Genomic DNA, 138,295 nt, shown 5'->3' on the forward strand with positions numbered 1-138,295 from the left:
CAGGGCAGAGGGGAAACGTGCACTGCACAGGGAGAGGGTTTAATTTTGTACCGTGTGTAACCCCAAAGCTTCCTGTGAGCACTGCCGGTACAGCTGCTCACGGGCGAGTCATGGCAGGAGCCAATGTCCAGCTGCCTGCTTCAAAGGCTCTTCCCAGAAAACACAGAAGTGAAAGCATTAGTCAGGCTGGGAGGGTAAAAGCAAAACACAACAAAGGAGATTTCAGGATTTAATTTGGCAGTCAACAGCTCTCAGCCATGTTGTGTTTACAACAGCAGAAACCCTCCCAGGGTGCTAAACCCACGCCTGCCCTTGCTCAGCCCCCGCATCCAGAAGCTGACGCCTGCCCAGGCACGAGGCACTCACCAGCGCTTTGCCGCAGCCGGGAGAGCCAGTGCCAAGAGCCCAACACAGGCACTGACTCTCTCACCAGACTGTACCCACTGCCACTGGGAGCTGCCAGCATGAGGATCAGACTAAGCCACAGCATCCTCAAACTGCACAGACTCCTGCAGAGAGCCTGTGTGCACCAGCCTACAGCTATGGACAGCTTTCCCCCATTTTCCCAGGTTTCCCCAGTTACTCCAGGTTTCCCCAGCTTACCCCTTGCTCCCAACACAACACTGCAGCATCATCCAGCAGGAGCAGGTCATCAGCAATGATCAAGTCAGGAAGAGCTGGCCAACACAGGCAGCCTTGTCCTCTCCAAGGTCCTCCTCTCCTACAGCTCCAAGCTGCCGGGCACTTCCCACCAGATTGCTCCAGCTCTGGGAGGCCAGGGAGGACATATGAGGGATCAGTAGCAGCTCTGGATGCACAGCAGCCCCATCACCAGCCACAGCTCCCAGAACCTCTGTCAGACCAAGTCAGCAATTTGGCCTCAACTATAAATGGCTCATATTGGATGGTAGCTCAGTTCCACACTCTGTAACACAAAGAGAGTGGGGAGTGCTAGAGATATTAAAATGTCTTGTTTTATTTCTACTAATACAAAACAGGGTATATGAAAGTGTTTGTTCAGTCGCAGTGAAATTACTCTTGGCAGCAGCAGCTCTGAGAGCAGCAAAGGCCCTACAGACCTGGTTGGGGTTCAGCCTGACAAAGCACACTTTGTGTTTCATCACTTGAAACAATTCTTATCGATGTCCCTACAGCTCCAGCTTTCCAGTCCCATGCCAGTGCAAGGAAAGAGGAAACCCAGCATTACAGACAAACTGGGAGCACAATGTTAGTGCCTCCCAAGAACAAAGTACCCCCCTACCCAACAGCAGCCCCAGGGCTTCAGGCACGCACCCACGTCCCCGAGGACTGGGCTGTGCAGGCACCCCGCTCACCATGCCACCACCTGTGGCACCCTACAGGCACCTTCAGCCCCACCTCTCTAGTACACAGGGGCCTGGGACCAGGACACTGTCACTGCTGTTCTCCTGCCTGCAGAGGCAGAGCCCCCACTCCAGCACCTCACGGCAGGGAAGGGAACGTGAGAGATGGGAAAGCTCTGCTGTTCCTTCAGCCTCATTGCTCCTTCCTTTAGAAATCACTCAGAAGGAGGAAACCTGCCAGAAGACACATTAGGGCTGTAACAGGAGAAGGCTGCAGGCAAGGAGCTGTCAGTCACGGGAAAAAATAAACAGCATGTATTGATTGCACTGCAGTCTCCAGTGCAGTGAGAGCCCGTTTAGCAGGATCCCCTCAGCCCCCAGAGAAAGGGCAGAAACAATAAATAAAATCACTAAGAGAAACAGAGAGGAATGAACTCCAGGGCCAGCCCAGCCTGCCTGAGGAGTAAGAAACAAACCCTGGCTGCAGCCCAGGGAGGCTGGGGGAGGCTGCAGGGGCACAGCAGAGATCCCACACTCCATCGAGCACCATCACTGGCTCCAGCACACCAGCCCTGCACCAACACTTGAACTGCAGCTGGCCCACACGTACCTGACCCAGCCCCATAGCCAGTCTGTGCCCCAGGGAAGGGTCCCTGCACACCCATCAACACCCTCTGTTGCACCTCTGCTGCAGCTCTGCTACCAGCCCCACCACCCAGGCAGGTTGGTGGGGAGCAGCACATGGAGCCAGAGATACAACAGGACCTTGCCACATGCTGCAGGGACAGGGGACCACAGCTATGGCCAGCAGCTGAGCAGCAAACCAGAAGCAGTGCTGAGGTGCTGGGTGAAAAACATTCTCCCTTTCCCCAAGACACTTGGCTGGTGCTCCCAGGGAGAGGGCTAGGGTGGAGAAGAGGAGGCAGCTCTCACATGCTCTGAAACAGAGACAGAAGAAGCTAATCCCCAAGGGCCCAGGTCCCCTCCACATGCAGGCAGCTTGGCCACAGCAGCAGTGCCAAATGCTTTGCCAGGGCTAAGGGAGCAGGCACATCACTCCCACCACATGGCAAGCCCCAGCCAAAGCCTTGTGGACAGCTAGACGTGCTGCTGCCCTACAGCCATCCAGCTTCTGGAGGAGCTGCCAAGCTGCCTCAGACCAGCATGCAGGAGCCCACGGTCACAGCTGCTCAAACAAATGCAAACTCAGAGTCCTGCTGGCCCACGAGGCTGGTGGTCTCCTGGCACCCCTCCAAGGCCCAGCGCCTTGTCCAAGGCCCTCTCCTGGCTCAGAGAAGAAAGGTCCCTTTTCTTTCCAGTCTTCCTGTGGTCAAAGCTGGATGCACCTCTTCCCTTTGCTGTCCTCAAGACTGACATCACCCCCAGGGTTGTTACACAGCCACCTCCTGCCCTAGCACGGCTGCACATCAGCCCTGGGCCAAGCGCTCCTTGTGCCTGGTCTGTAACGAGCCCCCGGGGTGTAAGTGAAACCCCCAGTCATGTTACTGCAGGAATTGGTGCAGGACCCATCAACAGCTGCCCTATGCAGCACACGTTAATTTAAACATTTATTGTACTTGTCTGGCTTTGATGAGGATCTGTAACGTATCAGCTGCCAGTGTTTACCTTGGTGGATCTGCATGAGAAATATCAGTCTGAATGGTTGGGAGTTTATTTTAGTGCCAGATAAACAGCTCTCCTTGAGAAATCATCCCATGACAGTAACCCCCCAAGACTAAACAATGATCCAAGAGCCAGGCACGGTGTTTAGAGGAACTACCTGAAGTCCATGCTTCCTCTGCAGGCTCCTCTCCCCAGCTGGGGTATTCTCAGGAGCACCCTGTCCTGCCCTTCCTTGCAGAGCACAGGAAAAACCCGTATCACATCTCTTCCCTTTCTCCAGCTCCCAGCTGTACAGACTGGGCACATCTGGAGGAAGCACTATGTGCACCCAGGACCCTCCTGGATGGGGAGGGAAAACAGTGACAGAAGGAAGAAAACACCAAATGTAGCTGCACAAAACCTACACTACTGAAAACCCTCTGCTGCTGGTGGAGCACAGGGACCCTCTATCTGGCCACTCACTGCAGAATAACCCAGAGAGCTGCCTGCCAAGAAGTATTTCCATCCTCTGGAAGCTGTCACCACAAAATTTCCCAATAACCAACTTATTCTGTGGGCAAGTCACTGTCTCAAGCTGTTCCACTGAGGCTGTGAATACTTCTGGTTTGGCCTCTGCTCCCTGTTGTGTAACTGTCCCAGAGCACAGGACAGCATTCAGTGGCAGAGGCTGATGACAAGCACGGTTAAGCTTGTCTATTTCCCTTCCCTGCACTTGCCGACCAGCAGGACACCACCTCACTTGCTCCTGGCACACCTCTGGGGAGGTGACAGGTATCACAGTTACCCACTGACAAAGGAGCCCCGTGGCTGCCCAGGCAGCACCTCTCGCTCCTTCTCCGGGCTGGAGGTCCCAACCCAGAGCCCCTGGAGCAGGGTGACACCTCAGTGTCACCACAACCCAGGCACACAGCCCCTGCCCAAACCAGGTGTTCTGGTCACAGAGGCTGCTCGATCCCTCCGCATCATCTGGGAAGCTCTCTCCAGTCTCTCCCCATGGATGCAGTGGGGCAGCTTCCAGCCATCTCATTAGACAACATCCCGCTTCCAGCCAGGCTGCCATGCGATTCGTGCCTCTGTCACCCTGACCCAGCTCGAGGGAAGCACATTCCTGGGAAATTGTAACATGGGTTTTCCTGTTGACGCTCTTCCCTTTTAGAATAAGTCTGCCCTGAACTTAGGGCTTTTGGCATTCCAAATCTGCAGGAGAGTTGAAAATTCATTTCCAGAAGAAAGGGTAGCACACCAACGCACAGCACAGGTTTGGGTTTGCACAGTGTGCTCTGGCACAAGGCACATTCAAGTGCTAATCCTCGAGGAATGCACACCTTGTTCAATGTGCCTTTAATAACCTTTCGGGAAAGTTACATACACCCGCAAGGATGTCAGAACCAGTTAATTCTGGGTTTGATCTGAGAAAGCAAATATTTTCTCCAATGACATTTTTTTTTTTAAGTGAAGTTCTGTTTAGCTACGATTGTCTGACTCACTTTTCAGTCATAATATATTTAGGAAACAGCTTTCAAGTAGCTCTGCATTTTTTAAGCTCACTGCTTGGCCCTAGCTAGACAAGGACTGGCTTTGGGTTTTTACACCTAGACTTGACAAGAGCTGCATAAACTTTGCTAAAAAGAAACCCAGTGGTACGAGCAATCTGGGGGAAGGAGAAAGCTAGCTTGCTTTTTCTTGACTGCAAGCAGAGTAAGGGTCCACCCTGTGCATCATTCCTGCAAGCACACAAGAGCACAGGAACACCAGGGTTAAGTTACAAACCCGAGTTTACCGAAGTCCAGGCACTGCCACCTCTGCGCTGGCCCCAGGCTCCAGACAAGCACCATCTGGTTCCCTGCTCACAGCGAGGCTAAGGGCAGTAATCCCACGCGGCGCTTCGGGGACACTCAGCCCTGCAGCCCGGGCAATGCTGGAGCTGGGGAACGCCTGTCAGGACCCAGCTGTCCTGGCCCCCGGTGATCGCGGCCGCAGGAGCCGGACACGTCCCAAACACAGCCGGTCCTGTCCAGTGCCATCGCCTCTGCGCACCGACACTGACACCTAGAGGCAGGATGGCCTCGGGAATGGCCTCGGGGAGAGGACACGGCTGCCTGCAGGCCATGTGGCCACCCTGGCCGTGCGGCTGGCAGCAGGGCTGACAGGGTGGCCGGGCATGCAGCGGCCCCAGAGCCGGCTCACACAGGAGCTGCACTGCCCTGCAGCCCCAGGACCCCCTCCCGTGCCCCCGCGCTCCCCCTTACCGAACTCGCTGGCACACAGGTGCTCCACGATGGCCTCCGACTTCATCTCGTTGTCACAGGGGGGACACACAGTCGTTCCTGGCAAGAGGAGAGATGAGGTGGTGAGGAGCAAGCCTTGTAGCCAGACAGCACAGGCCTGTCAGATCACTGCCCTCAAGGGGGGCACGCAGCCAGCACCCAGCCAGGGGGTACCAGGTTCCAGCCCTGCACGATAACACATGGCCAGGGGTCAGGAGCCCTCCACCAGCTCCCCAGGCTCCTGCCAGCCCTGCTCCAGTGCTGCTGGTGGCCCTGGGGCCAGGCACGGGCAGGGGCCAGCAGCTGCCAAGAGCTGAGGACAGTGCTGGCACCGAGAGGAGATTTCAGGGCCAGGCATTCAGCTGAGGGGAACCGCTCCCCACAGCCATGGCCCACAGCCCACTGACCGTCCCCCCCACAGCGTGCCAAGGAGGGCACACAGTGCCCAAACGTTGGCACAGCCAGAGGATGGTGCCCAAGGATGGCTCCATATCAAGGGGATGCCCTGGAGCCAGGCAGAGGGTTTCAGATGGACACAGCCCAGCTCAGCACAGGTTCCCTTTGGTGCCGGGACCATCCCACAGGCTGCTGGGCATCGTAGGGCAAGCCCCTCGCCTCCCTGCCTGCCCTGGAGCAGCACCGCTGGGTGATGGACCCGTACATCTCACGTGTTCATTCCCTCCAAACCTTGAGAGCTGTCTTCTCTTTTTGGCTTTTGGCCTGGCTACACCCTGCAGAGCAGCCTCGTGGCTCCAGCAGAGAAAACCCAGCTATACTCGTCAGCTGCTGGCGGAAGCCAACATCCTCCTCTAGGGAAATGCCAACCCAGGACATTTCATCAGGATCCATCCTAGGAGGAAAGCTCACATCACCTAGATAATAATAATATTTTTCCAGGTTCCCATCTCCAGCCAGAGCAGAGACCACCCAGCAACAGAGACACAGATTTGTGCTACTGGCAGATGAATCTGTTGAGCTGGGAGATACTGCTCCTGTTCCCGGTCCAGCAGGATGGAGGGCTCTTTCTCACACAAGGGAGTTATTCCCGGGGACGGCACTGCAGCAAAATGTCTGCTGGTCCCTGGGTGCAGATGGAGCACTCACCCTATTCCAGCCCTCAATCAGGCTGGCAAAACCCAGAGGACTGCTGGATGGAAAAAACAGAGAGGTCTCCCAGGAAGAGTTTGCAGAGCCAGAAGGGCTGGGGAGGGAAGCACAGCCATGACCCGCGCCGACCGTGGAGTTGAGTCTCTGCAGTCACAGATGCCCCACGGGGTTTCAGGCGAGACATTTGTTTTCTGTGGCTTGGTCTTCCCCTTTCACCCCCCCCCAAACGCATTCTGTGCCAAATGCTAATTCCTGGGGTTGCGCACCATGTCCTTATTAGTTATATATGCAGAGCAACTGGCCTTTCAATCACCCCATTGTCACAAGGCAACCTTCGCAGCATCCAACTTAACAGTCCCATTCCTGGTGCCTCAGTACCTGTTAAGAGCCACCCACCCCCTAGGTAATGTCCTCTTCCAAAATCCTCACGTGCAATTGCTACTTCTGCTGTCTATAACTTAGAGTGACGCAGGCAGAAGCAAGCCTTTGGGGACATGATGATGTCCCCAACAATTTATTTTTAAAATCAGCAGAGTATTTCCATCCAGGCTGCACATTTAATGAGCTCCTGACGAGGGAAAGGAGGTGCTGGCGGGAGGGTGACAGCCCCAGCAGTCTGTCTCTGCTGCAGTGCCAAGAGTCAGTCACAGTGCTGGGGACCACCCCAGAACGAGGGGTACCTGCCACGCACCAGCTCATCTCCACACACTCCAGTGCGCAAAGCACGTCCATGTGCCTCAGCACCTAAGCCTACATGGGCCACACAAACAATGCAAAAGCCACCTCTGTGACCCCCCTGTCAGCCTTCCAGGCGACTGAAGAAAAAAAACCCAAAAATGGAAAATAAGACTCATTGTTCCCTGGTGACAGGGAACACAGGCTTTGTTTTAGCTGTGCGACAGAAGCCCCAGGAATGCTCTGGCATACCCAGGATGTCAAGGTCCCTTTTGCTGCAGGGACCCCCACCTCACCACGGCACAGACGTGGAGCCCGCAGCTGGAGCCACGCTGGGCATCACATCTGTCCCTTCCCATCTGCCAGCCCTGGTGCAGGGCCATCCTGCCAAGGCTCCTCTGGCCACAGAACAGACAATTCCCTGCAGCTCCCGGGTGCTGCCAGCCATCCTCCACAGGGGGAGCAACCTCACCCACTGCCAGGCTGCCACGTCCCTGTGCCAGGCCGGCCCCCCCGTGCCACCCCAGGGTCTGAGGAGCAGCAGTGGACTCCAGGGGCTGACCCCAGCTCCGTCCAAGGACCATCCTCCAACTGACCTCCGCCCTGTCCTCCAGTGTGGCTGGGAACACTGTCCTGTGCCAAAGGGAAGGAAAAGGCTCCTTTCCACACAGGACACACCAGCTTTTCTACACATCTCAGCCCTACTCCAACCTTAGCCTGCTTCCAGCTCACTTTTTTCCTGCTGACCATTTTCTAATGCCTGGCTTTAGAGTCAGCTTACTCCAGGGGCAGGAGAAGGAATGTGTAATGCTATATTAATCTGCAACTCCCCTGATGCATCCTGTGGGCCTGCAGGCTTTAACGCCTTGTGCTTAAGGAGAAAGGAATTCAGCAGGTCAGCTCTTTGAGAGGCAGAAACAAATTCCAATTTTGAGGTGTTAATGGGGAAAAAACACTGAAAGGGCTTTTTTTTTATTAGTGTTCAGAGAAAAGGGGGGACACTGCTGGGTTCTGACCCTCTTTGAGTCAACAGGAAACACACCTGAGTGACCAAGACTGAAGGGATTCAGGGAAAACAGGGTGTCCTGTGGCAGAGCTCCAGGTGGAAGGAAGGACCCAGCACACACAGGGACAGGGGCCACAGATTACCAGAGTGCTGGCCTTCTCACCTTGAAGAAATGTTTTCTAGCCAGGTTTCTTGTCCCCTCACAGAGAAGTGCCCCAGCCCATGCAACAGGTATGGGAGACTGCCCTGACAACTCTGGAGCTGCTGGGGCTCAGCTACAGCACATGGAAGGGTTTCTCCTGACTTTCAAGCAGCCAGGGGATGTGAAGGTGCCTGCTTATGCTTTTCCACTGAATGCTGAAGAGAGTTCACATTTGCATAACAATTTTAAAGACTTACTTTCTGTGCTGATGGGCATGTTGGCAGCACCAAAAGAAAGCAGTACTATCCCACCCCAATGCTGCTGTCAAGACAGGTCTGAAAGGGGATCAGAAAGTTAGTTGTTAAACTACACAAGGGAAAACTTCATAGATGCTGCTCACCTAGAAAAATGTTTCTAGGTCTTGGGTCACGAATGTCTTGAAAATTAATGACCTGCAAACAGCTCAAACACCTTCTCAGACCCAGGAAGGGGCAGCTCTACAGCAAGAAGCTCAGACCCAGCTGCCCCAGCAGCATGCTTGGCTGCCAGTGCCCAGGGAATAAAAGCAACCTTTGTACCCACAACACAGAATACTACTGCGGTCTTGACCAGGGGTCTAGGTTCACACAGGACAGATGATTTTAGAGCCTCCCTGGAAAACAAAGAGCTTCCTCCAGCGATCGCGTCAGTAAGCACAAGCCACAAGAGGAGCCAGCGTGGCTGTGCTGCTGTTGGCACGGCACAGGGAGAAGCTGGATCCCCAGGAGACAGCAGGCAAACCTCACCCCACCTGCCTCTGGATGCCACTGCCAAGAGTTTCCCTGTACAGCTCCAGCAGCTGTGAGCTCCAGTGTACCTCCCTGCAGTGTACCTGACTGTTCCATCCTGCTCCAGCCATTGCTCTCTGCTTCCTTCAATGTGTCCCCACACTGGCTCCTGGGGACACCCCCACAGCATCACCCCTCTGCTGCAAGAACCACTCCCTTCCTGCCCTGTAACTTCAGTACGAGCCTGATAACACTGCACAGTCCCGGCAGGCTGGGCCGGGACTCCCAGCTAAGCATGGCAAAAAGCCTTTGTTGTAAAGGTGCCACAGGCAAGCAGGGCTGCGAAGGGCGCCCTTCTCTCCAGAGGATCTCCAGACACAGAGCAGAAGCCACGACACTTGGTCCGCCCCATGCACGCGTCCCGTCCCCAAGCTCCTCCTGAGCTCCTGCATTATCCCCTTGAAATTCGGAGTGCCCATCCCCTTCAATGAAGTTCTGGACACAGGAAAGCATTACCCTCCTCTACAGCCCTCTGCATTCTGCCTCTGCAAATACCCCTCCTGCTGGCCCTTCAAAGTGCTCCAATGCAGAATGCTGAAGAGGCACCAGGACAATTATTTATTTATTTAAAAAGTTTTCAACAATAGGCCAGACTCATTGCAACTGACACAAACTAGTCTGGCACTAAACAAACCTGCTGAATGTAATGAAAAAACCCAAGAACCGTATCTGCTTTCCCCAGTTGTTTCTCACTAAGATTCATGCCCCGTGCCAGCATACAGCCCACCTGAGCGGGCAGGGATGGATTTCAGTGCACGGGCAGCCACCACCCACCCAGCATCTCCCCCAGGACTGCTCAGAAGTGAGGTACTCCCCAGGGTTATTGTCACTATTTACTCCAGCCAGGCAGCACGTTCTGCCACACGGGACCACGTGTCCCATCACTGCTGAGAGCAGCGGTGAAGGAGTCGGGCTAGGCAAGGAAACGTGCTGGAGCGGTGCAGCACCTGGATGGAGGGTTGGAAGCCTGGTCTATTGGTGGAGGTCAGAGCCTGGTACCTGCACAGGGAACGAAGCAGCCATGAACCCACCGTGCTCCCAACTGCCCCTGGGCTCAGTTCTGGGATAGCGGGAAGTAACTGGCAGATCATCCTGCCTTCCTTGGACAGGAGGAGAACTTCTGCCAAGGAGCTGAGGTGAACCTCCTCCTGCCACAAGACTCCCTGGGCCACAAAGCCCCTTCTAGGCTAACGCCGGTCCCAACAGCTCAGAGAACACCAGGCACAGGGCTGCAGCACTGGTCATGCCTTACCTTTGGGCCTCGAGACCTCGGTGGCATTGGGAGCAGTCATGGCAATGCAGACATCATCCTGGGGAAACTGGTCACATTTGAGCATCTCAGGCCAGAAAAAGCCAAAGAACTGCATGACGGGCTCACAGGAGTCACGCACGGCTTCGCAGAGCCAGCGGCACGGGTAGACAGGCCGGTCCAGGCAGACAGGGGCAAACAGGGAGCAGAGGAAGACCTGGGTGCCCATGTGGCAGTTCTTGTTGAGCAGGGGCACCCAGCTGCTGGCCTGGTGCTTCACCTCAGCCATGGTCTCGTGGTCCAGCAGGTTGGGCAGCACCATCTTGTCGTAGCCCACGCTGTGGCAGAGCCGCAGGTCGGCGGGGATGGGCACGCACTGGTGGGGCTTGGCGTAGAAGCGCCCGCCGGGGTAGGGGCCAAGGTCGGACTGGTAGCTGACGTAGTCGTACTCGCTGGCCCCACCGCTCGCCAGCAGCCCGGCGGCCAGCGAGACCAGGGCCCGCAGGGCGGCCCCGCGGGGGACCCGCACGCCGCCCATCGCCCCGCTCGCCGACGGCGGCCCCGACGGCACCGTCCGCCTCTCCCCGCCGGGAGCCCGCTGCCGGCCGCCGCCCCCGGGAATCCCCCCCACGACCCCGCGGACGGCCCCCACCGCTGCGCCCTGCTCGGGGCCCCCTAGCACTGCTCGGCGCGCCGCCCCCCGCCCGGTTCCCCGCTGCCGGCCGCCCCCCACGTCGGACACGGGCAGCCGCCGCTCCCGCCGCCGCTCGCCCCGCCGCTCCGGCTGCAGCCCCGCTCTGGCCCCGCCGCCCCGCGCCGCGGGTTTGTGAGCCCCCGGCAGCCAATCAGGGCGGCGCCACCCGCCGCGCGCTCGCCCCCCGCTGTCAATCAGCTGCCCCGCAGCCAATCGCGGCGAGCCGGGCCCGCCCCGCCCCTCCCGCACGGGCCCCGACGGCTCCGCGCGCCGCGCCCGGCCGGCAGCTCCGCGCCCGGGGCGGCCCCGAGGACGCTGCCGGGCCCCGCCAGCTGCGGGTTCGAGCCCGGCCTGTGTCTCCCCGGCGTGGCGCGGCCACCTGCAGCGCGGGCGGGAGCGCGGCCGCGGAGCCCCGGCCCGACAGCGGCCGGAAAAGAGCCGCGGAAAGGGGCTCGGGGGCGCCGGGATCGCCCCTCATTGCCCCGCGCGTCTGCGTGTCCCGTGGGCGACCCGAACTCGCCACTGCACCGGAGCCAGGGCAGCTCGGGGAGACCCGGGTGCTCCTGAGCGGCTTTTCCAGCGTTGCAGATGTTTCTGAGAACCTGGACTGGACTATGCAGACCTCATTTCCCTGTGGACAAATTCCAACAAAAACTACGGTATTTGGGGAGGGGGAAAAAAAAATGAAAAGAAAAGAAAAAACACCGGAGAGAAAGAGTTGGTCTGTTTCTTAAAGAGGCTTCATGGCAGGGAAACCTGGCTGCAGCCCTGCCGGGGCGCAACGGCAGCAGCCGCTGTTACCAGCAGCGGTGCCAGGCCCCACATGCACACACGATCTGGCCACCAAGCAGCTCTGCCCCACGTCTGCCCACACGTCTATGTCCGAGGGACCTCTCCTGAGCTCCCTCCAGACGCATACAAAGCTGCAATTACTGCCGCTGCCGTTTGCTTAAACAGCTTGTGCAATTTAATGCAGGAACTACACCTCATTGAGAGGAAAATGGAAGAGGCTCTGCAGCCTGGAAGCCTGAAAGAGCCACTTTCACTTGAGGGCCAGCAGAAGAGAGCAGCCAGTTAGCACTGCTAATGGAGTGGAGAATTCAGCAGTAAACGAGAAATCTTTGCCATAAGGTGCCAGTAGCTGGATGAAAGGGACGACTGGATGCACCAGGCCCTCTCCTGCTGCTTAGGCTCAGGAAATGGTAGCAAAGCACTGCTCACTGCACCAAGCAGCAACCGCAAAATTAACTTTTCATTCCTAGACAAATTCTGATACCCTAGAATTTGCTTTTACCAAACTGAGTTTAGCAACACTGAAACATCTCGTTTTGCAGAAAATACTGCAGTGTCCCAGCAGCATGCTGGAATGGAGTGCACAGACCAGGACACCGACTGCTCAAGGGCTGTTGGGCTGAATTTTCTCAAAAATCTTTATTTGCACCCAAGTGTTGCATCCTCAGGCATGACTGTCTGGTCCAGAACACGAGCCCTGCTCATCTGGGGCATTCAGAAACAAATTGTGCAAGTGACTCCACTTCCAATGGCAAGATCGTAAGATAGTCTGGGAGTCTGCCTGTTCCCAGAGTGGCAATGGATGTGTTTCACTTGTCGGTGCTGTGATCTTTCATACTCCAGGCTGAGCAGTGGGACAGAAACATCACAGCTAGGCAGGCAAGATGGGGACTTGGGAAGCTCTTTTTCCAAAGTTGGGGAGTTCTCCAAAGTCAACAGCAGTAACACTGCAATAAAACTACCATCAGGATTCTGGTTATCCCCAGCTCTGCAAAGATCACACGGAGCCGGTAAATGTCCTGTCATGGTCCATCCAGAGGTGTGTGCCACCATCTCCTACAGCCCTGACACACTGTCCAGCAGGGGCTGAGCACAAAGCACTGCCTGGCACAGCTCCGTGCTCTAAATCCAATGGGAAAGCTACAAGATGGCATGCCCTGGCTGCTGAGCCATCCGCACTCCAATGAACTTGGCCCTGGAAGGTCTTTGCTGGCTCCTTTCTCTTCTGCATCCCATACCCACATTCACTGCAGCAGTGCCTGCATGGGAATTGTAAACTGAAATAGAATTGCCTAGAAAACAATTTTTTCTTTAAAAAAAATAAATAAAAGAGAGAGAAAAGCCAACAGCTCTGGTCTAGACCACTAAATTGCTTAATACACGGTACAAGGCCTCTTAAATAGCAGCTGGCCAAGAAGGGCTGCTCTTCCAATAAACCCCTTCTAAATTGGGCATTAACTTTTCTGAGTGAAGCCTGTGCAGCCATTTCCGTTCATAATTATGTAGCCCACTGCTTCTTAAATCTCTGCATAGTCTCTAATGTCATCATTTAACTTTGCTTTATAGCCCTTTATTGCTGCCTCTCCCACAGAGGCTTACATATTCTTATTGAATAATGAGATGCTTTGCAACATTCCCAATTTGAGCTATCCCAGGTCCTCTCCTGCCCTTTGAAAAGCCCAGCCCAATTAACGGTGCTTATTTCTGGCTCCATTGTTGGTCCCTGCAGTCTGCAGGACCATGGGCTCTGCCCCCCCACCACAGCCTACTCTTGCCTTCACCATATCCACCCACATGGGCTCTGGGTGTCGAAGTGCCCCCACGCTGCTGGAAGCCCCTTGGCAGCAGTGCCCTCCCAGCGCCCCCAGCCGCTCCGTGGGCAGCACCGGCTCTGCCCCAGCTGCCCAGCACTGGAATGTGTGTTTCCCTCCACATTGCCCTGCGGAACAGGCAGGCGTGGGATAATAGAATATATTAGCCCTGAGCCCATTCAGCCCAGGGCTCTTTATGAACAATGGCTGCTAACTGAGCTGATTTTTGCCAAATGACTGGCTTTCGTGCATGAGCAGCAAAGTGGAGCCCCCAGCGAGTCCCATGCAACAATCTGGCGAGTGCTATTGCCCAGGGCCCATTGTTTTACTGCTGCCTGTGAGGGCACGGAGGAGTCATGGCCTTGCCTGCCCTGGCATTTCTCCCCCAGTTTCCCACCGCTGTGCCAGCCCCGTCTCAGCCCTGACGGAGGCAGCAGGGATGGGGGAGCTGAGACCCACTGGCCACAGGCATCCGCTGCCCCAGCCCCACGCGGGGAGGCACAAAAACCAGCAGCAGCTGCTCCGCCAGGGCCTGTCCTGCCCTGGGTGCCCCAAGGACAGGATGGGAAGGCAGAGGCAGCCCAGCCCCCATCCTTGTATGGTAAGTCCCCTGTGCCACCCTGCAGGGGCACAGCTCCTGCCCCACCTCCTGCAGCAGGACAACTCCGGGACATGCCAGGGAAGATTTGCTTGAGGTCAGACACCCCTGGGCCCACCAAGAGCTGACAGCCCCTGCCGGGGTCAGCTGCCAAGGACAATGTTGGTTTTGCTGTGCTTGTTTTCTGGTTTTCTAAGTGGATTGCTCCAAGGTTCCAATAACACTAATGCAGGCAGGAGCACTCCCTTGCCCTGGGAATCTGCATAGGGAGGTTTTGGGATGACCCACTCTGCTGCCCCAGCCCCCTGCCCAGCACTGCCTGGGATGCAGGGAATGCTGACACCAAGAGCCAGCCCAGCGCGGGGCCAGGATCAAGGCACACAACGATTCCAGCTGATGTCTCCTGTTAGTGTGAAATTAGCACCATTAAATGCTATAACTAAACACAATCAACAAAGGGTTTACTAGCTGAGATAACATATAAAGAACTACAACAGCTAATGCCTTCAGCACTGCTCAAACTCTGACCGTCTGCCCCTCGTCCCAGGAGGGAACTGATGGCAAATATTTACAGGGGCTTATAAATATTTATCCTGTAATAACTTGCTGCATTACAGCACATTCTTCTCTATGAGGTTCAGCTTTGCCCTGGGCCAGGTGCAGGCTGCTGAGAGGGTCTGTAGCATATATAAAGTTTGTCTGAATAACATACAGTGAGCACTGGCGTTCAATAAAAGAGCCAGCAGCTGAGCTGCTCGTGTGAAATGCACTGCAAGTCGTTTCTTACCCAACAAAAGAAAAATGTGGCTGGGGAGCACAGGTGTGCAGGCACCTCAGTGTGGGTGCAACCCCTTCTGTGTTGCCAGAGTAACCTGGGGAAGTGCTGCAAGTCACCCAGGAGCTATAAATCACCACGCCGGGCGGATGTGACTAGGGCCTCAGCACAGGAGCAGCCCCATGGTGACTGAGCACACAGGGATCCTTGGCTGGTTTGGTGAGGACCCCAAAGGAGCTGGAGACCTGCCCACTATGAGGAAACATCTCCTCATGCATGGCAGCACCCCAGGACTGCTGGGTGCCTGTGGCAGGCACCGCCTGACCAGCATCATGTGACCAGCACTGTGTGGCATCCCTATCCCTTATACCTTACTCCTTACCCCTTATCCCTTCCCCATCCCACAGGGACAATTTCATCCTTGCCACCGGCTGTGCACTCTCTTCATCTGCTGCCCAGTGCAAACTTGACTTGCTCAGCAGTGAGGAGAGCCAGGAACCAGTATTTCATTTGTTGTTTCATTTGTTTGGGGGCCAGATATTTATCCTCCCTCTAATAGTTTTTGAGCCATCCATCCAATTATTTATTTATCTTTCTCCTGCTTAATGATTTGCAAGAGTCTAAGTAGCCTGTGGTTTGGAAACCACGCAACAATCTCCAAGCAGCACCAGCGATGGAGTTCTGAGCAACTTCCTAACATGAATAAACAGCGTGGAAAGGCTCCATTGTGTATATTCTAGGTTGCTATTTTCTTATCCCTGTCTCATTAAGATGGATGGAGTTTCTGCTTATTAGTAATTTGGCAAATTCCTCTTTGTGTACACTCTGCACTTCTCACTAATGACGCTTTGCTTCAGTGATTAACAAAAGAGACTTCCAACATAGTCAGTGAAAACACAGCCACATACTTGGGGCACTGGGACAGAAACCCAATGTTCTGGAGATGCCATTTGTGGAAGGCAAGAAACTGCAGGGGAATCCAGAAAAGGAAAATCTGCTGGTAATAAAAACCTTTCCTGACATTCAAATAATTTTGACCTAAGGACATTGGTTCTTTGATTTACATGTACAATTGCAGAGCTGACAGAACCTAAAACACAGTGATTCAGAGCCCTTACACTGCTGTTCCTAAAACACATCCGATGGAGATGGAGATGAAGCTGGCGCTGCTACTGCCTGGATTTACAGCTGGCCATTAAAGTATGTTTACAAGCCTTTAGTACAGTGTACACATCTGGTAAATCATTGATTGAACAAATAGCTCCTGGTGTCATGCTCCCTCTGTCAACTTTTTCCACTACTATGTTACTCAGCACAGAGTCATCTGCTCCAGACCGTGTTTTCTGCACCTCCTGCCCGCCTGGTATGTGTGTGCATGTGCCCAAGGAAGCAGCCCTGCACACACCAGGTCTGCTCTTGTGGCCCAGGCTGTCCCTGCAGCCAAGGCACTGCTGGGCACACACCCATGCGGGAACCCACACAGGTCTATGGCTGATCTGAACCTCACCCTCCAGCAGGGAAAGGGGGATCACGTGCACAGGATGCCATGGGCAAAAAATAAGGGAGGAGGATGTTTCTTCCTAGGGATGCACATGAGAGCAGGCAATCTGGAGTGCCTTGGCCTGTCAGCATTCACTGTACCCACATGCAGGACATGACACAAAGGTGCCATCAGAGCCAGGTGGCACCAGCAGCACCAGCACCATCCCCCCTGTGCCGACCGAAAGCTGCCAGATCCACCCTGGAGCCAAGGGCTCACACTGAGGAGCAAAACCCAGGGCTGGGGGAACCCTGGGTCTGCTGCACCAGCACAGGCAGCCTGGAAGGAAGGACGGACGGAGATGGGAATGTGGTGGGAAGCAGCATCCATCTCTCCTGGCACCAGCCGGCATGGCCCTGCACTGAAGGCTTCCTTGCAGCAGGAGAAAAATGCTGTGTTTGGTGTTTTTCCACGCAGGCCAGTGCCCAGGGCTGGGGAGCAGGAGGAGCTGTGAGCCCCCACCACAGCCCATTGTGCTGCTGTGAGAGCATCTGGCCAGATGTGCAGTGATCTGTGGCCAAAGCCTCGGTCCCCTGGCCACTGAGCTGGGCAAAGGCCAGAGGGTAAAGGGCAAACCATGGGAGCAGGAACAAAGCTCGATCAGCTCATTCATGCAGGCTTTTTCAAGAGCTTTTGGGTGGCTGGACGGACAGACATGGGAGCACAGGATGGACCAGCTGCCTGGGAATCACCACAGGGACACACAGGCTGCCAGGTCCCCTGTGGTTGCTGTTGGCAGGTGTGGGATCCTGCACTCATCACAGGCTTTTCAGCAAAATGAGGATGCAGGGACCACTACCAGCTACAGACAGAGCTCTGGAATGCAGAGGGAATAGTGAAAACCTGGCTCCATGCTGGAAAAGGCACTGGATCCAGCCCTGTTCCTGCAGAGCAGTGGGGCAGCTCCCCAGCCCAACACAGCACAGGTCAGTGTTGGATCTGCCAGGGCTGAGGCAGCTACAGATGATGGAAACCAGGTCAGGGAAGGGCAATCTGTGGCAGCAGGAGCAGAGAGTCTGTGAGGGCAGCTTGGAAAAGGTGACCCAGAAAGCAAACAGGGAGAGTTCCCTGCTGCCATCCCACTGTCAGCGGCCAACTGGGGAAATGGAGCTTGAAGAACCTTCCACCCACCCAGTGGCTCCTGCAGGCCAAGGTCCCCTTCCCCATCCTAGTCCATGCTCCCCAACACTGAGCAATGTGGGAAAAGCCAGCACAGAAAACTTAGGCAGATTCACTCCTGGGCTAGTTGAAATTCCATACAGGACAAGCACAGCTGCTACAAACAATCTTAAAACAACAACCAAAAAATGCAGGCAAATTTAATTGTTAGCAATAGCCTCTTAAAATAGCAGCTCATTAGCCTGAGCACAAACAGCCTAAAAGTGTCAGCATGATTTGTGGGATCCTGTAGGGTCTTCTGGGATTTTTTGGGGTTCCTGTAAAACTAATGCAAAGAAGAAACATGGACCCAAAGTCCTGAAGAGAAAAAAAAAATGAGTTCACTGCACATTAGCACATGAAAAAGTGTCTCTGACTCATGGTAGGCTGCCATTTTGTTGCAAACCCAGAATCTCAAGGGCTGCAAGGACCCCAGACTCCACAGAATGGGGCAGATCCCTCATGCCATTGGGAGCCAGTACAGAGGATCCCTCAGCACCAGTGACTGCACCAGGCCTGGAGCTGGTGGAGCCATCCCAGGAGGGTGCAACACTTCCAGCTGCTGAAACTGCTGGAATTTTGCAGGAACTTCGGAGCATCCTTGAAGTTAAGGTCTTGCTTAAGCATTTTTCCTAGTACAAACTTTTAATTTCAGCAGAAAAGTGCTTGCAGGGCAGGAACAGCCCTGCTCCATGTCCTTTCTGTAAGGGGAGGGGTGGCATTACCCAAGGCAGCTCTGCTTTGGGGGTGGGAAGGGAAGAGGCTGAGGACTCTTCCTCCATTCCTGTTGCATCCCAGACCACGCCAGTGCTGGCTTCTGTGAGAGACTGGGAGATGTTGGCTTGAGGCTGATTTCCTGGGGCACAAAAGCCCTGAATTTCAGGTTTTTAATGGGCTGGCAGGGCATCTGGGATAGAGGAGAGGGAAATAGACTTTTCCTTCCCCCATAAATAATTTTATAGAAGATTTTTGAGAGAGATTTAAAGAACTTCTTCCCTCCTTTCTCAACTGTATTGTGCATTTTAAACCTTTTGTGGAAGGGAATTAACACAGGCAGCAGAGCCTGGAGCTCTGCAGCATTCTGTCCTTGCACAATGGAGATCCTACTTCTTCTCCCTTGCCAGAGAAACACATGCCCAAAATCCAAGTACATAAATTTTTTCTAACCTAATTCATTTTGTAGATTGATGGAGAAAATCCATAACAAATATTTATTACTTCGCAATAAATAACCCTCACAGAAGTTACAAAGAGCTCTGGTGAGTCTCAAGGTAACTTTCAGCGAGTTCCAGGGGTCAGGGCAGATTGGGATACTAAGTCCATAGTGTTCGAGCCCTTGGCTCATCTGTTTTGAATTATTGGTATTACTCAGTTGAGCAGCCCTCTCAATGGAGTAGCTGTGCTGTGATTCCATGCCATATTTTATTTCTATGGTGGGAGAGAGCCTTCAATAATTATTAGTTGTACTCTGTCGCAGCCAGCAAAAAAACCCACAAAAAAACAGGCCCCAGTGAGCATGGGTTGGTGCTGCTGGTGTTTGCAGGCTGAGCTGCACGGGCTGGAGCAGGAAAGTGACCGTGCTCGAGCCTGGCATGGCATTCAGGGCTCGACGTTGTACACTTTGCTGCCAACCCCAAACACGACCTGGCAGGATGCTCAGGGCTTGTCTGGTGTGAATGAGTCTGGAGCTGCCCAAAGGTGCGGCCGCGCTGCCTGCGCAGGCAGAGCTGGAGCCTGGGGCAGATCCACCTGGCACAGACAGAGCCAGCGGTGACTCCACATCCCTGTCTGAGGGGATGCTAGCAATGTTCCGGCTGCAGAGACACCAGCCTAGGGAGCTACTGCACCCCAAAATGCTGAACCTGCCCGTCCACGGCTGAAGTGCCGCGCTGAGACCGAACCCGTCAGCCGGGACCGGAGCGAGCAGGGAGCCAGCCCGCCCCGCTCCATCGTCGTTAGCTCTTAATCATCACAACGGGAAGAGAAACCGCCGGCAGCGTCTCGCTGCTCCCCGGGCGTGGGCTCCTTTCAGGGCTTTCAGAAAACAGGGTCAGACGTGTCTTCTGACCTGTGACCTGTCGCTTTCCTCTTCACCATAATTATCTAATACAGCGCTCTCCCTGCCAAGTACAATGAAACAATTTGTCACTTCAATTGTCTGTCAGTCAACACTGGGGCCTTTTCAACAGGCCAACACATGTTTTTTGAGAGCTTGTCAGCAAGGGCTGTCTGGCCAGGCACATAACCATGGAAAATGGAACCTTTGTTAATTCTGGTTCTTAGAAAAGTAAATCCATTCACTTGCTTTTTTCAGGCCTTCAGCTTGGAATTTGCACAAGAAGCTGAATTGCCTCTGATCCCTAAATGATTGGTCAGAGGATTTGCATGAGGAAGCAGAAATTAATTATTCTTTTCTTTTCTTTTTATTTTCTGTAATTGTGTGTTTAGAAATGAGATTACATTCTACAGCAGCACGAGGGGCTGGGGGGAGAATTGCTTTGCATTTGTTTAGCTCCTTAGAGTTAAGATCACCTAATCGTTTCAAGCATTTCCTAAGATTCCCTCTCTCTTTTTCTGCTTTAATGACCAAACAAAGATTGTGCTACTTCCCGGGGAACTTTTCTGGCAGCTGAGCTCAGCAGTGGGAGCCAGGGGCTTATCCCCCTACTGAAATGGTCTTCTTGCTGCTTTTGGCTTGCAAGGCACAAAACGCATCCCAGGGTTTAGGGGCTTGGGAGCCAGAGTGGCTCCTCATGCTGGAAAAAGGCTGAAATGGATTCCCACCAGCTCAGAAGGAAGATGCCGGTGGCTTGGATTATATGGCCAAGCAGCACAAGACAGGGGGCAGGTGGTCCTAGCCTGGGGAAGGTGCTGGAGCATCTCCGTGGGCTCCTGTGAGCTGGGGCTGATGCCATCAGGACATGGACCCACCGGCTCCCAGGCCTGTGCTCCAGCCTCTGCTTGATTACAAGTGCCCTGAGTGAAAACCTCTCCAGATTCAGCTTTCCAGAATGCCACTATCCAAACCTAATTCAAACCATACAGGGAGCCCTGACTCAGAATCTTTCAAGCCTATAAAATGAAACAAATTGGCTTTGCAAGCATATCTCCCAATCTAAGCCATGCCTGTAAATTCGATTTGTCCTCTTGGATCTACACTGCATTAGGTGGCCTGAAAGACCCTTTGTTTTCAAGCCCTCTGTCTCCTCCATGAGCCCCGAGTTTCTACATCTGGTAATGCCAGGCTTGGAAACTCCATGCTCACTAACAGCGAGGAACCTTCACACACAACTTAAACACAAGTCTTTAAGTTTCCCACCTTGCAAACACGCCTGCTCGACTCTCATGGGATGTCCCGGATGAAGCACTGGGCAGGGTTTCCCTCCCTTATGCAGCAGTGGTGCCAGCAAGGATGGGTTCCCCAGAGTGCAGCCCTGGAAATCCCCAGGAGATTGCTGGAAGGGGCTGAGCCAGTTGGGGTCAGCTCATGGTGTGCAGCTTGGAGACAGAGCCTGCTTCTCTCTTTAACAATTTACCACCTTTCTTTATGATTTCATGCACGCTTGCTATATAATTTTAACAGGCTTATTCTAATTCACCATCTTTGAATATGAAAAAGCTTGTTAAAATTATTAACTACTTATGCAAGGAACCATAAAATTCAGTAATGCAATACATGGATCTTTCCGAAAGGAACAGATTACATGATCAACACTTCCAGGCTCAGCCTTCATGTTCACAGGACAAACTCAGAGGATTCCCAGTGAGCACAGTGTTTGCCATCTTTTCTATTCCAGAAGCACAACAGTAGATGTCTTTACATGAATGCCCATTAAATTCCATTTATCTTTCTTGATTGAGGTTTTCAATTTAGCCAGGGAAGAAATACACTCACACTCAACATCTCCAGAAGCCTCCAGGAGGCTGCAGTCACCATGCAGGATAAGGAGACTTATTCCTGCACTTGCTGAGAGATAAGCTAAGCAACTCAGTCCATTCAATTATATTTTTAGTATCCGATCCAAAGCCATTCACGTCTGCAGAAGCCAAGCCTTTAGCTGCTGACAGACAGCAAAAGGTTTTGGTACAGAGATGGAACATGCTTATTCGTAACTTCCCCTATGTTACCATTTCCAGAGGTGACCAGATATGGGACTGCAGAGTTAGTGCATTTACCTAATAATAAAAATTCCAGAGACATCTCAGATTTAGTAGAAATTACATTCCACTGCAAGGGCTGCAGAGTTTACTGCAAAAGCCAGCAGCATCTCAGACACCCTGAAAACATTTTTTAAATGTTTTTATAAACTCCAGTAAAATTGTAATAGGATAAAACCTTGCATTCAAAAGCACATTCTTTGGGAATATTTTATATGCACATAAAACATCTGAGAAAATGTTAACATTATGATCTTAACTGTTTGCACATTGGAACCAGCTAAAGGTTAGGAAAACGCAGTCCATCTGGTATGGTATTTGAAGCAGAGTATTTCTGAGTGCATTTCCTTCAGAGCATGGGCTGTAATGCTGTACAAACCCAGCCACGACAGACTGCAGATGTATCGTGACGCACAGGACAAGACGCTGATCATGGTGTTTGCAGGAAGATTGAGCCCCGTTTGTCTTCACCACATGTACAGCCCAGGTCCCCAATGAAGGGACAACACCTGAGGCAGAGCATGAGCTGGGCTGGGGGATCTCCAGTTCCACACCATGGGACTGGGGGTTTCCTGTGGCCTGTGCAGAGGTTGTTTGTTCAAGCAAACCCATTAGGTGTTTATTAGTCTTCATTATGGAGTGCTAGAGGGTTAATTAGTTCAGGCTGTTCCTGCGGAAGGAGGTGAGGGGCAGGAGGGTGAGGCAGGATCAGCAGCAGCCCAATATCCAGGTTCCTAGGGCAGTCACCACTTGGCCTGTTTTCTCTCTGGAGGTGACCAGGGCACCCTCCACAGCCATCCCTGTCCCGGCTGGCAGCGGAGCCCAGAGACCTTCTGGGGAGCCGGCCAGCATGGATGTGTCCCTGGAGCCTGTGTCTGGGGACAGTGACAGCACTGTTCATCATACTGCATTATTGCAAAATTGCTGCTTTTGTACAGAGCAGGACATGGAGGCTGCTTCTTATAAAAATAAAAACTAAACTAAATAAATCATGCTTGTGTTTGTTTCTTCCTGGTTGAATTGTGGTGCAGGGGGACAACAGATAATTCATCAGTCAGCCCTGGGCGGGACATAAGGATGTTGAACCCTTGCAGATTAGAGATCCCACACAAGGCTCCTGCACCAAGCCTCTCAGCCTGGAAAGAGGGAGACAGGGAGGTGAGGGAGAATGCTTGCTGGCTACCAGCAAGCTGTTTCCACAGCTAATCACTCTTCTATTAAAGCCTGAGCCCATCTAGCTTCTGCTTCCAGCTAACCTCAATGTATATACATTTTTGTTTGTTTTTATCAGAAACCTGCTCCCTCCGTAAATACTCACAGACTGTGGAAGAGGGGTGATTTGCAGGCTCACAAATCCAGAATTGACACCCCCTGCTGACAGCCTACAAACCCTTGTGCCAGCTCTTAGCCAGGCACAAGGCTGGAGCTTCCCCATCCTGGGGAAGGCTGAAATTTACTTCCAACAGTGGGGAGAAGCCCAAACCTAGGATAGCTTTGCAAGGACAAGCCTGGGTTCTTCTGCCTTGCCTACAGCAGGGGCAGTCCATCGCTGGCTATGCCTTGCACCTCTCCAGTAGCTGGTGCTGGACACTGCTGGGGCAGCAGAGCTGGAAAAAGCGTCCCCAAGCCTGAGCCTGCACAGTCTGGGCTGTCCAGGTCCTCACATGGGGACAGCCAAGGGACAACCTGGCAACAGGGGGTCCTGCCACCCTAGTCAGGGCCCTTGTACTGCTCGGTGGCCACCCCTGCCAAGGATTAAGGGTTAATGTTTCCACTGGTATTGAATTCATCTTGGCCATCAAAAGTCCCTTTGCAGAGGAGGGACAATGCTGCTCCCGGCTGCGGCGCGAGGGGAATGGAGCAGCGCGGCCCAGCCTGTGAGCAAAGGGAAATTGCAAATGCTGAAAACGTTGGTTTGTGGAAGTCTCAGAAACTCCCAGGCTGGGCCCCAGCTCTCTCAAGCCGTGCTCAGCATATGACCAGGGAGGGATGGCAATACCACCCTTGCTGGATGCATCCCCTCTCAGTAGCCTTCCCAGCCTCCTAGATGAATAAGAGCAGTTTCCACTTCACGAGCAAAAAGACAAAGGTTAAATGCAAACAGAAAAAGGTGTCTCTAGAACAGCATTGGGCTGCTTCCTTTCCACAGGCACCCAGAGGCCCCATCTGCCACCCCTCTGGACACTCCCTGTTCAGCCTTGCAGCCACTCCTGGCATTTATTTGCCCACAAACTCCACAAACTGACTTGGGGTGCAAAAGCAGTTCCTCTGAAAACAGATTTCTGTGTCCCTGTGATGGGAGGAGCCAACATTATCAACTTCTTAGCAAAAAAAACAAACAAACTAGCAGAAGAGCACAATGAAGTAATCCCTGCCAGACTGAACTCTAGCAATCAGGTACAAGACAACAATGGCTGTGGCCCTGCTTAATTATTTCTGCTCCACCTAAATGTGAAAAAACAGTAATTTCCACTTAAAAGACACTCTGTGTGATCTTCAGAGGGTAATTCCCCCGTGGAGTTGCAGCTTCCCCAGAGGAACCAGTGCTGCAGCCCCACCAGGGCTTTGAAGAGGGAGTCCCTGGAGGGTGGGCACTTGGCATTAGCATTTTCCAATTACTGTGCAGAAAAGTCAGTCCTGGTGGGAACTCTGCTTTGTAATCAAACTACTGCCACCCAGTACCCGGAAAGCTGCTGGCAGGAAGGGCGACAGGCTGCAACTGGATCCTCACACCACCAGGTCTGGGATCAATATGTCTCATTTAGAGTGTCCTGGTGGGGGGTCTCAGACTCCCAGGACCTCCCAGGAAAATTCCCAAGGGCCCAGGCAGGGCTGGTCCGGACCTTCCCAATTGTTCCACAGTTGTGCACCCAGTGTGCAAGTGTTCAGGCATCCAGCTCCCCTGATACTTCCAGCACCAAGTTTAGAAACAGCATCTGCATTTTTGGGAGTTGAAAGGAAATGAAGGTCCCAAGGGGATGTCCACAGAGAGTCCGCACTGTCTGCTCTGCTCTCCAGACCCCAGCACTGCAAACCCAGCTCCCAGCACGTGGCCAATGCACGTCCCCTCCTGCTCCCTCTGCCCCGGCCAGGGCACTCAGCGGTTCATCCCGCAGAGGGACGGGGATGAGGGCTCAGGCACAGCACAACTTACAGCTCTGTCCCCCACGAATGCAAGAAGACCCAGCACATGCTCAGCTTGTGTGGAAACACACTTTCTGCCACTGCTGTGCTGTGTTTTTAAACAAAGTCCTGCAGAGGTCCTGCAGGCAAAATCTGGACTCGCATCACCTGAGACTCACCATTACTGCAGGTGTCCAAATGTGGACCAGTTGACATAAACCCTGTGGGAACACAGTGTTTTTTGGCAGGTATGGAAAACTATGTGGTGCCCAGGGAAGTTGTTGGTTCCCTGCACACCAGGGAATGGGAGCAGTCTCTACTCCGGGGCAGCACCAGAGGACACACAGTAAAGACTAAAACTATCTATGTTGACAGGAAACAAAGTTAGTCCTGGTTAGACCAAGTCTGGGACCTGTGCAGACACCCAGAGAAACAAATTATCTGTTGTTTCCCCACTTCATCAAAATGCCTCTGAGCTGTGAATCTGGCCCTGCCAATGCTCCAGACTGATCTTCCCCCTAAAGCCTGCAGATTTGATATGCTTACCATCTCATTCTTAGCCATAAACATGCAGAACAGTACGTTCAGCAAAGGAATAAAGTTGAATTTTACAGTGAGACACCATAGCTGCTTCTAAACCTGGGCTGGCCTGTGGAACAAGGCACTGAGCAGGGCCAGGGTGCCCAGCCAGGAGCATTTTCTGTCCCTAAGAGCATGAATTAGAGACAACATTTTACGACAAACATCTGGAATTTCAAATGCCCTTGCAATAGATTGCATCTGGATTGAATTCTCCTTCTATTTTTTACAAGGCCTTCTTATTTAATAAATAATAATAGTTTATTACTGCATTGTAAAATTTCATAATCCTTTTCTCAGCAAGAATGAAATAGATTCAGAAAAAAACAGGAAGTGCTTCAAACAGGATGATGCCAAGAACTAATGAAGACAGAGCGTTTCCTCAAGAGAGGTGGGTCAGCTCATTTTTTGCATTTGTGGCACTTGGCTCCGTGCACATTTGCAGATGTGCCAACAAGTGCGCCACCAATTCCTAATAAACTCTTGGCTGTCGTTGGTCCAGAACAGCAGAACATTCCACGCTTGCTCCACTGCAGGACCCGCACGGGCTGGGTTGTACCAAATGCATCTCTAATGCACACATGCTCGAGGGGCTCACAACCAAGTGCAGAAACAGCAGGCTTTTTTAATTTATTTCCTGATTTATAATAATTTCAGACCCATGCTGAGAGTTATTAACAGAGCTCCCATCAGCTGAGACAGCAAGAGTTTTGGAGGTAAAACATAATACTGATTTAACTGGTAAAATTATGTCAGTCCCCTGCTTTGCCCACAAGCTTTGCTCTCTGGAGGTGTGACCGGCCCTTGCCAGGCACAGGCTGGTCTCTGTTGTGCTCCTCGGGCAGTGCTGCTGTGAGAAGGAGCCAGCAGAGCAGCACTGTGGCTGTGGGAGCCCAGGATACCAGAGAGCCCTTGGCTCTCCTCTCCCTCACATGCCAGCCCCATGGTAGCCGGACACTGGGAGCACTGGGGCGAAGCCGCACGTGGACTGAGTCAGGGGTGATCCTGGGGCAGGCAGCTCTTCCATGCACTCTGGGTTAGTGTTCCAGGGCCAGGAACTCAGTCATCCTCTCGCAAAAGAAAAGAGGTTTAGGGAGACATAATCTGCAGAAGCTGCAGCAAGGGCAGGAAGGGCATGGGCGGTGAGCCTGTGACCCACAGACCTCCCTGCAGAGCAGGCAAACGTGTGTTCCCAGCTGGACAGAGCGTGAGCCTGGGTTTGTTTTTGGCACTCTGCAAGTCCCGTGATGCTTTGGAGTGAGACAGTTTTCGGATGAAGCCTGCCAAGACAGCAAGGCAGTTTTGCCTCCAAGAGAGGTGGACAGTGGCTGGCAGAGCCATGTCCATGCAGCCCATGGGGATGCTCCAAAGCCCTGCTTGGCCAAAGCAGCCCAGCAACCCCCTGCTTCTCTGCACATCATCCCATCAGGTCCTGCACAGCCCCGCACACGGCCTGGCAGGGGGGCCTCCCTCCATCAGCCCTGCTGAGCTGGGGGACACCTCCCCATCTGGCACAGCAGCCTTGGTGCCCAGGATCCCAGGAAGCAAGTCAGGCTCCCACACCAACGCAGCAGAGGGAGCAAGGCCCAAGGCAGTGCATCTGCACTGGAGTTCATTCCTCCTTGGGAAGCCTGGGAACTCTTCTCTGAAACATATTCTAAGTGGAAGCTTCAGCAGACTGAGAAGGAGCAGCTGCAGTAAAGAAACACTGAAACTGAACCTCCCAAAGGCTTCCCTTTGCTTTTTGTTCATCAAGTGACAGTTTCCAGTAATAACTGTTTAAATAAACATGTCACTGATTAGCTGCCTCCTGAACCTTGGAAGGGGATCTTCTGATCACCTCCGATTTCACAACTTCCAGATGAGAAAAAGACTCCCAGGAATGAGGAAGGTCAGAGATCAGCTCCACAGGCACAAGTCACAGAATTCAGCACACGGATCAGAAGGGGAGGATCCCACAGACACGTTCCCCAACTGCGGCTGACGGCGTCTGTGAGGCTGTGCTGCCCCTGCCCCTCGAGCTCCTGCAGCGACCCCGGGACCGGGCGGCACCGCGTGCCCGGGTGCGGGGCAGCGTCACGCGGACCGCCCCGCGCGGGGGGAGCCCGCGCGCAGAGCCCGCCGCGCCTGCGCACTGTGCGGGGACGAGGTGGCGGCGCGTGCGCCGGGCAGCACTTCCGCCCTTTCCCCAGCCCGGGGTCGTCCCGACGCTTTTGCGGCAGCCGTAAGTGCGCGGCGGCGCCCGGCGGAGCGGGGCGGGCGGCGGCGCCGCGATGAGGCCGCAGCAGGCGCCGGTGTCGGGGAAAGTGTTCATCCAGCGCGACTATAGCGGCGGGACGCGCTGCCAGTTCCAGAGCAAGTTCCCCGCCGAGCTGGAGAACAGGGTAAGGCGGGGCCGGTGCCCTCCTCGCCGGGGCGGGCAGCTCGGGCAGCGTGTGGCGGGGCAGGGCCGCACCCGTCGGGTACGCGGGCGGGACCGGCGGCGTTCACGGCTGACGGGACAGACCGGCAGGGCCGCGGGCAGCAAACCCCTGCTGCTTTGCCGCAGCCGCCTGCAGATGCCGGGGACGGCGGGTTCTGCCTGGCCCGGGAGGGCTGTGCTGAGGTTCAGGTCCGGCGCTCTCAGCCTCTTTTTGTCGCACCCCGTGCACGGGGCGAGAGGCGTGACTTCAGAGTTTAAAGGCGCATCCCGCTTTGGGTGCTGTTTGTTTTTTTTGGCACGAAAGCGTCGTTTGCTGAACAAATGGCATTTCTGATCGATAGTGTTAATAAAATACTTAAATTTTGTAGCGAAAAGCTGCATGAAAAATAGTTTAGAATGCTTCTGGTGTTTATGAAATGCTGGTGTCTGCCCTGACCACGGCAGCTGCTGCCAGCGCAGGACAGGCCGTGTCCCCGGAGGCAGCGGGGACAAAGCCCGCCTTGTGCCCTGCTGGGAGCAGCTCGCCCTGCCCGGCCTGTCCTGCTGCCTCACAAGCACGATCTCGAGTGGTGCTGTCGGGTGTGAGATCTGCACCTGAGAACACAAACAACGCTCCTTGCCAAGGCCTCTCCTTTCTCTCCCTGCGCTTCCCTTCACTTCCTCCTTCCTTTGGCTCGTGTTGTGTTGCCTTGTTGAAAGCCTGTTTGACCAGCACTGCAGCAGCAGCACCTGGGCTTGGCTGATACCAAGTTAGCTCTGTCACCCCCTCCCTGTCTGCCTTTTCTATTCTAGCAGAGCTCTGTGTGTGAATGAAGCTGTTTGGTTTTTGTTTATTTTTCCCCCCCAATTGAATTGCACGTTAGCTTAATTATGTTGTTACTCACTTGTCAGATATTTAACAAAGAACTACAGGGTTGTAACTCAAAGTGTCCTTCAGGCTTTGGCTTAAAGCACAAGGCTGCAAGGTGTGGAGGTGCAAATAAGCAATCCATGAAGGTAAAGATAGAGTCACAGAATCATCATGGTTGGCAAGGACCTCTAAGATCACCAAGTCCAACCGTCAACACAAAAAAACCCCAAACAAACAAACAAACAAACGAAAAAACCACAACCTTGGCCACTAAAGCATGTCCTGAAGTACCAGATCAACACAGCTTTTGAACCCTTCCAGGGATGGTGACTCCACCACCTCCCTGGTCAGCCTGTGCCAGGGCCTGACCACTCTTTCAGTGCAGAAATTCTTAATATCCAGTCTGAACCTCCCTTGCTGCAGCTTCAGGCCATCTCCTCTGGTCCTGCATACTTGGGAGAAGAGGTCAATGCCCACCTCACTACAACCTGTTTTCAGATAGTTGTGGAGGGCAATGAGGTCTCCCCTCAGCCTCCTTTTCTCCAGACTGAACAACCCCAGCTCTCTCAGCCACTCCTGGTGTGATTTATATACCTGAAGAGCTCTGTACTGTGCAGGCCATGGCAGCTAAACCTGACTGCTCTCTCAGATTGACAGGCAGCAGTTCGAGGAGACTGTCCGAACACTCAACAACCTCTACGCAGAAGCTGAAAAACTTGGGGGCCAATCCTACCTTGAGGGGTGTCTCGCCTGTCTGACTGCCTACACCATCTTCCTGTGCATGGAGACGCACTATGAAAAGGTGACTCCTCTTGTTTATCCTGTTGCTTGGTGTGTCTCACAGGCTTCAGCCAAAGGATTATTTCTTGGTAGTTCTCTTGTTTGCACCATTGTCCTACAAGTTCCACACAGACTCTGGCTCTTGCAGCAGAGTTTTCACATGTACATCAGAAAGGCCTGTTTAGTCAGTGTGAGTGACGTAATGAGCGCTTGTACCTGAGAGGAACAGTGCAAGTTGTGTCCTGGCTGTGTGCTGGGTTCTCCTGAGGTTGCTGTGTCTGTGGTGTTGGGGGGCTCTGGCTGCAGCCTACAATGGAGGAACTGAGACTTCTGTGCTGTTCTGTTTCCAGGTTCTAAAGAAAATTGCCAAGTTCATTCAGGAACAGAATGAGAAGATCTATGCTCCTCAGGGTCTCCTCCTGACAGACCCCATCGAAAGAGGACTAAGGGTTGTATCCTTCTGATGCTGCTTAGGTGGACAAGCCGGGACACAGTCCATCATGTGCTGCCTCTTTGCCTCAGTGTGCCACAGTCCAGTTGTGCTTGACCTGGAGCATGGCAGGATGAGTGTTTTGTCTTGTCATCCTCCCTTGTGTCCTGTTCTCTGGTCAGGTTTTAGTACGTTTAGATTTGCCACATCAAAAGACAAGGAAAATGCAACAGTCCTTTGAGAGCAGAGTGTGTATAAACAAGAGTACTTCCAACACCTCAGCTGCCTCCTCTGTTTCAGTGAGCTCTAAAAATGCAGTTTGTCCAATTGGAAAATAGTCACCACCTTGCTAGGGTAGAAACTGGTGATGTGAAAGCCCTACAACATCACTGTAGGTTGCTGCCAGCCCTGTGGTCGCTGTGTACTTGTCTAAACAGCTGTCACCCACATGACTTCATTGTTCTCCATATGTTTTCCACATTTTTCTGTTATACACTTCCTGAAAAAAAAAAAAAAAAGCATTTTCAGTTTGGTTAATGACTGAAGTTAATGAACAAGTTAATTTTTGCCCAGCACACAGCCAGGTTTCACAGAAGGCAGCAAGGCTTACAGCACCAGCTCTGAGACTGGCCTTGAAACAGCAGGTATGAAGTGGAGAGATCAAAGGCTCTAAAATCTTAATGTTTTTCTGCCTTTTTGTTTTCATAATATTTTTATAGTTCATTTCCCTAACAGCTTTTCTGTGCAGATTGAAATTACCATTTATGAAGACAGAGGTATGACCAGTGGAAGATAAAGCTGTGGAGGCTCAGGTAGGTGTTCACCCTGTACCAGATCAATCTTGACCAATTTCAATCTGATTTCTGTGCTCAGGGGTAGATTCTGTGACACAGGGACAGAGTGTATTTTCCACCACTGTTGGTAATCAAAGGCTGTTCACTTAAACATTGTGTGGACTAGGTTTTCTGGATAAGTAGGAATACCAATACCTGGCATTATGCCACTGAATGTTCATACAGGTCAGGTAACACCAGAGTTGCCTTTAAAGAAACGCAGGTCTTGATTGTGTAAAGTTTTACTCATGCTGTATTACGTCCAAAATTGTTCTCTGTTACATAGATAGAAGAATCTTTTTTTAGTTTCTTGAAGTCTTCCTGTCATAAGGTGGTGTTGGTTTCATTTATTAATAGTTTCTAATACATGAACTTTCTTTTCTAGCAGACAGCTCAGCAGTGGACGTGCTCCACCCACGTTCCCCTACCTCCTCCTCTAGAGCATCATTCCTCTCTCTGCTGCCAGATCCACGGTGCCATCTACTACAAGGACTAAATTCCTAAAACTGCTACACATGGCATGACCCAGCTGGTCAGCATCCATTTTGTGGCAAACTTCTAAGCAATGAGATCACTTTTTTGGTTTGTTTGTTTGGGTTTTTTTTCCAAGAAAAAGCAGAACTGGTAAAGCTACGTACTCTTCTGAAAGAATTGGGGCACTTGGCCCAGCAGAATTCTAGGTTTAGTCACCTCAGTGCAGTGCTGTTCCTCCCTAGTTCCAAACCATCACTTAGGCTTTGGAAAGCCACAAGGCAGAGTGGGAAATTTCCCAGGATTGAGGCCTCCCATGCCCAGTGCCTCTGCCTGGCAAGAACTGACTCAAGGCAAAGGGCGTCTTGCATTTCCTGTACTGATTTTTGTGGAAAACCAGAAGGTAAAGTGTTACTTGTTTTAACATTTTGGTTGTTCCTAGAAAGGGGAGGAATAGCTGGACTTTAATACTGGTGTTTTTTCTACTACTGTTCCTGTGCTGTTGTTGCATCTGTCCATGCTCACCAGGAGAGGGGGGTCTATTCATTCATAAAACAGTAAGTACAATAAAATGGATGCTGAACCAATAAACGTAACAATTCCTACCCTGCTCTGATTTAGTATGTGAAGTGTAAAACTGTTTCTTTATGGATTTATTATATATAATTTATAGGAAAACATCGATTTGACAAACTGTTAGATGTTGTGTAAGATGGTTTAATTCCCTCTGCTGCCACACTCTTGAGCAGAACTCTGCATTATTTAGCATCCTCCGTGCATCAACATTCCTCAGCAATACCTGCAGAAGTAAAATCCCTACAAACCAAACTGGCTTAATATTTTTCTCTTCTATCCTTTTCCCTTATCAAAGCAAGAATGTCCTGGTTTAGGTTCTGAGAGTCATTCTCCAAATTTTAGGAGTTAAGGCATTTAGAAAAGGAGACAACTTACCAGAACAGATGCTGTGCTCTGCTGGTGGTGCTGTAGGTGCTAATTCTGGATCTGGAATTCCAGGCTTATTACTCAGCCACTGATTTTTTTTTTTTTTTTTTTGGGTTTTTGTTTTGAGATTTGTTTAATATTTTAATTGTATAAAACTTGGGTGTTTTTTTTCTAAACTGTAACAAGTGTTTGCCTTTCACATCTGTTGCGATATTGGCAGAAGTACTAATGGATGAGTAAATCTTTTCTTAAACCGTGTCCGTGTCGTCCTTTCTCGCGCTGCCGCTCGCGGCTGTGACCTGCAGAGCCGGCTCCACAGCAGCGGCTCCCCGCCCGCAGCCGTTTGGTGCAGGTTTAACTCCCGTTAATGTATTAGAAACTCTTACTAAATGAAGCCCGTTAACACCCGTGCGCCCGGCGGCCTTTCCCTCACCTGAGGCGCCCGCGGGACCCGCCGCCATTTGCCGCCGTTTCCCGCCGGGGCTCTGCGCATGCGCGGCGCGGGAGGCGGCGGGAGCGGGCGGGATGGCGGCGGCGGGAGCGGGCGCGGGGCCGGGCGCGGCGGACTCGGACGGGGGCAGCGAGGAGCTGGTGCTCACCCCGGCGCAGCTCATCCGCAGCCTGGAGCAGGTAGCGGGGGCCGGGGACGCGGCGGCGGGCCGAGCCCATGCGCTCCCTGGGGAGGTGCGGGTGCCCGGGGCTCGCGGGGCTGCGCGGGGACGGGCCCCTCGGGTCACCGGAGAACGTGCGGAGCGGGTTTCTGACCTCTCCGGGGGCTGCGTCGTACAGCAGGCGCGACCCTCGCTGCTTCTCACGGTGTGGCTTCTTCCAGGCCTGGCTGAATGAGAAGTTCGCCCCAGAGCTGCTGGAGAGCAAACCCGAGATCATTGAGTGTGTTGTGGAGCAGCTGGACCACATGGTAGGTCGTGCCGGGCTGGGGCGGCGGGACGGGCAGCCCCCGGGCCTGGGTTGCGCTGGGAGCGCCGGGGCTGCCTGCTGCCCTGGCTCGGGGATGAGGCTGTTCTGAGCACTTTACTCGAGCCTGTCTCAGAGAGGAGAGGGGGAGGTAGAAGGAAACAGTGTGCTCTGTGGTTTTGTGGGCCCTATGTACAAAATGTGTTTTCCTTTCTGTTTCTTGTTTTTTGACATTTCAACCTGTTAATTCCCTCTTTGCTTTTCCTCCTAGGAAGCAAACCTGAAACGGGCAAAGAGAGGAGACCTGAAGGTCAGTGTTCACCGCATGGAGATCGAAAGGATCCGTTACATGCTCAGCAGCTACCTGCGGTGCAGGCTTGTGAAGGTAACACTTGTGCTGCCCTGGGGATAGACAAGGGTGACCTCAGGACCCCTGCTGCACCTGTAGAGCAGGAGAAACCTCTGGAGTGGGGATTGTAGACGCTGAGCTCCTGGGAGAGGTCTGTTTCAATCTGTGGGATTTTGTTCCAATATCAGATAGAGAAGTTTTTCCCCCACATCCTGGAGAAGGAGAAGTCTCGAGCTGAAGGGGAGCCTTCCATTCTGTCACCAGAGGAGTTTGCCTTTGCAAAAGAGTGAGTATGATGTAGGTGCATCTCCTTCCCTCCCCATAGGTTGTAGAACTCACCCGTGTGTTATGCTGAACAGTTCTTGAGACTGTTGGCCTTAAGGTGTTTGCAGTAAGAATCGTGAGTTTTACCAGAAGGTATCCTTATGAACAAGGAAAGAGCTGGAATAAAACAGCTCTGGTAACTCTGAGCCAGTTACTGGGGCAAGGCACCAAGCTTGTCTCTGGCCATGCCTCTGTGTCTCTTGCTGTGAGTCAGTATTCCTGCAAATTTGTGTTTGATTGAACCAGTAAATGCTCCAATGGTTGGTTTCAGGTACATGGCAAACACAGAAACATACCTGAAAAACGTGGCCCTGAAACACATGCCACCCAACCTGCAGAAAGTCTCTCTTCTAAAATCAGGTGAGTAACCCAGACCCCAAGAGTGTGGGGAGGGCTCTGGGGAGCAGGTGGCATGCTGTTCTCCAGCTGGTGCTCACTAGAAGCAAAGCTGTCCTGGTGACAGTGTCATAGCTCTGCTGTATGGTTCAATGCCACCACCCCTGTCACAGCTGTCAGAGGGTTGTATTGGCCCTGCTGTCGGGTCCTGTCTGACGCTGAGGCAGTGCACGCTGCACTGGGTCACAAGTGCCAGCGTTCCCTTTGCTAGCCTTGAGTTTTCCTTCCCCGTGTCCCTCTGAGCTCAGTGTCCTGCAGAGGAGCATCGCTGAGCTTGTGCTCCTCATCCATGTTCTGCAGTTCCGAAGCCCAACCTGGACTCCTTTGTGTTTCTGAGGGTGTTGGAGCGGCAGGAAAACATCCTGGTTGAGCCAGAGACAGATGAGCAGAGGTAAGTGGGCTCTCCCCCTCTCCCCGTAAAGAAGTTGGTGTCACCAAGTGGGGCCCGACCTGTGCGTGTCCGTGGCAGGGAGTACACCATCGACCTGGAGGAGGGCTCGCAGCACCTGATCCGCTACCGGACCATCGCCCCGCTGGTGGCCTCGGGAGCCGTGCAGCTCATCTGAGGGGCGAGCGGTGAGCGCGGGCGCGGGGCCGGGGGGCGGTGCGGGGCGCGGGGCGGTGCGGGGCCGGCAGGGGGCGCTGGGGCGGCGCGGCGGGCGCGCGCCGGGCGGGGCCGTGTCCCCGCGTCCCCCCAGCAGCGGTGCCGAACGAGCCGCCGATCCGCCCCTCTGCTGGTGCCCCCTCCGCCTGTCCCAGCGCCGGTTGGGCCAGGCCTGCAGCTCGGCCCGGCAGGCTGTCGCTGCTCTGGGCTGCGGCCTTGCCACAGTCCCGTGCCGGTCCCGAGGGACCGACAGACCTGGCAGACCTGCTGCCTCTCCACCTCTGGGCTGGTTTGGCAGCAAGCAGGGACAGAGCACGTCTGTCCTCCAAGGCGAGAACAACCCCTGTAGACAGCAGGCTGCTCCTTTTTCAAAGCTGCAGCTGAGTGTTCGTTCCTGTTTAGTGCTGGTTTTTAAATGAGGCTGTTGGGTGGGAACTGACTGACCAGTGGTGTGGCAACCCACCGTGGAAACTCCACCTCACCCCATCAGCTTTGATCTTGTCTCAGGGTCTGTGCAACCCTGGACGTTGTGCAAGGGGCCAGTTGCTCTGAGGTGAGAGGAGGGGGGGAACACTTCTGCACCATCTTTGCCACGTGATCCACTGAGCAAAAAAAATGCCACACATAAAGGTATTTGCTGGCAGAGCAAATCCTGATGCTTGCAGAAAGAGCAGGAGAGTTTTGGAACATGTTAAGGATGGAAAAAGGAATGTCATGGGTGAGCAGGGGAGAGCCACGGTGCTCTGTGGGACAGCCAACCTGTCCATGCTTGGCAGGGCCCTGCCTCTGGGGCAGGCAGACTGCACAAGCTGGTTCTGCTGGGCAGCCTGTGTCCCAGTGTGGACACCTCTGCCCCTTCTCATGTGGCCAGAGAGTTGTGCTGTTTTTTCTTGGCATTTTGGCAATAATAGCACTATCCCTGTAAAATACCCACCCTTGCCTTTGCAGGTATCTGAGCTGTGTCTACAAAGTAGCCTGGGTTTGCAGTTGTTCCTGGACCTTGTGCCAATCAGGACATTTCTTGCCCTGGGCCAAGGAGTGATTGTCTCAGGCAGCCACAGCAGCCCTGTTCTCTCTGATCAGATTGTGAGTGATGCAATCACAATCAAAGCTTTGGAAATGCCAGACAGCATTTGCAGATTTGTCACAAACCTCTTCTTAACCAGAGCAACTGGTTCACACTCAGGGTGTTTGTGCCAGAGACAGGGGGTCTTCAGATTGTTCCTGTCTGTGGTTCTGCTACGTGCATAGATCCCACACAGAGGGTTTCAGTGCTGCCATTTCACCTCTTGAAATTCTGCATGTAGATCCAGTCCAGCGAGGAGCTGAGAGGCCTTGCTGCTTTTCCAGCCTTCTCCAGCCCTTCATTGGACTAGCTGACTTCAGGGAGGCTGCTCCACTGTTACAGTTAATCCTTGAACTCAAGGCTGCCTTGGTCAGTGAACTCCAGAGCAAAGTGGAGCCCTTACGTGATCAACTGCTGAGCACTGTGGAAGAGCTTTGAGGAATTATGCAAGCTCATAGGGGCTTGTGCCTTCAAGTTGTTTAGAAAGATACTGGAGCATGGGGCTGGCAGAGCTTTCCTAGAACTGTCTCTCGCTGCATTATGAGAACAGGAGACTTGTTTTTGCCTCACCTTCTAGGCTTTTTGTGTTATTTGTGCTGCTTCTATCAGGCCAGTGCTCTGTATTTGATTTCTGCAGCAGAGCATTCAGCTCCCTGTGCAGAGAGGCTTGGATCAATAGAACAAACACAAGGTGACAAGCCAGAGAGCGTTTTCTGGAAAGCTTCAGTGTGTAGCTGCTGGGATGTCTCACTTAAGACCAGTGGTTGCCAGTTTCACTAAAACGGAACAACAGATCATGGGCTCAGGAGAAAGCAGCATTGTGATGTGCATGATCTCTGCAGAGTGGGGGGTTCTGGTACAGCTTGTGTTGTGGTTGTGAGGGTAGAAGCTGCCTCCCTTCGTCTGAAAGAGCTGCTGGGGCAAGGGGGACAAGCGGTTCCTTTGTGCTGGTCACACAGAGGAAAAGCTCCTCCGGCCCTGCTGACCCGTGTGTGCCCAGCGGGAAGCTGGGGAGTCCCGTGCCACCTCTGCTCATGCCTGTCGTGTGTGGACTGAGAGGGGCTCGTGTTCAGGGCAGGGTCTTCCCTGCATGGTGTTGCCTGAGGAGCAGCCTGGTGCTTCTCTGCCACTTCCCTGCCCCTGCCAGGCATGGGATGACACAGTGCATCTTGTAGTGCAAGTGGCTTTGCATGCCTGGTTTATAGTGTTCTAATGAATCCACTTAGGTAAAGGAGATTCTTTTTAAGTATAGCTGTTAAGAGGAGGCTGGCTTTAATCCTTAGGAATCAGTAGCACATAACTCTGTCCCCAGGAAGGGCTGTGGATTGTGCCCTGCCTGTACCCACAGCGCGGGCAGTTTCACAGAGGTGACTGAAGCTCCCAGCCAAAGCTGCTGGTAATCCCCTGCTGCCAAAGCGTGCTATAGAAGAGCTGCTTTGAGTGTCTAGGTGGCATGTCTGGCAGACTTTCTCCTTGGCCCTGTTAAGTTTGACTGAACCATTGTCCAGACAGCAAATACTTGCCTCACTGCTGCATCTCATGTGACTGCAGCAGTGTTAGTATAAGGGATGCTTGTCCTTCTCCCTGTCTGGGTCTGATTCCCTGCGGCTCCAGTACAGCTCCCCTCTGGAGCCTGGCAGCTGGCACATGGCAGCATCCTCATGGGCTGTGTGGGGTTCTTGAGGGTGGCTGAAATCAGCCAGGGTAGTAGTGAGATTCAGTTCTGGCCTGCCCGAAAATGCTGCTCTTTGTGCCCTTCCATGTCTAAATGCTGGGACACCTGTGGGAATGCACACTGCCTCACTGCTGACACTGTGTCCCTGTGGTGTGCTGGGGGAAGGGGGAGTGTCTGCAACTTTGTGATGGTTTTGGCTTGTACTTTTAGGTGGAGAAGACCCATCAGTCCATCCACCTTAATCTGTGCCTCTGGAAGGGAATATGCAGAGTGATAGCAGCTTTTCCAGCTTCCATGGGGTCTGCTGTAAAGCTTGGGTTCAAGTACATCCCCTGGTCTCAGCTCCCTCTAAGGTGGAGATAGCTTGGGTTTACTGAGTGATTAGGTTTGAATACAAAGTAGAAGGATGGTGAAAGAGGTCATGAGGAAGATGGTGACAAGCTGTCATTTCTCAGCTGGAGTGCTGCTTCCAGCTGGGACCTGAGCATGGTCATCAGCACATCTGCTTGGGGGCTGGCCAGGCCTGGGACTGGTGGCAGCAGTGGCCAGCAGCACCCACCACCTGCAGGCCCAGCCTGACGAGTGTGTCTGGCTCCTGTTCACCCGCAGAGATGGCTGTCCTGCTCCTCCCTAGGCAGGAGTGTCTGCTCAGCAGTGACACGAGTGCCACACGTCCTTCTAGGGGATGGTACCACTTAGACTCTTGCCTCTTTTTCTGGTGTCATTGCTGCCAGAGGCCAGCGCTGAGCTGCCGTTGCTGCCAGCCGGGCGCTGGGTTCACACTCATTTCTGGCCGTCCTGGAAGGGATGTGTTGTGCTGGGGACATCCAGACACGGTGGCAATGGAAAGCCGAGTATAAACACTGATAGGTCGGTTGTGTCACGGGCTGATGGAAATCTGTGTTGTCAGCAGGAAGAATCAGGGCTGCTTAACCTAAGTGGCTGGAGAGCTCTGGAGGGATTAGCAGGGAGTACTGGGCAGGGGCGACCTGCCTGGGGTGACAGTCCTGCCTGTCAGGGAGTCACATGTGAGTTAAGCAGTGAAGGTGATTTTGAACACAGATGTCAGGGACAGCACGGTGTGAGTGGATTTCATTCTCAGGGCAAGGAGCCCGGGTAAGAAAGTTCTGAGTTAATTCACTTTCGATAGAGGATGAGCCTGGAGTCTGGGGTGTTCTCTGTTCTCATAGAGCCTGAGAAGGGATGTGTGGACAGTTTCGGCCTCCCACCGCTCAGGGCAACGCGACAGGACACGCTCCTCTTCCCGCACTTTTTTAAGCAGATTTTTTTTACCGTAACGCGCTCGCGTTTTTCTGGCCGCCGGAGCTGCCGCTGTGCTGCTGCCGCCCGCTCGGGCTCCGCAGCGGGAAGCCGGGCTGCGGGGAGCGGTTCCCGGCAGGCACGGATGCTCCTGCGGCCCGAGCCGGGGCTCGCGCGCTCCCGCCCCCGTTACTCGGCCCCGCGCTCGCGGTTCCGACGCCGCCGGGTCCGGTGCGTGCCGGGGGCGCGCGCCGGGTGGGGCGGGGCGGGGCGGCCTCGCGCTCCCATTGGCCGCTCGGGGCGGGGCCGGGCGCTGATTGGCCGCCGCCCCGCGCGCGGGGTGTCCCGGCCGCCCGCGCTCCCACGGCCCCATTGCCCGCCTGGAGCCGCCGGCGGGCGGCGATGCGATGCGCTGCGGCGGGGGCCCGCGGGCCGCCGCTCGCCCGGGGCTCGCCGCCTGACCTCCTCCTCGCCTCCAGGCTTTTGCAGGTGCGCAGCGCGGCCGTCGCCCCCCAGCCATGCCCGTGGACCTGGCCGTGCGGCTCTGCCTGAGCCATTCGCCCCCCATCTGCAAGCTGCTGAGCTCCTACGAGGAGCTGCGGGGCAGCCGGGGGCGCAAACCCCTCCGGTCCTGTCTCAACCAGAAGCTGAACACAGAGCCTGAGCCCGAGCGGCGAGACAGCACCAGGAGCTCCAAGGGCCAGAAGAAGAAGAAGGTCGTGTTTGCTGACATGAAGGGGCTCTCACTGACAGCTGTCCACTTCTTCTCAAAGATTGAGGAGGAATTCTGTGACCTGCAGCACGCCCTGTCTGACCTTGCCCACTTCCGACCGAGGCTGCGCGACCCGCGCGCACAAGTGTGCAGGTACATCCTGGACTTCCCACAGCCCTCCGCAGACTACATGACATTCCGCAGCCGCCTGCACAGCAACCTCGTCTGCCTGGAGAACTGCCTGATCCAGGACCGTGCCCTCTCAGGGACAGTGAAGGTCAGAAACATCGAGTACGAGAAGAAAGTGATGGTCCGCATCACCTTCGATGGCTGGAAGAGCTTCCGGGATATTTCCTGCCAGTACATGCACAGCACATATGGCTCAGCTGACACAGACACCTTCTCCTTTGAGCTTGCCCTGCCCAACTCATCCATCTCCTGTAGGGCTGCAGAGTTCTGCATCTCCTTCCAGTGTGGACAGAAGACCCACTGGGACAACAACCAGGGGAGGAACTACACGATCTGCCATTTGGGCATGATCCGCCGTCCTTCCCATGCTGTGCAGCGTGGCAGTGGGGCCTGGGAGCACCTTGGCACTTCCCGGGCTGCTGCCCTGGTCCTTTCTCAGCTGCAGACCTGGCGGCGCTCCGAGATGCAGGCCCCTTATTGGTAGGAGAGCAGCCTCGGGGGAGATGTGGGTCCTGTCCACGTCCTGGCTGCGGTACAGGGGTCTTTGGGGAGACAAAAGAAGACACTGCTCTGTTTTATTAACTCCTCTGTGTCTGGTCCAACACCGGTTTTGCGGGAGCTACTTCCCTGCTGGCTCCTGCTGTGGAGCTGTCCCTGGTGCGAGCCCCGCCCTCGGGCCCGGGGCAGGGAGCGGAGAGGAACGGCTGGGCCCGGAAACCGTGTCCTGCTCTGTCTGCCGCTCCGGGCTGCCCAAGTGCCTTGCGTGGCGCGGCTGGGGAGGGGGCGCGCACCTCTCGGCGCCGGGGCCCGGCAGAACCCGGGCTGTCACCGGCGGGGTCCCGCTCCCGGGTGGGGTGTCACCGCTCGGGGCGGCGGGGATCGCCGCCGGTGGTTGTTGCTGTACCGGGAGTCCATTAATAAAGTGTCGCGATCCGCGAGTCCCGCCTGTGTCTCTGGCGGGGCGGGGCGGGGCGCGCGGGGCGGGCGCCCCCTGCCGGCTGCGCGGGGGAGCGGGGCGCTCCTACGGGCGCGGCCCCGCGGGCGGCGTGCTGACGTCATGAACGCGGCGTCGGGCGGGGGCGCGCACGGCACGTGGCGGGGGCGGAGCCGGGGCCCGGCGGCGGCGGCAGCAGGTGAGTGCGTGAGCGGGCGGCCCCGCGGCCCTGCCCGTCTCCCCCGGGGGCCGCGCCCCGCGTGGCGCCATCGGGCCGGGGCGCTGGGCAGGGCCCGGCCCGGCCGCGGACCGTTAGGCGGCCGCCCGCGTGGGGAGCGCGGCCTCGCATCGCCGAGTGGGCCGCGCCCCGCCCCGCCGGCACAGCCCGGCCCCGGCCCTGCCCCGGTTGGCCGCTCGTGGGCCGTGTCCCGGTGGGTAGAGCTGGGAATGGCGCCCGCCCCCGGTTCTGCCGCCGATCGCGACCCGGGACGCGCCGTTACGTGCATGGTGCGGGCGGCCCCGAGGCGGGCTGCGATCGCGGTGCCCGCTGGGCCGGGCAGGTCCCGCCAGCCCCGGGAGGCACCGGCACCGTTCCCGGTGCTGAGCGGCGGGCAGAGCTGCCGGGGATCGTCGCACTCGGCTGCCGGCAGTGCACGCTGCCCAGTGCCGGGCCTGGCCCGGGGCCACGGCCGGGTGACACAGTGAAGGGACGCGGTGGCAGCCCCGGTTGTGGTCCCGGCCCTGCTGGGTGGCAGCTCGAGGCCGTGGAGCCGCCCGCAGGACACGGTCGGTGCAGATGTGCGTGGTCCCGTGAAGCGCTCGACACTGAGCATCACCGGCACAGCAGTGCTGAGCCAGCAGCGGCAACACACGCACAGGGAGCACAAGGATCTTCCCAGACTCCTCTCTGCTCCTGTGGGCCTGTCTGGGACCTTTTAAATCCCATTCTCTGGTTGACACTCCACAGGGAAGTCTCCCCTCAGCAGACTCTGCTCTTTCTACCAGCCCCAGTTGGCCTCATGTGTCCCGTGCTGCAGAGGGCATCCTGCCCCCCAGGGCAGGACCTGCCGGGGCTGTGACCTTTACCTGTTCCTGTGACCCGAGGAGTGCCATTCGGGCCAGTCATCAGCAGTAATTCTCCCCTTGGGCTGGCTTCCTGTCCCAGCTGTTAGTGCAGCTGTGACCAGGGACTGAGGTGTGTGTGCAGGAGCAGAGGAAGTGATTCCTTCCCAGGAATCCGGGTTCCTGGCTAGCTCAGTGCTGTGGGATGCCTCTGAAATGAGATGAGCGATAAGATCTTTGTCACGAGGAAGGGTTTTCTGTCACTTTGTTGCCGCCTTTCCGGTACTTGGGCCTGATTGCAGTGTCTTGTGCTCTAGGCGTGGTTCTGGATGGGTCTGCTCACCCTGAGGTGTGGATGGTGTTAACAGACAGGATGAGTGGCAACAGGGGGTGATTCCTAAGTGTGTTACAGTGCCAAGCGGTGCCAGTCCGGGTCTGCTGTGTCTCAGGAGCTGCTCTGAGTGATGTGACCTCAGCCCAAGCACTGTCTTCCAGGTTTCAGAGTCCACTGTCCTTGGCCTCCTGCCACCCTCTTCAAGTTGACGTCTCTCTGAGCACCGTGACTTGCCTGACTCTGGTTTCTCTTTCTTCCACTAGTGCTGGTGGCATGTGAGTGCCTCGTCTGCCAAGAAGCCAACTCACTGTTTGAAGAGCTTTCCAGGGACATGAGCTTCATTCGTGCCTGTAACCACCCTTCCACGTGAGTGGATGCCAGGGGCCTCTGGAGTTAAACTTGTTCCAGGCGTCATGCAAGGATCTGCACTAGCGCCCATGTCCTCACGGAAAGAGCAATAATAGCTCCACGTTGGGTAGGCTCCCACCAGTGCCAACTCCCTCAATATCCGCCAATGCAGGCTCAGGGATGGACTCCACCTTGTCCCTGTGAAGAGGCTCTGCATGCTCTCTGCAGCCAGAAGGGGATTCTGCTGCCAGCTTCTCCCCGAGCTGCCCCGCAGCAGGACTCGCTCAGCGGCGCAGAGGGAGGATTCCCACTCGTGCAGGTGTTTGACTCCAGTGCCGGCTGCACACCCATGGAGGAACCTCTGTGCCTCTTCCATCTTTGAGCTCTTCAGCCCACATGGTCTGAACTCACCTGGGCTCCTTGCAGACTGTTTGCTTGTTTTCCCAACTGCTCTCCCAGATCCTGTTGCGTCCCCTCTCGCAGAGCCCAGAAAGGATGTGAACTTTGGAATGGGGTCTGTGAGCAGGCTGCGGACTCGCTGCGTGTGTGAGACTGTTGCTGAATAACAGGAGGACTGGTTCATCTCCACAGGCAGCCCCTCTGCCTGCCTGCAGGGCACCAGCCTTGCCTGGGCCCTTCACCATGTTCCTCCTGCTCCCCTTTGACAGCCTGGTTGTTAATCTCTTGGGGATTTCCATAACTGTGCTCTTCACTCTGCTTCTGGTTTTCATCATTGTGCCAGCAATTTTTGGAGTCTCCTTTGGCATTCGCAAAGTTTACATGAAAACACTATTAAAGATTTTTCAGGTAAGTCACATGTTTTTAATTTTCTGTGTGTTCACAGGGGTCTTGTCAAGCATGGTCATGCCAGGAAGAGGGTCTTTTGCCACTGAGCAGAGCGTTGCAGGTGGCTGGGGTGAGAGGCTGGTTTGTTGGTGATGGGCTGGTGCCAGATGACCCATGTGGGTCATCTCAGCCAAATGCAGTTTACGAGACCTGTGTCCGTGGGCTGTTTTTTTCCCTGTAATTAATCCAGTAAGTTTTCCAGTGCAGCAGCAGGATGGTGCAGCCCATATGCAAGCAATGGCCTGGTGGGATTTCCAGATGTTTGGGGAGGAGGAGCATGCTGGGGGGAGTTCATGTCCCTGGCAGGTGGTGCTGCCGGGTTCCATGTGGCAGGAAACCAGAAGGGATGTGGGATGTGATGGGGAGGGACAAGGCTGCCGCCACAGCTCTTGCTCCTCCCGGCACTGTCTGGGTGAAGCAGAGGCAGGAGGTGAGACAGGACTCTGGGTGCTGTGAGCCCCAGTGATCTGTGGCCAGAACCCAGAGCTCTCAACTCTCCCTGTCCCCATGTGCTCCCTGCTTATCTGCTGAGCCCAGAAGCCATGGCTGGACCAGCCACCTCTGAGGACGACCAGCAGCCCTTGGCACAGGGAGGCCAAGTGGAATTTTCCAACTTGTGATCACGCTGTTCCCTCGCCTGCCTTAGGCAGACTAATTTTATGGGCTGTCTCACAGCCAGCACCTCTCCTTGAAGCAAGTCCCGGGTGAGACTAGAATTTTTGCCAGTCTCCCAGCAGATAAAGCCTGCACCACCAGACTGTAGCAGCTCAGGCAAAAGGAAAGGGTTGCCCTGTGCTTGATAGGGAGATTTTAGGCTCTTAAGTGTGGAGTTCAAGCTGCTGGAGGATTTGTGGTACAGCCACTGCTGTTTGAATAGGGCTGGTCTTCCCCAGGGGCATCTCTGTGCTGGCTGGCTCAGGAAGGCAGCCTTGGAGCTTGCCATATTCAGCTCTTTGAACTCTTTGAGTCCTCCCAAAAACCTCAGGTGTGAATGGGCAGACCTTGGCTTTGTGAGGTGCTTCTTTAATGCAGATGTCTGAAGACCCAATTTAGTGACTGAACTGGGAGAAAAAAATGGTAGTAAGATTGGTTTATCTGTAATTGAGCTTTGCATCTGGTCTTCATTTTTATTCGTTTCTTCAATTCGGAAACATTTAATCTTAACATCTGTTTTGGTGTTTAATTTTGAAACTATTTTTCTGAAAAGATTCTGAAGTCTATTTCAGCTTCTATCAAAGAATTTTTGTGGTGGGCAAGAGGATTGCTCTGACAGAACTGCTCACAGATTTGGTGGAAAATTCACTCACTAATTTGGTCATTCAGAATTTTACTTTTGGGGACTGTTATTTGGGATCTCCTCTCCTGACTTCTCCTGGGGTGGCAGTGTCTAGATGATCTTCTGCAATCCTGCAGTTCCTTCTGCAGGCAAAGGAGGTTGCTAGGTGCTGTGCAGCCTGGCACACAGAGGTCTGGATGTTGTGACTGTCCTGTGCCAGTGCTGGTCACCTCCCCACCAGTCTCCTTGTCGCAGCGCAGACAGATCTCTGTTCCTCCCAGGCCAGTCTCTGCTCCCACATGTTCATCACTCACTCTTTCAGTTCTGAAGCCTCCTGCTTTAGCTCCACCTCCTCCCCTTAACCATGGTCTTCCCTGGAAGTCAACAGTAGGACAGGGACCATACAAAGTGGAGACACCAGCCCCACCAGTCTTGCTTGTTGTATCTCTTGCAGTGGGCAACGCTGAGAATAGAGCGTGGTGCCAAGGAGAAGAACCACCCCTTGTACAAGCCCTATGTCAATGGTAAGGTCCTGCCCTGCCTGGGTACATACAAAGTTCCAGGTTCTTCATGGGACATGGTGTAAGTGTAATGAGCAGCTGAGGTGTGCTGGGAAGCCTTTTCCATGTAGATGGATTGGAGGAGCTATGGAGAGGTCCATTCCATGAGGGAGGGAAGGGAAGCACCCAGGGAGTTCTTCATTTCTAGGTATTTGTGAGGTCTGGTTTGTGCCTGTCTGGATTGGAGAAAGGAAGGAGGCCCTGTGGAGGGTGGGTGAGTGAGGGCCCTGGTTCTCAGCTGTCCTTGAGCCTTGCTCAGAGCTGCCTGCTGCACATTGCAGGTATCATTGCAAAGGAGCCAACATCACTGGAAGAGGAGATCAAGGAGATCCGCCGGAGTGGCAGTGGCAAAGCCCTGGACACCCCTGAGTTTGAGCTCTCAGATATCTTCTATTTCTGCCGCAAAGGCATCGAGACCATCATGGATGATGAAGTGACCAAGAGGTTCTCAGCTGAGGAGCTGGAGTCCTGGAACCTGCTCAGCAGGACCAACTACAACTTCCAGTACATCAGCCTGCGCCTCACGGTGCTTTGGGGCCTGGGGGTGCTCATCCGGTACTGCTTCCTCCTGCCCCTCCGGTGAGTGCTGCTGCCCGTGGCCTTTTCCCACCTCAGGCCCCATGGACCCTGTTCAACATCATCAGGAGAGATGGGCTACCTGATGAGTGGGGCTGTGGCCTAGCTTGGCTAGCATGTAGCTTCCCTCTTTCTGCAGGATAGCCCTGGCCTTTACTGGCATCAGCCTGTTGGTGACTGGAACTACAGTGGTGGGATATTTGCCAAATGGAAGGTGAGTTTGCCTCTGAGGGAGGAGGGGATGGGGAGACCCCTGTGCAGGTTGATACCTGTTAATCCTGAAGTTTTCCTGCAAAGCAGTCACTTCTGCCTGCTGCAGACGAGGCAGTTGCTCCTGGCATCTGCAGCCTCTTGGGAACAGACACCCTGTAACTGTGAGCAAAGGGCCAAGGTGCAGGCACTAAGCCCTGGGCTCTGGAAGGAATAAGAACAGGAAAGAGCAAAGGGCAAAGTGTGGGTCTCAAGAGTTAAGCATCAGTGGTCACAAGCTGACAGCCAAACCCAGGATGAGACTCCAAGGTATTCCAAGTCTCAGCTGGAGCCCATGGGCTGGGGCAGTTGGGCTGAAGGGAGATGGTCTCTCCTGGGCTGCAGGTGTAAGGAGTTCCTGAGCAAGCACGTCCACCTGATGTGTTACCGGATCTGCGTGCGTGCCCTCACAGCCATCATCACTTACCACGACCGGTAAGGAGGCAGGTCTGCCCCAGGGCCCCCCCCACCAGTCCCTCCACACCCACCTCTTGCAGGCCTCATTGGTCTGTCCTCATCCCTACCTTTGTTCTGCATTTAGAGAAAACAGACCCCGAAATGGAGGCATCTGCGTGGCCAACCACACATCTCCCATCGATGTGATCATCCTGGCCAGCGATGGCTACTATGCTATGGTAAGGTCTGCACCCCAGCCCCAACTGGGGTCTGCCAGGGCCTGGCATGTGTGTGGTGGGAGCAGGCAGCATCTCACCTGGGACACGGAGTAGGCAACAAGAGGCTTTTGAACATCCAGAACTGCTTTTCCCTACGTGACCTTGCAGGGCACTCAGACCCTTTTGTGCACGGTTTTGCAGCAAGCTTGGCCTGGGACCCAGAGCACTACAGGTGTCTGGGCACTGCTCTGCAAGTAGAGCTCTGGGTTTTGCTGTCCATGGCAGAGCAAAGCATTTCTCCAGCTGTGCACTTGGGGCTTGATACATCTGTCTGCCCAGTCAGAGCTGGGACTTTTCCTCTCAACCTTTCCAGGACAGAAGGGTAGAAAGATGGACCTCAACTTGGCTATGAAGCTAGGAGCTTCAGGGGTCCCCCGGTCTCGTGACTTGTTCTAACTTCTTGCCCTGTTCAGGTGGGTCAGATCCACGGGGGGCTCATGGGCGTGATACAGAGAGCCATGGTGAAGGCTTGTCCCCACGTCTGGTTTGAACGCTCTGAAGTCAAAGATCGTCACCTCGTCGCCAGAAGGTGTGACAGTTGCTGTCAGGGGGAGGTCTGGAGGCTGGGGAAGGTGGAGGGGCTGCCCACATCCCTTGGGTGAGGACACTGCCATGCCTCGTGGGTGTTGGGACAATGTGCCAGTGTTGCTGGCACCCAGATGGTGCCCAGTGATTGCAGGATAAGGACCGTTTGCTGCATGGGTTGCTAGGGATGGCTTCTCTGCTAACTAACTGGTGACACTCTTCTGTGCAGGCTCACAGAACATGTCCAGGACAAGAGCAAACTGCCTATTCTTATCTTTCCAGAAGGTGAGTTGTGGAGCCTGGCCGGACCTGGTGGAGAGGGCACATGGGCACAGCACTGCGTTGCTTTCCTTCCCTTATGCAGCCAAGGGCCTTGAGACCCTCCACTGAGACAAAGGGGACATTGCATCTTTAGAGCTGACTGAACCCAGACTGTGGCAGTCCTGGTGATGTCCTGGTGACACCCTGTTCACACAGAGCAGGGGTTGGAGTGTGTTAGGGGGCAGGTACTGGGTGCCCTTGGCCCAGCCCTTAGGTGTATAGCTGACATGTGGGAAATGACTTGCAAGGTGAAACTGAGAAGACTGCTTGCCTCTTACAGGAACTTGCATCAACAACACGTCTGTGATGATGTTCAAAAAGGGGAGCTTTGAAATTGGAGCCACAGTTTACCCTGTAGCTATCAAGGTATGAGAAGGCAAACATTCTCACAGCACAGGTAGCCCTGTGCATGGAGCTGTCTCCAGTCGGGGCACTGCTAGGTCAGCAGCCTGGTCTGAGGGCAGGGGGAAGTCAAGGTGGCTCTGTGCAGTGCTCTGTGGGGGCTGGCCTATAGTTGGGCCCGGGTGGACCTTGGAGCCTCAGGGAGGGTGCAACCACTGCCTGACTTTCATGAGCTCTTCTGCCTCTGCAGTATGACCCACAGTTTGGAGATGCCTTTTGGAACAGCAGCAAGTATGGCATGGTGACCTACCTCCTGAGGATGATGACCAGCTGGGCCATTGTCTGCAGCGTCTGGTATTTGCCCCCAATGACCAGGCAGGTAAGGAAGGTGAACCTGGTGCATCTGCCCTGCTGCCTCTTTGGCCCTTTGCTCTGCTGAACAGTGTGATTTTGCCACCACAGCCTGAAGAGGATGCTGTCCAGTTTGCCAACCGCGTGAAGTCAGCCATTGCCAGGCAAGGGGGCCTTGTGGATCTGCTCTGGTGAGTCCATGCAGGCTTTTCTCTTCCTGGTGCCCAGGCTCCTTCATCCTGGGTCCTGCCTGTGGGCTGTAGAGCTAAATTTTTGTGTTGCTTTGGGCAGAGAAGGCCCATGGAGGAATGGAGGCCTCTGACCTCCAAATCTGCTTTTCTGTAGCACAGACTAAAGTCTACTTCTGCTGTTATGTGTTGGGCACCAGGGCTTCATTCTGTGAGTCCACCTTGCACTGGGATGCCCTGGCTCTGACATGATGCTGCTCAGCAAAGTGGGTTGAGCTTGGGAACTGCCCTTTTCAGGCACTAAGATCTTCAGAGCCTGGGGAGCTGGGGGACTCTGCAGGGCAATCTGCTGCAGTGGCATCAGAGCAGCTTTCACTCTGCAGAGATGCCATGTTGAGCACTGTCTGGGGCCATGGGTGCAGCTCCTGGCAGAGCAGGGTGTGAAAGTAACTCCCCTGGGGACAGTTGGTCTGCAGTGTGCCCTGGCAGTGTCAGGTGCTAGTGTTGCTGTCTGGCTGTTGCAGGAGCCCTGGCTTGCTTCTAGCAGCCCCAGCTGAAGGTTCAGGCAGTGCATGCCTGCAGCTCTTCTAATTATCTGACTCTTTCCCTAGGGATGGAGGACTGAAGAGGGAGAAGGTGAAAGACACATTTAAGGAGGAGCAACAGAAACTCTACAGCAAAATGATTGTAGGAAACCACGAAGACCGGAGCCGCTCCTGAGCCCTGTGCCTCTAGCACTGTTACTGGGCCAGAGCCCTGTGCCTCCAGCACCAGCCAGGGCTTGCCTGAAGCAGCTCCAAATCTTTGGACTTTGACTACTCCAGAGCTGCTTGGACTTGTTCCTTCATCCTCTGGCTGTTCTTTCCCAGAGACACTATTACTGCCTAGGGTCTTTATGCCCTGGGCAGCTCTTGGCAAAGATGCCTTGTTACTGTTACAGTGGAGCCCCTGGCAGGGGCAGTATTAAATGAAACACTTCTGGTGTCATATGCTTCCATATGGTGTTTACAGGCCCAGGGGGAGGACTGGTGGCTTGATGTGCATGTGTGTCAGTCACAAGTCTCCCACGGCACAGAAGCTGGTGAACTGCACTGAGATCAGCTGCCTTGACAACCAAGGGAGCCTTCAAGAGCCTGTGCCTCTCATGTCTGCAGCATAAATCCCTTAGGAGCAGTATGTGGGCTCTCAGGCCATTTCCAGCTTCTAGAAGATGAAACTTTTCCTTCTGTCACCCTCCTCTCACAGCCTGACCCAGACCATTGCTTCTCTGACATCTGAGTAAAAGTGTCACACACCAACACGCACAAATATGATCTCAGCTCATTGCAAGGAAGCTGAAATCTCACGGTGGGTGATATCCTTTTCCCTTTCAGCTCTGCAAGTACATTATTCAGTAAAACCCATATACTTTATACAATTTTCCCTACATTCCTACAAACTTTAGCACTTTTATTGAGTCCTGTGCCTGCTTTTGTAAAAGCAGATGCTGTTTCACTGCTCCCTGCAGAGCCTGCTTGCATTTTCTAGAACTTGGAGAGGGCAATGTTGGAATGCCCCCTTTGCACCTGGGGTGGTCAAGCCAAGCATTCTGTGCAAGTTAAATTCCTTAAATTTAATACCTTATACTTGATTTTCCCTGCACTAGCTACCAACACAAATTCAAGGTAGTTTACTTCCTGCTTGGTTTTGTTTGGGTAAAGCACCATTATATTAAGAAATAGAGACAAGCAAAGCAAGCAACAGAGAGGAAGAGTCCAGAAACTCCCCTAACCTTTCCCAAGAGGCACCACACACACACACCACCCCTCTCTGGTACTCAGTCCCGTGCAGCCTCCTTTCCTTGGCAGTGGCTCCAAACCCTCCTGGGTCCATGGAGTCACCTTCCCTGGGCACAGACAACATGCAAGCAGGGTGTGCACAACTTCTCTCAGCCCTGCAACCCCCTGTTCCACCCTGTGCCATTTTCCAGCTACCCCAGCACCATCAGCTCATGCTGATGCACAAATAAAACTGTTCCCAGTACAATACCTGAAAAGGTACTATCTTGGTTTACCTTTGCTTCTTGTGGTGCTCAGAGTCTATGACCCTTTATAAACTCACACAGAGCCATGGTACTTACACAATCAGTTACCAGTGATGGGTCACACCTGATCACCATTAACATCCAGCCACTCCAAGAAAAAACAGGCAGTTCTCGTTAAGTGATGGAGATGCCCTTACTAGCCCCATGCCTTTCCCTGGTACCCAATTTCATGTTCTGCCCAACTTCAGCTGTGGCCCTTGACCTGGGGGTAAAAAAAAAAAAAAAAAAAAAAGGTGGGGGGGAAGGGGGCAACAAAAAACATCCAGGCTGGAGTCTTTTTCTTTCCACCTTGGATAGCAAAACAGGAGCAGCTGGAGCCAAGCAGGAGATAGTTACAGTATTTACAGGACTGAAGTGTCTTGCTTATGTTCCTGTGCTACTGACAGAAGACAAAACAACTCCTCATTACTAATGGGTAGCTCAGTTACCCCAGATGGGATCCCTCCTTCGTTAGGGGTTTATTAGGGGGGTTATTTATTTATTTATTAAGGTGTTTTTACTAGCATTTTGGTTTACTTGTTTTATCCAACCTGTTAGGTACAGCTCATAACACAGTTCACCAAGCTGTGTCTGACAGCAATGAGGCTGCTGATTTCCATCTTAAAAAAAAACACAAACAACAACAAACCAAAAACTAATGAAACCAACTAAAAGAAATGAAAATGTAAGAAAATAAATAAGAGAAAAGAAAGAAGCAAAGCACACCACTTGTCTCCTTTGCAGTTGTTACAGTTATGCTGAGGTTTTGACCATCAGCTTTTATTTGCATATGAATTGCAGGGTACAGCCTGTGCCTTATGGGAGTCCACCTGTAACGTGGTTGAGCCTCCAGGCAGGTGTGTGTGACCTTGTAGCTCTTTCCTGTACTATTTAATCATCACATTTTTCAGGCTGTATTTGCTCCAGTTCCTGCAGCAGCCCCCCCTGCGACCCTGGGCACCAATGCCCACAAGTCTGGTGCCCACAACTTGCTGGCCAGGCCTTGTCACAGATGCCAGGATGTGCAGGAGCTCTGTGGAACCACCCACCCCGCACTCAGGGACTGTCCCTCGGCTCTGCAGGAGCCGGGATGCTCCGCAGCAGGCAGGGAGCCGGCTGGACAGGTTAGGAGACTCACATCCATCTTGCCTTGGCTCCCCCTCCCCATGCCCCCAGTCAATATGTCTCTCTCCGATGGGAAAGTTAATAAATTTAGCTCTAGATTAAAAGTATCGATCATTTCATTTGTAAGCAATAAATAATGAGGGGGGGGTACAGGGCGGCCCGAGGGGTGGGGGCTGCTGGCCCGGCTGTGGCAGCCGTGGAGCCCGGTGGGGCTGGGGACCCTCATATGCATTCTGCCTGGCTTCTGGCATTGATTTGCTATTAGTCTCCACGCACCACCCAGTAGCACATCATTCCCAGAGCCGCTATTAATGGCCTTTTGATAAATAATCACTTGTAAGTCAATAAATTTTTATTAAACAGTGTGGCGCTTTGATTTATGAAAATCTGACGGGGTTTGTCTGGGAGAAAAGGGATGCAGAATTGAAGCGGAGCTGCCATCCATCTGCCTGCCAGGCCGCCCTGCCTGCGCTGCCACTCGCACCCCCCCCCCCCAAACAGCCCCCCAGCTCTGCCGCACTGCCGGGACCCCGGAACAGGGGCACAGGGTGGGTTTGGGAGGGTAGAGCTGGTGATGGCCCTGCCTGGCCCCCAGTGCTGGCAGGGACCTGCCAGCCACCCCAGAGTGTGGCTGGTGCCCTCTGCATGAGAAGCAGGACATGGTGGGACTCAGAGGGACAGGGCGGGACACGGTGGGACACGGCAGGACACGGCTGGAGCGGCAGTGGCAGAGATGGCAGGAGCACAGGGGGTCCTACCCACTGCTTGGGGCCCATCTCGCAGGACACACGGGGCAGCCAGGCTGCGGCTGCCATTTGTCACTCTCCCCAGCTACAGCAGGCCCTTTGCCACCTGCTTTATTTGTCTCCCAGCCCTGACGTGGCATCAGACAGGTGTTAAACTACTTAATCACTTTAAAATTGTTTTAATTTTCTGTTTTCTATTGATCGCCACAGCACCAATTAATCAGCTCACTGGACCAGGCAGTTAGTACATTAAAAATTGTCAGCCACACTGGGCAGCTTAGAAAATGTCAAAAAAATATCCCAGCAGCAACCCCTCACTTCTCCTGCCACCCAGACCCAGCTCTGGCTGCATGAGGACTCTGCCCAGGGAGGGTGATGGGGCTCAAGGCTCCCCGAGCATCACCGTGGGGCTGGGCTGTAGGGTAGAATAGTGCTGCCCCATGATGCCGCCAAGGGCCTGTCAGCTCAACCACCACTGGCGTTTGTCCTGAGCAGCAGCAGAAGGGCTGCATGGCTGAGGAGTGCGCGCTACCAGCCCCACGCTCACTGTGGGGCTGGACAGGGACATACAGGGAGGATCTGCCCTGGGAAAGTCCCACTGAGCAGTCACAGCTCCTTGCAAAGTCCCCCCAGCCAATAAGCAGCAAAAAGTGACCAAACGGAGAGGATTTGAAGCCAAATATCAGCCTTGGGGCAGCCAGGTGCACAGCGAAGGTCTGCAACCCCTCACTACAGCTCCATGCCACAAGAATGGTGCTCAGGGCCTCTACAAAGCCCTGGCACTTGAGGGACTTGGGACATTCCCAGGGGTGGACTTGGTCACCAGCCTGTCCCCAGATGCTGCCTGCAGCTGCTGGGAAAGGCAGGCTGGGTTGCAGCCCTCAGCACCTCCTCCGTCACATTGCTAATCGGTGTGTGATGGGCCGGCAGCTCCTTATCTCCTATCGATTTCCTCCCAGGACACGGCCGGCCGGTCTGTTTGCTCGTCCCCGGCTGCCACTAGGGCCGAACATCAGCCCATCGGGGGCCCCAGCAGCGCCTGTGTCAGCAGGAGCCCTTCAGCAGCACCTCAGCCCCGGGGACAGGTGGCCCCCACAGTGAATGGGGTGACCCACGGGGGGCACAGACCATAGGCAGCCGCACGTGCCTCTGCGCAGCCCCCACTGCTCTGGGGTGCAGCACAGGGAGGGGGGGCACCAGGCTGGCAGGCAAACACCCTGGGGCTATTGACGCCACATCAATCCTGCAGCCCCGACAGGTGAATGGGCTCTCACTCACACCGTTAAGATAAATGATATTTATTTGCTGCTAATAGGTTCCAACAAGAGGCCCCAACAAGTGACTTTTGAACCAGTAACTCTTGCCACAGGTGCACGCCCAAACTGGGGAAAACCCTGACAAACATCCCCAAGGCTGCCCCATTCCTGTGGGGTCTTCTGCCCCACACACAGCACCACAGCCACGGGCCCTTCCCCAGCCTGGCACACAGACCCTGCCCGGTATGTGCTGTCCCAGCCCCTTTTCCAACCTCACAAGGGCACCCCAGGACCACACATCCATGAAGCAAGTGCTGGGACTTGGCTGGGGCTGGGACTTTTATTTCATCAATGCCAACAGCACAACTGCACCTGAGGCTGCCTGTGTGTGCTGCTCCCAGCCCCTCCAGCCGCCATCCCAGGGCAGGAGCCACCAGGAGGGAGGTGGCAGCCCCCTATCTCCACAGCCAGGTATCTGCTGGGGGGCCACGTCCCCTGGCAGGGAGCAGGAGGCCAGGCCAGGCTCCCCAAGGCCCAGAGGGGCTCAGCCGCTGTGGGTGCCCAAGCCTAGCACCGAGAAGGCCGCACGGTGCTTCCTCAGCAGCAGCCGGATCTTCTCATCATCTGAGTCAGGGTCCAGGGGTTTGTTGTACTCGTCGTCCTCGGTCTCGGAGGCTGCCCGCTCTCCACCAGAGCCCCCCACCCGCTGCGAGGATGAGGAGGGCTCCAGGGCACTCTTCTTCCTCCATTTGGTCCGTCGGTTCTGGAACCAGACCTGCCACCCCAGGGGCCCAGCTAGGTTAGCAGGTGCCACGCCACGCACCCCCATGCCACACTGGGACTGACACTCACCTTCACCTGGGACTCAGTCATGCCAAGGGAATAGGCCAGCCGTGCTCTCTCTGGACCTGCTAGGTACTTGGTCTGCTCAAAAGTCTTCTCCAAAGCGAAGATCTGGTGCCCTGTGAAGGTTGGTCGCGTGTGCTTCTTCTTTTGAATACTGTCAGCCAGGTGAGCAGGGGCTGTGGGAGAGGAGGAGGGAGGGAGGAGGGTGAGCAGTGCACGGCTCTGCGCAGCTCTCCCCTTCCTCATCACAGCACCAGCACACTCTCACCAACAAAATCCCTCCACACCAGCTCCCCTCCAAATTAAAATCATATTCTGGCTTCAAGGCTTCAGTCCCATCCCAGGAGGGCTGAGCTGCCCATAGAGCCAGAGCCAGGCTGTGCACCTCCCGATCAGGACAACACTAATTTGTTGTGCTGAGGGGGGGAAGGGTCATTCACAGCAGTGCACAACCCCAGACCCATGCAGCCTTGGGAACACCATGCCCCACATCTTGCAGGAAGCACCACTGGAAGGCAGGCAGAGCTGATCAGCTTCTGTTTGTGCCGGGAGCAGATGGTTCCAGGGGCAAGACAGCGGGAGATGGGAAAGGGGTCACAGCGGCAGATGCTGAGCAGCAGCACCCAGCCCAGAGCACCCCAGGGTTCCCTATGGGATGGGGGGTTGCACCCATCCCACTCATTCTGGCACGGCAGCAACGTGCTCTGCAATCCCCCCTCTCCAGCAGGCAGGCAGTGCTGCCAACCCAGGGCCAGCCATCCTGCCTGTCCCTGCCCTGAGCTGGGCACTGACCCATCAGGCTGCCCGAGGGAAGGGTCTGCCTGTGCCTGCCAGCTGTGGCTTGCCTGGCGGCTGAGCAGAGAGTTAATCTGTGCCATTGGGGCTGCCCCTGCTCTTGAGCCAAAACCTCTGCAGCAGGTTGAAGTCTGGCAGCTCTGGCACCGGGGCCATTCCTGCTGTCCCGGGGCAACCCGCAGGGTGACCAGCCATGCCTGGTGCAGGCTGATGGAGAAGACACGGCCTGGGCAGCTGCCTGATATCTCTGCCCCAGCACCAGTGGGCTGGGGGTCTGCGGGGCGCCCACCCGGCCCCCACCCGCCCCAGCCCCGCTGTACTTACGGCCGCTGCACTGCCGGCTGCCCCGCCACTCGGGTGCTGCCTCCGCCCAGCAGCTCCGGCCCCGCGGCAGGTACTCGCCCCCAGCCTTGGGGAGGGCCCCCACCTGGGGCCCATAATAGACGCCCGGGGAGCTCAGTCCATTAAATCCGCCCGCATGGGGGTAGCTGGGCAGGAGGCTGCTGTTCGGCGTCGCAGCAGGCCGGCCGAGGATGTCGGAGATGCCGTGTGGGGTGCCGGAGGCCAGCTGGGCGCCCAGCCCTGGGGGACCCAGCTTGTAGAAGGAGCTCTGCACCGAATACTGGCAGACGGGTGCCTTGGCCTCCGGGAAGGGGCCCAGTGAGGGGCCGTTGAGCAGGAAGGTGCCTGGCAGGTTGGCGTCCATGGCTGTGGCGTCGAGGTGGCCCTCAGAGCCTGGTTCCCCAGGGCTGTGATGACTGGCCCATCCCCAGTGGCCCAGGGGCTACTGGACTCCAGTGTCTGCCCTGGCCAGGGGGCACCTGGGTGGCCCTGGGGCCCTGTCAGGGTGCCCGAGGGCCACAGCCGGGGCAGGAACGCGGGCAGGGCCAGGGCGGGTGGCCCCGGCTGACCCCGCCGAAGTGGCCCCAGACCCGGACCCTCAACTTGGCTCGCTCGCGCCAACACTTCTCTGATAAAGACGCGGCTCATTAGAATACCGGGCGCCCATTGGCTGGAGCTCGTCCGCCTCGTCCGCCATTGGCTGCGCCGCGGGGCCAGCCCGGGATTGGCCCGGCCCAGACAAATCGCACTCGCAGCGCGGAGCAGGGGACGGGAGAGCGCCCGGACGGGGCGCGGAGCGCGGGACAGCGCGGGCGGTAGGAAGGGAGGGGGTACGGACGGGATAAAAGGACAGGATAGGGTAGGATAAGGATAGAATAAGGATAGGGTAGGGTAAGAATAAGGATAAGGATACGAGGATAGGACAGGACAGGACGTGCCAGCTGTGGCGGGGCAGGGTAGGGTGGGATGCAGACCTGCCAGCCCCCAGGGCCACCCCTGCCCTCCTGGGGAGCCCCACCGAGCTGCACACCCCAGAGCCCCCGCACTCCCCACACCCTTGGAAAAGCAGCGACAAGGCATGATCTGTGTTTGTTTCTTTATTAATCCATAGTCTAATAGCTGGTGTACAGGGAAATGATCTATACATCAGGGGCTAAGACAGGGAGATCCAAAAGGCTTGTTTCCATAACAATTAAAAAAAGGAAATAAAAGTAATTTTTAAAACTTCTAAAAAGCTTCTAGTGTGCAGACTGCAGCATTCTCTAGGCTCAATGTCGGGTGCAGCCTCCCACTACCAGCCCTACGAGCAATCTGAGCGCAAAGCAATGTCACTGCAGGTGCCTGGCACGGTTGCAGCACAGCACATTCCCTACGGCGTTTACAAGGCCAAAGCACAGGACCCACACACAACTCTACGGTGATGCTACGGAGTCAGCTGTCACAGTGGGTCTAGGCAGGTTATTGTACATAGCAAGGGTGATGGATGGAGAGTCTGTGCCTATATGGCTCAAGTTCAGGGTGGGGAAGGGGTTGCTTTGCTCTCCAAGGCTAAGCTTGGTCATTTGCTTCACCGCAGCTAGGCTTCTTCCCAACTGCAGGGAGCCAGGGGCTTCCCCAGAGGATGTGCACCCACTGCCAGAGAGGGCTGACCTGCCAGGACCACCACTACGTGGCCTGAACCTAGAGGTGGGCTCTTTCTGCATGTGGTCATGAAGAACAACCTCAGGCCCTGCATGTGCACCTTCAGGGGAAAGAGCAGGGGGTCCCCACCTCACTGTGCTACAAAGGCCAGGCCCCCATGTTGGTTAGGTAAAGGACAGAGTGGAGGACATGGGACCTACTGCCACTACCTGCATCCTGCCTTCTTGGGGTTAAGTATTGTCACAGACTCAACCTCCTGCCCACTCGGAGCCCTTGGGCAGCTCTGCCCCCACTTATCTCCTGCCTTCCTGCCTTGCTCCCAGGGTGGCTGCAGCAGGGATTTCACCTGGCCAAAGCACAGCCACCCAGGGAGCAGCCCCCCCCTGTCTCTGGGGTTGGTCCTGGGAGGCTCAGCATCCACTGGGTCCCCATGCTATCCTCACTTGTGCCCCTGCAGGGAGGCCAGGGGACCCTGCAAAGCCCTTGCATGTGGTGCACAGTGCAGGGCTGCTGGCTCCTGCCAGCTCCTGGCTCATCTCCTGAGCAGATATTGTGCTGAGTAGAGCTAGGCACAACCCTGTGTGGCACAAGCATCCCCTTCTCTGTCTCACTACCCATCTTTCCTGGGCCCCAAGCACCTCAGCACAGGCCTATGGCTTCGCCCCAGCTGGAGCCAACACAAACTGGGACTTGCACCATGGGCAGCCCCATGGGACTGCACCTGTGGGTCCTCTTCAGGCCAGGAAGGGACCATGGGGGCACAGGTCAGGGGAAGTCTGCTGCCCCTTTACTCCTGTAGCCTCCCAGCTCCAGTCACCAGAGCTCCTCCAAAGGTTTTGCCCATCCTGCAGCCTGAAGAGGTATTTGGGAGCAGAGCTGTTAGTGCTTTGTACATACTGCTAGACTGTCCCTAGGGGTTTGCATAGTATTTATTGGTTCATATACACAAGGCTGATTGCTGTACAGTTTACACTTTCAACACAAGCAATGAGCTCAGTGCTCAGCCCAGAGCCCTGCCCTGGCGGAAGACGTTGCACGTGCTGGGGAGAGGAAGGACAGCCCTGCACCAGCCCCTCTACCCAGGGCAGCTGTGCCTCCCAAAAACCCTCCTCTCATACCCAGCCCAGCAATTGCCACCCTCCCTGTAACCCATCACTCACTGAGAGGGACAAGAAGCGGGTCCTGCAGAGGCAACACGGGCAAGAGGGGCCAAGCCCCTGTCCTTCCGTGGCGGGCAGTGCTGAGCTGCCCCAGCTCCCCTCCTGCAGCCGGAGCACGGGCACGGGGCTGCACTCACACACACAAGTGCGTGAGGGTAGAGACTCCTTCCCTCCGGTGTTCTTGCCTCCCAGAGGAGCTGAGAGGATGCCCCTGGCGCGTGCTGCTGCTCCTGGGCTCCTGGCAGCAGCGGGGCAGGACGGAGGCCCCTCCGTCCCTTTGTACTGTAGCTCATGCGTCTTGCAGTCAGTCAGTCATGCGGATAGGACGGTAAGTAAGTCTCATACAGAAATCATGCCATTAGCCTATAGAAACATGTACAGCCAGCCCTGCTCCCCTCCACTCTCTGCTCTCCTCTCTTCCCAGGTATGTGTCAGAACGTGTGGAGTTCAGTGGTTTGGTGTTGACGTGAGATCCTGGAGGAACACAGAGACAGACAGAGATGGGGTTACCAGGTATTCACGGTGGCACAAGTCAGGAGAAAGAGTGGGACAGCCCCAGTCCCTTCTGCACCCTGTGCTTGTCCCACATGCACAACTACTACAGGACAATCTATGGGGGGTGTCAGAGAGACAGCAACAGAGCACCAGCAAGTACCCTGCTTGGAACCAGCAGCAATGGCACAGATGGTATTGGTGGTGCTGTCCCAGCTGCAGAGAGCAGCAGCAAACAGCAGCTGAGCTGGGGGGCTGCTGTAGCCTCAACTGGGGTGCACTGACTGCACCTCACTCTGCAGCAGTGGGGAAGACCCCATGCATTCCCAGTGCACATTCTGAGCCACTTTTGCACACTACGGGAAACAGAAAGAGCAAACCAGCAATAACACTGCCCCTGGGAGAGGCAGAGCAGGGACTGCCTGGGGAGTGTGGTTGGGACACAGTTTGCATTAACATGTGTCCACAAGCACAAACTTCTTGACTGTCATGCACTCACAAGAGCCCACTAACAGGGTGGAGAGAAGAGGGAAGGGGGGACAGACGGACACAGCCATGCATGTACAGCAGAAGCCAGAGGACCACCCGCCCCTGCCTGGCAGCTGGGGAGCATGTGTGCCCCAAGTGCTGCCCTGCCAGCAGTAGTGAGTGTTCCAAGAATGATGCCATGGGGTCCAAGTGTGCTGTGCCAAGCACCCTGCCTTGGGCCTGGTCTAGTTCCACCCCAGAGGGAAGGCAAGGGCAGAAGGGAATGCACAAGACTCCAGGGATGGTCTAGACCTCACACTGGTAATAAATGGAAGAAAGATCCTGGGCCAAGAACAGTCCCATCCTCAACCCCTACAAGCATAATGTTTCTGCAACTCTCCTTCATCCCTGCAACCTGCCAGGGCCTGCACCCCCGCTCCTGGCCACAGGAGCTGCCGCAGCCCTCACTGCCGCCCTCTCCTGCCACCAGGAGGGCTGTCAGCAGCAGCCAGAGCCCGGCGGGACCGGGACTCCCCGCACCGAGCTGCAGCACAGCAACCCCTTTCCGCAGGCCGAGAGCTGGGCACAGCCCTGACACTTTCCCTAGAAGGATGTGCATGACCAGCAGCTCAGTGCAGGCAGCAGGACGGGGAGGCGGGACAGAAGGAAGAGCAAAGGTGGGGTTACCTCAAAAGAGGCCATTTGAGGGGTCACTGCTTCCCCCTTTTCAGGCTGGCTCGTTTCACTATTTGAGCCCCCATCCTGCCCCCAGAGACCTCCGGTTTCGGGACACGCACTCGCATCTCCTCCTGAGGAAGCCACAGGGGCAGGAAGCAGGACATCACCCAGGTGAACAGACAGACATACAGAAGAGGACAGGAGAGGGAAAGGCAGAGTCAGTTGGCAGAAGACACTGAGCAAGAAGACTGCTGTAGTAGGCAAGAGCTGCCCCTGGAAGCCTTAGAGGGGAACCAGGAGAGGAGAGCAGGGCAGAAGAAAGGACAGAGGGTAACAGAGCCCAGAGCCTGTGAGTCCTGCAGAGGCAATGCTGGTCCCAGACAGGGTGTCAGCAAGGCAGAATTATGAGCCACACCCTACCTTGGTCCCCAGACCGTCCTGGTGTAGGATGGAGTATTTAATGAAGTGATCCTCCTCAGTCTCCAGGTCTTGGGGTTCCTTCAGGGAGCCCTCCAGAATCAGCTCCTCCTGCTCCTGCCTGTCACCCATGTCACCAGGGTGCAGCTGCCGCACCACCTTCCGGATGACCTGTGGAGATCCGCAGAGCTGGGCGTCACAGCGAGCCCTGGGGCACGGTGCCTCATTCCTCACCCAGTCTGGCCATGAGCTGCCCCTGGGGTGCAGCCTGTCCCATCCCTAGGGTCTGGCCAGAGAAGTGCCCTGATCGTAACTGAAGATGGCAGGACACGGGTGCCCTGCATGGGCCCCTGGGCTGCAGGGAGGAGCAAGGCAGAGGGGAGAGAAGGGCTGCAGCGTGCCCTTGCCAACACCATGCCCTTGATCACTCACCGTCTTGGTGATTATATTGCCTTGATCATCTGTGAACTGCTCTTCAGTCACCTGCTCCCCAGGGAGATGAAGGACTTCATTCCCCTGCAGCAAAAGGAGGGACTTCAGGGTATTTCAGGGGGTGAGGGGAGCCCCTTTACAGGCAGAACAGTACACCTGGCACACACCCCACAGCTTCTGCCTCCCACCCTGCCCCATCCCTTCACTGCTCTCCACTGCATCTGCCCCCGAACTGGTCTTTGCTCCCTGCTCGTTACCTTCACAAGAACACGCCGGCGGACAACCCTGGTGGAGAGAACCTCCTCGTCATCCGCCAGCCCTGGGCTCTCCCCGAGCTCCTTGTCCAGCTCACGGTGGGCGTGTTTGAGCAGGAAGCGGACAGAGCCCCTGATGATGTGCATGACATTCTGGCAGCTGACCAGGAAGAAGGCCAGCAGCACCAGGGCAATCAGCAGCTGGGCCAGGAGAGCCCACATCCCGCCCCACGCTCAGAGCCCAGCCATGCTGCCCGGGCAGCCCTGTGGCTCTGCAGCACTGCTGAAACCCAAGCTGCCGTGGCTCAGCTGGCTGTGGGCGGCGAGAAGGCAGCAGGCAGGTGGGGCGTCCTCTGCACTCCAAGTCATGGGGCCAGGACTGCGACAGCCCTGCCTGTCCCCAGCCAGGCAGTAATGGGGACAGCCCTGTCCCCCTTCTCTGCCAGCTCACCAACAACTCCTCTTCCTGGCCGTGGAGGGAGGGCAGCGTGCAGTTCTCTGTCACAGGACAAATGAGGCCCCTGGCAGGAGCCAGAAATTCTGGGTGTCATGGGAATCACACGTGACTTGGGGGACACACACTGCAGAGCTGAGCAACCACCTCCGAGCACAGCAGTGCTGCTGTGATGGCTGTGCCTGCCCTGGCCTGGGAAAAGTGCTTGCCCTCACCTTGTACCTGCCTGCTCTATATGATTGTGGCAGGATGCCCACCACCCAGCCTGGCCCCCAGACCAGCTCTATATCTGGCTCCAGCGGGCTGTTGGGCCATAAGCCAGGGCAGATACTCAATAAGGAAGCTGGCAGAGAGGCTGACTGGGTTATAATTGGAGACCAAGAGCTCAGGTATCACGCACAGCAGGCTATTCTGGACTGAGAGGCACCCCCAAGGGCAGGGGGCAGGAAGTGTGCCAAGAGACTCATGCCTCCACTAGGACCTGGTCTGTCCTGCTGGCCTTGTGGCAGTCTCAGGAAAGGGCTCTCCATAGGGTCTACACCTCCTGCAGAGCTGTGTCACCCTGCTCTTACCCTCACCTGCCCAAAGAAGCAGCTGTCTGCCTCCTCCTGACAGCTGCCCGTGGGGTGCTGGGACTGCCAGTCACTGTCCTCTGCGGAGCTGACCCGCATCAGCTCCACGGCCGGCACCAGGACCTGCTCTTGCTCCTGGCCTTGTGCCCCGGAGGCTGTGGTGTGCGTTGGGAGCAGCCTTCGGGTGACCCCCTCCTGCCAGGAGCCCGCTGTCAGGTCCTGTAGGCAGGAGATAAAGGAGCCTTCTGCATTCCAGTCCCTCAGCCTGGGCACCGGAGAGGGACAGGGACAGGGAGAGAGAGACAGAGAGAGAGAGGCAGTCAGCTTTGCCATGGAGTGCTGCATCCCAAGCACCAGCTGAGCTCCGGCGGGCGTGCCTGCGCAGCCTGCAGCCCACCGGGTGCTGCCGGGCGCCCGGCACAAGCAGCACACGACACAGATGCACAAAGGGCTCAGGCCTCCTCCCTGCCACGCTCCCTGCCCACCCCACAGTCTCACGGCCTGGCTGCCAGGGTCTAAGGCAACGCCCTGGAGCATTGCTGGGCTCTGCCATGGACCTTAAGGGACCAGAGCCCTGGGAATGTGGGAGGACGCAACGCAGCCCAGGCTGAGGTGGCTCTGGTGAGCACAACCTACGCACAGGGCCTGGCTTTCTGCCTGGGGTCACTCCCAGATGCTCTGCAAGGAACCCCCAGAGCATCTCCAGAGAGGTGCAAGGCACTTGGCCCAAGGCACTGCTCTGTCTGCTGGGGATGCCCACAGGGGATCCTGAGCTGGAGACCAGCAGAGAAGCAAGCAAAGCTGGGGATCACTGCAGCTGGCCCAGCACAGGGCAATAGCTGGCAAAGCATTTCTGCTCCCCTCCTATGGCCACCCCAGTGCCCCAGGCTACAGTACCTGTCTGTGCTCTTCTCCACAACATGGCTAATGGTAGGTGATGCTGTGATCCTGGCTTGCACCTTCTGCTGAACTGAAACAAAAGAGACTTCACTCTCCAGGTTCTGCTCCCCAGTGCCTGGCTGGCGATCACCGACTGGCATTTTCCCCTCTGGCCTCTGCCCCTCCTCCTGCTCTAGAAGGTCAATCAGGCCATTCATGGCATCTGAGTCCACTGTGTCATCCTCAACCAGGTCCATAGAACCCATGTGGTCTGGGCCATGCGCATCTGCTAGAAGCTGCCCTGGGAACCGGCCTTCACTTGTGGCATCCGAGTCCTCAGCCTTGCTGCACTCCAGAGAGGAGTCCTCAGCAGTCACCAGCGAGGGGGTGAGTCCTGAGGACCACACCTGCATGTCGGACATCTCCATCAGGGCGTCCTGCTCAGTGGCAGCCATGGGGATAGCATCCATGATGGCCACCTCATTCCAGTACTGGTCGGCACACAGCGGGGATGGCAGCGTGTAATGCAGGGAGGCAGGGGACAGCAGCTCGTCCTGCAGCGAAGCGTAACCTACATGGGCAGACAGAGGCAACATCTCCAGCAGCCATCTCAGGCACGCACAAGCGCAGTGGGGCAAGAAAGGCAGCAGTGTCTGGGACAGTGTCTGCCCCAGGGACAGCAATGGTCATGCCACAGACCCAATGGTGTGGCTGAGCTGGGCTGCACCTGCAGCAGCTGCTGCCTCTGCACCATCCCTGCAAGTGCTGCCTTTGCACAGTCCCTGCAAGTGCTGCCATGCCTCCCTCTGAGTCCTGGGGCTAGCCTGGGCTGGCCCCGGGGCTGCCTGCTCCCTGCAGGGAGGACTGGCCTGAGGTTCACATGATGCCCCATCCACACTGCAGGACACAGTGCCCCCTTTGCTATGCTGCTCCATCAGCTCCTGGGTCCCTGCCCACAGCCCTTGTCCAGCATCAGCTGGCTGACAGCCAGGAGTTTAGGTGGCCAAGTTTCACAAGCACTGACTCCCAAAGTCAACCCCTCTCTGTAGGACAGAGAGGCAGACTAGAAGTGGTACCATGAGCAGGGAAGGATGGCCCTGGTACATGTCATGCAACCCTGAGGCCCTGCAGCATGCAGCCAGGGCCCTACCACCCTGTTGGTGTCTCCAGGGCTACAAGCACTTATCATCACCGAGGGCCACGTGCACAGCCCAGGCACACTGACACAGATGACAGCCAAGCCAGGCACTTCCACCCATGCAGGTGGCTTTGCTCAGCCTTTTTCAGCTCTGGGCAGCTAGTTCCTTTTCCACCCCCAGAGATCAGCAGAGAACCCATTCTGTTCCTCAGGCAGCCAATGATTTTTGGCCACAGCCGAGGCATGGGGGACAGCTGGGACCCCCAGCACAAAAAGGGCACCTCTCCTGTGCAGGTTCCTGGCCAGGGCAAGCAGTGCAGGGCCAGAGAGGGAGGGAGAGCAGGGCAGGGCAGGAGGAGAAGGCCTAGGGCAGCCGCCTGCAAGCATGACAGCCGTGAGAGGGGACAGTCCCCGGTGACATGCAGTCGCTGGAGCAGGACGTGGCTCCTGGAGGGCTCAGCTGAGGTGGAGACAGTGGAGACAGGCAGCGGAGGAAGATGAGAGGAGAGGCCAAGATGAGCTCAGAGAACAGATGTGACAAGAAGTGACCCACAGGAGTGCCCGCACCTGACAGCACTAGGTGGCATGTTTGAGAAAGCAGAATAAAGGGAGAGACAGAGAGGGAGAGAGCGATGAGCCAGTGCTGCACAAAGCCCTGTCCCTGCCCGGTGCGACGCAGCTGACCCTGGTGTGTCCCCGCACCCAGGCACACGCTGCCTGGGACCCGGCTAGGTGCAAGGCCACAGCTGGACAACCAGGGCTCTGGGAGCTCCCTGGCCACCACTCAGCTACCAGAGCCACAGGCACCTCTCATGGGCATGTCAGGATGAGGAATGTGTGTCCATCCCACCTGGAGAAGGCAGCATAGCAGGGCTAAACTTCCTGCAGCATAAGCCCCAGTGAACAGGCTGCATCTGTCAGCAATGCCTTGTGCCCACTGAGCTCCTGGTGAGCCACCGGTGCATCCTGGGTGGGCAAGATATCAGCCCAAATCTGTCTGCATGGCCTCTGCCCCCGGGGCCCTCCTGCAGCCTCTGCCAAAAAGCCGGGACTCACCATTCATCTGGGACGGCGAGAGGGAGTAGTCCCTGTCCTGGTACCTCCAGCTGCCCTTCAGGCTGCGGCTCTGTCGGCCAGAGCCCTCCAGCATCTGGACAATCTCACCACGGTCGATGTTCCTCAGCGCTGTGTACAGATTCTCCACTGCAGGGAGAAGCCAGTGTCAGCAAATTGGTCACTGGCAGAACACAGCCATGCCCAGACACCCTTCTGGTGGGCAGGCCTGTGTGAACCAGCAGCGTAAAGCCAGCCAGTGACCCCAGAGGTGTGCACTGCCAGCCCTGTCACCTCCACACTTGTAACAGGCACCACTGATACTCACTCTTGACACTCTTGCCCTCGCGGCTGACCCAGAGGTTAAGCAAGGCCATGCTCTGCTCCAGCAGGGAGTTGGGGTTCTCCCCACGTATCCTGTTGATGTCCTCTGCCCCAAACTGCAGCTCACGTGCCAACTCTGGGGGAGACACCACATCTCAGCATCACACTCACCAGCACCCACCACCAGCTCCTGTGCCAAAAAGGCTAAGGCTGTTGTGAAAGGCTAAGCCAGTCCTACAGGGGGCCCTGTGTCACATACAGCTGAGAATGGCAGAACACGAAGGAGCTGGGACAGCTCCAGGCTGGCTGTGACCAGCACAGCAGTGTCTCTTGCTAAGGAAAAGCAGCATGTTTCCAGTCTTCCCGAGTCTCAGCTCTCCGAGGAGCACTGTGCATCCTCAGAGCCAAGAGGTGTGGACTCACCAGCCCAGCTGAGGCCCAGCTGTTCTGCTATGTCGACCATCTTCTGGTCTGCTTTGTCCGTGCTGCTCAGGGAACCTGGAGGAAAAGAGGGAGTCACTGCTTCAGCTGCACAGGGCCCTGCACTGGGGTGGGGAGGGGAAAGGGGTGCTGGCTGTGGGGGTCAGCTCCGTAGGCAAGGCACTGCTCTGCAGGCAGGACCAAGGAAACCCTCAGGGAAAGGGAAATTGCCGTGAAAGCAAGTACAACAGGGTCAGCCTGGCCTTTCCAGCAGGATTGAGCACCCCAAGCAGAGGTGGTGAGTGCGTTTGAGCAGTCCCAGCAGGCTACGTACCAAAACTGGTCTCACTTAGGATGCTGTATCGCTCCCGCAGAGACAATGGCGTCAATGTCCTCCTCCGCTCCTCACTGCCGCTTCCCTGTGAGAGTGGGGACAAACCAAGGGGTCACCAGCTTGAAAAGAAGGCAGCAGCTCTGCCCTGGCACCATTGCTTCTCCCACAGCCGCAGAGTGGCATGGCATGGCTGCGCTGAGCAGCTGAGGAAGAAATGCCGGCAGCAGGGGCTGTCACCTGGGGATTGGCCCCCACTGCCCCTCCCAGAGGTGTCAGAGACCCGGCACTGACCTTGGTGCAGGGTGGTATGCTGATGTTCAGGTGGCAGAGCACATGCTGGAGGTCCTCGTATTTCATGGCCTTGCGCAAGAAGGACAGGGAGCCGCTGGCTTCCCGGCTGCTGTCCCGAACCTGAGCACCGAGAGCCCGGTTAGGTGGCCCAGGACAGGGCAGGCACAGGGTCTCCAGCTGCAGCCCAGCCCTGCACCTGCCATTACCTTGATGGGGATGGCAAGACGATTCTCCCGGAAGGACTGGAAGAGGAAGGTGCGGGGCTGAGTGGCCTTCTTGACAGGCACCAAGTTCCCTGAGAGCTCGACATGCAAAGGCATCCCCTCTACCACCTGGCAGGGAACAGAAAACAGGCTCAGACCCTGTGCAGAGCTACTTCTGCTGCCCTGGACAGAGCAGGTAATCTCAGCTCTCCTCCATGGGCCCCTCCACTAGCATCAGTCTCCCCTGGCTTGGGCAGCCCTCTCCCTGCTGCCCCACCATGCACACTGCTGGGGACAAACCTCAATGTCCCTGCTGCGGGCCACCTCAGTGAAGTTTTCATGCTGCTCTAAAGTCTTGTCAACCTTGTCATCAGTCATGCAGTAGCAGCGCAGCCGGCCTTCCCGTGCATCATTCATCTTGGCAAACACCACGAATTTGGCCATGTAGGGCACACCTGCCAGCTCCTTGTACAGCAGGGTGGCAAACTGCACAGCCTCGGCTGTGCGCGGGCAGTCGGCCAGCCAGAACCTGTGGGGTAGCTGGGTCAGGGCACTGTCAGGCTGGTTCCCCAAGAGACCCAGGAGAGCTGCCACCCCCCCTCAACATCAAACTGCACCACAGAGAGTGCCCAAAGAGCTCTGGGTGCTGGAGAACCCCCATCTGTGATGAGAACACACCCAAGCTAAAAGAATAGTACCTTCCCTCTGCACACCCAGCTTTCAAGAGTGTTTTCTGACATGTGCCAAGGCAGCACAGGGGTCTCAAGGCTGGAGACAGCTGCTCTGAGTGTGGGAATGGAGCAGCACCACAAGGAGTACAGGGGCAGGAGACTCCTCCTGACACAAGCCGCGCTCAAGGAGCATCAGACATCCCCAGATGAGCACCTGCTCACCGAGGACTCACCTGGCAGACACATTGGTAGTAAAGTTAGCACACTCATTTTCATAGATCAGCTTTGTGGTGCCTGTTATGTCTTCCCACTGGGCTTGGGCTGTCCCTCCTGCAGCAGAAATCAAGGGTAAGCACACTGCCTTTCCATAAGCCTGGGGCATGTATGCCCCAAGTGTTTGCTCTATCCGCCACCATTAGCTGTCCTTAGCTCCCAGGAGCTGCATCCCACCGAGGTGGCCCAGCCCATCCCCACCAGAGAGCATGCTTGCCCATGTGCAGGGGTTGGCAGCCTCACCGATCACACTGCAGAGCAGGCGCAGGCTGGTGGTGTCACCCTCACCGCTGTCTCGGGGATTGTCCTTCCAGGAAGGTGGCAGTGGGATGCGGAGGCCGATGGGGCGGTGGAACTTCCTCCGGCGCGGCTCCACCGTGACGATGGGGCTGAAGGTCGCCTGGTTCCCCAGCAGCTTCGTCACCAGCTCGTCAGGCACAGGCTGCGCCTGCGGGTGGCAGGCACATGTGGGCATCAGGGCCAGTTCTCCTGTGCCTGCTGCCTACCTCTGCCTGCAGGAGCCCATCTGGGCCCAGGCCAGGCTCTCCAGGGCTCACCTGCAGGGCCAGCCTGACTTTCTTGGTGACAGCGGTGTCTGGGAAGGTGGCCTGAACCATGGGCACCAGTGTGCTTTTCAAACACCCTCCCTCGGGCCCGATCAGGTCACAGTCCTGGCAAATCCGGGACATGACCACGAAGTAGAGCGGGAAGTCGGTGGTGATGATGCGACAAACCCTCTTCTTCTCCAGCTCCTCCAGGCTCTCCAGCTCTGCAGGGGCAGCACAGGTACCAGTGCTCACACACCAGGCCAGTGGCTGCCACCCACCCACCACCCCCTCCAAGCTGCACAGACCACACTGGGCTCAGCTCCATCCCACCCCCCACCCACCGCAGCCCCATGTGGTGCTGAGCCCCACCAGCCTGGCATGCTCACCCTCATCCATGCCATTGAGCAGCTGGTCCATGTAGGTCTCCTCGTAGCGGCTGCGGTGCTCCTTCCACACAGAGCCGTTCTCGCTGCGCAACACCACCAGCTCGCGGTCCCCACGCCCATACGAGGCAAAGTGTGGGATCTCCACAATGACAGGGCTGCAGACAGCAGAGGAAAGGTGCTTGTACTCATCATGCTGGCCAGGGATTTTCCTACCACAGCACGGCCACTGCTCCGTTATGCTGGAATGAGCCACCCCAGGAACACACTGCACCTGGCCAGAAGTGGGATGTCCCACCACCAGACCCCCAGAAGCATCCATGGGCAGAGGTCTTGCCCCAGCTGGCAGAGACTCCAGAGGAGCCCTGATCCATCCCCAGTCCTGAGGTACAACCCTGGTGTGGGTAAGCCCATCTGGCCTGCTCCTAGCTGTACTCACCTGAGGAATTGGGCACCAGCGGGCCCCAGGGCAATGATCCTGCTGGCCAGACCCTCCTCCTCAGCCAGCGGGGGCGGTGCAGGCAGCTTCTGGGGCTTCACCAGGCGGCAGGTGATGCGGGTCGGCGCGGCACAGGCGCGGGGCGGGATGACCACGCGCAGGCCGTGGTGCCGGCTGCCCCGCATGGAGCCACCACGGGCGTCCACCATGAAGCTCACCAGGAACCTGGCTCGGGCAGAGGTGTGGGCAGGTGGGCACTTTGCAACTGACATGCACAGAAGAGTGTGCACGTACTGCACGGGCTGGGCACTCACCCTGTGTGCACGGGGCTGGCCACTGGGCTGATGTTATCTGAGGTCTCGGTGGCAGGACTGCTGGGGATCAGCGAGTCCTCATCAAACTCCTTGGAGGGCTGTGTAAGGCAGAGAAGAGCATCCATGAGCACACAGTCTTATCTGTGGGTGCTGAGCCTGCCCACTTCTCCACAGGCTCATAACCCATCCTGGGCAGTCCTGTAACCCCTGGGTCCATCTCCACCACCCACTCCACATTTTGGGTTGGTGGTGATGGGGGCACTTCCCAGGCAGGGAATGTTGGGGGGGGGGCATGGCAGGCTGTGTCTCATGCTCACCTCCTGTGGGGACACTGAGGGTGCATGCAGCAGGCTGACTTGCTCGGGTTCTGTCTCCACAGGTCCTACCTGCTCAGTCTCCTCTGCTCTGGTCACCACAGTCTCAGGTGGGACACAGGGGACTTGCAGGACAGCTGGAGACTCCACCCTGGCAGAAGAGGGCAGTGAGAGCCACTGAAGTGGCAGGCCTGGGCCCCTCAGTCCCCAGCCATCCCCCAGGGAATCCTACGGCCACTGAACAAAGGCAAACTCAGCAGCAGCCCCATGCACTGATGCAGGAACAAACTAGCTTTGCCTGCTATGCTAGACAGTGGGGACTGTGAACCATTCCTTGCCCAGGGGTGTCCCTGTCCTTCTGGCATCCCAGCCCAGCATCAGACTAGCTCTGTGCCCTGTACCCACTCCCTCCCCACCATCCAGTGCCTATTACATTTGCTCCAGTGTCGTTGTGGTCACAAACTCCAGCATCTCCCTCTTGCTCTCCTGATGTCTGAGATCGGGTGTCCTGGGCTTTGGTGCAATCAGCTCCTCCTCTGAAACCAAGAGCTGGCTCAGCTTGCAGAGAGGCAGGACCAGGTAGCACAGACATCCAGCCCTTGTCTCCATCCCACCTCAGGGCTGGAGCCAGGGCCAGTCTCTGCTCTCACTGCTGGTCACACACACATGGGAAGGATGTCCTAACACTGCTGAGTGCATCCGTGCACCCCTCTTGGAGGCACGTGCCCAGCCAGGACTGCCTGCTGCCCCAACTAACACCTGCTAAGGAGCTCACCAGGGTATGGCTCTTGCCAGTGCCCTACAGGAAGGAGTCCTACACCTTCCAAAGCCCCAGTGTTGAAGAGGGGACCATAGCAGAACGGAGACCCTCGAGCACTCAGGTTAGTCCCTGCCCTGGCCATCATGGCACAGGGCAGTTGTAGAGGGGCACTGGAGTTTGTCACAGAACCAGGCTCTTGTGCCCACCAGGGACAGGGCCTGGGGTCGACAGGGAGCCAGGGCTGCCCCACAGTGGGGGACGGTCCCTTTCATGCAGTCACACCACAACAAGCAGCACAGACACAGATGGGCAGGGCGATGGCAGGGCCTGCACCAGCCCAGCAGCAGGGCTTAGCAGATGGAGGTGGCGTGTGGATGGTTAGTGGCCATGGGGTGAAATGGGCCATTGAGCTGGGGCAGGGGGACACATTTCATACCCATTACTGTGACATGAGCAGTGCCTGCAAAGTAAGAAGAGGCAAAGGTCAGGTCTTGGTGGGAGGGAGCCGGAGTGGACCAGCTGCAGCTGGGCTGAGAGCTGGTACCACCTGGTGGAGCAGGGCACAGTGGGGACTTTGCACGCCCAAGGGCTCCTGCACACTGGCTCCAGGCACATCCTTCCTGCGTGGTGCAGGGAAGCACCTGAGCCAGGAGGTGCCACCCCAGGAGTCTGCTGGGCTCCCTTCATCCTCTCCGCAAGACCATGGTGGGGCCATACAGCTCCCTCAGCCCAGCCAGCAGGATCCCCAGTGCCTGTCCTGGGGCTGCTGCCTGCCACCCTGGCCCAGCCAGCAGATCTCTTGGGTGATGTGACCCAGCTCCAGCCCCTCACCTTCATCCTCTGACACATCCAGAATCTCGTCTACCGTCTCCGGGAAGCTCATGCGGTGCTTGTCACCGACTGCCTGTGGGAGCAGAGCAGAGTCAGAAAAGACCAGCCCTTGGCTGAGCAGCCCCCAGCAGCCCCCTCCTCATGTCCAGGCTGGGGACCCAACCACCAGCACTGGCCCTGCCTGGGCCCAGCTGACATTTGCCTGGCTCGTCCCAGTCCCAGCCCTCTTCCACGGGGTTCTGATCCCAGTCCCCAGGGTCTCACCGGGATGTCAGTTTCCTCTGTGACAATCTTGAGCACATCTGTGACAGAAATGTAGCCGAGCCGCTTTGCAATGGCCAGGGGAGTGGTGCCATTCTGTGCAAGGCAGAAGCACTGAGTGAGCAGCAGTCACAGGGAAGCCCGAGCAGACGCCTAAGCTCGGCACGGGGAGAGGAGGTGAGGGTGAGCACCATACTCACTGTGCTGATCTCATTGGGAGAGGCCCCATGCTTCAGCAGCAGTGTCACCACGTCCGTGTGGCCCTGCTGTGCTGCCTGGTGCAGAGGGGTGTAGCCCAGCTGCAGAGGAGGGACAAAGGTGCTGCCATCAGTTCTGGGACTCTGATGTCCCAGAAATGCCCCTGGGCCTCATACCGTGTTTCATGCCTGAAGCATGAGGGCAGCTCCCTCTCTCTCCCAGTAAGCAAAGGGCTCTGCAGAACCCAGCACTTGACCAGGGATAGAGGCCAAGCCTTCCCCATCAACCTGCATGCTATTGCCTAGGGCAGAAGGGTCCTTGGAGCGCAGGACATCTCTGTACCTTAGTCTTGGCATTGACATCAGCCTGGTGCTGCAGCAAAAACTTCACCAGCTTGATGTTCCCATAGTGGCTGGCCACATGTAGCGGGGTATAGCCCATCTGAAAGACAAGATCAAGTCTCAGCCTGCCCTCAACAGTATTTCCTGCCCTTTCAGCTTGGGTATGCTCCTCCCATGGGTCAAGCCCCCGTGGATGAAGGCGGGGCAAATGTGCAGGTGCTGCCTGAGAGCTCAGGACCAGGACAGAAGGCACACTGCAGACCACACCATGTTATTCCCTGGGGGTAGAGGGGTGAGCTGCAGGAGCAGGCAAGAGTCATCCCTCCAGGGAGGTGGGAGGAAGAAGAGTTCCCAAGATACAGACATGATACTAAGATTGCCTGTGAGGGGAGAGTCCTGCACAAAGAAAAACAAAAGCAATGCTCCTCCTGGAACAGGCCTAGAGGTAGTTCCCCCACTTTTTTCACCACAGCCAGGGTCAATGCTGGACTTTACCCTGGTTGTTGCATCCACTGTGACTCCATGTTTCACCAGAACATCAGCAACCAGCACATGTCCCTCCTGGGCCACGAGATGGAGAGGAGTCAGGCCACTCTGCAAACAGAATAGGTCTCATCATGGTGATAATGGCATCACTGCAGCTCTGCCAGCATGGACTCTAAGTGTGGTCTCCATCCTGGCAAACTGACCCACACTGTGTTTTCGCCATCACTGACTGCAGGGAGGCACCAGAGCCTGGACTAACCTCCTCTCCTTCTGCCTGCTGGGTTTTTGCCTCCAGCCTGGCAGGATGAACAGGGACAACTTACCTTGTTGCCCAGGTCGCCGTTGGCTTGTTTGGAGAAGAGCAGTGCCACCATGTCTGCATGCCCCTCCTGGGAAGCCAGGTGTAGGGGGGTGACTCCCTGCACAGACTCTGCATTCGCAGAAGCCCCGTACTGCAGCAAACTGCTGGCCACCTCCATCTGGTTCTGCTTGGCTGCAATGTGCAGGGGGGTGTACCCATTCTGCAGAGAGAGAGGCTCATTGCAGTCCTCAGCCCCTTATGAGCAAACCAGCAGGGACAGAAGGTGCCACCTTGCCTCTCCAGGCCAAGCTTGCCCTTCCTAGCTGCCTCCAGAGCTCAGGGGTGAAGGCTCAAACTTAAATCATCTCCCTGACAGCAACCAGCCCTGACACTGAGGTCAAATCTCAGCCAAATCACAACAGGGGTTTCAAAGACCTCCTGGTTCACATTTGACTGGTATCGCTTCTCCTGGAGTTTTCCACACATGAATTTCTACAGCAGCATTCAGCCACCTGGAGCTGTGCAAGGCCAGGGCAGGCAGACACCTCCAGAATGTGTTTGGCTGAGATGTGGAGCAGAACTCAGAACGTGCAGGATGAGTATTTCACGCAGGGACTGCAGAGCAGCTGGCAGCCGGGTGACCACAGAGGCTGGCACCGGTACCAGCGGCAGCCACGGGACGGCTCGGAGGGTGCAGCTTCGGCAAACCAGGTGGAACCCAAGGCTGCTGGTCTGTGCTTTGGGGAGACACTCCCCACGCTCAGGCAGAGCAAGGTGACTCTCACAAGCTTGTGGGTTTTCTGACTCTCTGCCTCACAGCTGCACACAAACACTCGTGTGTGCTTTCCCGAACTGTCAGACCACAGCGCTGCTCCACAGGGCTTGCCAGGGAAATATGTCCCCAAGCAACAGCCACAAGGCCGCCAGTAGGGACTGACCCTGACAATGCCTGTCTGCTGGTGCAAGGGACAGGCATGAAGCGTGGCTGGTAGTGACAGGTCCCTCATACACCCCCGAGTGTCAGGGCTGTGGGGCAAGGCTAGCCCCAGGCTGGCATGCCCTGGACACACCTCACATCCCCACTCTCCCAGGAACACTCAGTCCAGCCTTACCCAGGCTGAGCTGTGTGGGGAGCTCCCCTTGGGAAGCAGCAGCTTGACGATCTCCAGGTTGTTGTGGTGCACAGCCACATGTAGTGGGGTCAGGCCATTCTGCAAAGGAGAAAGGGCACAGATAGGTGAGACAGGGATTCTCCTCGTACCACAAGCCTCCTACCACTGCCACATGAGCAGCACTCACCTTCCCTGCTGCATTGGGATGAGCATCATGAGCCAGAAGCAGCTCTGCCACATCCACCTTCCCATACTTGGCTGCAACGTGGAGAGGGGTAAATCCTTTCTGAGGAGAAAGGCAGTCCATCACGGGGTGTTCAGGGATGAGGAGGAGAGCACTGGCATGTGCTGCAGCACAGGAGGAGGCTGCCCCTCCTGTGATAGGGACACTGTGCCACCAGCCTGTCCAGCCAGGTCACGCCTTCAGGGGCAGTAGCACAGCAGCCTACCTTGGTCATGCAGGTCTGCAGGGCCCCCTTCTCCAGCAGGGCCAGGGCTGTGTCCACATGCCCCTCTCTGGCAGTGATGTGCAGGGGTGTGTGCCCTGCTGTTGTGGCCAGATTGGGGTTGGCGTTGTTCTCTAGCAGCAGTTTGACCATGCCAGTGTGGCCGATGCGTGCAGCACAGTGCAGAGGAGTCTGGTCATCCTGCAAGGGAGGCAGAGAAGCTGTTTTAAGCAGATCTGGACCAGTCCCTTGCTCACCATGCCAAAGGGCACTGCTCCTGCTGTTACACAGCCCCTGACAGGCTAGGCTCTGGGCAGGTGAGAGAAAAGAAAACAGCACCAGCTGTTACCAGAGATGGACTATGATACAGGTTCTCTGCACCTACCTTGGCCTTGGCGTTGGCTTTGGCTTTGTTCTGCAGCAGATACTTTGCCACATCTATGTGCCCAGCTCTGGCTGCCATGTGTAGGGGTGTCTCCACTTTCTGCACCAAGGACAGGATAAAGTGGTGAAGGGTAGGAGGGGATATGCTTTCCTGCAGTCACTCCTCTGCTCTGAGCACAGAAGAGCAGTGCCCACCACCTTTTCTAGCCCCTATTGCTTTCTCCTGCCAGCATGAAGCAGGGGGCACCAAATATTGCTCAGGAGAGCAGAAAGAGCAGGGCTTGGGCAGTCCCCACCTCCTGCCATGCTGAGTTCCCCCAGCCCCAGCCAGAGTGAGACTCACCACATTGGACACATTAGGAGAGGCTCCACGCTGCAGCAGAGTCTTGACGATGGGCAGGTGCCCCATGAAGGCAGCCACGTGCAGGGGAGTCAGGCCGGACTGTGAAGAGAAAGGGGTCAGGAGCCAAGACCGGGGCTGGTGGCCTGGCCAACATCTCTTCCTGTCCCTTGCTCTCCCTCCCCAATGCACAGAGGCAAACTCTGGGTCCCCAGCCTAGCCTGAGCAGCCTGGCAGGTGAGCTGAGGGCAACATGGAGAGCTGCTGCCTCCCCTTCAGTCCCCTTGCCCTGCAGGGAGGAGGCTGTGGGGAGATGCTGCAAGGCTCAACAGGCCCTGAGCTGGCAAGAGCTCTAAACCACAAGGACGAAGGTCCCTGGTGCCTGGGCTGCAGCTCACCCACCTCTGTGACAGCATCAATGGAGGCACCCGTCTTCAGCAGCAGGTCCATCACCCGGATGTGGTTCTTCTTGCAGGCGATATGGAGGGGTGTGAAGCCATTCTGGGGATGGACAGATGGACAGTCATTTGCCAGAACACTGTCCCTCTCCCCTCCCCAGCCTTGCTTGCCCCTCCTCACTCACGAGGGCTCGGGAATTGGGCTTGGCCCCCTTCTCCACCAGCAGCTTGGCCACGCGGTGATGCCCGCAGTGCGCGGCCACGTGCAGCGGTGTGAGGTGGTCCAGGGTGATGTCGTCGATCTCGGCGCTGTACTGCAGGAGCAGCCGCACGCAGTCCAGGTGGTCGCCCTGTGCTGCCATGTGGATCGGCGACAAGCCGTTCTGCAACCGCAGAGCAGGGCCTCAGGGCTGGGCAAGGGCACTGGGCAGCCCACCCAGCCCCTGCCCCACTCCCTGGCCACAGCGCTGGGACAGAAGAGACAGCATGTTCTCTAGGGCTTTACCAGAGAGGAGCCCCAAAGTCCCTCACCAACACTCACAGGGGAGGAATGCAGATGGCAGAGTCTGAAGAGCTGCTGCCATGGGGCAGGCTGTCCCCAGGCCTTCTGCTTCTCAGGGCTGACCCCTTTGAAGCATGCAGCCCTCAGTCAAAGGGCTCCAGCTACGGTCATGGAGGAGGTCAGGAAGCTCCTTGCCCCTTGACAGGTCAAAAACTCAGCCCCAGCCCAGCCACGGATGGCATCCAGCAACTGTGCACAGCCTGTTACCCCCCAGTGCTGCCCTGGGACCTGGCACCAAGGACAGCCCCAACAAGTCCCATGGGTACCTTGGTTTTGGCTTGAATGGGAGCCCCATGGTCCAGCAGGATCTCTGCAATTCGCACGTGTCCATTGCGAGCTGCACAGTGGAGAGGGGTCAGCTCATCCTGGCAAGAGAGAAGGGTTCACAGGCTCAGTGTGGGCAAGGAAGCGCCAGGCTCCCTTCAGGCAGGACAGTAACAGGGATATTTGACTTGTTTGCAAAAGAAGGTGAAATTGGGTCTGCCTTCGGCCCCCAGGGCACACCACTGTGGCCATGCAGCCTCCTCTCATCTCTACATGCACCAGCAAAACACCTGGTCCATCTCCTTACTGCACCACAGACCTTTGCTCATACCCCCAGTGAGACGTTCTCAGGGTATGCACCAGGCAGTGCAGCACAGCAGAGCTCAGGAGGGGACTTGCTGGTGATTCAGAAATGGTCTCACCTTGGTCCTTGTCTCTATCTGGGCGCCGCGGTCCAGCAGCAGCCGCACCATGATGATGTTTCCCCGGCGGGAGGCGATGTGCAGGGGTGTGATCCCATTCTGGCAGAAGGAACAGCAGACTGTTAAGAGGGAGAAGTCCCCTCTCTTTCCCCCATGGGGCTGCAAGGAGGCATGGGTCAAGCAAAGGAGACACGGCAGGGGAGAGCTAAATCCCTGCCGGAGTTTGTGCAGGGGAACAGCTTATTTCGCAGGGCTGGGAGAGAGGAAAAGCACCTGCTCCTGTCTGCAGCTAAAGGCTGTGGGCAGAAGCTGTATAGAGCTCACAGGCAAGTGCCAGCTCTTGGATTTGGCTGTGCCCAAGGGGCCAGAAGAGGCACACCAACTGCCTATAAGCTCTGCCCGCCAGCAACAGCAACAGCTTTCCCTCAGCCTGGACAAAAGGTCCCAAGAGCTTCCAGGTATGCCTGGCTGCATCTGACAGAGGTGAGATGTAGTAGAAAATGCCCACAATGGCTATTAATGGCAACTGCCCAGACAGCATCAGTGTGCCACCTTCTGCACGGTCCCACCTCACCAGCACACCTTGGCAGCTGCTGCTGCACCAACATGGAAAGGAGTAACAGCATTCTCCTCTGCTGCTGGAGCAGTAACAGCCCAGCAACCTCCCCAGTTGGCACTCACCTGGGGTGTGAAGTTGACACTGGCTCCACGATTCAGCAGTAATTGGGCCACACTGAGATTCTCGTAGTGGGCTGCAATGTGCAAGGGAGTAAATCCAGTCTAGGGGAAAGAAGGAGGGATCAGCCCAGCCAGATACATGCTCCCTGCCGAAAGGATGGATAAATACAGCATACCAAGCTGCTGTTCTCCCTGGGGATGTGGGAAAGCTCCCAGAAATGGGATAGGAAAGCAACACACCTTGGAGAGGACATCAGCATTGGGGTCATTCTGCAGCAGCACGGCAGCTGTGCGAGTGTCATCATTGCGGGCTGCAATGTGCAGGGCGGGCAGGCGGACCTTACCCTTTGTCCCATAGTTTATAAGGTGAGCAACCACGTTCTCATGCCCTTGCTGCAGAGCCACAGCTAGTGGCGTGAAGCCATCCTGCCAAGGAGAGGCAGGTGAGAGGGGGAGAGCCAAGGAGCCACGGCAGCACCTGGCAAATTCAACAGCAGCCCCAACACGCAGGACCCTCCTAAAGGATCTCACCTCTGTGGCTACATTCTGGTTGGCTCCATTTTCCAGCAAGAACTTGACAACCTCCAGGTGGTTTTCCTGTGCTGCCATGTAAAGCGGTGTGAAGCCTTTCTGCAAACACAGGGCCATGCACATCAACACAACTCTTCAAGTTTCTCAAGCTCCTTGCAGACCTACACCCCATCAACACCCACACACCCAGCTCATTTAACTGGGGCAAAAGCATACACAGTGTGGGTGGGAAAAACTCCCAACAGTGGCAAAATCCTAGAGAGCTGGATTCCACGGCTCCCCACACCTGGAAAGTACCAGGGGCTTCTTCACAACAGTAGACCCAGAAGACACTGCCTTTCACTCACTACCACTACTCTTTCTTGTTTCAGAGATGTTTCTCTCATTGGGCAAAAGCTGAAGAGCTTGCAGCCCCACCAAGCCCAAGAGAGAGAGGATGAAGGAGGCACAGTGTGCAGAGCTGCATGGTTGCTGAAGACCTCATGGCTGTGCCAGGGAGGCATTGGCCCTGAGTCTTCCCAGGATGAGCTCAGCATGCTTGTGCATGCTGCCATGGAATCTCTCGGCGGAGAGACCATCTTGCCCTCCACCATATCTCTCAAGACTCCCTCCCACCACTTGCACACACTTCTTTCAGGAGTCTGGCAGCTGAAATGCAGCTGGGCACAGTTCCCACCATGAGGACACCACCATCATGCATGCTGGATGCTTTTCCCCCCCCAGCTCATGTCACTCTACCTGTGACTGTGCATTGACGTTGGCCCCATAGTTCACCAGTTCCCGGACCACATCCTGTTGTCCAGCAAGGGCAGCAATGTGCAGGGCTGTGTTTCCCTTCTGAAAGACACCACAGAGCAGAGCTCAGGGGCTAGAGCAGTCTGGGATGCTGGGGGAAGATGGCCCTGACATGTGTTAATACAAACAGAGCAGCTGGGCAGGGGAAGCCTGTGGGGCTGTTCAGCCCTTGCTCTGTGCTCCATCCCTGCTATAGAACTAGGCAGGTACCCTTCACATTTGCTGGCCAGGGAAGAGAATGACTTCATCTTTCCTGTGAAGGTACTGGCAGCAAGAGCTGTGTGCATTGTCAGGCTCTATGTATCTCCAGCACTGAGCACTGAGGAGGGGAGGGAGGAGAGGGAGCTGAGTTGGCAGCCTTCAGGCAGAACTGCAGCGGGAGCCCTGATGGCCAAGGCATCCTAGAAGAGCTGGGAGAGAAGCAGGCTGAAAAATGCAGACACAGGCTCTTCCGACTTGTGCCTTTGGGTGGTGCGGCAGAACGCCAGCCTCTGCTCTGCCTGAGCCCTGCCCGAGCACCGGGGGGAGTGGCGATCCAGCCCCCTCCTGCTCTCACAGCCCGGCAGACGGGGCTGGAGGATGCTCATTTGTCAGCCCTGCTTGCTCGCACCCTGTTCTCACTTGTCACGGAGCAAGAACCACACCCCGCAATGGTGATGCAAGGAGAAAATGACAGGTTATTTTCGGAGCACTGGAGCTCTCCAGGCTTGCGACAAACGGTACCAACGCCACCTCAGTGCTGCAGCACGCAGGGGCTCCCTGGGACAGCAAGGGCTGACCTGAGCTGGCAGCCAGTGCCAGGAGGAGATGCAAGTACAGACAGCACTAGCACGTGTTGTGGTTTCTGTTACTCCCATCTTCAGCTCACAGCGGCTGCCATGGACCCCACAGGGTGGAGAGGAACCCCTCACCCACCTGGAGGTGCCCAGCACAGCTTTGATGGTGCTGAAATCAGAGCTTGGTCCCCACACCCCAGCCCAGCAGCTCTGCCACCAGCACAGCCCTTCCAGGGGCTGACAGCAAACAGGGTGATTCACTGCTCAGCTACTGCCGGTGTCTGGCAGCAGTGGCAGGGTGTGGAGTCCTGATTAATGTGAGCAGACTCTCTTGTCCTTACCTTGGTCGTTGTCTCCAAAACGATCTCCTTGTGCAGAAGCTCCACCACCATTTTCACGTGGCCCTCCTTGGAGGCCAGGTGCAAGGCGTTCAGCCCGTTCTGCAGGGAGCAAAGAGGGGAGAGGGACATTAGTCATCTGTTGGGGCTGGGGTTCTCTGGGTGCCCTTTTAGCATCCCTGGGCTGTCAGCAGAAGGTGTCAGGCCAGTCAGCACCCCAGGGGCTGCTAAGATAGCTTCTGTTCCATTATTTCTGACGCTGTGCTCCGCTTCACAGATGTGAACCAAAGGGCTGGGATATTTGCGGGCTAAGAGGTTGAACACTTGCAGGCATTTTCAGATGTCACCTTTTCCCCACAAAGCAAACTTCCCGTGTCCCTCACTTCTCCCAGGTGGATGCACTATGTTTACTCACCCCTACGCAATGCAGTCATATGGCAGAGAGACACCAGCTCCCTGGGAGCACACAGTCCTGCCCAAATACTCCACCTCCCAACCATCTGTTTCGGCTCCTCTAAGTACTGGAAGGTCACTTCACAGAATTGTTTAATACCCCCCAAACTAGGTAGGGGAACAGAAAATTCCAGGGGATATTCCAGTTACAGCTCTCAATGCTCCAGTTAAACCTAGAACAGCTTCAGGAGTGTTGCCATACTGGAAAATGGTTTTTCACCCTCTCTCATCCAAAGAACCAGCTATCCAGGATCATAGTCGAAGAGTTACAGATTCTTTTGCTCAATTCTGATTACAGCACAAAGAGCAAAAACCTAAAAATCCACAGGCTTCCTCAGAACACTAGCTCCAAAGTCCCTAGAGCCTCAAGCACAAAAAGGTAAATGAAGGGGGAATGCTGCAACACTCACAGAACAGAGCCATGAAAAGGAAACACTCCCAAACCAGGCCTGGCTGCACTGAGTCTGTCACCTTGGTCAAGCCCAGCTTCTTTGAACAAGACACATGTACACATCTCCATCTGGTTATAGACACCCTCACCTGCGTGAGCTCACAAGTCGGGGATGTGGCCACAGACACACGGGCCTTTTCTCGGTGACGCTCATACAACAAACACCTGGAGTGCAAGGCCACAGATGCTCAGTGTCTCTCCTCAGCACATATGCCCTTTTACGCAAGGGATTCATAAACAACCTTTTGAATGCTGGAAACCTGTGAGGAATCATTATTCTCTGGCCTTACAGCATCAAGCGCAATGTTTGCAGAAGATAATTTCCCAGCGGCACATTGATATTTCTGCTCCAGCAACAATACAGGCTGGTTTGCACATCTGCTTTGGCTTGACAGCTCCTCTGACCCAAAACCACCACAGGATGTGCTTAATTAGAAAGGTGCTGTATCCCCCTCACTAAGTGCTGCAGATGCTTCCCAGAAATCCCAGTTGCTGGCTGTCAAAGCGACAAATGCTGTCCTACAGAAAAACACTAAAGGTGGAACTTTGCACTTGGCCTCTGCCGAAGCAGAGCCCTGCCCTGGATGACCCATCAGGACTGTGACCCAACAGTGAACCCCTCCTGGCTCCCATGTGCCCGCACAGCACTGTTCCCTGCTGGTGAGGGTCCTGGCACCTCATCCTCAGGCCTCCATCACCTCATGGATGAGATGGGAGCATGCAGGAATGTGCAACATTGAGAGTGGTGGATGGTGAAGACACTGATGCAGACCGCAGCAATGAAGGGGGTGAATGGCAGGATGCAGATCAGATGGCATGTCAAGGTCTCTGCACTTGAGTAAGAATACAGGGCCTGTGAGATAGGTCTGACCACATATATCCCTCCTTATTCTATACAGGACATGTGAGGTTGGACCTATCCCACAGGTCTGATATTCCTCAGAAGCAAACCCCAAAGTGCCATCTAACCTCAGGGAGATGGCAAGAACCAGAGCAAAGACATCACTGAGGGATGTGTCTCACACTGCTGTAGCCACATGCTCCCATCAAGGTGTTAAATCAGCACCACTTAACAGCACCAAGGTGTTAAATGGCAGTCCACAGCACTTCTTTTGTCTCACCCCCAGATGATTCATCAGGAGCCAGGCACACCAGGTACAGGAGGGGAGCTTCTCCCACTGTTTTTAAACTTCCACTGCCAGGCAACGATTTACCAGCCAATTTATAACCTGCTCCATGACAGGTAGGATGACAGGATCAGGGCAGATGCTCCCAATCAGCTACACAGAGCAGTGCAAGAGAGCAAGGGGAACCTCCCTGCCTCCATCCTATGGAAGCAGGGTAAAGAAGGGGTGCTATGACTGGGCTGGGGGAGTCACTGCATGCACTACAGATGGTACAGAAGCTCTGTGGGTTTCACCTACCTGGTTACAGGTGTTAATATCTACCCCATTCCTGAGGTGATCCAATGCTTTGTCCAGATTCCCGGATCTTGCAGCTCTCAAGAAACTGGTTGCAGCATCAGCCTTGGGGAAAAAAAGAAAAAGCATGAGACTCAGAGTCCCTCTGATCTCCCCCACCACCAGCATGGGGCCAGCTCTTCACTTGCTTGCAGAGAACATGACTACAGAGACCAGGCAGAAAAGCCAGAGGCTAGGGAGGTCGAGGTGGCCACTACGGGGACAGACTGAGGTACCTCAAATTGGACAGGAAGAAGCAGGTCTGGGACCTGGACTCACAGTGAAGAGTATCCAGATGGGCAGGAGAGCCATGCAAGGTCTGCAGCTCATCCCAGCCAGGAAAGCAACAACTCTTTTCTGTCAGGAACAAGGTCCCTCCCTGCACCACTAAACCAGACCTACCCAGGCACGGCACCACTATTTAGCAGCATAAGGCAGTGAATGAAGACCATGGGATGGCTCACAGACTGTAGAACAACAGGGTGGAAATGCAGTGACGTGGCTCTGTAAGGTTGGCACCTGGGGCTGGTGCCTGCCTGCTAGGTCCAGCCCCAAAAGCTCTCTGCAGCAAAGAGCCATGAGATGCCCATGGAAAGGGCACAGGACGTACTCCTCTGCCTTCAGCTCCAATAGAAAATCAGGAGCCCTCTTGTACCACTCACAACGGGACTGACAAGGGACTTTCTGTGCTACAAGTGGCTACAGCCATCCCAGGCCATCCTGTAGTGCTCACAGCCTGGCTGTGGAGGAGCACACAGCATTAGGGTGCTCCTGGACAGGAGCTGGAAGCAGCACAGCCACAGAGGACAGCCCTAGAGGCAGACCTAGGCAGGATGATGCATCATGTGGGTTCAGGGCTCCTCTCTGCCCTTCTCTTTGCAGCCTCAGCCATTCAAATTTGGACTTCGGAGCAGCACAGTTTGGCTGTTTTCTGCTCTCCTCCATCTGCCTCCCACAGCCCACCCTTTCTACCCAACCCTGCTTCTTCTTTGTTCCTCCCAGAAAATCACTGCCATGTCCTGGGCCCACCGCTCTGCTGCGCCCTGCAGAAGGAAGACCCCACAGACAGTCCTGGCCCCTCTTGTGCCCTACACAGCCCAGCCCAGGCTCCCGCAGCAGCGTCTGGGTGCCAGGGCCCCTCGGGGGCTGCGCTGGGGGCAGGAGGACAGGTGCTGGGGGGCAGCACCCCCGTGCCTCGTCCCGCTGCGCAGCCTCCACGTGTGAGTGGAACACACTGATCCCACAGGTCTGGTGCCAGCTGGCTCTGCTGGCTCCCACCTCAGAGCAGAGTCCTGTCCATCTGGGAGGAGCCCTCGTCACAGCAGAGCTGCCGGCTTTGTGGAGGGCTGTGAGCACAGATGAGACACAACATGATCAGTGCTCAGCTCGTATGGGATCACCTATCATACAAGGCAGAAGGCAGCATCAGCACGGTGCTTGGAAGTGCTCATTTGCACGCTGAGCCTTGCCTGCTCTCTGGGATCTGACAAGGAAACACTGACAGCTTCAAGCAGCAGGTTGAATGCAAAGAGCTTTTCTGACTCCAGACCCTGCTAGAAGCCTCTGCATGTCGAGTCAGGATCAATGACAGGGCAGCACCTCAACTAAGCTGCCAGCATCCAGCCACAGCATGGACCTTCCACAGCAAAGCCCTTGGAAATCAAAGCACAGCTCAGCCAGACTCTGACACCCACGGGACACACATGGAGCTGCTACGACTGAAATGGTAAAACCCTACAGGCACCAGCAGCAAAGGGGCTCCTGAAGCCCCAGCACGCCCAGCAGCAGAGGCCACAGGCAGAAAGCAAGCAGAAAAGCAAAGCAGAGGTCCCTGTGGGCATGAAGAAGTGCGTGGTATACTCACAGCCACTCCTGGACTGGACCTGCCCTTCAGTGCTGCCATAGTCCAGCACTTCAGCTGAAACCTGAGCCTGGTGTCCCTTCTCTCCCTCCTTGGTTATCTACTCCCCAGCTTTGAGAGAGCCAGTAAGTTGCATTCTATCTAAAAATACAGGCTCCTTCCTTGCTCCAACGTAGACCCTGCAGGGATCGCCAGCCACTAATGGAATTTGTTCATTTTCTCTCCATTATTGTGTCAGACAGGATATTTAATACCAAGCTGCCTCCGGAAAGCTGATGACTGCTGCCAAGCGCAGGGAGTGGGTCAGAGCTGCAAGTGCCACCTTGGGAACAGCAAAGAGCAGCCCCACAGACATGTCCAGGAGCCTGGAATTTCACAGGTAACACAGGCCACGGAGGAGAGAGCTCACTGTTCTCTCCCAGCCTTCGGGATGCTGGGAGCCAGGGCCTCGGAGAATGTGCAGAGGCTTGAGTGGTTCAGAGGCAATGCCCTCCTGCTCCCCCTGCTCAGGATGCACTTTTCAGGGATGCAGAGAGAGATGCAGGACATCAGACACCAGCAGTCAGACAACACATGCAGGCAGAGAAGAAGGGTTAGCTCGGCTCAAATGGTAAAAGCCAAGGAAATAGATCTGCACTCACACTGCCCTTCTGATGTCAGTATGCCTGTTGGGCCTGCCTGCCTGTAACTCAGGGGACGTTTGTTCACAACAGCTCGCTTTACTTTGGGATATCACAGAGAGCAAGACAACACTAGATTAGCCATGGAACTGAAGTACAACTGGGTCACTGCCAGACCCTGAACTTCAGCAAAAGGGAGCACGAAATGCAGAGACCCTATGGACACAAGCAGATGTGCGTATCAAAAAGATACACACTCACATCCCAGTCAGCACAACTCCCCATGCCTGACCCCAACACACTCACATTGCACAGTTACCATTCACCAACAAGCACAAAGCAGAGCTTGGGCAACCTACATGCACCCACTTGGGCAACCTACATGCACCCCCTGTATTTGTACACACGCTCGCAGTCATTTACTATCCGTGTGCCCCAGGATGTACAGCAACTGCTTCCAGATGCAGAGATTGCCTCTCCTGGCCTCCCTTCTTTGGCATTTGCAGCAGTTATTTCCATTCTCCTTTGTCTTCATAGCAATTTCTAAGGAAGGAGCTATTCCAGGGGAGAAAATAAACTGCCTCCCTTGCCATTGTGTACCTCTTGCACAGCTGTCATGCTCCACAGCCTTGTGGACATTCAAGCTGTGAACTGTCAGGAAGCTGCTGCCAGCAATTCCCTGAGGGAGAAGCCTCAGATATGGAACTTGCAAAGTGCTCCAAGACCTTCTACTGTAAAAAACAGCACAGCACAGCACATCAGACTGTGCTTCTTTTCTCCTCTTCTTTCTTTTCTTTTAGGTAAAGCTCCCCTTTTCTGCTGAAATTTTAAATTTTTCCCTTTCCCTCTCCTGGCCTTGATTAGTGGCTTCTCTTCTCCTATTCACAGGTGCCTTGCTGCTCTCACAGCTTCAGCCCACACAGCGTTACTGCTGCTGGATGAATGTCCTAGCCCCTTCACCCTAACATGAGAAGCCTGGACCTGACCAAGCCCATTGTACTGTAGCCGTGGCTAAAGGCAATAAGCAAAGAGGAAGTTCTGCAAAACCAGAGGCTCAGGCTGGATTTCAAGAGTTGCAGTCACAGGTTCAGTAATCCTGCTCTGTCTTCTAGTTGGGGTCAGAGTCCTGCCCTAATCTCTTCTGGCAGTGCCTTGCTCTCACTCCCACCCAGGGAGGAGCTCCCACCAGCTCCTTCTGCACATCACTGATAAAGGAAGGGAGGGTCCCAGCACTGCCTCCTTCCATGAAAGGTGGCCACATTTGTCCACAGCCCATCTGAACAAGCTGCTAAATGCTGCAAGTAGATGACTCCCAAGTGCAAATGAGTGCAGGGGCTTGTGCTCATCTCACAGCATTCTCTGGGACACGAAGACAGGCAAGAAGCAAGTTGCCACACTGTTCCAGACTGGCAAAGTGCACCTGTGCATCCTGCTACGCTGCTGCCTCTACCCTGTCTGCCCACTTGTCTCTTCTATCTGCATGTCTTCTGCTGGAGCAACAAGGTAGCCTGAAAAGGGATTAGGACCCTCATCATTCATATCACACCCAGCATGAGGAAGGGCTGAGCTGGCTTCTTGCTGAGGAGCTCCAGAGGAGATAGGACCCCTTTTCTGCAAGGATGTACACACAGGTCTGTGGGACTGCCTGGGAACACATCCTGGACAGGGCCAAAGATGCCAAACAAAGTGCCAGGGTGCCCTTTCTGACAAGTCTCTGCCTCCAACAGTCCCCAGAGAGCAGCTTTGCCCATGCTGCACAACCACAGAGCAGGTAGGTGTGGGCAGCACACCCGCCAGAGGCTGCCAACCTGGCTCCTGGCACCAAACCAATGTATTGCTATGGGTATCCTACCTATCCAGTGTGGAAAATCTAAATTCACATCTAGTCACCTCCAGTTGCCAGTGCCAGGGTGCTGGGCACGATCCTCACCTTTAAGACATTATTTCTACCAGAGACAGCAACACCTCACATCAGTGTAGTGGTTTACTTTTAAGCAATTGCCCAACCTAGGGGTTTCTCTGGAGCCAGAGCTCATTTGGATCTCCCTACCTTGCTGATAACCCTTGCATCACCATGCCCAGGTCTGCACGTAATAACCTGGATCTTTTCTCATCAGATGAGAAAAATATGTCAGTCCTAGAAACACACTAAAACAGCTGCCAAAGAGCAGTCAAAGATGGCACCAAAGGTCTCTCTAAGATGATTAGGGAAGATCAGGAAAATTTAATTGGAGATTCAACTCAAAATGCAAAGAAACAGAAATCACTCTCTGCCTTAAAGGAACTTTCTCTCCTACATGTATTCACTGAAACTTGACACTCTCAGTGGCCCCCACAGCAGAAACAAAACCTATGGGCAGATTTCTGCCTTCTGAGAAGACAACAGCATTCAGTGGAGCACAGCGTCTCCAGAGAGGCCATAGTAGCAAAGCCTCAGGAAGGCAGTCAGCAGAGCACAGAGAACAGGCTGCCAGGCACACACTGCAAACCCAGATGAAAGAGATATGCAAAAGCATCTGTAAAATTCATCAGATAAAAGGGCAAATCCATATTTCCAAGTTTCACTCCCTAACCACCCTCAGCTCTGCCCACAGGACTTAGGACAGGTCTGCAAACTTCAATAGGACTGATGAGAGTCAAGGCACAAGAGGTCTCCCCAGAAGGCATCTGCCAAGCAAGTTTGTTCTCATTTCATGCACCAGCCGCAGTAAAACACTTGTCCCTGCTCCCTTCTGTCGAGTGGACATTTGACCATAATCCCAGGGCTCCCCAATGTACCACAGACAGTGATGCCTTATATGCCCAGACCAGAATGCAAGGGGGAGCCACCCCACCTTGCAGCAGGTGAATTGGAGCATGCAGGAAATCAAAGATATTCTCAAGTTTCTGCAGCAAGGGACTGTGAGAGCTGGAAGAGAACTCAGCACAACTGCCAGAGGAGAAATCCCAAAGCAAAAGAAGGGCCCCTGGCAGGTTTGTGGGAAGGGAGGCAATTAGCATTTTGAAAGTACTAAAGAGAGGCCACACTTGCAGGCACAGGCACCAGACTGGCCCCTCCATCACATGCAGTCCTCCATCATTACATCATTATGAGCACCTAGCTTTTGGAAAGCCTGTTTTTATGTACTATTTACAGGAGAGGTAGTTCTGGACTGCCGGTGCAGTTCCGGGCCAAGGTTAACTCGGTCCTGCTGAGCGTACTCAGATACAGCCAGCACCTGCGTTGCCATTGGGCTCCTTCCTCCCCCCTCACAGTTCCCCTTTGCTAGCTGCTGAAGCTGGAACAGGTTCAGGACTGTGAGGAGGGTGGTATCAGAAAGAGCTTAATCTGCATGGAGCAAGGACTTGGGAGCTGCCCCTAAGCAGCAGACTGATCCCTCTGATAAGGACCCCCTGGTGCTACAGCCTCTACAAAAGCCTTCCTCTGTCTCGTGTCATTTGCAAACCATCACTTCCCCAGTGAAGTACAGTACTGGGTCCAGCAGCAATAAGTGGAGAGAGGAACTGGGGCTGGTCCAGAGGTCTGAACAGGGAGCTTGGAGACCAGGATATTGTTCCTTTCACACAGAGCCAAAGCCAGGCAAGAACTGACAGAGCTACAGCTCCTGCCAGCTGAGGCCACACATACCCAGGGGAAAGCTGTCACTCTCCTTTGATGTTAGCAGGAGCCTCTGCTCCCTGCATATCCTGAAAAAGAAAAGCTATTTTTACCTCACCAGAAAATATACAGACTGTGAGTGAAGACAATACACGAGAGCTTTTTGCTCAGGCACTACACCTCTTCTAACAACCTAACAGGGTTTACAGCTGCTGAGAGAGATGCAGCAGCATCCTAACTGCTTTTTATCTCCTGCTTTCCTAATGCATTTCCTTCCTTGGACCATGACATGGCTCTGTGTGTGCACTGAACACTGGGGAGTTGAGAGTGCTCTAGCAAAAGCAGTGAGAAGGGACCTTTCTGCTAGGATCCACACCCCGTGTGGAATGGCAGCACAGCCCCTGTGTGTGGCTGCAGATTTACTGCTGGCAGCTTCAGCCAGGCTGGCTTGGGGGGCAGCCTCCGGAAGCCATGCAGGGAAGAAAGCATTGACAGGAAAGCACCTGAAGCACAGGCCTGGCAATATATCTCTGCCAGCTGATCCCCGGTGAGGACACGCAAGCAAAGCCATAGCAGCACAGCCACCTGCTCCTCAGCAGAGCTAGTGCAGCACTGTGCCTAGAGAGAAACGTCATCCTGTGCACCTGTCCCACAGCTTTGGGGGGGTAAAACAAGAGAGATGATAACACAGAAATCAACATTTACCATTTCAATAGCACAAAAAAACAACTCTTGGGTGAACCTCCCTTCTGCCAACAAAGTAGTAGTGAGAAGGACAAGGTATGCATCGCAGCAGGGGGATCTGACCAGTCTGGATTTAACACCAGGTGCTGCCACAGGCTCCCAGCATGACCTCAGGCAAGTTCCTAGCAACCGAAGAAGGGCAGCAAACTTTCCTGCCATTTTGTGGTCCATTTAGCTGCAATCTTTTGGGGACAAGGGCTGTTAAGCCAATGTTACTGGCCAGGACATGCCTAAACTCCTACAGGCAAACCAACACCCCGAGCACTGACCTGATTCCTCTTCCCCTAGCGCTGCCCAGCGAGCCCCTTACCATGCCCAAGTACTCACCCTCAAGTAATGCAGGCATGGCATCCCTGCAGGAGGTGGTCAGCTCACCCTGGACAGCCAGGGTCTGCAGCTCTGGTCAGCCCACTTACACTGAACGCTGTGGCCGACCCAAATGTGTGCAGCCAGTCTGGAAGAGGTTTATCAGCAGTGGGACTGCCCCTATCACCACTCGCACTCGCCTGCCTGCATCTCCGCACCATGGGGAGGCTCCTGCCTGGAGTCTGGAGATTACAGGTTGTCCCACGTCAGGGGCTTTGGGAGAGCTGCCAGGCTGGACACGAAGTGTTCAGTGAATGTCATGCCTGAAGCACACTTCATAAACATATCTGTGAGCTGTAAACAGGGAGGAGCTCATGTGCGTGAACCTTGCTCTTCAACCGGTACAAGGGAAGATGAAACTTCAGAAATACAAAGCATCATGAAACAGCTCTGTGGCCAGAACCACACGGCCTCTGGGTCTGTGCTGCACAAAGCAGGCTGGGCCAGAGGCAGTTAGCAGAAGACTCCAGACTGTTCACTGCTCTCTGCAGACCTTGGCTGGGCACAGTCCCAAGTGAAGGACACCGAGATGGAACTGAAGTGGCAAATGAGGTCTAGTGACAGCAGCTCCAGGCCCCTTGCAGGGCCTGGAGCCTGCTGCAATACAATGAACGCGCCCCTTCCCCCCTTCTACCTGCACATCAGACTCCTGCTCCAGCATCCCTTCAGGAGATCCTTGCTTGCAGCAAGAAGGCAAGGGGTCCACAGTGGCTGATGCATGCCCCCTCTGAAAGACACGCAAGGGAGTCACAGCAATTGTTCAAAGGAACAGACCTCCTGGAGACCGCTCCCATCCCACCCGCTCCTCGTGCTCAGGGTCCAGGGGACACATCAGAGTCATGCTCCCCGGGCCCTTCTGGCTGGCAGGAGCATCCTTCTGCTAGTGTTTTGTTAGCCCCATCTGGGATCCAGACCCTCAGCTGGGGCCATCTTCCAAAGCACTGGGGACCGCAGCGGAGCCGCTCGCCTTGGCTTCTATGTCTGCCTACATTCACCTGGCCCTTGTCGCCAATGGCAGGTCCAAGGAGGCCAAGGCACTTCTTCCCAGGCACTAGGGCCAAACCGGTGAATGCAAGGCCATGAGGTGATCACACCTGGAAAGGCCTGGGCAGCATACAGATAAATACAGCTTGTGATACCTGCAGCTTCAGAGAGGAAAAACAACAGCTCTGCCAGCTGTATCTCCCTAGGGAATTCCTATAAAACAGCCCAGCCCACCACTAGGCAAGCTTATATCAGCTGAGAGCAGGAAAAGTTGACCAACAGTACCTGTTAGATTGGAAAAATGCTTTGCATTACATAGAAATTGAGATTTTTATACTGAGCAAAGGCTATGCTGAAGCATTAGAGCAAAGCAGAGTCCTTACCTCAGTCTAAGGAAAAAATTTTCCCCTTGTCCAGTGCAATTCAGCATTTCCCTGGAAGACTGGGATCCCTCTGGAATTTGAGCTGTGTTAGACTCCACCTCCAGTTCAGGTAGACCTCACATGTTAATTGTCAAAAGGATGGGCATTGCAACTGCTGGCTGGCACTCTACATTTGCTCTAAAAAGTGTTGCTGCTCTGAACCTACAGAGCAACATCATCAGTGTCTCACATCCTGCTTATTTCCCCCCCCCCCACATAACTGCATGTCATGAATGCAAATATGAGTCATCTGCACCCTGAAGACAGGACCTTACCAGGCAGAGCTTACGAGCCTGTTCAGAGTTGCCACCCCAGCATAATGTAAACTTTTTCCAGGTCCTGCAGCCACCAGGATAACACACATACTTGGCAAAGCCCTAGGAACAAGACCTGTGCCCTCAAATCCATTTGGGGTTAACTCCTACCTATCACACCTCAGGGAAAAGCAGTGTAAAAGTGCCCATGGGATTGCTCCATCTGTTTGCTGAGTGGGTGCCCACCACTTCTATTGAGAGCTCTCTCAGACAGGGACTATGACTTAGCTTTGATTTGTGCAGCCTCTGGCACCAGTGAGCACCAGCAGTGGTGACCTTAAACCCTTTACAGGCAAACTCAGGGCTGGGACAATCTCTGGGGTGGCAAAACCCCTTGGCTGCAAGGGATGAGCAGTGTCAGACTGTCCCAGTCCTACAGATTTCTGGATCTACCTCTAGTGATGCCACGTCCACAGTGCAGGAAGGGACATGGTGCTCAGCTTTTGGCTCCAGCCTGGGATTCCCTCATGCACATCATTTGCCCACAGCCACAGCATGAGGAGGGAAGGAAACCTCTGTGTGCAGAGCTGGAAATAGCTGTGGTTGCTGTGGGTGCCATAATGGTAACCACAGGGGGCTTGGGGATGTGCCCACAGGCCACATGGTGGGCAGCGAGAAGGAATTGCCCCAGGTTCCCACCACTGAGGCAGAGCAGAGCAAAATCAGAGAATTGCCTAAATTCAAGAGTGCTGGGCAGGGAAGTTTGCAGGTCTCTGAGGGCCAGAGAAACATGTTAATGGTTGTTCCCTGGATGCTATATCTATCATACCCACAGGAAAAATAATTTCTCCCTCTGCTGTCCTGGGATGAGACTCAGCAGCCCTGGTGCCTCAGTGCCACTGCATTCCAGGTTTACACCTGAGGTAAAAACATTGAATTCCAGCAGCAAGTGTAGAGCTAGTGTGGCAGAGAGAAGCTTTCTGTCAGAAATTCAGAAGGAGGGGGAGGTCTCTAAAGAAAACTACTCTTTCAGCTACAGAGAGTTTTGTTTTTTCAAGATACAAAATTCTGCCTCTGACCTTTGGAGAAACTCCTCAGCTGCACTATGATGTGGCTGTGAAGGAATGTAAGTCTCCTTCCTCTGGGTTGTTACCTTCCATGTAACTGGAGAAGGGATCTCCAAGCCCCAGACACTTTGCTGGCTGCTGCTACTCTGTGCTCAGCTGTTCTTTTCCTTTCATTTAAGGGAATGGAGAGCACAGTGTGTGCCTTAAACTCATTACGTTGGAGAAGGATAAATAACTTGCTTTAACAGAGGGCTTCAATATTTTGAGGAAGCTGCATATGTTTATGCCCAGGGAAAGAGATGCAGCATTCAACAGCTTGAGAAATGATGCCAGGATGGGTCCAGGGCTGAAGTCACTGAAGGAGAGCTGCTCCTTGCTGAGTGCTCACCCTGTCCTGCTGGTACAGGGATAAGGGGGTTCACCTTTCCTTGTATGTCCCCTTTTTGCTTACAAAGAAAAACACTCCCTGTGCTCCTGCCACCTGCTGAGGTTCCAAGGAGTAGTCAGGCTCCCTGGTTCTGGCCAACAAGCTGTTATCTTGGGAAATGTGGATGCAGTTTTAAAGCTGAGTCAGCAACAGAAGCTGAATAATTTAAATCATCCTTAGCAATTCTGCTGCTGCTGCCCAGCCATGGATAATGGAAGGTACTCAGATTCATGCAAGGAGAGAGCTGGGATGAAAAACAGTGCTGCTGTCAGGCTGCTTCCTCCTGTTAAGTGAGAACAGCAGTGATGTAGGCATAAATAAGCAGATAACAATGCTCTGCAGTGCTGAACTAGACACGCTGCTGCTCAGAGCAGGCAGTCCCCCAGCACAGCAAAGCTGAGGTTTGCTTTCCTGTGGCAGTTGTGGTTTCCAGCATGAAGATCCGTAATTTCACAGGAAGTCCACAGGAGCTGCTGGTGCCTCACCTCTCAGATGGCTAATCCCTTTAGCTTCCAAAATTCTGGAATCATCAGCCATGAGCAACAGAGGAAGCATGTGGAAGGTCCACACTGACACTTGCTCTTCATTTCTGTCAGAGGATGAGCTATGCAATGTTATGTGGTGGGAGGGGCACAAAGATTTGCTATACACATTTTCCAGCCTTTGCTCTCTCCCTAGTTGCTTGTCCATCTCCTTTATTGTGGGGGAGAAGCCAATTTAACAGTAATTCTCCCCATACGAGTCTGAAAACCAACACCCGGAAGTCCAGGACAAATGAAAACTTGGAAGAAATCCTATGGATTAGGTTTGCAAAGCTCAGCAGTTAATAGACATAAGAAATCTCTCCCCATCCTACTCTTGATCTAAGAAACTGTTTCATGGTCATCTATCAGTTCAGAACTATTTGAGCTGTGACATTCCCAAAGGAAATCCAGAAATACAAATTGAATAGGTGTTCTTCAGCTTATGTTTCTTGAATTGTGCACTTCTGCCACTAAAAGCATGATTTTGGAGATGAAGAGACAGCTGCCTTGTGCCATCATAACTACAGTTTAGTTCTTGGAGAGGAAGCAGCCCAAAATCAGGATGTTTAGGCAGCTCTTTGCCTCCCCTTGCATGCATACTGAGCAGTCAGCGTCATAGCATGTACCTCTCTGGCACAGTATGACATGAGTCATAAGGTGTTCTTTTTGCTCATCATTTAGATGAGCCAGGCAAAGCAACTGAAAATTCATCACACATTTGTCTCACTTATACTCATCCACGAATAAAAACTCAGGAAGACAGATTTGCAGAGTGAAGACATGAAAGAGTTGCAGAGCTCCCAAAGGAAAGGAATATTAATGGCCCATTGTTTATGCTACTGCTTAGTTATGTGCTTTCCTGGCTGCAAAGAAGATTTTTGCACGGATAGAAGGTGTTCAGCAGCCTCTGCATCCTGCTCTCCTACCCAGTGGACCAGAAGACATCTTGCCCACAGGATAAACATCTACTCTTTTTCCCCCTGTTAGAGACCAGGCAGTTCACCTAACTCAGCCTGAATCTGAAAAATCCCAGTTCTGGGAATTTGGAATTTGGCATTATGCCCTCAATATGGGCCAAGGGCAAATCACTTCTTAATTACTGCTTATAGTGCAGATTCCTGCCTTCACTTAGCCAGGTACCAATCTGAAAGACATAACAAGACCCTTATCAGGCTGCATTTAACCCAACCCAGCTATTGATCTTGTTGGATCCACTCGTCCTGCTGTAACGGCAGGATTACAGATCCAGTGGGATGCCTCAGTGTGATGCCTGTTTGTGGATCTCAGGATAGAGGGATCCAGCACTTGGCTGCAGTGCGTGCCTGGAGGCAGTGCAGACTGACCTCCTGCGAGAGCAGATGAATGCCTAGTCCCCAGCTGGCAGGCTGCACTCTGCTCCTCTTGGAAAGAAATCTGCTTTGCTGCTGAGCATCAAGCAGCAGGGCAAGAACTCAGATCTCACCCCACACTTCTCATGTCTCTTTATTCTCAGCAGTCACCATGTCTCTGAGGTCTGCAATGTACCTAGATGCCATGGTCTGCACCAAGCCCTTCTTGCTCAGTCCTGCTAGTTCAGGCAGTTTGACAAGGACTTAGAAACTATTTCTGTAAACCTCTTATCTTCAGATTTGTCAAAGTATTTTCTCCTAGGTTCCATTTTTTTTCCTCTGGACAGACCTGGCATGCAACTGGGCAGAATTAAAAGAATAGCAGGATCAGCAAGAAGCTTGGTGGCTCCCTCAGATCTGTAGAAAACTCACTTGAAATCTTGAAACCCATGAGTTCCATTTAAGGGTAATTAATGAATGATTCAGAAGAGATGTGCACATTTCTGTTGTATGCCCACAGCCCTGCTCTCACTGATCAGCATTTAGGATGATTTCATTGCACAGCAGCTTGTCCTGAGGTCTAATTCAATTACATAAGATGCCTCCGGATGAGAGAAGCAGAGTCCCAGAAACACTCACTCATACACTGCTTTGGAAAGCGAGCTGTTCTGCAGAATGGGAGTGAGGATAGAGCTCCACTGACCTAGCAGAGCTAATGTGAGTCTCACTATTGTTCTAAAATTGAAGGAGATCAACTAATTTATTTCTCCCAGTGGACCTTTTTCACTGAAAGTCTGCAGCATCAGCAGTTTTCACTGGCTTCAGCAGTAAAAATTTGGGAACAAAGCCCCTCTGGAACCCGCCCCTCAAAGCTCTGTCAGCTACCACACAGCAGATGTCAGGGTGTTTACTGAAAGTGAACTTTCCATGCCGCCAGCAAAAATCCAGTGTAATTACTCCTCTCCAAAGCCTAGATGAATCCTTCTCCAAAGAATGGGATCTGAACAAATCATTCTCTCTCCAAGTTTGCTCTTAAAGGTGCTCACCATGCACCTGCAACTGAAAATCTCCCAGCAGCACAAAGCTTCTAGCAGCCACCATCCCTTCAGCACAGGTACAGACAAAACTGTTCTAGCACTGGACACACCAGCTTTGCACTCATGGATGTAGCAGTCACAAACAAGCCCCGATATATCTGCAACAGCTTCACAATGGCTCATTTACCTGCTTTTCTTAGCATAACAGAAGACACCATGCTGGGAAAGCCAGACCTCTGTGCTGCAGCACTCGGGTACCCATACCAGTGCTAACCCACTGTGCTGCAGAGGGCTCTTCCAAAATCTCTCCCACAAACCCACCCTATGAGCCACTCTTGTCTGGAAGTAACAGCTCCCACACAGTCTCTCTTACCACTGTTCCTAACCCAGTCCCCACCATTCCTCCCCCAATATGTGCTGTAAAAATGCAGCTCCACAGTGTGGGACACGTAGGACACTGCACTAAAGCCAAAGAAAACAGAGGAGACTTTTCCCATAACTCACTTAGCAAATTATTTACTGTTCTCCAAATGTCACCCAAATGTTGGAAAACAAACTCTGGGCTCCTGGAACAGCAGCCTTTTTTCCTACAACATCAGGAAAATGCTTTTGAACTCATCATCAGGATAGTGGGGCCATTTGCAGGCTCAGCCCGACAGTAGCTTTCTGAACAGCGTCTAGAGAGGGATGCTGTGAGCTTGATATAGTGAGGTCCTCCTGGTACAGTGACTGCACATCTGACCTCCAGAAGACACCAGGGATCAAGTTCAGAGAAAGGCTCAATGATGATGAGAAAAGATGGAGGAATTCCAATGACAGGCAGATTAATGCACAACACACGCGCTCACACAACCCTCCTTAACCAAGGAGTCAAATTGGCCTCTTGCAAAGCCAGCCCCTCTGTGGCCTTTCCCAGGGCAGCCCTGCTTGGTGTTCTCACTTGCCCTGCAGCCTAATGTGCCTGTAACAGTACATATAAAGATGGGAACAACCACTCAGGTTTCTGGGCACACTGCCTTTGTCCACATCGCCCCTTGCTACCCCAGGCAGGACTCAGACCTTTTGCAGTTCATTGCAGAGAGATCATGAATCAGACAGTCCAGGACATGTCCTGAAGTCCCCTTGCTGTGGGGAGTTCAGGACAGCAGGCTTCGCTCTCTCAGTCACGTTGCTTGAAATTTCCTCCAGCTGAGACATCCAGTGAGTCTAACACAGCCTCTACAGAGGCTAAGCCAGGTTCCTGGAGTCTCAGTACTGCTGTGCTGAGGCCCTTCCAACTGCTCCAGTAATCACATGAGGCTTCCCTACCCAGGAGCATGTGTGGCTGCAGTAAAGACACAGCAGTAACACAGGAGGCAGCCTGACATCTGTTCATCCCCCTTCACTGCTCTCCCAGTCGTGAGGTGCTGTCAGGACAGCAGTGGGAAGCAGGCTGCTCCTGGGGCTGGCAGGAGCTGGTCCCTGTGCTTTGCCCACCCTTCCAGAACACGCTGAAGCCCACTGACCTGCTGCCAGCTTGTAACACTCGCTGGGAGCCACCCCAGCACCACCTGCAAACAAGGGAAGCCTCGATGGAGGGTGGCAAGAATGAAAGAGAACAAAAATGGGACCAGAGAACAGTGCTTCCTGATCAGCTTACACTGATCTGGACTCTGGAAACTTGTGCATGTCAGCAGTGGATGACAGTTCTTGCTCTCAGTCCAGCATCCAATTCTGCATTGCAGAGCAGGACGAGGCAGAATTTAGGGAACAGGCACTGGCAAGTCATTGCACAGGCAGCAGCAGGGGATCCTAAAGTGCTCCCATGAATCCATACTACAGAACAAATCAGGTTTTGTTCTCCCACAGGTCTCCTGCAGCCTGGCAGCAAAATCAGCTCAGGGTTACTTCAGGGTAAATGTATAAAGACAAAATTTAATTTATTATAATGACTTTCATGGTCTTTGCTCCACTCCTGTCAACAACATCCTTTTGCCTGCCTTCCTTCTTCTCTGATGTGCTCCCCAGCTCCTCTGGCTTGCACATGCAGGCAGAGGTCAGAACTGCAGCAATGTAGATCCTGACAGTGGGTCTCTGTGCTGTGACAGCACAAGGAGCTGGCAGGGTGCTCAAAATTACCTTCTTTCCTTCATCATGCCACCCAGCTGTTCCTGAGTACCCAAAGGACACTTCTCAGAATGTGTCACCCATGTGCCTGTCCCCTCAGCAGACGCTGGCTGGAGATGCCAGGATCACCCAAAAGAGAAATGCTCACAGAGCATCACTGAATTCCCAGGGGCAATTTCTCAGCACACAGTAAGCAGGACAGGGCGTTCTGCCAAGGAAGCACAGCTTGATGGACTAGGAAGGCCAGCAGCAGACCCTTTATCCTGCTGCCATAGTGTGCTGCCCAGCTGGACCTATGCTACATTTATACACTGTTCAAAGCTCAGCTTTATGTTTACTCCTGGAAATCCACCCCATCCAGCCTGTGCAGAGCTGCAGGAAACAGAAGAGGCACCTGAGGCAGACATCTCACCATAACAGTGCTAGGCACCTACAGAGGCAATGCTTGAAGCAGGGCTTGCTGCTCCCTTGAGAGCCAGTGGAGAAAAACAGGCATTTCTAAGAGTGTAATTCAGCTGACCCAGTTCCACGTGTGGTGCAGCATGGGAAGGTCCCCGTCCTCCCCCCCAGAAGGCAGGAGTGGAGGGGAGTGCTTGGGATGCAGAGATTGGCATCACAGCACCCTGGGCTGGGGCAGACCATCCCAGCACAGCAAGAGATCCACACGCTGCTGGCAGCACCAGGGACACCTGTGTCTGTGATGACACTGGACAGCAGCGTGTGGAGAGCCCTGCTCTGCCCCAACACATCCAGCAGCACAATCCCATCCCAGAAACATCCAAATCCTCTCAGCTGCTGCTGCCATGGCAACGCCAGAGAGAGGATCCGCCAGCCTTTGATGTGCTGATCTGTTTAAAGCCTGCAAAATGCCATTGAGAAGCTGGGGAGCTGCGTGAAGGAGCACCTGACTGCCCTGAAGATGGAAGACTCTGCAAGAAGCAGGGATTAAGTGCCCTGGCAGCCTCCGCTGCCATCTCCTGCCACAGCAAGTCGTTGCCACCTTGCTGTTGTTTCTGTGCTCTGGCTCACCACTTAGTGGACTTTAATATTTAACATCAGACAAGCTGCTGTTTCACAGGGTAATTTGGGTTATTAATAAAAAATACCCCTTCCCTCCTCAATGATTCAAAAATAAGATGCTGTTACTCCAGGTTATCAGGAACAGCAGCAAGTGCTGGCACCTGAGTACCACAAGAGTGCCAGCCACAGAGCAGTGGGGCCACAGAAAAGCCAGCAGAGCCAAGTCACACGCAGCAGAACACTGTGCCCAGCTCCCATTGCACCAGCAGCAGCGGCAGAGGAAGCCATTCCAAATGACAAACAGACTGTGCAAACCACAAGAAGACCTGGCTGTTTGATCCCCTCTCCAGAGGTCCCCTGCACTGCAAGGACACCTCCAAGCTCAGGAGGCCTGCACAATTGCTTACTTTCAAGGATGAATATTCTCGTAGCAATTAGCACTAGGATTCCCTCAGGTTTTGCAAAATAACAGTGCTGTCAGTGCCAGGAAACACCAGACCCCACACACCACGTGCCCTTACTGAGCTACCAGATCCAAGAAGCTCTGAAATGTGAGGACACAGGGGAAGATCTGAAACATTTCAAGGTGTTTTGTGCTAGACTTCTAACAGAATTTGCTTTACAATATGAAACACAGAAACCTGAAGTAGTTTCCTACAGAGAGAACAGCTATGTCCCGCACTCTGCCATTTCCACCACTTCCATTTTAAGACTCAGCCTACTCCACGATTGCAAAGTGTCCTGTATATTAATTTGCCCTCTCACTAAACTAGTGTTCCCATACCCAGAGTAAGAGGAGGCAGCCTTCAGCAGACCACAGGAATGCTGCAGAGAACTCAAGGAACTGGAGAAACAAGGGACTTGAAGGAAACACTAAGGACTTCTTTTACAGAGAATATTCTGGCTGTGCATGCCTGTAAATGGAATTTTGAAGTAAATAAAAAATATTAATTATTTCTTTTATGGCTTCTTCAAGTTCTTTTTAAAAGAAGAGAGGACCCATTTTCACCTGCCAGCAGGAAGAGGTTGAGAAACGTGTTTTGGCCAGGATGCCCACAGTAGCAGAGACATGAGAGCACACCAGTTCCATTACAGCTGCTTTCCTGCATTACCTGCTGACCATGTTTTGGAATGCAGGCCTTCTGTAAGCCTCCAGCATTCTAGCCTGTTCTCCTACCTCTTTACAACACTTAGTGCCTCTTTGGAGGCACATCATCCAAACAATATGTTTGTATGCATGTTCGTTCATGCTGGTCTTCAAAAACATAGCCTACCATGACTGGGCACACAAGTGATTCTCTGTTGTTTCCTGGCAGCTCCCAATCACATCACTGGTATGTCATGTACCTCTTAATTTAAACACAAAAATTATATATGCATATTTTCCAGGCATTTTGCACCACTAAACAAGCCTAACATTATCCCAGTAACCTGCTGGCAGAGCTAGGCAGTAAACAGCTGACAGCTTGAGGTTGGGGAGCAAACTGCAGTGGCTGCAGCTCCAGAAAGAGGACAAAAAGTACATTACTTGCTGTGTTCAGTGTTTGGTTTTTTTCCAGAAATCTCACAAGACCACTAAAGGAAACTCTGGAACTTCCTCCTCTGATGAGCTGCTTTTTTTTTTTTTCTCCCAGTATGTTACAATACATTATTTCTGTCAAGAACAAATTAAAGGTCCATATGTTATTACTGGGCACCTTCCATTCTGCTCCTCTGTATGCAATGATGCACCTATTTCCAGCAAAATGGACAAGACACACCACCTCTGCATAGACAAAGCCTGTTCAGACTAAAACTCCCAATATGCAATGCCCCTTCACAGTGAATGGACCGTATCTCCAAGCTTCATAAACAAGTTGCTTCACTATTGCAGCTGTGAGCAGAGCCTCTGGATCAGCTTGCTCCAAGTGTCCTCACAGAACTCTTAGCTCTAAAGCATGACTTTCAAGCAAAGTGAATTAATGAAAGATGCCAGCTCTTTGCTCAAATATCTGCAATTTACCCACAGTGTCTGTGGCAGAACAAAGGAAGGCAGAATCCATGTCCCCCACACGACCCCTCTGCTGCTGCTGTTGTCCCATAGTGTGTTGGGAGGCCCCACGGCAAGATGCTACTGATCCCTGCTGAAATGCCAGGAGACACGGAATGCTGCTGCCTCACATTTTGGATGGAGAGAGGGTGATCTTGTCTATGCCTTATTGAGCTCCTGCTGGCAGGTCCAAGAGGCACATCTCACCATTGGCAGGGATGAGTTCACAAGTTTTGAGAAGGAGTTTTGCTGATACAGTACTGATGGGCAGCAGATATTTTATACCTTTGTCCTGTGATACTGCAGCTCCTCTTACTGCAACCTCAGCTCTGCAGCCATTTGACAGGGGGCTTGACAGGAAGCATTTTTCCCAGCACCCAGAGAAAGGGAGTCAGCCTGCTGACCATCAGTTGCTCTTTAACAGGAGCACGTTGCTATGCATCAGCACGGTGGCATGTCCAAGCTGCGTGTAGAGAGCTGCCATGCCATGCTCCACTGAGCAATTCCTGCTTGGACCAAATCTACTGTCACTGTGAACTGGAATGGTTCTGCCAGGAAAAGAGCTGAAGAACAAAAAAGCTTAGAAAATTGTAGCCTGCAGGCCAAATACAGATCCCATGCAGGCATCTCCTAGAGCTGAAATGCTCCCATGCCAAGGACAGTGGCCCACAGATATAACTTCTGTTTCATCATTAAAGATGGAAAGCAAAACTGCTCCCCACTGCAGTAAAAGCAAATCCAACACCAAAAGCTAATTAGGTAAGTTTTCCCTTTCTGAGAAGTCTCTAGCACATCATCACCACACACTCCACTCCCCATGCCCACTGCCAGATTGAGCACTTTCATCCACCACAAGGTAAATGGAGGGGGAAAAGAAAGAGAGGAAGACAGAGAAAAAAACACCCCAAACCAAGAGAAACTCCATGTAGAGATTCACAAGTCAAGGACACTGGGTTATTGAAGTTAAGCATGTTATTTAAGAGCACACTATTTACTCGTATAACCAAAGTAATGGAAGTAATTTACAGTAGAACATTATTGATTCAAATAGCAGAGTAAGAACCAAGAAAAAGAGGTGTCATATAACTACAGCACACAGTAAAAGCTCACACTTCAGTCATCAACAGTGTACAGCTGATTCCCAGGCAGACCAAAGGAAGATCCCTTTTACTCTCTCCCCTCCCATTCAGAAGAATGGAAAAAGAGAGCTTGGATGGCATCTCATCTCTGCCTAAATTTCTGACAGATGCTATCCAGCAGAAGCAAGAAACAGCCCAAAGCAGCCATTTCTCCGCTCCATCACTACAGCTTGTGTGACACCTGCAAAAACAGAGACAACTGACTTAAGAATTTGCCTTGTGTTGCAATATAATTTCACAGTTTTGATACATTGCATGGTAAGATTTAGCCTCTCCCAGCCAACTAATACGAGGTGTTAAAAAGGCTGGTAGTTTCTGAATCTTTCCACATGCTCATAACACCAGCTTAACACTGTTTTTAAAAGATTAAAGAGAGCAATGGAGCAAATGTGACTGGCTGATTTTGGACCCTCCAGTTCCAGCAGGAAAGCCAGTCATTTTCAATGTCCATCCAAAGCATCAGCACAAGCCTCTCTTTCTTCTGAGCTATGGAAGAACTTAGCATCTGCTGCTCAGCAGAATAGTTTCTCCAAGCACAGCAATGTTTGCATGCTAGGACACAGCTCAGGCCTGAGAGGCAGTGCCTGCAGCTGGTGACTGAGGAAGGACAACAAGCTGCTGAACTCTCTGAAAAGACACTGCATGTAATAGCAGCATGTTTGCAGATGGAAGGGTCAAATGCCTGGAAAGCCTAGCGCAGCATTTCTCACAACACTCACCCAAGGCAAGGCTCTGAGACCCTGTGTGACGACAGCTGCTTCAGTCACTCAGAGAGCTGAGCAGACAGCTTAGCCCCCATGAGGTAACAGCACAGACACTACCCTCTCATCTTTCCCAGTATATCCCTTAAAGTAGATGACAGACCTTCAGAGTACATCCCATCCAGCACATGAGGATGCATCTGTACTGCCCCAAAGTCCATGAAAGCACCAGATGACACAGGCAGAGAACTGGAAGGAGATCTAGATGGAGTAGTCGCACTGATAGGTCAGTGCCTTTGCTGCCAGCAGTCAGATATCTGCATAGTGCTCACAGGGGGCACCCATAGAAAGGGGCAGTATGTTTCCTCTGTTCAAAGATGCTCTGTGCAAGTCAGGAACTACACTGTTAAACTGTCCTTAGCTCACCCTACACCTGTCAGTCTCTCCCACAAAACAGCACCTTCTCATCTTATTCTTTGCTTTGTGCTGTAATCAGCAAGTCCTGAGACAGACACAATGCTCCCCATTCCAGGTATGGCATAATGACAGAACTAAATGGACTCTGAATACACTGTGCATTTCCTGCAGAGGATCTGGAAGCCTTAGTTTTCTCAACAAATGATACTGTAAACAGGTGAAAATATTTATGATTCCTTTGCAGAAACCATCAGACTAGTTAAAAATCTAACATAGTTTATACTCTGCAAAGGGTTTCAGCACTCTGTTCTCTGCATTTAAAAGGTTCCACATAAGCACATTAATGCCCTCCACAAGCCCTGAAATTCCTGTCACCACAGTGAAGGACCACAGCCTTCATTTCTGCTTGTTGTCTTTCTGCAGGAGTCTTCTCAGTGACCTGGACAGACACACAGAGGCATGCACGCACACACTCTCCTTTCCTCATCTCTGTATAAATATAGAAACCTAGTCTGTTTTCTAAATGCTCTCCTGCTGCTGCATTCCCTCCCTCCGCCTCCCAAGTCACTGTGAATACCTGCTGCTTTGTTTCTGCTGTAGATTCTCACTGAGGTTGCAACATTTTGAAGCTGTAGCATTAACATAGATCCCTACATTTGCAGCCCCTATATGGAAATGTATGGATCTGGCTTAATGTTTCACCCAGTCAGCAAAATCTGGTTTGCAAATAGGAAAGGAGCTTCAATTTTGCTGCTGTTTGCAGTGTTGTGGCTCGAAACATGACACAGTTCAGCTGTGAAAAGAAATGTGAATTTTCAGATGGTTCTGCCATATTGAGCAGTTCCCATATAGAGTTGTCAGCAACTTCCTCGCACCCAGGAATCTGCCCTCTACTCATCCAAGATTTTAACAAGGCTGGTCTCTCTGATCCAGGGCTAAAATTTTCAGAATCTACCCTCATGGCATTTTGACAGCTGGAGGTGAGGACTACTAGAGAGATACAAGTAGGGCAAAGAACCCAGAAATCTCTGCAATCCTTGACCCATCCTTCCATCACACCCCCAGTGATGCTGCACCTTTTCAGACCAGCACAGAGAGGGTATATTTCTGAAGAACCTTGACATACTTAGACAATTAAAACAAATTAGCATAATTCAGACTAAACTTCTAATTTTAGCACTCTGTAAAGCTGCTTTCCTTTGAGCTCCGATCTAGCTTGCTGTACCTCAGCTTCAACAAACTACAGGCGGTTTCCTACTGAGAATAAACTGAGCCCTGCAGGCCAAGAAAGAACAGGGGTTCCAGAAAGGGCTCTGTGCCCTGAAGGCTCTAGACAGGGGTGACTCCCTGCAGGTAGCAAGTATCCTGCTGGGGCAGACACCTTGGCCAAGGGACCAGGAGCTAAGCACAGGACACAGTTTGAAAGAACTTGCCCCCAAAACAGATTTCTGAACACCACAAGGTTTCAAATGTTGCTCACCTCACTCCAGTACTTTGATAACTGGTGGGCTCACCAAGCACAGAGAGATGCTATTACTACCTGAATAATTCAGAAGCCCACAGAGCAGCAGTGCAGAACGGCACCAGCTTCCCCCAGCAGCAAGTCCCTGCAGCAGCAGGGGCTGCTCTGACCTGACATCCCTCACATCCAGATGCTTGTGGTCTGCTTCCCCTCCCATCACAGTGCTGCATTTCCCTCCTGCCTGGAAATGTCAGGAAAGGATGTGAGGAAAGGACAGGATGTCAGGAAACGTCAGGAAAGGACACAGGCACAGGCTCCGAGAGGCCCTGCTAGCCAAGTACTGCACAAGCTGTTCTTCACTTACAACTGACTTCACTATTTGTGAACAACTATTTACTGGACTTCCCAAGTCAAACACAGTTCATTATATATTAGCTCACATTATCTGAGAGGCCAGGCTGTCTTGGCACCAAATCCTGCAGAGGGAAAGGCAGATAGTGAAAGAAGAAAAAGATAAACACCAGAGAGGAACTGCCACCATACAAATGGTCTGATTTTTCTAATTGGGCCATTTGAGAGAGCTCTTGGTCTGTGCTCATTGCTACAAACCACATTCAGCCGGAAACTCCCCACTGTGAAGGAACATTGAGATCAGTATAATTTCTGCATTGCCATTTTCCTTCCTGCACACAAATACGCTGTGAACCGTCCGCTGCCAACCCTCCCCCTTAATGCAAACACTGCATGTCACCTTTCAGGAAGGGACAGCAGAGATCAGCTCCTCCTCGGCATGCCAGAGCCCTGTTGATTTCTGCAAGGAGACCTTGCTCAGTGCTCCCCATGTTGTGAGAATCCCAAACCAACTTTACACTGGAAACAAAGTGCAAATACTGGAAGCACAGATGCTCCCGTTATAACCAATGCTTGTTGCACTGCAACCTAATAGAAAAATGCTAGAGGGTGATTGTGAGCACCGGTGAGTGAAACTGGACAGAGCTTAGTCAAAAGTAAGTTTAAAACAGTCTCTTCTTCCTGCTGACTCCATACCAGAGAGACACACAGAGAGATGGACCTTCATGGGTTGTGAGAAAAATGCCCCTCTGTAGGCCTCAGACAGCAGAGCAGTACAAGGCACTGTAGCACTGATGCTTTTTCTAAATCCTGACAGCATTTCCAATTGTACAGGACTCCAGTGGCAGGTCAGATAAACAGCATCAGAGGAAGTCATCGTCACACACAGCCCCTGTGCTTCCCAACCCAGCCTAAAGCAAGAGATAAATATTTATTAAGCTTCTATGAATCAGAGGTCTGAATCTCCTGACAGTGCAGCCAGCTGACGTAATCCTCTCAAAATCCTGACGGAACTTGCTTCCCCTACAACCTTGACAGAGCTTGGAGGGTCACAGTTACCTTTTAGTCACACAGGACAGTTCCACATTGGGATACTGGGCAGAGGTGGGGTGCAAATCCTCCACAATTGCTCCATCCCTCAGGAGCTCATGCTTTGCCCCAGTTTGCCAGCAGCTGGGTATACAAAACACCTTCTCAACTTTACACACTGTACATTTACAGCAGAACAGATTTGATGCTGTACGGCTGCTTTAACCCAGCACACTCACAACCCACAGAGAGAATTAAGATGGCCCTGTCATTTGCAAAACCCTTTTGAAAGCCTACTTAATAGCTGGATAGCTAACAACTGAGCCCACTCCTGGTCACACAGTTTAATTCTTTGTCTACACTGACCCACTCATTACATTCAGAGTGGTAAAAGCTAGGGTTTCCTTGAGTCTCAAAGGTTGGCTGTCCTCATAACCCATGCTCCTTCTCCTTGCCACTGCATGGTAGCATCATGTTCCAGGCAGGAGATAGCAATTCCTTTGCAGAAAAGGTGCCTCAGACAGAGAGTATCAGTCGAGACACCCAATCCTGGCTGCAAAAAACTACCAATAGCTGGAGCCTGGCTGGAGCATTCGGTATCCTCACAGCCTCACATACTGCTGATCTCACATGGTCCTAAAGGTATCTTCTTCAGTGCTGTGCCACACCACAAGCTGGTTAACTTCTCGGGGAAGGTGCCTCTATAGTCATTGCAAAGAGAGGCAGGAGGAGTTAAGGCTTCAACAAAACTTGCAGTGGAAGACAACAGAAGTTGCAGCTGGAGCTGCTGGTCTGGGAGCAGGCAAAGAAAGGAGACAAAGCAACTTTGTGCTCTGAGATTCTGAAGGTGGTGTGGTCCTTTTGCTGATGAGCTCCAGCTTGCAGGTTGGATACCACATGGCTCCCAGAAGCCAGTGAAGCCCTGGGCAGCTGACAGCCACGTCACATCTTTGGCAGGACCTGCTGCCACTGAATGAAAGAATCCAGCTAGCCCAGTCCAGCAATTGTACCAGGCCAGGCATCCACGGGAAGAGTGCACAATGGTGCCCAGAAATCCAGTTACCCTAGGAATGTTCTGAGCCATCTGCAGCCCAGATCTGCTGAAATCCTTTTCCCTCCTCTGTCCATCACTCTCTGCAGCCCCTCTAAACCCAGTGCAAGCCGAAGGCTTCTGCTTAGTGACAGCCCTTGTAGAGGATGGCAGGCAAACAGAGAGAATAGCCCCAGTGGCTTCTCCTTGGCAGCACTCCAGCAGCAATTTCTCACCCCAGTTCCTCATGTGCTTATTGCATCATTCTGACAGAGGTGTCTGAATTTTCCATCTCAGGGATCCTAAGCTTGGATTGAAGTTCCACCCTGATCCAGCTCATCTGTGAACAGCAGGTGAGTGAGCTCTTCTGCTTGTCACACAACAAGCACAAGCGTGGTCACCCTGTGTGACTGTTCGATTGTCCTAGTTAGGAATCATCTGTAATTGCTCCTCTGTCTGATTGAGCTTGTGGCTGTTCCAAATACTACTTGACTTGTTCTACTTCCCAGATTTCCCTAGCTTCCTAAGCATGCAATATTTCTTTCCTGCAGAAGCCTTCTCATTAACATCCTCCACGTTGCCTCAATCTTCTCAGAGACCTGCCCATCCAGGATCTAGCCCCTCTCCCAACTCACCTCACACACCTCAGCTTGGAGTTTCTTCTGACAGTTGATAGCAATTGATTATGTTCACATTTATTCCTTATTTGTGCTTGAGAACGCAAGGGGGTCATTCAATCCTCTGTGCTCCCTTTGCCCTTTCCCACCGTTTCATTCTAGCTGACGGAAGAGCTTTCTCTGTCACAGCTCCTGCCAAAAACACCTCTCTCTTTCTTTCCCACTTATTTCAAACCCTCTCTCACAAACCGAATCCCTCCCTTCTCTGGAGCACCCTCCCAGCCTCTCCTGCTGGGATTTATTTCAGCGTGTAACAATGAAGTAACTAAAATATTTCCTGCTGCAGCCTGCAGAAGAAACACTGCACCAAGTATGGGTGCCAGCCTATACCACAGAGAGTCATGAACCCTCAAACCAGTCTGTGAGCTGTTTCCAGAAAATAAACAACTAGAAAAGGCAAGGAGTTTTATGCAGAAAGCTTTTTATGACAAAAAATTTTCTTTTACCATTCAAGACTGCATTGTGTGAAATGCTCTACAAATCCGTAACAAGAGACTGTCTTACCTTAGATACTTGCAAGACAAAGAAACTAGGCAGGAATGGAAAGTTTGCTCTTCATTATCCACCCAGAAAAATGAAGAAAAAGAAGTAGTAAATTCAGGCAGCCTTGTCCTTTATTATTTAGATGCCCAAGCAAAACTTACCCTGAGTGTACTGAGAGGACTGTACTGTATCACACCTTTCACACTAATAATTTATCATTTAAACACTTACAGCAACTACAGGAATTTCCTTCTGAGCATTTGGTTAGATAGTTATTTAATCCAGTAGCCACAGTTATGCTGCACACAGACTGCACATGCTCTCACATGTGCACTTGAGTTCTTTGGACACTATTAGCAGTGCTGCTGTTACTGAAGTGCTATTGGTCATAGTTGCTGCATGGCACTCTTGTCATAGATGTTTTAAAGGTTCCAGCTTCCTGCTCCAAAGGAGCACTTCCCCACTTGCCAACTAACGGCTGGTGTCTGCCTCGTTGTACTTCTCGGATGAAGGTCTCTGCCCCTCTTCATGCTTGACTGCATATTTGGTTGAATTTGGTACCAGAATAAGTATACTTAAATAGGAAGAATTATTTTCATTAAAGTTTTGTAGGTTTTTTTTAAATTTATTAATCCTAGTCAAAGCTTGCCAGACTGCAAGGCACTGCAGGCACTGGCAATCTTGAGGGCACTTGATTCAGCTTCAAGACGCCTGTAGATACATGTCTGAAACAAAGGGTGAGCCAAGCACTCTGGGCCCCGTTTGGGGGCTAAGCATTTTGGGCCCTTTCTGACAACTCATTTGATCAGGTCTACTAATGCTTACAGAATTCCTGGAAAGGGATTTGGTCAATCTTCTACCTTTAATACATAACCACAACAAGAAGCCACGTACAAATTAAAAAAACCCCTTGGTAGCCATGTGTTCACATAACAAGTTTACAGACCTTCCTCACAAATAGTGTCAAAACATCACATTCTCACAATGTGTTGTGCTGCTCCCTACTAATCTTGCAGAAGGCAGGACTGTATCTTTGAAGTGTTCTGCATGATATCCAAGTGAGGGCTTTCTGCCTCCCAAGGTAGCCTGACCAAAACACACCTGCAGTGAAAGGAAGGATGCATTCTTGACCATCACTACCTCCCAGAGCCACAAAAAACAGACAGAAAGCTGTGTCCAAAGCCCAGATAGTGCTACCACCTGACACCTCTTGGCTCCCAGTCCAGCTGGCCACAGTATAGACTCCACATGCAGTCCAGCAGCTGTAACTAAGTGACTCTGGTCCTCTGTCAACCGACTGTTTGCCGTCTAAGCAAAATGCACAGAGATTTGAAGCTAGGGTACTATGCAGGAATAGCAAGAAGCCAACCCAGATAATGCCTGGCAAATTCTCTAATGACAGTGAACTTCTATTATTCACTTCACACCCTCCTTTGCTCACAGGCTGCTCTGTCACACCTGCCTGTCAGAAGGGCACCCTGAAAAGCCACCAACACATTCTGCTAGAGCTCGTAATTCCTCACAATTCAGCACCTGCACTAAACATGGGAATGGACTGGACTATTGAAAGCTTTCCTCCCTGGGGTCCTCTTCAGGCTGAGGCAACCTCCAGCCATGCTGCAGTGCCCACGGAGCAGGAGCACTCTTCAGGACCTGTCTGGCTGTTTAAAGCACAGCTCAGCCCAAAACACAAGTGTGGCTATGCTGCATGAGGAGCAGGTGAGTAACCAGTTACCATTCCCCAAATCCTTGATGCAGCTCCTGTCAAATGAAACATAAGTTCTCATCATCTGAGTTACAAAGTTTGGGAGCAGAGAACACTGAAGAAGTGACAAGGTTATACACCTGAACTGTCCTTATGCTGAGAGACAAATGAGAGACACAGCACAAAATGGGCAGGACAAGGTCGATCCGGTTCTCATTACATGCACTTAATACAAAATCCAAGAAATTGGCATGAAAGCTAAAAAGCAACAAATATAATAATGGTCCAAGGAGAAGGGTTTTGGGCAACACAGAATTAAACAACAGAACTCAGTGCCTCCAAGCATCACAGGACAGAAGGTTCCCGCAGGATGAAACCGCGCAGCTCCCGGGGCACACCCGGCCACACAAACACGTCTGGAAGTGCTGAAGCCTACCAAGCTCTCATGCCCCGAGACACGCCCGCTCGCACGGGCCTCGTCCCGCTCAGCTCCGGGGCCGCAGGTGACCCCCTCGCCTCGCGGCGCGCAGGGCGGGAACGGCGCGCGCCGGCACGGCCGGGCTGCTGACAGGACTCGTGACGGGCACCCACACCCGGCCTCCTGCTGCTCTCTGCCGGCACAGAGCCCTCCCGGGCCGCCCTGCACAGATGGCCTGGCATTAAGAGCAAACAAACGTCCTGACAGCCAGCTTTGGCCCGCAGAGGAGCAGGAGGGTGAAGAGGGGCCCGGGCACCCAGCTGCGGTAGGCCGGCCTCCCCTGCCCGGGTGCTGCCTGAAGTCACCTTGCAGGAAGGGACAGCAGAGATCAGCTCCTCCTCGGCGTGCCAGGGCCCTGCTGAGTTCTGCAAGGAGACCTTGCTGAGTGCTCCCCATGTTGTGAGAATCACAAAGAATGTCCTACAAAAGGCTTGTTTAAGGTGGATCCCATTCCAGGCATCAGGCCCCTCTGGGAGTGCTCAGTGGTGCTTCTCCAGCTCACTCACTTCCCTGAGTGTCTCTTGGCAGCCAGTGTGACTCAGGTCTCTCACAAGGAGCTGGGGAGAAGGTGCCCACTCTAGTACCTTCCACATGAGGAAGTCCAGACACTTTGGAGGTATCTTTGGATCTCTCAACCATCACCAAGACACACGTATACTGTGCTCCTGGGAGGGGGTGCCAGAAAGGAAGAGGATGATTTTCTCAAAGACTCATGGAGTGAGCCTGCACAAGAACCAGGTATGAATTCTAGGAATTCCAGTGTCCAGAACTAGGGTGGACAGGCTGACCTAGCTGCATCCCAGCAGTGTGGCAGGAACAAAAAAAGTCTGAGGGCTGGTTAGCAGTGCCTGTTCCTAGCATCTCATCAAGACTCCTCTTTCAGGACTCTTAAGGGCACAGCTAATGAGGTGCTCCAAGCAGTAGAGCTCTGCTGTGAGGCTCTTGCTTAGAAGGGGTACATGGAGGTCTCCAAGCCTTTTGCTAAAGGCAGAGGAGAAGCCCACCTCAGACATCCCCATATTGCAACCTGCTCTTGCATATATCCTTGATTACCCTTGGTTTCACCTCTCTCCTCACTGCCTTTCTACATTGGTGCATGGCACATATACCCTCAGACCCTGCTGGGGCAAGACCATTCAGTTCAAGAGGTCTTCAAGGGGCAGCAAAGCTATCTTAGCAACATGCCTGCTCCTGCAGGAAGCTGGCAGCAAGAAAAAACTGGTAGTGATTTTCCAGAGAGGAGCTACGGCTTGGAACAGCAGGCAGACTCAGGGCTCCTGCGTGCCAGTGTCAGCAGAGGGAAGGACACCAGGCAGCAAGCTCTTGACCCTCCTCTCACCTGCTGCCAGCAAGTAAGATGCCTTTGCTGCTAGGGCTGACCTGCGTCCCACTCACAAATACTGTCTGCTCTAAGCAGCAGAACTAACAGTCCCCTACACAAAACTGCTTTCTCCCACTGTACTCTGGTTTCAGTGTTCTGGCAGAGATCAAGCAGGGCATGGAGAAGACATCAAAACTGCACATTCACTAGACAATGGAGTGGGGGTCTCTTGCCCCTCTGCTCTGCAGACACAGAGCAACTCTGGGAAACTGTATGGAGCTAGAAGCTAGCAATTTTATCAAATCTGTTACTGGGCTGAGTGAGTCTCTTTAGCTGCCTTGACAAACCCCTCACTTCCTTTCTCCCTTCACCAGGCTTTTTTAATATCCCCTCTCCCTAAGCTGGCAGGGCAAACAGCAGGTTCCTGGCCCCCAAAGTTGTCCTGTTTGGCAGACTATTTGTTGTGCTGACTGCACGTAGATTTGTACAGGGACCAGACTGCCCCTCTGTCATCTCTACCCCATCCCTACCCCCTGTCCCATGCCCCAAAACACAAACAGCACTCACTGCCACGAGCACAGGTATCTGGATATGGGGCTGCTTGCCCCAGTGCCACTGACCTTTTTCTTTCTGTCCCGAGAGCGGTTCCTGCGCTTGCGATTGGATTCTTCCTTCTCCTTCTGCTCCTGCAGAGCCTGAGCCTCAATATCTTTGATTTTCTTCAGCTGCTTAGCTGCTTGAGCCATGGCCGGTCAGACTGCAGTTCCCTCGAGCTCTCACTTGCACCTTCCACACAGCACCCTCCAATTCCTGGTCAGGAAAGTCCCTTCCTCTAGCTCAAATGCTGTCGACCCAGATGAGTGTGAAACCAGTAATGAGAGGAAAATAGAAAGCAGTCAGCAAGCCCCAAAGGGCAGCTGATGTCTCCAGCTAATTGCTAGATGGAGTCTGAGACACCTTTATAAAGCATTAATAATCCAAAATCCAGCTGTTCCAGAGGTTCTGTGCACCATTGCAGCAGCCCCTGACTGTGTTGGCACATCATGCAGAATCCTCCTTGGTGGGACAGGACACCCGGCTGGTGCTGTGCTCTCTCCTCACTGTCTTTCCTGCAGTACGAGAAGAAATGTAGGCAGTCAGCCACAGGAAGCAAAATAACTCTCAGCAATTAATGCATGATGATAACAGAGAAGCAGTAGAAAAGGAGGTTGATGCATTTCATCCCGACTTTTGGGTTCCCTGTAGCAATACATGGAGAACTGTAACCTGCATGTAGTCAGGCAGTGGCTTTACCACTGCAGTGCTGCTGAGGCAGGCACATATTCCAGTCTCTCCAGTTTTCTTCCTCTCAGTCACTCTCTGTGCAGCAGCCGCATCACTCACTCACTCTCTAGGTTATGATTCCAGCTCCTTTCAAGGGGAGCAATAGGGAATTGCTGCATCTGTTAGGAGGCAGGCAGCATCCCTGCTCAGATAACAGCCGATACTGCAAAGGATGTGCCAAGTACTGGAGCAAAGTGCAGCTTAACAGCATCCTTTCCTCCTCGCATCTCTCCACAGTGAGCAGCAAGGGGAGGGGAGGGATCTTGGCTGTGAATGGGAGACAGAAACCAAGGGCTCAGTCTGCTCTTTGACTACACTGAGAAGTAAACCAGAGCTACCAGCTACTGCCTATAAAGGCATCGCCAGAGCTCAGGACCCCTCTGAGGATCCCCAGTCGATGCTCCCAGAGAGTCTGCCACCCCTTCTACACACACATTCATACATTTCACCTGCAGCTACCTTCCAAAGCCACAAGCAAGTCCATGTTGGAAGCCGGGAGTCAGGTCCGGAGGTGTAACTCCTGTTCCTGCACACAACACCACTCTGTGAGTGGGGCAGGATGGAACTGGGGTGGACCTTTTGGTGATGACCATAACATGACCTGCAGCAAGGTGTGCTTTACTGTTCAGGCACTTCTGAGCAGCCCTGCCTTTATCACATCAATTCTTGTCCCTCAGAAAAGCTGTCTCCTATGTGCAAACCCATGGGCAGACCACTGGGAAAATCATCTGCCCAGGTGGAAGCCCTGCCCAACACTGCCCTTTTCTGGCACAGTCCCTCCAGCTCTAGTCAAAAATGATCCCTTTTGTGTCAAAAGGTGGAGAAGAAGGGATAAGTGTCCATTTCTCAGACACTACAATCACTAAAAGGTTATTTAGACTGGTAAGAAGCTGAGATGTGGATTAAATGTACAGACACTACAAGTTCATTTTCTGTTCAAGTAAGTTTTCCTGCATTTCTTTTTGCTTTGAAGTTCCTCCAATTCCGTTGCGTCACCCACAGACCAAGGAGGGTGCTAAAAACAGGAAAAAGACTAGTGTATGATGTAGTTTTAAAAGAATATGACTGACAATATAGAGAAAACCTAATAAGAATAGGAAATAATGAAATTTTACAAAGCTTTTACAAGGACATCTTTAGTTCTGTGTACTGTACCCACATGAATAAATGATACACTGAAGTCTAGATACAGCTCCATGTCTTTGTATAGCAAAGTCCTATGAACACTCATGCAAAAAAATATTACAAAATTAAACATGACATCCTGGTCTATAAACTGACAAGACATGGATTTGACAGATGGACCCCTGTGGAGAAGTAATTGTCTGGATGTCCACACCCACAGAGTTGTGGTCAATGGTTCAGTGTCGAAGTGGAGGCAAGTGATGAGTGGAGTTCCTCAGGGGCCAGTATTGGGACCAGTGCTGTTCAACATCTTTGTTAGAGACATGGACAGTGGGATTGAGTGTGTCTTCAGCAAGTTTCCTGATGATACCAAGCTGTGTGGAGTAGTGGACACCCTAGAGGGAAGGGATGCCATCCAGAGAGACCTTGACAGGTTTGAGAAGTGGGCTCATGCAAACTGCATGAAGTTCAACTAGGCCAAGTGCTAGGTCCTGCACCTGGGTTGGGGCAATCCCAAACAAAAATACAGGTTGGGTAGTGAATGGATTGAAGAGCCCTGAGATAAAGGACCTGGGGGTGGCAGTAGATGAGAAGCCCAACATGAACCACCGATTTGCACTGGAGCCCAGAGGGCCAATTATGTCCTGAGCTGCATCAAAAGAAGTGTGGCCAGCAGGGCCATGGAGGAGATTCTGTCCCTCTACTCTGCTCTGGTGAGACACCACCTGGAGTTCTATGTAAAAGCTCTGGAGCCCTCAGCACAGGAGAGACATGGAGCTGTTGGAGAAGGTCCAGAGAAGGGCCACGAAGATGATCAAAGGGCTGGAGCACATCTCCTATGAAGACAGGCTGAGAGAGTTGGGGCTGTTTAGCCTGGAAAAGAGAAGGCTCTGGGGCGACCTTATAGTGGCCTTCCAGTACCTGAAGGGGCTACAGGAAAGCTAGGGAGGGGCTTTTCACCAGAGAGGGCAATGATAAGACAAGGGGTAATGGTTTTAAACTGAAAGAGAGGAGATTTAGGTTAGACATCAGGAAGAAATTCTTCACCATAAGGGTAGTAAGGCACTGGAATAGGTTGCCGAGAGAGGCTGTGGAAGCCCCCTCCCTAGAGCTGTTTAAGGCCAGGTTGGATGAGGCTTTGTGCAGCCTGGTGTAGTGGGAGGTGTCCCTGCTCATAGCAGGGAGGTCGTAAACTGATGATCTTTAAGGTCCCTTCCAACCTTAACCATTCTATGATTCTGTGATAAATAGAAGCTACATGGTGAAAGGCCTCACAGAGAGGAGGTGCCAAGAGCACAGCTGCTCTACTCACCCTGAGTGTGCCTCTTCCACATGAGCACTTTGCAGGCCAAATGAGGCCAAGGCCAAACACAAAAAAACAATAGGCACACAGGCAACAAAACAGTTGTCACAATTAACTATAATACACCTAGAGCTCCTCAATTCTGAATGTTTGACTTAGCATCCTAACCCAGCTCTCTGCTAGCGTAGAATTATTCCTGAGGAATTTCCCAAATTTTCAAAACAGAGAACTCAGACTGAAACCAAGTTATGTTCCATGCAACAGCATCAGTTCCCACCACCTGCACTCACTGGTGTTGGGGTGCCAACCTTTCAGTGCTGTGGGGCACACTGAGCTATGAGCATGGCTAACCAGACTGCAGCCAGGCACTACTGTGGCCTCACCTCTCATCCCTAACCTGAGTCTACCTTCCAGGTTCCAAGACCTGATCTGGGTCAGACTTCAGAAGCCCAGCCCTGCTGCCTGACTGGGCCTGCACACAGCTGTGCTACACGCAGGCTGGGCACAGGCATCCCTTTTATTTCTGATGTCAACAAAGCATCCACTAGAGACACAGCTAAATGGCATTGGGCAGTGGCAGCATACTCAGTCTTTGCCTGTAGGACACTGCCTCCTCCCACAAACAGATCCCACCTCTTAACTCCCTATAAGCCAGAACAGAGCAAGCACAGGTCAAGAGCAGTAATCATTAAGGGAGAACTGGGATATGGGGAAAAAGACACAGGAGTGTGTGAAATCCAGGTGACAAAACAGAAAAACACCTTCCTGAAACTGTCTGAAAAACTGCTTCTCCCTTGGTATGCACACAGAAGGAAGGAGATCCAATCTCATAGAAGGAACAAGAATGTTTTCATGAGCTCCTCAATTCTGAAGTCAGGATTCCATCTTGGGATATTACAGCCCACAGGCTGAACTCCTCCATCATACTCAACCAGGCAGTTAGCCGAGCTAATTCACTCTCAATGCCCTTACATCCCACAGTTTTCCTGAAGTAGTCTTTGTGGATGCCACACAAAAATGTGATGTTTGCCACTGTCTGCATAAAGCTGCTGTCAGGAAAGAGAGATGGGGGCTGAGAGGGTAGGCAAGGTGCTGGGACCTTGCTATCTCTCCTAGGTTTACCAGAAATTACACATTTTTTCATACAGATCTCAAAAGCCCTTGATTCTGAAATCAGAAGTATGTAAGTTCTTAAAAAATTATTCAAACCCTTAATGATTGCACAGTAAAGCTGAAAAGCACAGGCTGGTTGGGGCCCACAAGGTGAAGAAGCCTACTGCCCTTCCCATCCACGATCAAAGGATGTCTGTGATCTCCTCTAAAGACACTGTTTTTCAGTGTTTTCTTTTGTCCCCAGTTATTCAGCCGTCACCTGCTGACCCCCTGCAGGCCGTTTTGATCACTTTCTGAGGACAAAATTCTGTGCTTTGCTTTGGTCTCAAGAGCATGCTCACTGACAAACCAAAAGAGGACAAGGACACTCCTAAAGCAACTGCAGCCTTGCCTACTTCAGGCTGCAGCCGATTTTTATCAGAAGGGAGACAAAGCAACTTGAACCTTCTGCTCTGGAGAATAGCTCCTCCCAGCAGAATTGACAGAAGCCTCGGTTCAGGAAATGGGCTGTCCAGTAACAATCCAGTTCTTCCTATGTGACACCCTTTTCCCTTTCCTCTCATAGCAGGAATTATTTCATCCCTATTGAAGATGAGGTCCAGAGCTATCATCCTGGAACAACCTTAGCTGCTAGCATTTGAAGTTACATTTAGCTCTTGAACTCAAGGGGGAGTGGCGTGCCTACTAAATGGTCTTTGGAGTCAGTGGTTGTTTTTGAAATGTCTTGAATTTTGACAGCATGATTTAGAAGTCTGAGTTACATGACATTAGGTTTCTCTGCCATACACGTAAGATTGTCCTGTGCGGGGGTCATGATGTTCTGAGTCACGAAGCATTTGTCCTACAATTGATATCAAGCTTTTATGTGCTGTAGGTGTCTGGTTGGTAGAAAGGGGCCCTAGAGATCTGCTGTACATGAAGAGAAGCCCATCCTCTTCACCATTTGTGCTATTTTAGCAAGCACTCAGGACAGGACAAGAGGGAAAGGGACTTAACAGTAATTTCACTTAACTCACCGCATTTTTTTGTTGTTGTTGAACAGGGGTTTTTCTCTTCTTTGTAGTTGTCTGGGAAACTCTGGAACTGTAGATGCGTTGTATCTTGTTGCTGCTTGTTCCTGTTGGATAAAATGGGGAAACGGGATGACAGAATGAGACTGAGACCTCGCGGAGCGGCGAACGGAGAGAGCACCGGCAGCGGTGAGAGCTGTTCCTTTTAATTATTGAGAGAGCTCTGAGACGGGGTCTAGCTTCCTGGAGAGGGTGAAGCCAGGGCAGAGCGCGGAGACCCGAGATCGAGGGAGAGACCCGAGATTGAGCGGGAATCTTGTGAGGAACCGGAAGGCTGACGTAGCGGGGGCGGGCCTGAGAACCGCGGCAAAATTTAAAAGCGGCCTCTCGGCAGCTGCTCGGAGCAGCGGCGGCGCGGGCGGAGAGCGGCCCGGGCGCTGCTAGAGCGGGTGGGCGCAAGCAGCTTAGTGCGGGTGTGCGTGAGAGCACGCAAGGAGCAGCAAACAGCGGTTGCTTTCTTTTAGCTAGACAGACTATCATGGTCACAACACGACCAAAAGCTGCAGTGGGAAAGAATGTGGGAACTTAGGCTTGAGTTTTCGTGCGGACGTGAGGCCGTGCAGATCTCTGGCTTCAGCGAATGCCTGAGCCTGGCACTTGCTGTTGTTCTTATGGGGGACTTTAACCTCCCAGACATCTGCTGGAAATACAACACATCAGAGAGGGAACATTCCAAGAGGTTCCTGAAATGTGTGGAAGATAACTTCCTCACACAGCTGGTAAGTGAGCTGGCCATGGAGGGTGCCCTCCTGGACCTGCTTCTGGTGAACAGGGAAGATCTTGTAGGAAAGTAAAAGTTGGATGCTGTCTAGGGCACAGTGATCATGAGATGATTGAGTTTTTGATCATTGGAGAAACAAGGAGAGGGATTAGTAAAACTGCCAGCTTAGACTTCCAGAGGGCAAGCTTTGACCTGCTCAGAAGACTGATTGACAAAGTCCCTTGGGAGGCTGCCTTGAAGGATAAAGGAGTCCAGGAAGGCTGGACATAATTCCAGAAAGAAGTCTTAAAGGCACAGGAGCGGGCTGTCCCTGTGTGCTGAAAAAACAGGAGGCAGGGTAGGAGACCAGCCTGGCTAAATAGGGACCTTTGGCTGGACCTTAAGAACAAAAAGGGAGTCTAACCTTTGGAAGAGGGAACAGGACACTCATGAAGTCTATAAAGATGAAGGGAACCTATGCAGGGTGAAAATTAGGAGAGCCAAAGCACAGCTAGAGCTCAAACTAGCTACAGCTGTTAGGGATAATAAAAAATGTTTCTATAAGTTCATTAACAGCAAAAGGAGGATTAGGGAAAATCTCCATTCTTCATTGGATGCAAAGGGAATCTTAGTAAGAAATGATGAGGAAAAGGCTGAGGTGTTCAACACCTACTTTGCCTCAGCCTTTAGCAGTGGAACTAGCTGCTTGTTAGATATACAGCCACATGAGCTAGGACAGGGAGGGGATGCAGAATGAGGTCATCACAATGAAAGAGGAAGTGGTCAGAGACCTACAACACCACTCAGGCACACACAAGTCCTTGGGGCTGGATGGGTTACATCCAAGGGTGTTGAAAGATCTGGCAGATGTGATCACCAGGCCACTTTCCATTATTTACCTGAAGTCCTGGCTAACAGGAGGTCCCAATGGACTGGAGGGTAGCCAATATGACACTCAATAACACAATAAGAAAGGCAAAAAGGAGGATCTGGAAAACTATAGACCTGTCAGTCTGACCTCAGTACCAGGAAAGGTCATGGAGCAGATCATCTTGAGTGTTATTAGAAGACATATAGAGGATAACCAGGGGATCAGGCCCAGTCAGCATGGGTTTACGAAAGGCAGGTCCTGCCTGGTTAACCTGACCTCCTTTTATAACCTGATGACCTGACTATTGGATGAGGGAAAGGCTGTGGATATTGTCTATCTGGACCTCCAAAAAAGCATTTGACACAGTTCCCCATAGAAGTCTCATAAAAAAACCTGGCTGCTCAGGGCCTGGATGAGCAAATGATCTATTGGACCAAGCACTGGCTGGACAGTCAGGCCCAGAGAGTGGTGGTCAGTGGAGTCCAATCCAGCTGGGGTCAGTCAGAAGTGGTGTTTCTCAGGGCTCAGTGTTGGGACCATTTCTATTTAACACCTTTATGGATGATCTTGATAAGGACATAGAGTATATTATCAGTAAGTTTGCAGATGACACCAAGCTAGGTGCGAGTGTTGATCTGCATGAGGATAGGGAAGCTCTACAGAGAGACTTGGATATATAAGATTGTTGGATTAATGTTCATGGTCTGGGCTTCAATAAGGCCAAGCGCCAGGTCCTGCACTTGGGCCACGGCAACCCCAGGCAACGCTCCAGGCTTGGGGAAGTGTGGCTGGAAAGTGTCTGGCAGAAAAGGACCTGGGGGTTCCAATTGACAAGTGGCTGAATATGAGCCAGTACTGTGCCCAGGTGACCAAGAAAGCCAAAGGCTTCCTGGCTTGTATTAGAAATAGTGTGACCAGCAGAAGGAGAGAGGTGATTGTCCCTCTGTCCTCAGCACTGGTGAGATCATACCTGGAGTATTGTGTCCAGTTTTGGGCACCTCAATTCAAGAGAGATTGAGGAGCTGGAGCAAGTACAGAAGAGGGCAACGAAGCTGGTGAAGGGCCTAGAGAAAAACTCATAAAAAACACTTGAAGGAGCTGGGAGTGTTTGGTTTGAGAAAGCGGAGGCTGAGGGGAGACCTCATCAGTCTCTACAACTACCTGAAAAGTCATTGTAGAGAGGTTGGTGCTGGTGTATTTTCACAGGTAATTAGTGACAGAAAAAGAGGGAATGGCTTCAAGCTGCAACAGGGTAGGTTTAGACTGGACATTAGGAAAAACATTTTCACAGAGTGGTTAGACACTGGAATAGGCTGCCCAGGGAGGTGGTTGAGTCACCATCCCTGGATGTGTTTAAGGGTCGTTTGGATGTGGTGTTGGAGGATATGGTTTAGGGAAGAACTTTGTAGAGTAGGGATGATGGTTGGACTCAGTGATCCCAAGGGTCTTTTACAACCTGAATGGTTCTATGATTCTAATTTCAGTAAACAGACCTTTTCCTTTAGCTGAAAGGTACCATGTGCATATACTAGCCAATGTGTTAGTAAAAAAAAAATTTTTCAAGAACCTTGTATAATTATCTGGCACAGAGCATCATATTTCTCTTTTCCCTTGAAAACAGGTTATTTGTAATATGATAACTCTCTGGTACCTCAGTCACAGACTGGGATTGTGACACAAATGACAAACATACTGAAAACAGAGTCCCTGGTTCCAAAGAGTTCACAGGGTAAAGTATTTGGCAGGGAGAACAAACAGATACTGGTGGGAGAACCCTTACGAAAATAATCACACAAAAAGAACAAGGTCATTATGTGCCATTTCCACATACAGATCTGTCCTCCAGAATAGAACCTCCTATAAGGAAGCACAGAAACAAATTCCCAATACTGTCTAGAAGGTATTGCAGCTGTTTCAAGAGATTAAACATGTAGCTGGAGTCCTGCCCTGCTTTAGGTGCTGATCAATGTTTGGTGAAGTTGCTGAGATTGTTAGGGGCAAAAGGATTTTGCATTCAAAGCTCAACTTCAGGCAGCTATTTTTAGGTAAATTATTCTGGCTGACAAGCTGTGAAGATAAAAGATGCTGCAGGCCCCACCTTAGCTGCTGTAAACTTAGTCTGCCTCAGTCTGCATTCCTCTATTGCTGCAGAGATAGGATGTCAGTAAGGAGCTCTCTCCCTGACTTGGAAACCTAATGAAGATGGTTCTGTTCTTTTTGGCATTTTTTTTCATTATCTCACTGATGAGCTTTCAGAACTGTCAGACCTCTTTAAGATCATTCTCCTTTCAGTTAGCCTCTTTCAAAACCATACCACTAGTCTCCCATGCAGTAGTTTGTATGTATGTTGCTGTAGGTTGCATTCAAACTCTCATATTGAGATCTGCTAACCAACATTTTGGTGCACACATTAACTCATTTAGAGCAAATCCGACAGTGCAGATGGAACAACTCTCAGTGTCCACAGTAAGGTATTTTGCTGTGGCAATGCAAAGCCTGCAGCAGCAGCTGTTCACACCATGCTGTGAGGTACTGAAGGTTCTTCAAGACACACTTCAACAGTCTGATTTCCACCCTGTTCTAGCTTAGCAACTCTTGCATGCAAAAAAACCCCAAAAAAACCATGTGCACACACACAAAACCAACAAAAAAAATACAAAACAAAAAAATGCTCTTCTATTTAGTCATTCTCTAATGGCATGATTTGATAGCTTGTATGAGAAGATTCTACAAAAGATGTCACCTTCCTTGCTCCAGACTCCTAAATGTGGTGATCATCTAGTTAACCCATAGAAACAGTGGTGGTTTTTTTTAAACAAACAAACAGCAACCAACAAAACAACAGGCAGAGGCTATGGACAGTGCAGCCTATTTGATCAAATAATGTTTTTTAATAAGCATTTCTTAAGTAGCAGTTACTGTTTACCAGCTACTTAACTCTGGAATTACATTTCCATTATCTTGTTTATAGATTTCCATAAACACTTTTGTTCGTGGCCCACAAACCTAGAAAGTGGCTATAAATCATTATGTTCCTATCTATACATTTGCTTTTTCTTCTTAAAGTAGTTTTGACTACCTTAAGAACTGAGAAATGCACAAGAAGTTTAATTTTAATTACTATTAGCATTGGCCCTGCTCACTCTTGGTTTGTCAGCTTATGATTCAGCATTGCAAAGATCTCAATAATTTGAAAAGCATTTAATCTCAGCATATGTAGCCATCATTTGGTGCCAGGGCATCAGATAGACTTTGCATTGCCCTGTCAGTTTATGATACAAGCATTTTACTAGAACATAACTGTATGCTGTTGCTTTTTGGAAGTGATTTACCATGACCATTTCAAATTCTAAAGTTATCTAAAGCAGCAGAATTATACTCTAGTCTAATCGCTCAGCACATTAATTCTGGAAGTCAAAGCTACTTTGAATTTCTGGAGGACATGCAACTGTTTTCAGTTGGTATTTTACTTTTAAAACTCATATTGCATCCTAAAAAATTAGAGGTGTTTCTGGAAATTGGTAATAAATAAAAATTTACTCCAACAGTATCATTATTAGATAACAATTCAAGCTGAGCACGTTTCAATGGTAAAATCAAATCTGCTAAATTCAGTGTAGGCAGAAAATAACAAGCAAAACTGAAATTACCTCAAATCATGATAAATTAAATATGTCACCCCAGGGCACACTGGGGTGACAACCACCGCCTTATAACTTTGCTACTGGATGGTGCCAAAGCCTCCTTTAATGGACTACTTAATAAAATAAAAAGTAAGCTATGAGCCATTGAACACAGCTTTCTGGCACAGAATGGTTAATTCAGACTTAACTCCAGCACCAGCTACGGGAAGTAACACGCACACATGCAAACACAGGATGTGTATCTTGGGAGATCCAGGGACTTTTGCCTGTTACACTGCTGATGTACTCACTGTAATTAATGAGTTCTTACAGTAGTGAAAACCTTAATCACAGATCACCCCTTCTCTCTCCTTCATACCTGAATAACCTAAAAACTGTTGTGAGAATAAATGAACAAATCACCCAGGAGCATCCCTGTACGATTTAACTTCTGTATCTTGCTGTGTTTCATAAAAAAATTGAGGTATCTTAATAAAACAACTATAATGAGCCCAAGGAAAAGTCTATCAGCTTAAAAGAATATGCAGGATCATCCTCACCTGACATGAACTTGCATTCCCTCTTGGTAAGGACTGGAGCTACAAAAAGCGTGTAAAACAATTGTACTAGTTCTCGTGGTCCTTTTAATTTCTTTACCATGACACAGTTTGCTTATTTGAAGATGTATTTGTGACAGCACATCTGCAGAAGAGCCTTGGGTGGATTCCTGTTGCCACTTGGTCCCTCCCCACAGTTCCCTGCCAGGCTGCTGCCTGGCCATCGTTAGGCTCCAGAAGCAATGGGCAGGATTGCCAAAGGAGGCCAAACTCCTGACTGCTACAGCATTTATCACAGGGAAACTGGCAATAATCACACACTGGCTAGAACTTTGCTTCCATCTAGCGTTTTGAAAGCTGTGAGCTGGCAAAGAACTGCACAGAGACAACATGGGAGAGCACCACAAAGCTGGTGACTGCAGAGTAAACTTTGCTGGCTAGAATTTCTAGTTCTTCTATTTAAAGTGCTAATTTGTAAAGACAAGAGCACAGTTGGGGATGGGGAGAAGCTTCCAACACATTGCAGCTTTTAAAAAGTGTGCAACTCAAAACTCTCAAGTGATTGTATGAACAGAAGCTGACAAAAGCCAGCCAACGCACTTTGCTTAAGCTTTGGACAGCCCTTAGAGAGATTAATTTAAAGATGATGATTTCTGGAGAAGCTTTAGATTTTTTTTATTATTTGTAATATTTCTTTGATTAGAAGCTGTAGATAATGGAAACCTATTCCCAGGACCAAGGATTAGTGACAAGAGTTCACTGCTTAAATGGAAGAAAAAAAAAAAATCCACACGCACAACTGACATCCAAAATGGCTCAACATAATTTATTTTTTTATGTTAAAATGTACAGAGTTCTTTTGAAAGTACTTGCTAGAAAGGGGAAAAAAAAGTGATATTACATACAAGGAGAGGAAGGGAGACCATCCAGCCAGGAGCGTATGACATGGAGAATTACAAAGGCATCTAGGCACCCCTTCCCCTTAGCTTACAAGTCACCATGAACAAAGTACAAAGAGGTTACAAAACAGGAAAAGCAAATATAAACAGACAGGAATAGACTCAGCTTCATTTGTACATGCGGCTTTTAGAGGCATCTGGAGCTCCTATTCACACACTCTAGAGATCTCTTTAAAGAGAATTTTTATCTTTCTTAAAATAGTTTTTAATATTCTACAACAAAGATAAAAAATTTTAAAGATGGAATGAAATGAAAAAGCTCTTATCTTTAAAAGGCATCAAAGTCACTAACAGTGAGAATTTTTTTAATTTCTTTTAGAAGATTACCCAAGTTATCTTGCTAAAAATACATATTTTTTTATTTTTTTTTTTAAACAGAAGTGAAAAAATGGTAGGTACCAATATTACTGCGCTGGATAATTTCTTTTTATATATAGAAAAGAACATTTTTTTCTACAATAGTTCTACAGTCACAAAGGCTTGTGGAAAAGGGAGCTGCCCAATTGATAAAAAAAACCATACAAAACCAAACCAAACATAACGGCAAACAAACTAAATTCACAGCCCTCATTTCAACAGCTTCTCCTCCTGTCTCAGACCCCTGCCCACCCCCCGAGCCCCCCCCCGCCCCCCGCACCCAGCAACCAGGAAGCAGTGACACAGCTGAAGATCTAGGAAGGAGAGGGCAGCACAGTGCGCTTTCTACATGGGTTATTTGGAACTGGAATAGTATATACAGAAATGGGGTCCTACACAGCCTTGTACATGCTCAAAACTAAACAGAAATAAAACTGGAAGTCCTTTGAATTCTGCCTTTTATGGTTAGCAGTTATTGGAGGAAAGTCCATTTTAGTGCATCTGAAGAAACCCCAACTTTCTTTTACTCTTTTGGTTTTAAAACAAAAGAAATTAGTCTTATTAATGTGTCTGTATTTCTACTTCATATACAATAAAAAAAAAAACAACTTTACATTAAAGGGTGTCCCTTTTTGTATTGGGTGACATGCCAGCAGTGTAGCCAAAAATAATGTAAATTGGATTATGCAGCAAGAAACAGCAAAATCCTGCCGCCCGAATCCTACTGTGGTCTTTGGTCTGTTTCACTCCTGTAAAACAGGCCGATTCCCTTCTTTTCCCACACTAGATCAAAAGTGTGGCTATTCCTATAAAATGGGTCTCAAACATAGTGAGAGAATCATGGAAAACATCACCGAGTCCCCCAGAGAGCGGCACATTCAGCAACTTCCTAAGCCGTGACAAGGACACCACAGGGTTCTCATCAAGTCACTGAAAACATACACTTCATCTTCCAAAATCACCTAAGTAAAGAGATTAAGAGGCAGACCACTGGAAACACCTGCTTTTGAGCTCAGCCTGACCCAAAGGCTCAGAACCAAGACTGTCAGCATTCCAAAGTACATACTAAAGCAGAGTTTGGGATCTCAGAGTTGTGGCTGAGTTGCAGTTCAACAGAAGAGCCTACGACCATTTTCTTCTCCTAACCGACCACTAACCACCCCATCCTCCTCGTGACTGCGTAGGGGATACGAACAGTTCTCTCTTGAGATGCTTCAGTAGTTCAGAGTGACAGAACGTGTGCATGCATGCACATGGGTGTGCACATGCATGTCTGGGTGGTGAATGGGATCATTTCAAAGTTACATTATATTTTCAGCATAAAACATACAATTTCAATTAACTCATCTACAAAAACACCAATGTGAATAGTTTATTGTTTACACGTAACTCCAAATTTTACTGAGGGTGAGGGTGTCAGGGAAGATTAAAGATTAAAAATTTGTCCTGACTTGCAGAAATAAAGAGCTTCATTTTTCCTCTGTGTCCCCTTCCGAAGTCCCGCAATAAGTGCCTCCTGCTAGAAGTAGGAAATACCAGGTGGGGTTTAGAGAGAAGGGTTGTTACTCTTTGAGATGTCAAACATTTTACATGACTGCAGCAGTAGAAACTGCATACAGAGGGGCACAAGGTAGAAGGACATACATTTGAAAAAAAAAAAATTTAGAAAGATTATTTCACTGGTACACATACTCTGTCCACGTTGTCAGCAAAGTAAGGCTCTTTTTAAATTATGAAAAGATTTTGTGCATGTTCTCCCCTCTAAAAAATATCTGTAAATGATTTTAGCTGTAAATTGTTTCAGGATTGTGAAGAAAATAAAAACACAAAACAAAAATCCAAAAAATAAAGACCAGGCTTCCTAAAAAATAAAATAAACCAAAGAAAATCCCTCTAAATCTACAGCAATATTTTAACTGGAAAAAGGTCCATTTTCTCTGGTTCGTCAGTATAAAAGGTTCCTTTATTTATATATATTTCAGTTTTTAGGATGCAAGTTCATCTTGCTCATCTTCTCATGTATGGTCCATTGAGAGACTGCTTGGGTACCCCAGCAGCATTCATGTAGCTGTGATGGGAGGGGCCAGTATACATCATGTTTCCATGAGGATTTGGCTGCATAGGCTGCTGGGTATAGGCCTGGCTCCCCATCATTCCCATCTGCATCTGCATAGGATACTGTGCTGTCTGGTTCATGTAGGCAGGGTTACTATGGTAACTGCTGTTCATCATGGGCTGTGTCATCCTGTAGCTGTTCATGGCATTCAGGGTGTTCATATTCATGGAGTTAACGTTGTAGGGCGTGGTTGGCATTAGGTTGACTCCCATGTTCATGCCCCGTTGAACAGCCAAGGCGCGAGGACCAGCCTGCATGGCGACTGCAGGTGGGCTGCGGCCGTAGAGCTGCTGCTGGTGTGCGGGTGCAGAGGGCAACGGGGCGGACTTGGAGCGAATGGAGATGTGCCCCTTGACTGGCATCTGCCCCTGCAGCCTCTGCGTGTGCGGGATGCCGATGTTGGTGGCAGGCATGTTGCACTGGAGCAGAGGCGACGTGAGGTTCATGGTGGTGGACGCCAGGTTTGGTGGGGGCGTCATAGTGGCTTGTGCTTGTGCTGTCCCTGCCAATGGGTGAGAGGGAGCGAGCTGAGCCAGTCCTGTATTGGACAGAGAAACGCTGGTTGCATAGGACGTCACAGCAGGAGAATGGCTATAAGGCATGGCATGAGGGTCCATAATGGTGTTTGTCAGCTGCTGCAACTTGGCTAAGCTGAATGTGGCTGATGGTTGTGAATAGCTCCCAGCACCAAAATCCCCCGGAATTCTCTCATAGATACTTATGTTACCAGTGCTTCCTGATTCAGGTATTTCCATGATCATAGGTGCTGGGGTGAAGCTGTTGTTCATGCTACACTGAGACAGCGGAGGTTGCTGCTGGGGTGGAGGTGGGGGTTGTGGCTGCTGTGACTGAGGCTGTTGCTGCTGTGGCTGTGTTGTTGGTTGCTGGTTACTTGGAGGCCTTTCTACCACACAGCTCTGAGGTGACTTGATACTGCAGTTTGCTGCAGGCTGGACACTGTTTTGCTGCATCATGCTGCAACTGCTGCCAATGTTTGCCATTTGCTGAGTGACAACACAGCTGTTCTGAGTGAGGCTGCTAGAAGAGGACAGTCCTCCATATGAACAGCTGCTCTGGGAAGAGTTATTTCCACAAATGCTGCCTCCCATAGTGGAATCATAGCTGCTGGGATTTTCGTAGTTCTCTGTAGTGCTCTCAATGCTGCCAAGGTCACTGAAGCCACTATCCACCACCTGCTGAGAGTGGTCCGATACTGAAGGCACATCCATCATGGGGCTGGTCTCCATGTTCTGCATAGAGGGTGCGGACAGGGATCCTTGTTCAGGACTTATCTGGGTGTAACTGCTCTCCAGAGCAGGCACATTTGGGCTGCTGACAGAACGTACAGACTGACTGGGGTGGGACTGAACAGAAGATATTGGACTGTTGTGTTCTGAGGCCTGGCAATCTTCAACCATTGATATCTGAGGATCCTCCTCAGTCTGGGTGTAACTCTGCAAAGTTTGACAAGCTGCAAGAGTTTCTTCACAGTCCTGGTAGGCTACATCATGCTCGTTGCTTTCCTCCTGTGTCAAGGACTGGACTGCTTGAACAGTTTCAAGATCTAGTTCACTATGAGAAATTTCCTCTTCCTTTAGTTCAGTTAACCCTTCTTTATTACTTTGCTCTTCTTCGTGATCATCTTCAGACCCAGGGACGTGCTCTGAGCCCACTGATGTCTCATTGGAAGCCTGCTCTTCCTCAGAATCTGCCTCTGCTTCATCTTTTTCTTTTGTATCTTCTCTACTGTTTGGTATGCTTGTTTCTAAAAAACATTCTTGTACCTGAGGCTCCTCCTTCACCCCTTCTCTAACTGGCTGTTCCTCCAATTCTTTTTTCTTCACAGACTGCAGATGACCGTCATCTTCATCATCAGCATCATGATCTTCATTTTGATTTGCCACTACTGTAACTTCCTCTTCTTCCTCATGGTCATGTTCAGGTTCGTCTAGTTCTTGCTGTTCTTCTTCTGATTGCCTTTGCTCTTCTAAAACCCGTGGCTTTTCCTCTACCTCCTCTTCTATCTCAGGCTCTTTTACTTCTGGCACTGGACTGCTGTTGCTGTCCACAGGAGAAATAGCTCTTACTTCACTGCTGGCTACATCTTCCTCTTCTCCCTCTCCTACCTCTTCTGCTTCCATATTCACATCTTCCTCTTTCCTTTCCTCAGTAAGAGGCTGCTCTTCTTTCTGCTCAACACCTTCTTCTTCATCTGAAATTTTGGGCTTACGCCCCGGTTTTGAATTAGCTACCACTGCATCAACTCCATCATCCTGAACTGATGGTGGCTCCTTTTCCCGGTTCAGTTTAAAACCTGGTTTTCGACCAGGTCTCTTCTTCCAGTGGACTGGTTTTCGGCTTTTCCCTTTTGGCCATCCTTTCTTCTTTTTCATGGGTGTAGAAGTATCTGGCTCGAGTGAAGAATCCTTTGCTTCACATTTTCTCAGCATAGATAATGGTTTCAAAGTTGGGTTACCTGAAAACACAAATTGAAAGATACTGTTCAGGCATTTTTGTTTGACTGAAGCATTCACGGAAGCTTTCCCAAGCATTCCCATCGTGTTTATCAACTTTGTGTATTAATACTAGCCTAAAGACTTATTGTGTAGGGTAACAAGAAGCATCAAGGTCTGATTCTTAGCAATCACACTGCAGATATTCAAAGAACACCAGTGCTTTCAAGATTTTGCATGGTCAAAGCTCTGAGCCTTTAATAAAAAATTCAAATTAAACACTGGACTACACTATAAAAGTCCTGGAAAGACTCAGCACCCTTTACAGATTTTATTTATACAGTATGTTCACAAATGAAAATGTTCCAGTGTAGAGAAACTGTGAAGTTGGAATAAAAGCATGTTTCAATTTAGATCTGTATTTTATGCATCTGCTGAAGAATGGAAGTATTTCCAGTTTTTTTCATGGCTTATGTTTTTAAATGTCAGCAGATTCACATGACTGAATTTGGCTATTTTATTTTTCTTTAAATCTAAGTGCTTGTTAAAAGGAAGCTGAATTTCTCTCTCATCTGACTTTTCAGTTGATTAAGGAAGTTCCTGCATTTCAGTGACCTTCCAAACACCAGGATAGGTTCAGAGCTTAAACAGCCAGAAAGGAATATGTTCATTTACTGAGAACTTACTGAATACTGTTAGGCATTCCCTGAATAAATTTTGTTTTGAACCTATCAAATACCTCTCAAAACACTACTGAGGTAACATCAACTACCCTTATTAACCAAACTGTAGTCTTATAAATAGTCTGACAAATACTTTTTTCACATACTAGTGTTCATTTGTATTGAGCAAATAATCCTCCCTGAACCTTATACTGAGTAATAAGCCAGTCATCCTACCCTGATGACCCTGTAATTAGGTGGGTAATCCCACTATATGGATATAAAATAAATTTCACCCTTTTTTTACCATGTAAATTGCAAAAGAATATAGATTTGATGACAACGCAAGATTTCACGTGCATCATTTTTTAGGATACTGAAAAACATACGTACACACCCATTCAGTTGCACTTAAACGTCAGAGTGCACACAAGCTTGAAAAGAAGATCCTTACAGTATTCAAATTCACAGAACTTACAGGTAGAACTAGGAAAAGCAAAATAATACAGCCCAGCCTACTACAGAGCTCCATCTTCCCCCACAAAACACTAATCAAGTTGCACAGAACTGGTAAAACATAAAGAGATGAGCTTTATTTGTTTTCTACACCACAGAACACGCTCTGTCTTCCAGAAAGCTTCACCCTCATTAAAAACTGGCCTCAATCCACCACCCCATGCTATCTGTTCTCACTGTATCCCTGACAGCAATCAGAACCAATTCCAATTCTCATCAGACACCAAATTTAAGAGACTGCAATGTTATGTTTCAGGAAAATCATAAAACAATTTCACTGCATTGCCTCAGCTAGAGATTAAGTTATCAGGGAACAATCTAATCCAAACCACCCTTTAGTTAGCAAGTTTAACAAAAAAAAATTTAAAAAAGTGGGGTGGGATTACAAGCAGGTTTCTGTAGTGATGGGAAAACTTTCAAAAAAAATCTAAGCTTCCTATAAACTTTCCTAACTCATACTTATGATTAAAATAGTCTAAATATGAACTGAGTATGACTGCAATACCATATATCTGAATTTTCATAAGGCAGGGCTGCCCTCCTCCATGCAGCTTAATTTTTTATAAAAAAAAGGCCAGCTGTTTATGATGGATTATCCCTGTGGGCTAACATGTTTAGGGAATTGAAAATACACTGTATTTTCTCTAAGAGCATTACAGTCTTCCTGCATTAAAAGGTCAGACCATCAAAAGAACAGAATAGGTAACAGCCAGAGTGAATGGAGCATCTGAATGACAGAGGTTTCTTTTGAAAGGTCAGTGCACTCTAAGTAACTGGTTCTAAACAATTTTCTATTATGAACTGAAGGTTCAGAGAATTTTAAAGAGATATGAGAAGCTAAGAGGCAGGACATGCACTGTGATGAAGAACAGGATCTCAAAAGAGACCATTTATTATTTCTTTTTGTTATGGCAAACTGAGTGCTCTCCAATTAATTTGTTTTATTTTCGTAAGTGGTCCTGCTGCATAGGTTCTTCCACAATTACAGATATCAATTCCACCAGGAAAGCCAAATCAAAAGAATACCCTGTGCTCAGGTCATTGCTAATAAAATAGTTAAAAGCATTGTCATAGGACCTGGGAATGTTTGAGGCTGGTTTGACTGGCAATTTATGCCTAAGCCTACATTTTGGCTAGAAGTACAAGACAAGGCAAGCAGCTTGTTCCATGATGAGCTGGTATCATCTGATACTGACACACTATATCAAACTTTCAACAGCATACCACCACACATACCATTAGTGTCATCAGACTCCTCATCTTTGGACTTCCTCTTAGAAGAGGGCCTATGCCTGAGTGTGTCTTGTGGGGCTAAGTGCCGAAAGTATCCACTGGGCAAAAGTTCATTCTCCTCCTCTTCATCCTCCTCCTCCTCTTCCTCCTCCTCAATCTCATACGTAGGCTCTAATCGGGGCATTGGTCGTTCAGAGTCTGAGTCCTCAAATGGTTCATCCAGCACTTCTGTGGTTTCTGAGATTGTTTCAGTAACAACACTGCTGTTGTGGTGCTTACGTTTGCGGACGCGCCTCTTCCGATGAAGAATTGGTTTCTGAAATGGAAGGTGAGAGAAGACATTTTATCGTGTGCAGTAAAAAGCATTTAAATAGATGAAGCTCCCAGACCATCCATAACAGCTGGAAGTTCAGAGACGCTATGACATAGATGTGAATAGTTTAAACAAGCTGCAAAGATGATATAGAAGAGAACTTTTTAGTGCAGCATCCCACAAAGAGAGAATTTCCTTGGTCACGTTGACAGAATTCACACCTTTAGAGTAAATAATTCCAAAGACTTTATGCTATGATTTTAGTTGTTTAGATAGCGTTTGTGCATTTCAAGCTTATTTCAAAAGTAGGACCACATCTATTTCTATTTTGCATATCTGAGTAGAAATTTAGTACCAAGTTGGAAAAACCAAAAGCAGAAGACAGAAGTTAGAATTAAACTAAGATAAAAAAACCAAACAAAACCAGCAGCAAAACAAACAAAAGAACAAACCAAAACCACAAAAAAAAGCAACCCAACCAAATAAACCCCTACCTCTGATTCAACAAAAACCACCACCACAAAAAGGTAGCAGAAAGTACCATCCAGACAGGGTCCTGGAACACTGACCAGATGCTGTTTGCTTAATACATACCTCACAAATTGCACAATCCTTCAGGAAGAACCAATGTACTGACAAAACAGACTGCATGATTTAGTCAGAAACAAGAAATAAGGCACACACCTTTCGTTTTAATGTTGGCTTTGTGAGAACAGGTGGAGAGCTTGACCGAGGACTCACAGGCTCATCATCTTCCTCTTCACTACTCTCACTAAAGCACCTCAAAAGTGCCCTGTCGCTATCGCTGTAGCGGCGGGGTAGCCTGTCACAGTCCTCCTGGAATCTGCACTTCAGTGGCTCCGTGTTCTTTTTCAACTGCCCTCTCCACCTTTCCATACCTTCGCTGTAACGCCGATGGGGAATTGGAGACTTTTCACCTTTGCCATACTGTCCTTGGGAAACTGCAGATTTCTCCTCTTCTTCTGCATAACGGCCTCTTGGGGTTGGAGACTTCTCCTCACATTCACCACATCTTCCTTGCAAGGCTGCTGACTTCTCCTCACAGTCACTGCAACGGCCTTGTGTGGCTGCCGATTTCTCCTCACACTCACTGCATCGCCCACTGGGAACTGCTGCTTTGTCCCCCATGGGCAATCCTGGCTCCTCACAAAAGGGCTCCCGGAGTTTCTTGCCCTTGCGGTTCCATCGACCTCTTCGTGACGGCTGACTGTTTGCAGGAAGACTATCCAGGGGAAAAATGTGCTTGTTGGGCCGTGCAGAATTGGCTGGAGCAACGTCTGGCTTTTTTTCACTCTCTGTAGGTGAGTAAGGCTCTTGCTCTTTCTTCTCCCATGACACAGATTTTACCACCTGATTTAAATAAAAACAAACAAGATTTCACACTTCCTGTTTAAGCATGCATGCTTGTTCTGAATTTGATTCCATAGCAGCTTTTGAGAAAGAAGTCAGAAAAATTCAACAAGAATGACTTCCAAGAATCTGGGAATAACAAAATAATTGACCTTTACAAGATACTAATAGTGCTATCTGCTACTCCTTTCCTCCCAGGGGACAATGTACCTCAATTAGCTCCTCAGGAAGTGACTTCAGTCAGCAGCAGCCATCCAGTAGCCTGCTGGAGCAGACATCATCTTGCAGTGTTCAAACACAGTATTTGTGTAATTTTTTAGAAAACATTGAGACAAACTTGAAGCTATTTTGCCATTATAATGCACAATTAGTTTAATATAAATACAGTAACAGCACCTAATTTGCCTCTTAGTATTCTAGTCAGTGATCATCACCTGATGTGAGAGTGCAACCCTTCTAGGACAGCAGCCTAGATTTCAGAACCCTTCACCACTCAGTGGGCAGTAATTCTAAAGCTCTTAGTGGTTTTGCAAAAGTACAGAGCAAAAATCTTTGGTGAAAAATGCTAAGTTTCTGTTGATTTATTTCCATTTATGCTATTTGTCACTTAGATAAATTCAGGGTACTTCAAATTTAAATCCATTTCAATAATTTGAAGAGAAAACAGGTTGCTTGAGAGTGAGAGGCAGGTTTCATTGATTGTTGTTTTGGTTTTTTTGTGGTTTGTTTTTTGGGGGGGGGGGGTTTAACACTTCCCCCCCAACACATACTGCAAAAATCATTAAGGTTAGAGAGAGCCTTTTTACTCTTTTCAGAGATAATCTTTAACCTTTCTCTAGACTATGCCTCAATGTTTTCCTTATTTTTTAGTTTCTAATCTGAAACTGTAAGCATCCATAAACTAATCATGACTGCATTGCTTTTTACAATTATGCCAAATGCTCCAGCTTGGCATTTCCAATTGTTGCAGCAAGACTCCACATTTAAACTACAACCACACAGAAGTAACAGATGCACTCTTACACTTGTCTCTGAATCCTTTTCTTTCTGCTGTTGTTGCTCTTCATTTTCCCCATCCTCTGTTTCCTCTTCTTCATCTTCAGAGACAACTGAGTTGGAAACTATAACAGGTGTCCAACGCAGACATTCTGCATCTACATTTATTGGTCGGACATGAGTTCTAAGCTTTGCCATATGTTCCTGGATAAGTTTCTCCCGACGAATGATCACAAATCTAAACAGTAATAACACTCAGATTAACCACAGCTACATATTGTATATGTTGTCACGTGAAACAGATATATTACAGGAAAAAGCTGTGTACTCTCAATCAGTTCTGCCACGAATAACTTAAGAAAGGACAGAAAGCTCATTAATATTGTGCAATTTGCAGTACCTTCAGACTACCAAAGAAAAGCATCTTAAAACAGAGAAAATGTAGTTAAATTCTTTCCACCTCTTGTTAATGGCAAAAGTAATATCCTTCCATGTGTAACATTCAGCTGCAGAGTACCACGTTTACTGTGTGTTAAATGGGCAAGGGGCATGCCATTTGGGGAACAGGCACTGAACCATTCTTGCATCACACATTAACATTATAAATCTCTGCAGCCAGTGTTTGGACACTTAAATAAAATAAAGCTTATTGAAAGTGACTTGTCTGCAAACACCATTAAATTTCATTTAAATACATCTGAAGCTATTTGGAAATACAACAGGACTGCTGTACTCACTGATCACTACGGAAGTCGAGCATTCGTAGGTGATGCAGAGTTGAAGTGATATCTTGAGGGCAGATTCCAGTTAGCTTGCTCAATTTCTTGATGCTTAACTGCTTGTCACGTTGATGATAAAGGCACTCCAATATTACACTTTTCCAATAAGCCATATATGAGAGGCGCCCCAGGTCTGACAGGGGCTTCTCTGGTGATCCTGCTTGACCCTCACGCTTTGAAAGCAAATAGCCTAAAGATATACAATAAATTATTTTTTTAATTAGCATATATAGCTTGTGTTTCCACCCCAAGTTCTACAAAGGCATTTTTCCAGAAAGCAGCTGACTGCTGCCTAAAAGATATAAATGATAACATTTTAAGGATACACTGAATTATCTGGTTATGCCTTTTTTTTTTTTTTTTTAAACTCCTGTTATTCACTGACAGAACATGAGATTTCTAAACTGCATTGCCATCAGACCTCGACTATGGGCAAGGCCACGAGATGGCAGCAATTGCTTACCTAGAAACTATACTAGGCCTGCATTACACAGCCTGAGTATTCGGGAGTCTAAGAATATCTAGTTTGGTGCTCTCAAAGCTAAATTAAAACCAAACTATGACCCTACCTTTTGCTTAAGATACTCACTCACTTAATCAAGCTGCTGAAGGTTTCAACAGATGTGCAGTTTTAGCACTGACTTTCTGTAGAAAATACTACATGAACAAAGTAAGCCTCTGATAAAAAACACTATCCTGACATGACTATTATTTCTACCATAAACTGCTTACACGGGAAATATAAGAATTAGGTGGGGAAATTATGATTTTTCCTTTAAAATTGAAGACTTCCAACAGTAAGAATTGTGAAGTTCAGATGATTTTGTGAACTTTAGAATCTTTTGTTCCAAGATGTTTTTTTCATTTGAAAAATATCCTCTTCCATAGTTAAGCCTTTCTTTAAAATATTAAAAAGCAAAGACTAAAAAAAATGAACAAGAAAAGGTCCTTACTGAAGTCAATTAGGAACCTGCCATAGCCCTTACGCTGGTATTGTGGAAGAATCATTATACAGGACACATTGTACTTCTGTTGGCAGTGTTTTTCCTGTTGGGGGAAAAAGAGCAGCAAATAATTTTAAATAATAACAACAGCAGTAACAACAATAGTAATACCAGTGAGAAATAGTAGGTGGTGTTCAGCACACATCCCTTATTACTTCTATAGCACAAACTGGGACAGAAAGCCACAAAGTTTCTTAGGAACAACAATGTACATGAGCCAAGGAAAGACTTTAAGAGGAATTATATTACAATTCTATTACCATAATTTCAGTTAAGAAAACCAGAAAGAATGAAACCTTGACTTAACTACCACCTTCTGCTTAGATACAACAAAGACTACTACTTAGTAACATTATCTCACAAATAGTACTGCCTATCACCACCACAAGTAGGAAGTAATTTGAAGAGGGTTTTTTTTTTAGCTACTAGCTGCTGTACCGTGCATTCAACGTTATCAGGAAATTTGGTTTTATTAGTTGGTAGTCTCCAAATATAAGTAAAATCTGGTTGCAACAAAGGTCTAGATCTATATTATATCATGTATTACAGAAAATGCAAGGGTCTAAATTACAATGATGTAAAGACACTGAAGCAACATTTCTCACCACACCAAATGCAGTTTCAAGCCTGAAATGCTTAAATACTTGCCTTGGAAAAGTAGCCAACAAGGTGACAGCCCTTGACATCATTCTGTGTCAGCACGTAGAAGAGAAATGGCTCCACATCATAATAGAGAGTCTTATGGTCCAGGAAGAGCTTGGCTAACAAGCACAAATTCTGGCAGTAGATAGTGCTGACATTGCCATCAACCTTACAGAAATGAGTAAAAGTTTTGTCACTCCATTTGCTGTCATGCAAGGACATGCTTCATCTCTTATCCCTGTACATTTGAAACGTCTAACATGAGAAGACTTCTCTGTCAGGTAGAGTCTCAAAAGACAGCATAAAAGCCAAGGCCAAGGCACTGCTACATTCACTACCTTAAGAGAGAAGTTAAAATTAATTTTACAAAAGTGAAAAAAAGAAAAAACATTTTTTAAAAATGTGCCTTCTCATATGTTTTATTTATGAATAATCTACGCATGAGGTCAGCTCCCACTGTAGCTCTTCACTCTTAGCAACTGAATCCTTAAAGAATGAACATGTTTAGTGCTATGGGAAACATATCACACGTCTGGGTGCTAAAGTCCCTACTTTATAGATAAAAGTGAGCGGCTTACTTTTCTAACTTACCTCAAATACTGAAATATTGTTTTTTCTGTAGATTTCATTAGCTGGAGGGTGAAACCAGCCACATTTTTTCATGTGCTGTTGGAGAATAGTTCTGCTTTTCATATACTTTAGACAGAATTCACAGAGGTACAACTTGGGTAGCCTGTAAGCAAAGATAAAGAAAGATCAAAAGAGTGAAGATACAGACTTTTGTACAAAATTCCTTACTTCTGCAGAGATAAGTCAATGAAAACAAACCAAATATATACATACCTTGTATATGTGCTAATCAGACCAAAATACTTACAATACTTAAAGTCACGTCACTTATTCTGTCACAAATGTATATTAAAAATGTACTTAATGTTCTGCAAAATTACTTTTACATTATGTCAGAAGACATACATGCATCAATTAAAAGCCTTGAAAAATAGCAAAAAAAAAAACCTACTCTTGCAGTAGTGACAGGAGGATGGATTACAGAAATAGTTCCTATTCTCTGCCTTCCTCCTCGTAACAGACCCTGAACAATGGGTCACAACACCTTCTAGCTGCTTGCTGTAAAATCATTTTACATACTACACTCACGTGAACAACCTGAGTTAAAGTGTCGTGAAACTGTTGTGATTTAACTCCATTCACATACTCTATATCTTGGGCAGCAAAAATATTTTCAGTTACCTTCAATGCCTTTGGCAGAGCTAGAGGAATTCCTCATGGCAGCCCAAATGCTCTCATTAAATGATGGAATAGAGTTCTATTTAATTTTCTCTCTACCTATGGCCCTCTATGTGTATCACAGCAGAACAATTCTTCAATGCCAAAACACGTAACATTTAACATTTCTTCTTTAGCAGTGTTAAACTACATACAGCACAAAGATAATACATCAAAGTAATTCCTGTGAAATTTCTATTTATTGCTCCCTTTCAACTTCATAAGTAGTATACAGCCATTTCTAACACATTTTTTTCATACACAGTTAGCCTCTTATTCCCTAAACAAATGTATTGTTTTTTATCATGAGAACTGATGCAGTTGATTCACTGAGGGAAGGGATGGCATCCAGAGGGACTCAGACAGGCTGGAGGAGCAGACCCACGCAACATGGACTTGTTAGAGCGAATGCAGAGGATGACTACAGAAATGACCCAAGGCTGAAACACCTCTCCTCTGAGGGAAGGCTGAGAGAGCTGTGGTTGCTCTGCCTGACTGCAGCAGCTCGAATGCTCACAGCATATGCAGGTTGTTGCAAAGAGCTTATCAACTTTTTTACTCAGCCTAAAAAGACCTCAAG

At 51.9% G+C, this 138,295-nt stretch overlaps 8 protein-coding genes across 24 annotated transcripts in view; 4 read left to right on the top strand and 4 right to left on the bottom strand.

Annotated features, from left to right (window-relative positions):
* Window positions 1–10,815, bottom strand: part of SFRP1 (secreted frizzled related protein 1) — a 17,857-nt gene extending 7,042 nt beyond the window's left edge. Inside the window, exons 1-2 of the mRNA XM_051640949.1 lie at window positions 10,222–10,815; window positions 5,195–5,272 (exon numbers count right to left, since the gene is read on the bottom strand). Of these exons, the coding sequence (XP_051496909.1) occupies window positions 5,195–5,272; window positions 10,222–10,756 (613 nt within the window). The 5' untranslated portion in view covers window positions 10,757–10,815. The remainder of the gene's footprint in view (window positions 1–5,194; window positions 5,273–10,221) is intronic.
* A 16,759-nt stretch (window positions 10,816–27,574) lies between these two features.
* Window positions 27,575–32,432, top strand: GOLGA7 (golgin A7). 2 transcript variants are annotated; one of them, XM_051640781.1, is made up of 5 exons: window positions 27,575–27,830; window positions 29,368–29,520; window positions 29,849–29,950; window positions 30,677–30,740; window positions 31,150–32,432. In XM_051640781.1, exons 1-4 carry the CDS (start codon window positions 27,720–27,722, stop codon window positions 30,722–30,724), a joined length of 414 nt encoding a protein of 137 aa, XP_051496741.1. In that variant the 5' UTR covers window positions 27,575–27,719; the 3' UTR covers window positions 30,725–30,740; window positions 31,150–32,432. The 2 variants fall into 2 exon arrangements, with proteins under 2 accessions (XP_051496741.1, XP_051496739.1); XM_051640779.1 differs by having other exon boundaries at window positions 27,623–27,830; window positions 31,147–32,432.
* Window positions 32,433–32,696: 264 nt separating this feature from the next.
* Window positions 32,697–34,724, top strand: GINS4 (GINS complex subunit 4). The gene is made up of 7 exons (XM_051640778.1): window positions 32,697–32,804; window positions 33,007–33,093; window positions 33,361–33,474; window positions 33,627–33,724; window positions 34,034–34,122; window positions 34,459–34,549; window positions 34,628–34,724. Exons 1-7 carry the CDS (start codon window positions 32,700–32,702, stop codon window positions 34,722–34,724), a joined length of 681 nt encoding a protein of 226 aa, XP_051496738.1. The 5' UTR covers window positions 32,697–32,699.
* Window positions 34,725–39,281: 4,557 nt separating this feature from the next.
* Window positions 39,282–40,606, top strand: LOC127394675 (protein phosphatase 1 regulatory subunit 3C-B-like). The gene has a single exon (XM_051640777.1). The coding sequence runs from the start codon at window positions 39,282–39,284 to the stop codon at window positions 40,146–40,148; it is 867 nt and encodes a 288-aa protein (XP_051496737.1). The 3' UTR covers window positions 40,149–40,606.
* A 2,371-nt stretch (window positions 40,607–42,977) lies between these two features.
* On the top strand, window positions 42,978–49,237 carry GPAT4 (glycerol-3-phosphate acyltransferase 4). Its single transcript, XM_051640775.1, has 12 exons — window positions 42,978–43,149; window positions 44,919–44,988; window positions 45,306–45,603; window positions 45,740–45,814; window positions 46,195–46,284; window positions 46,391–46,484; window positions 46,937–47,052; window positions 47,278–47,333; window positions 47,650–47,735; window positions 47,962–48,090; window positions 48,174–48,253; window positions 48,862–49,237. Exons 1-12 carry the CDS (start codon window positions 42,985–42,987, stop codon window positions 48,968–48,970), a joined length of 1,368 nt encoding a protein of 455 aa, XP_051496735.1. The 5' UTR covers window positions 42,978–42,984; the 3' UTR covers window positions 48,971–49,237.
* Window positions 49,238–53,852: 4,615 nt separating this feature from the next.
* NKX6-3 (NK6 homeobox 3) lies at window positions 53,853–55,801 on the bottom strand. Its single transcript, XM_051640822.1, has 3 exons — window positions 55,405–55,801; window positions 54,292–54,461; window positions 53,853–54,214 (listed from the first exon to the last, which is right to left on the bottom strand). Exons 1-3 carry the CDS (start codon window positions 55,784–55,786, stop codon window positions 53,984–53,986), a joined length of 783 nt encoding a protein of 260 aa, XP_051496782.1. The 5' UTR covers window positions 55,787–55,801; the 3' UTR covers window positions 53,853–53,983.
* Window positions 55,802–56,506: 705 nt separating this feature from the next.
* On the bottom strand, window positions 56,507–112,988 carry ANK1 (ankyrin 1). 16 transcript variants are annotated; one of them, XM_051640968.1, is made up of 45 exons: window positions 111,963–112,983; window positions 89,986–90,078; window positions 82,127–82,228; window positions 79,802–79,900; window positions 78,628–78,726; window positions 77,890–77,988; window positions 77,599–77,784; window positions 77,362–77,460; window positions 76,681–76,779; window positions 76,261–76,359; window positions 75,618–75,815; window positions 75,437–75,535; window positions 75,038–75,136; window positions 74,696–74,794; window positions 74,314–74,511; window positions 74,052–74,150; window positions 73,865–73,963; window positions 72,775–72,972; window positions 72,461–72,559; window positions 71,967–72,065; window positions 71,627–71,725; window positions 71,430–71,522; window positions 71,166–71,238; window positions 70,771–70,794; window positions 70,008–70,110; window positions 69,647–69,725; window positions 69,261–69,358; window positions 68,947–69,171; window positions 68,511–68,665; window positions 68,134–68,345; window positions 67,820–68,024; window positions 67,537–67,633; window positions 66,933–67,161; window positions 66,636–66,761; window positions 66,430–66,549; window positions 66,139–66,223; window positions 65,808–65,882; window positions 65,389–65,520; window positions 65,064–65,210; window positions 62,888–62,960; window positions 61,997–62,255; window positions 60,711–60,794; window positions 60,282–60,449; window positions 59,871–59,992; window positions 56,507–58,697 (listed from the first exon to the last, which is right to left on the bottom strand). In XM_051640968.1, the coding sequence occupies exons 1-44, from the start codon at window positions 112,086–112,088 to the stop codon at window positions 59,894–59,896; spliced, it is 5,448 nt and encodes a 1,815-aa protein (XP_051496928.1). In that variant the 5' UTR covers window positions 112,089–112,983; the 3' UTR covers window positions 56,507–58,697; window positions 59,871–59,893. The 16 variants fall into 16 exon arrangements, with proteins under 16 accessions (XP_051496928.1, XP_051496918.1, XP_051496927.1 ...); XM_051640958.1 differs by having other exon boundaries at window positions 62,888–63,440; XM_051640967.1 differs by having other exon boundaries at window positions 69,578–69,725.
* A 10,839-nt stretch (window positions 112,989–123,827) lies between these two features.
* The window catches only part of KAT6A (lysine acetyltransferase 6A), a 32,781-nt gene continuing 18,313 nt past the window's right edge, over window positions 123,828–138,295 (bottom strand). Inside the window, exons 11-18 of the mRNA XM_051640602.1 lie at window positions 137,020–137,161; window positions 136,435–136,596; window positions 135,736–135,829; window positions 134,741–134,972; window positions 134,031–134,241; window positions 132,321–133,007; window positions 131,327–131,639; window positions 123,828–128,935 (exon numbers count right to left, since the gene is read on the bottom strand). Of these exons, the coding sequence (XP_051496562.1) occupies window positions 126,351–128,935; window positions 131,327–131,639; window positions 132,321–133,007; window positions 134,031–134,241; window positions 134,741–134,972; window positions 135,736–135,829; window positions 136,435–136,596; window positions 137,020–137,161 (4,426 nt within the window). The 3' untranslated portion in view covers window positions 123,828–126,350. The remainder of the gene's footprint in view (window positions 128,936–131,326; window positions 131,640–132,320; window positions 133,008–134,030; window positions 134,242–134,740; window positions 134,973–135,735; window positions 135,830–136,434; window positions 136,597–137,019; window positions 137,162–138,295) is intronic.

The sequence above is a fragment of the Apus apus genome, chromosome 26 (genome assembly GCF_020740795.1).
Source record: "Apus apus isolate bApuApu2 chromosome 26, bApuApu2.pri.cur, whole genome shotgun sequence".
NCBI lineage: Eukaryota > Metazoa > Chordata > Aves > Apodiformes > Apodidae > Apus > Apus apus.

Bases quoted from the DNA above. Each gene is read 5' to 3' on its own strand.
- GOLGA7 (XM_051640781.1), top strand. From the start codon at position 27,720: ATGAGGCCGCAGCAGGCGCCGGTGTCGGGGAAAGTGTTCATCCAGCGC. The intron at 27,831-29,367 runs GTAAGGCGGGGC...CTGCTCTCTCAG, and splicing joins CCGCCGAGCTGGAGAACAGG to ATTGACAGGCAGCAGTTCGA. The intron at 29,951-30,676 runs GTATCCTTCTGA...TTTTCTGTGCAG, and splicing joins TCGAAAGAGGACTAAGGGTT to ATTGAAATTACCATTTATGA.
- GINS4 (XM_051640778.1), top strand. From the start codon at position 32,700: ATGGCGGCGGCGGGAGCGGGCGCGGGGCCGGGCGCGGCGGACTCGGAC. The intron at 32,805-33,006 runs GTAGCGGGGGCC...GGCTTCTTCCAG, and splicing joins TCATCCGCAGCCTGGAGCAG to GCCTGGCTGAATGAGAAGTT. The intron at 34,123-34,458 runs GTGAGTAACCCA...CATGTTCTGCAG, and splicing joins AGTCTCTCTTCTAAAATCAG to TTCCGAAGCCCAACCTGGAC.
- LOC127394675 (XM_051640777.1), top strand. From the start codon at position 39,282: ATGCCCGTGGACCTGGCCGTGCGGCTCTGCCTGAGCCATTCGCCCCCC.
- GPAT4 (XM_051640775.1), top strand. From the start codon at position 42,985: ATGTTCCTCCTGCTCCCCTTTGACAGCCTGGTTGTTAATCTCTTGGGG. The intron at 46,485-46,936 runs GTAAGGTCTGCA...TGCCCTGTTCAG, and splicing joins GCGATGGCTACTATGCTATG to GTGGGTCAGATCCACGGGGG. The intron at 47,736-47,961 runs GTATGAGAAGGC...CTGCCTCTGCAG, and splicing joins TTTACCCTGTAGCTATCAAG to TATGACCCACAGTTTGGAGA.
- NKX6-3 (XM_051640822.1), bottom strand. From the start codon at position 55,786: ATGGACGCCAACCTGCCAGGCACCTTCCTGCTCAACGGCCCCTCACTG. The intron at 54,462-55,404 runs GTAAGTACAGCG...CCTCTCCCACAG, and splicing joins CAGCCGGCAGTGCAGCGGCC to CCCCTGCTCACCTGGCTGAC. The intron at 54,215-54,291 runs GTGAGTGTCAGT...CTGGGGTGGCAG, and splicing joins TGACTGAGTCCCAGGTGAAG to GTCTGGTTCCAGAACCGACG.
- ANK1 (XM_051640956.1), bottom strand. From the start codon at position 112,088: ATGGCTCAAGCAGCTAAGCAGCTGAAGAAAATCAAAGATATTGAGGCT. The intron at 67,634-67,819 runs GTGAGGCTGCCA...TTTCTGCTGCAG, and splicing joins CCTGCTCTGCAGTGTGATCG to GAGGGACAGCCCAAGCCCAG. The intron at 66,224-66,429 runs GTCAGTGCCGGG...CCACTCTCACAG, and splicing joins GCATACCACCCTGCACCAAG to GGAAGCGGCAGTGAGGAGCG.